This window comes from Pongo pygmaeus, chromosome 21 (genome assembly GCF_028885625.2).
Source record: "Pongo pygmaeus isolate AG05252 chromosome 21, NHGRI_mPonPyg2-v2.0_pri, whole genome shotgun sequence".
Taxonomy (NCBI): domain Eukaryota; kingdom Metazoa; phylum Chordata; class Mammalia; order Primates; family Hominidae; genus Pongo; species Pongo pygmaeus.
The window spans coordinates 11,489,195-11,633,373 of NC_072394.2; positions in this window are offsets into that span (position 1 = coordinate 11,489,195).

Below are 144,179 nucleotides of genomic sequence, written 5' to 3' on the forward strand. Positions count from 1 at the left end.
TTAGATCTTTCCTGCTTTCTCTTGTGGGCATTTAGTGCTGTAAATTTCCCTCCACACACTGCTTTAAATGTGGCCCAGAGATTCTGGTACATTGTGTCTTTGTTCTTATTGGTTTCAAAGAACACCTTTATTTCTGCCTTAATTTTGTTATTTACCCAGTAGTCATTCAGGAGCAGGTTGTTCAGTGTCTATGTAGTTGTGCAGTTTTGAGTGACTTTCTTAATCCTGAGTTGTAATTTGATTGCACTGTGGTCTGAGAGACAGTTTGTTGTGATTTCTGTTCTTTTACATTGCTGAAGAGTGCTTTACTTCCAATTATGTATCAATTTTAGAATAAGTGTGACGTGGTGCTGAGAAGAATGTATATTCTGTTGATGCTGGGTGGAGGTTCTGTAGATGTCTATTAGGTCTGCTTGGTCCAGAGCTGAGTTCAAGTACTGGATATCCTTGTTAACCTTCTGTCTTGTTGATCTGTCTAATATTGACAGTGGGGTGTTAAAGTCTCCCATTATTATTGTGTGGGAGTCTAAGTAGGTCTCTAGGGACTTGCTTTATGAATCTGGGTGCTCCTCTATTGTGCGCATATATATTTAGGATAGTTAGCTCCTCTTCTTGAATTGATCCCTTTACCATTATGTAATGGCCTTCTTTGTCTCTTTTGATCTTTGTTGGTTTAAAGTCTGGTCTGTTTTATCAGAGACTAGGATTGCAACCCCTGCTTTTTTTTTTTTTGCTTTCCGTTTGCTTAGTAGATCTTCCTCCATCCTCTTATTTTGAGCCTATGTGTGTCTCTGTATGTGAGATGGGTCTCCTGAATACAGCACACTGATGGGTCTTGACTCTTTATCCAATTTGCAAGTTTGTGTCTTTTATTGGGGGCATTTAGCCCATTTACATTTAAGGTTAATATTGTTATGTGTGAATTTGATCTTGTCATTATGATGCTAGCTAGTTATTTTGCCCATTAATTGATGCAATTCCTTCATAGCATTGATGGTCTTTACAATTGGACATGTTTTTGCAGTGGCTGGTACCAGTTGATTCTTTCCATTTTTAGTGCTTCCTTCAGGAGCTTTTATAAGACAGGCCTGGTGGTGACAAAATCTCTCAGCATTTACTTGTCTGTAAAGGATTTTATTTCTCCTTCACTTCTGAAGTTTAGTTTGGCTGGATATGAAATTCTGGGTTGAAAATTCCTTTCCTTAATAATGTCGAATATTGTTCCCCACTCTCTTCTGGCTTGTAGGGTTTCTGCTGAGACATCCGCTGTTAGTCTGATAGGCTTCCCTTTGTGGGTAACCCGACCTTTCTCTCTGGCTGCCCTTAACATTTTTTTCTTCATTTCAACCTTGGTGAATCTGACGATTATGTGTCTTGGGGTTGCTCTTCTCAAGGAGTATCTTTGTGGCATTCTCTCTATTTCCTGAATTTGAATGTTGCCCTGCCTTGCTAGGTTGGGGTAGTTCTCCTGGATAATATCCTGCAGAGTGTTTTCTAACTTGGTTCCATTCTCCTCGTCACTTTCAGGTACACCAATCAGATGTAAATTTGGTCTTTTCACATAGTCCCATATTTCTTGGAGGCTTTGTTCATTTCTTTCTACTCTTTTTTCTCTAAACTTCTCTTCTCACTGCATTTCATTCATTTGATCTTCAATCACTGATACCCTTTCTTCCAGTTGATCGAATCGGCTACTGAAGCTTGTGCACTCATCACATAGTTCTCATGCCATGGTTTTCAGCTCCATCAGGTCATTTAAGGACTTCTCTACACTGGTTATTCTAGTTAGCCATTTGTCTAATCTTTCTTCAAGGTTTTTAACCTCTTTGCGATGGGTTTGAACTTTCTTCTTTAGCTCAGAGAAGTTTGATCACCTGAAGCCTTCTTCTCTCAACTCGTCAAAGTCATTCTCCGTCCAGCTTTGTTCCGTTGCTGGTGAGGAGCTGTGTTCCTTTGGAGGGGGAGAGGTGCTCTGATTTTTAGAATTTTCAGCTTTTCTGCTCTGTTTTTCCCCATCTTTGTGGTTTTATCTACCTTTAGTCTTTGATGACGGTGACGTAAAGATGGGGTTTTGGTGTGGATGTTCTTTCTGTTTGTTAGTTTTCCTTCTAACAGTCAGGACCCTCAGCTGCAGGTCTGTTGGAGTTTGCTGGAGATCCACTCCAGACCCTGTTTGACTGGGTATCAGCAGTGGAGGCTGCAGAACAGCGAATATTGCTGAACAGCAAATGTTGATGCCTGATCATTCCTCTTGATGCTTCATCTCAGAGGGGTACCTGGCCATGCGGGGTGTCAGTCTGCCCCTACTGGGGGGTGCCTCCCAGTTAGGCTACTCAGGGGTCAGGGACCCACTTGAGAAGGCAGTCTGTCCATTCTCAGATGTCAAACTCCATGCTGGGAGAACCACTACTCTCTTCAAAGCTGTCAGACAGGGACATTTAAGTCTGCAGTGATTTCTGCTGCCTTTTGTTTGGCTATGCCCTGCCCCCAGAGGTGGAGTCTACAGAGGCAGGCAGGCCTCCTTGAGCTGCGGTGGGCTCCACCTGGTTCGAGCTTCCCAGACACTTTGTTTACCTACTCAAGCCTCAGCAATGGAGGGCGCCCCTCCCCCAGCCTTGCTGCCACCTTGCAGTTCAACCTCAGACTGCTGTGCTAGCAATGAGCGTGGCTCCATGGGTGTGGGACCCTCTGAGCCAGGCGCAGGATATAATCTCCCGCTCTGCCGTTTGCTATGACAATTGGAAAAGCACAGTATTAGGGTGGGAGTGACCCAATTTTCCAGGTGCTGTTTGTCACAGCTGCCCTTGGCTAGTAAAGGGAATTCCCTGACCCCTTGCACTTCCCAGGTGAGGCAATGCCTTGTCCTGCTTCAGCTCACACTCGGTGGGCTGCACCCACTGTCCTGTACCCACTGTCCAACAAGTCCCAGTGAGATGAATCTGGTACCTCAGTTGGAAATGCAGAAATCACCTGTCTTCTGCGTCGCTCATGCTGGGAGCTGTAGACTGGAGCTGTTCCTATTCAGTCATCTTGGAACCTCCCCCCACTCTTTGTCTTTAGTTACCAGGGTGGGTAGGGAAGAACCATTAGGTCCAGGCAGAGCTAGGCATGTTTGAGCTCAGAATCTCCTTGGGCGGGTCTTGATGATGATGCTGTGGGGGATACGGGTGAGATTCACAGGTCACTGGAGGTGTGTTTCTAGGAGGTTTATGGCTGCCTCTATTGTGTCATGCAGGTTGTCAGGGAATTGGGTGAAAGCTGGCAGTCACAGGCCTCACTCAGCTCCTGTGCAACCCAAAGGGCCACTCTCACTCCCACCCTGCCCCCACCAACAGCACTGAGTCTGTTTCCAGGCAGTGAGCAAGCAGGGCTGAGAACTTGCCCCCGGCTACCCACCTCTCAGCTGCAAAAGCAAGTAGGGCTTTCATTCTTCCCCTCCTTGTGGAGTCTGCCCATCAGAGTCATGCCTTCCCCTGAGTTCTGGCCAGGAGACTTCTTGATCGATTCAAGTTGTTATGAAGTTCAGCCAGAGGTTTTCTTCTCCATGTGACCTTTGCCCAGTGCCCCTGGCCGCCACCCTCCCCAAGGACCCCTTTGAGGCAGGGCAGAAATGGTTTGTGCTAGGGGATCCAGTGAGCCCTCAGGGCTTTTCCTGTTTCTTCCTCTACCCCTGTATTTACTTGGCTCTCTAAATTGACTCAGCTCCAGGTAAGGTCAGAATCTTCTCCCATAATCTAGACCTTCAGGTTCCCCAGTTGGGGTGGTGGATGATCTCCCTTTCCCACTTCCATTGTTTGGGCACTCACAGTATTTGGGGTGTCTCCTGTGTCCTGCAGGAGCAATCAACTTTTTTCAGAGGGCCTGTGGGTTCTCTCAGCTTTCCTAATGAATTCCTGCAGTCGTTCTGGAGCAAAAGTTCACAATATGAGTCTTGACACACTGCTCCTCTCCGAGTGGGAGCTGCAATCTAGTCATGCCTCCTGTCCACCATGATCCCAAGTGCTCCTTTTTTTTTGTTTGTTTTTGAGAGGGGGTCTCACTGTGTTGCTCAGGCTGGAGTGCAGTGGCACAATCTCGGCTCACTGCCTTATTCTTTTAAAAGCATTTAAGATTTTCCAAGAAAGTGAAGGAAAAATCTTTAGGGCACAAAACAAAGAGGAAAATGGAAAACTAGGGTGCTAATTTTGAAGTGGAGCTTCACTGGTGTGAGGGTAACAAAGCAATTTGGATTTTAATGGCTATGAGTAAACCAGAAATGATCAGTGGTTTTAGTCTCTTCCTGGGATACTTGAAAGTTGGAATCTCACATAGCCAAGACTTTTGAAGAGCTATACCTTTGGATTTCAAGAAAAAAAATGTAGTCTGTCCATCAGCAAGGAATCATTACAATTTAAAACAATATAGCAGATGAGTTAAATGACATTTAAAACTGTCGAAAAGAGAATTGGTAAAGTGGAAAAGAATTTTGAGAAAATAATCCAGAATGCAGCACAGTGCTGCTAAAACTCTTGCTATTGGAGGTCACTGCCTAATTAGGAGCCCTGGATCCTCTGGTCCCATCTTGTTGCAGCCCCCATTGCTGTTACTAACTGAAACTAATCAGGAAGGGAATTTATCACCTCCTCCTGTCTTTCAATAACCTGCTGGTGTTTTTCACTAACAAACTGTCTGGAATCCAGCAGGCAAGGGAGTCAGTTATGGTTGGAAGGCTCTACAATACTTAGCAAAGCATAGAGAAAGGGGAGTACTCATTAAGTGGAAATGGATCAGCATGAAGGTGTTCATCTTCAATATTGTCACACTGCATAGGCTGACAAGGAGGAGAAAGAGGAGGGGTTGATCTTGTTGTCTCAGGGGTGGCAGAGGCAGAAGGAAATCTACATACAAGTGGACCCACACAGTTCAAACCTGCATTATTCAAGGGTCAACTGTACTGGGTTTTAGTTTGTACTCTTCAAATTTATTTAGGTGGACAGAAAGAAAGATAAGTGAAAAGACTAATCAGATACATGGTTTTCAAGAAGTAATGCAGGCAGATGAGAGACAGGAGATGAAAGCCTATTAGGAATAGCCAACTAATTCACACTCTCTACTTCTTTCTCTCTCACTCTCATCCTGAGTGCTTATCCTGTCTGCTTTGTTATTATTTCTCTTCAGACATTTCTTTTCCCTCTGACTGTCAGTGTTCATGGCTAATGGTGAAAATGGCACAGCTTTGGAATTTACATGCCCTATGATCAAATCAGCACTAGGAATTTGTGGTATCTCTGAATTCTAGTTGTAAATTTTTATGAGAGAAACTATCTCATTGATCCAGTTTGGCTCCACTGGTAAACCGGAACCTAAACATCTATGGCTATCCAGGGTGATGGTGGTGGTTATGAATTTGCCTGCTACAAACAGAGCATATATTTGGGTACCAAACACACACTTCAAAAGCCATCTGCTGTGTTTGTGTATATTACTTAGGTGTATGAATATACAGTGTAGATGGCCCAGATTGATTTGGACAACTCCCAGTGTGTTTTCTTGCAATTTGCTGAGCTTATGCATGATCTATGGGTTGCAGATTGATTTAAAATTTATCTGGTGATTTGTGGTGTCAGCATACAAAGGCATGCTTGAATATTTAAGCAGTGTCAATATGGGGCAGAGAAAGGCATAATCAACATGATGTTATGGAGCTAATTTTAACTTCCTTTGTTCTACTGAAGACAAAATAGATAATTTTGGTTTTAGCAGATAAAAAAGAGATAAACATAGTTTTAAAATTTTAACTGCTTTCTTGAGATATAGTTGACATACAGTAAAACACACATATTTAACGTATAATTTGATAAATATTGACATATTCATACATTCATCCATGAAGCCATCATTATAATCAAGATCATGAATATATTCATTTCCAAAATTTGTGTTCATTAATCTCTAGTAACAATAAAACTCACCCTAATTGTAACAAAATTTTTTATATATTTTATTTAATTTATTTTTCTTTCCCTCTTTAGCAAATGCTATTGAACACTGAGTTGAGTAAATGCTTATTTAGTGATAATGTCACTTAATCAAGGAGTATAAATTTAGCCAGAATAAATATTTGAAGTTCGGGGTACATATGCAGGATGTGCAGGTTTGTTACATAGGTAAACGTGTGTCATAGGGGTTTATTGTACTGATTTATTTCTTCACCCAGGTGTTCAGCCTAGTATCCATTAGTTATTTTTCATGATCCTCTCCCTTCTCTCACCCTCCATTTTCCTATAGGCCCTAGTATGTGTTGTTCCCTTCTATGTGTCCATGTGTTCTCATCACTCAGCTCCCACTTTAAGTAAGAACATGCCTTATCTGGTTTTCTGTTCCTGCCTTCACTTGCCAAGGATAATGGCCTCCAGTTCCATCCATGTCCCTACCAAGGGCAGGATCTCATTCTTTCTTATGGCTACATAGTATTCCATGGTGTATATATACCACATTTTCTTTATCCAGTCTATCATTGATGAGCATTTGGGTTGATTCCATGTCTTTGCTATTGTGAATAGCGCAGCAACGCACATATGCATGCATGTGTCTTTATAATAGGACAATTTATAGTCCTTTGGGTATATAAGTAATGGGATTTTTGGTTGAAAGGTATTTCTGTCTTTAGGTTTTTGAGGAATCACCACACTGTCTTCCACAATGGTTGAATGAATTTACACTCCCTCCAACAATATATAAGCATTCCTTTTTCTTCACAACCTCACTAGCATGTTATTTTTTGACTTTTTATTAATAGCCATTCTTACTGGTGTGAAATGGTGTCTCACTATGGTTTTGATATGCATTTCTCTAATGACCAGTGATGTTGACCTTTTTTTATATGCTTGTTGGCTGCATGTATGTCTTCCTTTGAAAAGTGTCTGTTCATGTCCTTTGCCCACTTTTTAATGGGGTTGTTTGTTTTTTTCTCATAAATTTAAGTTTCTTAGAGATGCTGGATATTAGATCTTTGTCAGATGCATAGTTTGCAAAAATTTTCTTACATTCTGTAGGTTGTCTGTTTACTCTATTGATAGTTTCTTTTGCTGTGCAGAAGCTCATTAGTTTAATTAGACACCATTTATCAATTTTTGCTTTGCTTTTGGTATCTTTGTCATAAAATCTTTGCCCATGCCTATGTCCTGAGTGGTATTGCCCAGACCGCATTGTCTCAGCCCAAAAGCATCTTAAGCTGATAAGCAACTCTGGCAAAGTCTCAGGATACAAAATCAATGTGCAAAAATCTCTAGGATTCCTATACCATCAACAGTCAAGACAAGAGCCAAATCACAAACGAACTCGCATTCACAATTGCCACAGAAAGAATAAAACACCAAAGAATATAGCTAACAGACAAAGTGAAAGATCTCTATAAGAAGAACTATAAACCACTGCTCAAAAAAATCAGAGAGGACACAAACAAATGGAAAAAATTCTATGCTCATGGACAGGAAGAATCAATATTGTTAAAGAAAGAATCAATATCATGAAAATGGCCATTATGCTCAAAGCAATTTATAGATTCTGTGCTATTTCCATTAAACTTACTGTTGACATTCTTCACAGAACTGGAAAAATTATTTAAAAATTCACATGGAACCAAATAAGAGCCTGAATAGCCAAGACAATCCTAAGCAAAAAGAACAAAGCTGGAGGCATCATGCTACCCAACTTCAAACTATACTACAGGGCTACAGTAACCAAAACAGCATGGTACTGGTATGAAAACAGACACATAGACCAATGGAAGAGAATAGAGAACCCAGAGATAACACCACACACCTACAATGATCTGATAACATGAATAGCAATTCTAAGTAAGGGGACAGAAGGAATAAATAAAGAGCCTGAGAAGTCTGTTTGACCTGATATAAAATAATAAATGAAGAGAATGAAAAATCAATATGGATTTACTGCACAAGCTCATCTGGAATAAAAAAGAAGTAATTAGTGAAAAGAGTCAAGACATTTTTAAAGAGACAAAACAATGAGAATAATGTGCTCCTCCTTCTAATATAAAAATAAACTGGATAGATATAAAGATTAGAATAGCATTTCCCTGGTTGGAACCCTGACAAACAGCTCAATAAAAAATAATGCGTCCCAAAAGACACCCTAATTTAAAAAAATGCTCAAAATAGGATAAAGGAAACATTACAAATCAAGAATGAAGTAGCATAGGGTGAGAAAGCAGACTGTTGTTTCACATTATATGCCCAAATAAAATCTAACTAAAAAGAACTAATGGAAACAAAACAAAAACAACAATTTTATGATAAACTAGAAGAGTACATGAATTTTAGCTGGACTTCGGTGGGAAATGGCTTCTTTAGCTTTAAAGTGATGGAAGAAGTTACCATCACTCAGCCTTGCTGTGTTGCTCCACTCGGGGCTGTGTTGCTCCACTCCGGGCAGAACTAACTGATCACGAGGTGTTAGGGACTTTATTTCACCTTAAGAAATTGTCTCCTGGCAAGTCTGAATGGACAGATTAGGACCTGATGTCTTAAAACAATGTTTATCATACTGTGATCAGTAAACCAGCTACATCAGAATGTCCTGAGGTAAACTGTTACATAAATAAATAAAAAGACAGAAATGTTTTAAAAAGATACATTTTTAAGGAATTCTAGATTCTATCTTAGGTATGTTGAATCAATATCTCTTGGACATACGAAATCAAAATAAGCTCAGGACACTATGCATTTTAACCACATTTTTAACACAATAGCAAGTTTTGAGAATTATTGGCTTAACAGAAGCATTATTAAGTGGACTAGAAGGAGAAGCTTTAACAGAGATACTAGAACATAGTGATGGTATCTCTATTGTGCCCTCCTAGGGATGCCCGGAGAAAGGTCCTGGTTTCTCACCAGGACAAGTCAGATTCTCTCTGAATATGATAAACCTGCCCAGTCTCTGTCTCCCCTGCCACTCTTTCTGGGTTTACAACCTGCAATTGGCATGGTTTGCTCAAAACCAATGGTTAGGCGTAAAATAGAAATCTCTGTATATATTTTCTAGAAACAGCCTCCATCATTTGGATAAAAAGTGGTAATCGGCCATTTGTTACCACTGACTTTTGTGAGAAAATTACTGTTGAGTACATCTAGAACAATGAAGTGACTTGATCAATCTTCATTTAACCTTCCTTCTAAGTTTGAGAGGTTTGAAAGCCAAACACTGTATTTTTCAGATTTCTTTGCTGTTGGAGTTCTGGAAGCAACTTAAGCTTTGCTGATTAGATTGACTCACATGATGTTTGGATCATAGGAATGAGGTGAAAGCATCTTCCTGCATACATGTTGGCTGAATCTGTTGGGAAACAAGAAGATTCTGAAGCATCTTGCCAAGACTACTGAGTTTTCCGGCAGCATAGACACCAGTGGCTTCTCGAATTTGGGAGAACTCCAGGGGTGGTCTCTGGGCCAGTAGTTTCCCTGGTGGGTCGGTTCTGCAATGTTGCAACAGCTGATGATTCCTGAAGCCAAGCCCAGAATGTGCTCCTTTAGGTTCAGCAGTGACTTTGTAAATGTCTGTATTAAATCCTTCCCTGCTTAAAATAAGCAGGGTGGGTTCTGTTCTTACCCCAAACTGTAATGGATACAACAATAATCAAGGGTTTGGAGAGTTCATCACTGAGGTGTCTTGATTGGGTTTTGAAGAAGTGGTAAAAGCTATTAATTTTTTTAAATATTGGTCCATAAATATGCACTGGTAAATATCTATGCAAAGTGGAAGAGAAACCAGTAGATTTTAATGTAACTGTGAAGAAAAAGTTCACTGACACATTTGCAGATTTCACAGTGCAACTCAACTTCAAGAAATTGTCACTTGCCATGTTTTGTTGTAGTATCCAGGAAGAATATCTACAATTATTTGAAAAGGCTATATATTTGTGGAGGTTGAAATTTTCTTCATATAATCAACAGAAACAATATATTTAAATAGATTTAATGTAGAAGCATATATGAGAACCCAGATGTCTTTTATTAAGCCCTATGCTATAGATATGCAGGATTTTAAGACAATGCATCTTATTGTTTGGAAAGCAATGCTACTTTTAATAATATGTTATTCACCCTAATATGTAACAGGTTTATTGTTATTTTAATACATAAGAAAATACTAAAATTTTATGCTTCAATTTGTAATTCTATAAATATCGATAGATATGGCCCATGTGCACAGAAATTCTTTAGGGCCCTCAATAATTTTTAACAGTATACAAGGGATCCTATGAACAAAAAGCTTGATAACTGCTGTTTTAGAGAACAAGCAAGTCAATACCACCTTCCACCAGGAGATGCCGCCACTAACACATGTTGTACACTGACGGCTTAAATTTGAGGCTTCAGGGTCGGCAACACACACAGGTGACTTACATCAGTTTAATTTTTCACTTGAGCTAATGGTGAGAAGAAGACAATAGAGAGAGGAAGACCATCTCTAAGTCTTAATACAATTCAAAATGAACTTCTGATCAGACCTAGGCAGGGAAACAAGAAAAACAAAAGAAAGGATGATCTCAAAACTGCAGAGGGGAAACAAGCACTGTTTATTGGCACCGCCTGCAGCAGCGAGCGCTGCCCTCTCCGCACCGGACCTCCAGGCTGGAGAGCACCCCTGGATTTCCAGCTGTAAATGAGGTCACGCTTTTTCCGGAAGGAAACTTTTCCACTGCTCTTGTTGCTCTTTACATAAAAAGCAAAATTCCTAACCACGTACTTCAAGTTACTGTGAGACTTGGCCCTGACCCCAGTCGTACACCCTCCAATGCCCACAAACTGAATCTATTTCACCAAATTTACAGAAGTGGTTCTCTGAGCAATACTTCACAGCCATGGATCTGTCTTAAACATGATGTCATTTCCCTAGTATCATGAAATATTATATAATATTATTTATGTAGCTTGTTCTCTGGGAAATCTGTTCTGAGAAATTGCATCATCTGCAAAACGTAGTGCCCAACCACCTGGAATATAATTGTGATTATCAGGGGCTAAATATTGTGAAGTCTCTGTTCCTAATTGTCCAGAACCATTAGCAATGCTTTAGAATGTGTATATTTCCCTCCCATATTGATGTCCCTGCACTTGAAGATAATCAATCCCTTCTAATTTACAGTTGCTGTGAAATATGAAATGTAATGATATCACTACCAACTGATATCAGTTCTGGAGCACAGTCATATTCTTTTCTGATTTTTCTTTCTTTGTTTCCTGTTCTGCATGTGAATCCCTTTTGCTGTGCTGATTTGGGCTCACTAATTTTTCCTCTGGATTTTCATTTCTCTGCCTTCTTCAAGGGAATCCCTGTGCCTTCTGCTGATTTCATATCCCCAGCCTTACTCTGGCTGACTCACACTCACTCCCCTCCTACCCACTGCCAGCCGAGAAAGGGTGGTGGCTCTTTCTTCATCTGCAGAAGAGGAATCTCATGCGTGTATGGGAGAGGAAAGTTTAATGCCCTGCTATGGGTCATTCATCAAATTGTCTTCTATCCTGCCTTCCAGAGATCTAGGTAAACTAGCTTGGCCATCAGTGCCATGGCTTGTCAATGTCCAAGACTCAATCTAAAAGATTGGCTAAGAATTTTGGGAGGCTTATGTTCACAGGGCCTTCTCAGTCTCCAGGCTTCTTATACTTCCAGTCTCTGCTTTGCCCTAGGATGCGTGAAACAGCACCCCCTTTGAATTTTGCCTGAAGTCCACTGGCTGAAAGCCTTGATGAGCATAGTGCACCTTGTGGGGTCATTTCAGGGGAGTTCAGAAGACAGCAATAGACTCAATTCTGCAATGGAATGGCAAGCAATACTATTTTCCTTTGTCGTCCCTCCCCTCACCTAGTCCCAGCCACCTTTTGCTTTGCTGGCTGTTTTTATCCATCCTCCCTTTGCTCTCATCTCTTTTCTCATCTCTCGTCATCTTCCTGGATCGGTAAGTCCTCCCTTCTGCAGCTTGGCACCAGCAGGCAGAAGGCTGCAGAAGGGAGGGCAAAAGACTTACTGATCCAGCCCTCAGCAGGCATTTTCTTTTAGAAACTGATATGCTGATTCTAATATTATATGGCGATGCCAAAGACCTGGAACAGCCAGAACTCTGAAAAAAGAACAACAAATTTGGAGGGCCAACACTCTCTGATTCCAAGAATTATTATAAATCTGGGTGATTTTTAGAAAACTCTGATGCCCAAGCCACACTGCAGAACCATTAAATTTCCATCTGTAAATGTGGGGCCCAGCAGCAGGAGTTTTTAAAGCTCCCCAGATTATTTCTCTGCGCAGCCCAAATTTAAAGCTGCCCCAAGCCAGCATATTTCATTAGTCCTCTAGAGGGCGCCCCAAGCTCGTAACTGACCGAGGAATGGCGCTTGCAACTAAATAGATGGTCACCAGACCTTCCGAAGCTGACTTTTTTTTTTTTTTTTTTTTTTTTTTTTTTTTTAACACCTGTAAGAAAACAAATGACAGTGTATTTATTGATCCTTTGGTACACTTTTCTTTTTCTTCACATTTTTTTTTTTTTCTTTTATTGTAATTATTATTATTATTATTATTATTATACTTTAGGTTTTATGGTACATGTGCCCAATGTGCAGTAAGTTACATATGTATACATGTGCCATGCTGGTGCACTGCACCCACCAACTCGTCATCTAGCATTAGGTATATCTCCCAATGTTATCCCTCCCCCCTCCCCCCAACCCACAACAGTCCCTGAAGTGTGATGTTCCCCTTCCTGTGTCCATGTGTTCTCATTGTTCAATTCCCACCTATGAGTGAGAATATGCGGTGTTTGGTTTTTTGTTCTTGCGATAGTTTACTGAGAATGATGATTTCCAATTTCATCCATGTCCCTACAAAGGACATGAACTCTGTTTATTGCCGAAGCTGACTTTAACAGACAATCAGATAATGTGGGGAAAGAAGGAAGAATAAAGACTAGAAACAGCCGAGCGCGGTGGCTTATGCCTGTAGTCCAGCAGTTTGGGAGACTGAAGTGAGAGGATCGCTCGAGGTCAGGAATTCAAGACCAGTTTGGGCAACATAGCAAGACTCTGTTTCTACAAAAAAAAAAAAAAAAAATTATCTGTGCATGGTGGCATGAGCCTGTAGTCTTAACTGCTAGGAAGGCTGAGGTGGGAGGATTGCTTGAGCCCAGGAGGTCGAGGCTGCAGTGAGCTATGATTCTGCCACTGCATTCCAGCCTGGGCCACAGAGTGAGACTCTGTCTCTAAATATACATATATATATATATATATATATATATATAATATTTGTATAAAATACATTACTATTATTTTAATATTTCATTTAATATTATTTCCTATTTATATATATGTATGACTGATGAACACTACCACTGGCAGTATTATTTTTTTAGTTACATTAAGTATTTGTCATGCAGGGGAATTGAAAAAAGTTTAACCGCTTTTGATTCTGCATCAACGGCATCCTGGTATGAAAAGAAACACTAATTCTAAAATAATCTTTGTGGCTAATGGGACTTTAGATTTAGCCTGGCCGTTGGAACCTCATCAATCTTGGCTCTGGTTTAATCTTCTAAGCAAGCACTTCCACGCTCCTACATATCCCTTTTGTTTCAGCCACGCTGGTCTAATCACCTTTTTCCAAACTTGAGGTCCTACTGCCCCCCTAGGTGAAGCGGCACCTCACTAGGCTGACTTCGACATTCCCCAGCCCTGTCACAGCCCTGGTCTGGATGCTAATTAGGAACTTGTTAACACCTTACTGGCTCATCTCTGTAATTTTGAATTGTTTTATGCCTTGACTGATCAACTAGAGTGTATACTTTGTGAGTCCCCCCAGGACCTCATCTTTAATAACCATGAGTAGTACTTGCATGTAGATGGTTGATCCATATTTGCTTGATGAAAATATTTGTTCTGGTTTGATGAGCTTAAAGTGAGTTTGAGAAAAGGGCCCTGTTTTACCATTTTCTCCCTAGGTCTTAGCATCTTGCCTGGAACAGAGAAAGCACTTAACACACCATTGTTGACTGAGATGTATGTGTCCATGTTCAGTACCTACTTGCATAGGAATGTGATTTTCCTTGAGCCTATTCCTTTAGGCTGAATCTTGCTCCCCCTCCCTCTCCTCCTCCTGGCCCTCCCACTTCTCATTTGCTTCTGTGTTCAGCTCTCTTAAAGGAACTACTGTGAATACATAGTATTTCCTCCCTTTATGCTCTGGATTGCCTTCCCTCCCTGCTTCTCCCCTCTTATCCTCCCCATCTTTCCTCTGTCTTTCTTATACATGTGTTTTTTTTTTTAAATTAATACATTAAATAAGATTGAGGTAGTGAGGAGTTAAGTAATATTTTAGATATTTGCAACAACTCTAATGCATCTGCATATATCTGTGGTTTTATTGGTGACAAAATCATGGGAACGGCCAGTACTGCTGTGGTTTATCAACCTACACTCAAATTGAACAAAATGTTACATTTCAGTAGAGTTTAGTGAAAATAAAAATGAATTCTCTTAATTCTGTTCAGAAACCCATGGTGGCAGGAGAGGTTTGTGATTCCGCAGGTTAAGAACCTCTTTTCTACAAAAATATGACAAACACAGGATTTATATTTAATGGTCAAATGAGTTCCTTTTCTTTCTTTGTTCCCTCCCTCCCTCCTTCCCTCCCTTTCTTCCTTCCTTCTTTCCTTCCTTCCTTCGTCTTTCTATTAAAACCATTTAAATTTTCAGAACAGTTTCTGAGTTGCTATCTTTAAATGCAAATTTCTATGGGAAACACCAGAGACTGCTCTCAGCAGTTCTCAAACTTAAGTGTGCATCAGAATCACCTTCAGGGCTTGTTAAACTTCAGATAACAGTGCTCCACTCCCAGCGCTTTGATGCAGCAGGGGCCTGAGAATCTGCATGTCTGACACCTTCCCAGTAATGCTGATGTTACTGGTGTGGGATGCCTCTTTGAGAACCACTCCCTTTAAACCTTCAAACTCTCTCACACAGAGCTTGACATTCCGATGTTCTGGTGGTTTGAGTTGGGCAAGTGACCGTCTTGGAAGGAGCATTTGCTGTAGTCAGGGTGAAGCAAGAAGCACCACTGGTGTGTGATCAGGAGGCGACGGGACTGTGGGAGACAAGCTTGGGGCAGACCCCATGGGCACTGGAGGCACAGCTGATGTGGCAGATGACCAGGGTGTTTTACCCCGCACCCCTGGTTCCGCGGAAAGCATCCCTATAAGCTTTATAAAATCAATCAAGGAAGAAGGGAACAAAGATAAACCAAGCTTGCAGCACACTCAGCACTAATCAGTAGGTCAGCTTGCCCTCTGCCCCGCTTCCTCGTAGTTGTTTGCCTGTTGTCCTAGAATCATGTAAACTGTATCATAAGATTTTAGCTTCTCTTGCCGGGGGCGGTGGCTCACGCCTGTAATCCCAGCATTTTGGGAGGCCGAGGCAGGCGGATCATGAGGTCAGGAGATCGAGACCATCCTGGCTAACACGGTGAAACACCATCTCTACCAAAAATACAAAAATTAGCTGGGCGTGGTGGTGGGCACCTGTAGTCCCACCTACTAGGGAGGCTGAGGCAGGAGAATGGTGTGAACCCGGGAGGTGGAGCTTGCAGTGAGCTGACATTGTGCCATTGCACTCCAACCTGGGCGAAAAAAAAAAAAAAAAGATTTTAGCTCCTCTTAACTGCTCTACAGATAACAACGAAAGGTTAAGTTTTCTGTTTGTGATATTCTTCCAGGTCCTGCAAACTCGTGAAACTACTGACGCCAACGAATCTGAAGGACCCCATGAGGAGCTGACTCACCAAAGAATGCAGTTTCCACATACTGATTATTTCACTCCTGTTATCACAACCAAACAGCAACCCCAACTTTCTAGCCCCTTGCCCCCATAATTCCCTTAAAAACCCCAGCCAAGACCTCCGTGGGGAGATGCGTTTGAGGGCCTCCTCCCGTCCCCTGGCCTTGCCTGCCTGCAATCAGTGAACTCTTTCTCTGCTGCCATCCCTGCTGTATTGGGCTGTTATGGCACAGCAAGCATACGTGCCTGCCGATCCTGTAACACCATCTGAGTCTGCCAGTGGCTGTGGCAGTCAGTCCTCAGCATGCTGACATTTTTCAGCATGTGGGGATTTTCCCCTGCACCCCCAGAGGGTGAAATGACACTCCTTGGGGCAGCTGCCAACCCATAGGGTTTGTGGCGATATTCCCCAGCCTTCCAGTTCTGGGTGCAGTCCACATCCTTCCACAGAGCTGGCTTGAGACCCTGTTGCCCATAGCAGTCATCACTCATTAATCTTGCTTCAGTGCCCATTTCCACCCTCCCTGCCTCATTCTCTCCTCTTTCTCTTCCCTCCTGCTTCCTGGAATCACCTTCCAAATAAACCTACTTGTTCACAAGTGCTTGCCTCAGGAACTGCCTTTCAGGAAACCCAGTCAAAGATGTGTGTTCACATCCTAGCCTGCCACTTCCCTTCTGGGTGACCCTGGGCAATGAACTAAATCTCTTGAGCCCCATTTTCTTGCAGTATCATAGGACAACACTTCCATCTCCCAGAATTATTATGGAGACAGACTGAGATAATATTGAAGAAGAACCCTGGCCCTGCAGTGTAAGTGCTCAGGAGATATTAGTTCCCTCCACCCCTGAGGTTGGTTGCTTTCTGGGAGGAAGAGGGAAGAAGGCAGAGGAAAAAATTAATTTGCTAGATCCATGAAACATGCAGGCAAGGGGTTTGCCTTAGGCACAGTGAGACGGATGAGTGGGCAGATCAAATCTTCATCCCCAAGAATGCAGCTCTGAACTCTTGGAGAGTTCTACTGACTCTAAGTAAAGATGTTCCTGGTGGCCATGGATGCTGCGAGCCATCCTGCTTCTGTTCTTGGATTCACCAATCTTCATCTGCAACACCTTCCTCCACAGAATCTATTGGATTTCAGCAGTTGGGTTTTGGATCGAGGGGACTACCTCATTAGCTGTATGACAACATTCCTCTTGCCCTTTTCCCTCCATCTCATTTCAGGAAGTGGTTTTGTCTTTTTATTCCTTTAAAAGTTTACAGCAGAAACATTAAAGAGATGATTGGTGTTCACTGATTTGTTTGAACATGGGCCTCAATTTATTTATGGTTTAATTCTGTAAAATAGGAAGAGAAGTAGAAATGCCTTTGAACTAATTTCAGAATTCTTTGCTCAGCAAACCTTGTCATTCCCAGGCAATAACACATTGCAACAGAATCCAAATGAGAGACACTGATGGGGAGGGGAGATCAATACACATTGTCTCTCCTTTCTCGACTCACTTTGTTGAGTTTCCTGCAGGCTCTGTCTGTGGAAATACATTTCTAAGCACATCTGCTGCAGGCAGATACATCTAAGGGGCAGAAATAGAGCAAGGCAGAGGTAGTAGATATACGAAGAAAAGATGAAATGCAAGAGAAACCAAAGCAAATACAAATTTAGAGTGGCAAATTAATTCTTTTGGTACTTAGAAATGATTTTAAAAGTCAGCTTTTAGAAATTCATATTCAAAAGAAAGCATCCTTTGGAAACAATTTTACATGTAATTTGAAGCTGGGAACTGTGGCCTCTGAAGCTGGTCTTCTCCAGTATTCTATCCCACCACTCTCTCTCAGCCAAAAGAGCTGGCACAAAGCCGGGCTGCTCATCTTTCCAGCTCCTGGCAGAGCAGTGGAGGATGACAATGGGTCAGGGAGATCAGGGCCCATTTAAAACAGACAAATAGAATTTGAGATGCAGACCACTAAAAGCTCAAGAGCTGAAGTGAATCAATTCTCCCTTTGATTGGTCATGGCAAGCTGTTTCCTTAACCACAGTAGACTACAGGCTACTTGTGTCCAGAATCATATTTGACACATTGTTATTTTTTGCATAGTACCACTGGGGCTTTGAAAAAGCTTTTTTCTTTTTTTTTGCAAATAGTTTTAACGTTCAGATTTTATTGCATGACCCTTTGGTCTTGCATTGTGTGTGCGCACACACGTGCATGCATGTGCATGTGTGTAAGTAAGGTGTCATATATCAAATGCATGCATGTGTGCATGTGCACACACACAGTATTGGGGTGGGGAGAGAGAGAAATCCTTAAACACAGAGCTCAGAAATTTGCATTTAATTCAGTTGGTTAAAGGAGTCACTGAAAGTTTGTGAACAGCGGACTGATAAAGTCAACATTTCCCTTGAAGAAATTTATACTGGTGAAGTAAGGATCAATTGTCTAAGAATTAGTAATGCTGGAGGTTGGTGATTAGTAACAGAAAGAATAGTTTGGAAGTTCTTGAAGATTGGCTGGATAAGAGATAAGAAGAAATAACCCAGCAATACCAGCAATAATAACAGACATGAAGTAATGTACGTGAGAGACATTTAAGAAGTGGGATGTTCATGATGTGGCAATTCCACGCAGAAGGAAACGAAAGAAGGAGTCACAGAAATCTCAGAAATACAATGTATCTGTATTCATCTCTGAGTCAGGACCTCATTAAAAGATGACCCCACCCAGTTATTCCTAATGTTCGATAGAATTTCCAGAGGAAATTCTGCTGCCTTTTCTGATGGCTGTGTCTTCCAGCCACTGCTTTCCTAATATTCTTCCAACTGTCTAACCTGAGCATTCTCACATCCAATAGAACTTCTTCCTTACAGGCAATTGGTTTGAGGATTACAAAATTATTTTATAAAGAAGGCAGCCTTTTAATATTGAGTATATTCTGTTTAATATGGAATTTGGTTTCACTTGGAAGTTCAGCTGAATCATCTCAGAGAGAGAAGATGGCCTCCTCATCTTAGGATGAAATAAAAGTACTTTAGAGCACACAGAAAACCTGAACTCTGGGCCCTCAGGCTCTCCTGGGATGGCAGGACCCAAGAAGAGAAGAGGGTGTCAGCATGAATGTCTTTGATGGCTGGACATTAAGTACTGTGGTCTCTGGAAGCAGTGGGTCCTCAGCAGTCCAGCCTGTGGGCAGTGGGGAAGACACTTGTGAGGAATGGCCTTGTGGTTTTCCTGAGCCAGACTCCTTTCTTATTTTCTTGATGTCATATAAATCAGCTCCGGGTTTTTTATGATCTAATAGAGGGGGCGGGGGAGCCTCAGTTAAGGTCTGATATTGGATATCTTACTGTCTTTGGTGAGCAGAAGCTGGGTGCTCAGCTTAATTTGTTTTAAGGAAAAAAAAAAATGGAGTGATTCATCTACCAAATATTGTGAACCATAAATACCTGTTTCAGTGATTAAGATGTAGGGCTCTGTACTTTTATGTGACTGGTTTTTCAGAGGTGTCTTCTAGAGCTAATTTAATTAGATTTACCTTGCTGTGAAACTCTCGATGTCAGGGACTTGCTGATGCTGGAGTGGAAATTCACCACTCTTAGTATTGTCAGTGGCCTGGAAAATGTAAGATAGGTTGTGGGTTATTTTTTTGGCCCTTGTTAAAGGTGTATGTGCCTTCAGGATAAATTCTTTATAAGGCTCACCCGTGATCATTTTGAGCCAGTTATACCATCCAGAAGATTAAAATTGGGCATCCTTCACAGCTGGTGTAGGTTCCATATTGGGGAAGTTCAAAGTAAGCCAGATAGGACTAGAAATCACTGGAGATGGAGATCAACCCAAGCATGAATCTGAAGCATGTTTCTAGCTATTGCGTAAGTGCAGGTAAGTGAACCACATGTTATCTAATGAAATCTGAATGGCTAAGTCCCAGGACACAACATTCAAAACACTCTAGCCCACCTTCATGCAAGGAAATGTGGCCAGGGCCCACAGGATGAACGTGATTCCAGCCCACCTTCGGGCTGTGGGCACTGGCCATATTTCCTTTATTTTGTATCAGGAATACCTTCCACTTGCTGTCTCCAAGAACATCAGAGGTTGCAAGAATCAAATTTCAGTTTGCCCTATGCCTACTGAAAATTACTTTCTTCTGATAATTTCCCGTTTGTATGTCTTCCTTATCTTTAAACTAGCATCCAATATCTGTAAGTGAAGAAGTGTGTTTTACACTTTATCATCATCTGTGTAATGTCTGACATGCTTAGGACATTCCTGTTGAATTGATTGAAACACAAAGAGAGTTTGTAAATGTTTGAGAGGCTGTCTTTGCCATCATAAACCCATGGGTCTCAATGTATAAAGGACTATAATTTCAAGAGCTAATTTAACCTTTGTCATGCTCTATGAGGTTAGTATTATCACCTCTGTAAAATAAGAAAGCCACTTTTGAGCAGAAATCTATAAACAGGAAACTTTTTTTACTGAAAGAAAAAAAGAATTTATAATCCCTGTACCTTTCAACTGCCATGTGGTAAGATATAGCTTTGTCCCATAGAAATGCTGTGATGATTCTTAAAAAGAAAAAGGTGTGTGTGTGTGTGTGTGTGTGTGTGCGTGTGTGTGTGTCTGTATCTATATGGGTGAAATGGTGTGGCTGTGTCCCCACCCAAATCTCATCTTGAATTGTAGCTCCCATAATTCCCATGTATTGTGGGAGGGACCCGAAGGTAGATAATTGAATTATGGGGGCAGCTTCCCCAACACTGTCTCATGGTAGTAAGTCCCACGAGATCTGATAGTTTTCTAAGAGGTTTCCCCTTTCACTTGGTTCTCATTCTCTCTCTTGCTTGCTGCCATGTAAGACATGCCTTTCACCTTCTGCCATGCTCGTGAGACCTCCCCAGTCATGTAGAGCTGTAAGTCCATTAAACCTTTTTTTCTTTATAAATTACCCAGTCTCGGGTATGTCTTTATCAGCAGCATGAGAACAGACTAATACAATGGGTACGTATCATATATATGATACATATAATATGACACACATGTTCAAAAAAACCGCTAGTCATCCAAGTAGTGAAATGATTTGCTTTGAGTCTTAACTAGGATTTCTGAATAAAACTCTTGAGAATCTGCACCAAGTCTTGGAACTTGTTATGTAGATAAAGAGGTAGATCATTCTGTATCAATCTAGAAGACAACATAGTGAATAAGTAGAAATTACTCCAGAAGGCAGACCTAAATCTGATATGTGAAACATCTTCCCTAAAAAGATGGCATAACTACACATTCACAATATTTAATAAAATCCCAGTCTCCCCAGTGGTCTTTATGACATGAGACAATTTCTACCCAAACAAAAAAATAATGCATACATGCACAGTGAAAATGTTTGGTAAGACTGAGTTTAAAATGACAATAGTGTGTTTTTCTTTCATTGTACATACCTGTGTTGTGTAATATTTATCAAGGAGTCTGTATCTTGTGTTATGAAAAAAATAATGTGGAAAAGTGAAACGAACTTGTTAATAATTGGAGCTGTTCAAAGGTGTGGTGGGTTACAAGCCAATACACCACCTATCATCAGAGGTAACAAGTAGAAGTTAGAAGGTTAATAGACAAGGACTCCATAGATGGAGAGACTCCCATTTAATTGTCAGTGGGAGAAGATGGCCTCTAACTCCCAGCTCAGTCCTGACATTCTATAACTTGGAATTCTTCTCATATTGGCTATGTTTTCCAAACCTAATTATAAAAACTAAGACAATCATGGCTCCTGGTCACTGAAAGTGTTAAGATATTTTTAACCAGAGTAAAATATAAAATAACTGGAGTATGTACTTTTTTCCTATGTGAGCAAAATGAGAAAGGTTCCAAGCTTTGCGTAGGAGCTGGCTGATTGCATAGTCGCTGTCAGCCCCCCAAATAGACCTACCTCCTTCTGCAGCTGGGTTTCATTACCTCTGAGGGCAAGCTGAGTTAGCAACTTCATAGTGGCAGATTGCTAACCCCTCTTTCTTTAGAGTAAATAACATATTTGGCAAATAAAGGGTAACCTATATTTTCTTCAAAAGATCCTTTTTCCCCCTGAAAACATTTTATGTGGTAATCATCTTCCTATCCAGCTAGGTTTAAAAAGGAAAAGGAAGACTCCACACCACTGCCTGTCTATGGGGAAGCCATTAAGGCGAAGCATTGACTTCAGCCACTCTGGCTGGAGCAAACACCTGGCTCTTCTATAGAAAAGAGAGAAGCTATTTGTAGAGGATCAAAGCAGATCAAAGCAATGCATCCTCATCAGGGCAAACATGAGCTGAGGGATCTCTCCGAGGGATTTTAACCGGGTCCTGGGTCACCCAAGCCTCACATTATGAAATGAAAGAAATCTTCTGAATAGAAACACCAGCTCATAAAGCCCCATAAAAGACAGAAAAGACACAAAATACTGAGCACATTTTCCTCACATTCCTCCTAGTTTTTCCTCTTAGATGATTTGTTAGGTGGCTAAGACCTGAAGGGCTGGCTAGCTCCATACCTGCAGGTCCTTTGGATCTTGAGCAGTTCTCTGCTTATTCTGAGTAAGCCATCAAAAGATAATGAGGAGGCTAGCAGTAGCTGCTGTGCAGGACATGGTCTGCAGAAAGGGGATCTGTCTTTGGGTAACCCCACATGGGTTCTGGAAAAATTCCATAAGAAAAAAAGAGATGAAGTTCAACCAATGAGATTTTTCTTTTTTTTTGCATCATAGTTACCTTTGCCTTTCTTGTTATCTTTAGGTGAGCAGGGGAGTATGGCACAATTTTTGTTAAATAATTATTTACAAATAATCCAATTATTTGCATTAGGACATTCCTGTTGAATCAATGGAAACACAGAGGGAGTCTGTAAAAGTGTTGATTTTACACTGGGATTTTCAGCTACAAAGCATGATTTTAACACAAAAATTTTAACTATGTTCATTGATTGCCTCAAATCATAGTTCTGAACTCAACATGCAGTCTTTTAGTGTTTCTAAGTCTTTATGCATGGTTAGTTTTCCATTTTTTCCCTTTGTGTACAATGTATTACAAAGACAGCATAAAATACAATGGAAGAAATGTTTTTTAAACAAAAAGATATGACATCACAGTAAGTGTCAAGTATTTTTATATTGTTATGCTCTCTCTGGTCCTTATGTATATTGCATTTGGATCCTAGTCATTTTAGAGATGTATTTGTAGAATGTAGGATAATCTGATTGTCCAGGGTTTTATAGTTTGCTATTTTGAGTTAACTTTGTGTCATAAACACCTTCTCCCATTTATAATGGTTATTTGTAATTGGTCTGTTACATAATATAATAGGATGTGATGTACCATAATTTCCTAAATCTTTTTTATTATTGAATTTTTGGATCATTTTGTCTTCACACTATTGTAGATAATGATGTAACAACAGACTCTCTTTACATTTTAATAAAGACCCAGACTATCATTTGGCTCCTTAATAGGTTACTAAAGATACCACTAGCTGTGTGGTTGTTTGCTAGTGTCCTTTCTACAGGATTATAATACCATTAGCCTGCTGCATTCAGGGCATATGGAGTGGCTTTCAGGGAAAGCAGAATTGAAACACTGTACCAGTAGTGCCTCTCAGATGTGAAAATGAAATTCATTAAAAAAAGCAATTTAAGAAAGTTCAAAAAGACCTTGATTAACGAGAACATTTGAGTGGAGAATATTCAATGCAATTGAATTTCCTGATATTTGTTACTGCTGTTATTATTAGGTTATTTTTATATAGAAATCACAGGTTGAAAAACAATTTTCATGATATAATGTTTTACGTCATGTACCTTCAGATTAGTTAAAAAAATAACAACCCATTTCTTCTTTATCCTGGTTCCCAACAATGTGTGTGAAATATTTGTCTCTTTGTGCCATGGAAGTGCCATAAATTCTCTCTCAGAAAGATTTCAGCCCACTGAAATTCCATCTCTTTGGAAAAGTGCCTCGTGGACTTACCTGGTGTCATTCTGAACGCTCTGATGGTATAACATTGTCCATGCAATTGGAGTACGGTGGCTGCAGCATGGTGAAATTTAAGAATTATCTACAGAACCTAAGGCACCCCTTTGCAGGTATAACTATTTTAACAAAATTCCAGATCTGAGTATTTGGATCTGCCTGTTTGCTCTTTCGCATTACAGTAGATTGCCACAAAAATTCCAGTCAACTGAGGACTTCAGCACTTAAGATCCACAGAACTCCAGAATTTGTAGAGACTGTGATGATCTTGTAGGTGATAAACTCAAAGTCCAGAGGCATTGTGAGTGTCCTTCAAGGATTGGGACTTGACTCAAAACCCTAGAGTTATGGTTTATTATCCAGCGCTCTTTTTTCCACCTCAGGGTTATATTTAAAGTTTTGTTGTACATACTTTTGGGTCTTTCTTTGAAACACCAGGAGCGGTTGATGGAATATCACTCAAAACACCCACAGACCTGACTTTTGGTTTTGCTGTCAACTCACTTAGCAAGACTGCATTACATAATAAAGCAAGGACATTTGGTTTAGTGACATTCATTCGTTCATTTGCTAACCTTTCATTGTATACCTACATTTTATTAGGTATTGGATATGTGCTAGATGCTCAGAACACAGAGACAAAAGAAACAATAGTGAGGCAGTTTTGTAGGGTAGTCAGACCTCAGGGCTTGAATCCTAGCTCTGCCATTTATTAGCCATAAACTTGGAAAAATTACTCGACCTCTCTACCTATGTCCAGTGAAAGAAGAAAGGCCAGAAGTCCCTTTTATTCTTCTCCACTGCTCTATGCTCCTCATCTTATGTATTGAGAAATATCTGAGTCCATGAGTCTCTAGAGGAGGTAGATTCAAGTCTGCCCCATCAGACATGGTAATGCTTGGATGTCTTTGATAATAAGAACAGGGGGTGGGATGGTCCACAACCATCACACCCGCTCCTGTGTAGCATTGAGTCCTTCTCCCGTGTAGCATTGAGTCCCTCTCCCGTGTAGCATTGAGTCCCTCTCCCGTGTAGCATTGGCCCCTCTCCTGTGTAGCACTGAGTCCCTCTCCTGTGTAGCACTGAGTCCCTCTCCTGTGTAGCATTGGTCCCTCTCCCGTGTAGCATTGGCCCCTCTCCCGTGTAGCATTGAGTCCCTCTCCCGTGTAGCATTGGCCCCTATCCCGTGTAGCATTGAGTCCCTCTCCCGTGTAGCATTGAGTCCCTCTCCCGTGTAGCATTGAGTCCCTCTCCCGTGTAGCATTGGTCCCTCTCCCGTGTAGCATTGGCCCCTCTCTCGTGTAGCATTGAGTCCCTCTCCCGTGTAGCACTGAGTCCCTCTCCCGTGTAGCACTGAGTCCCTCTCCCGTGTAGCATTGAGTCCCTCTCCCGTGTAGCATTGAGTCCCTCTCCCGTGTAGCATTGGCCCCTCTCCCGTGTAGCATTGAGTCCCTCTCCCGTGTAGCATTGAGTCCCTCTCCTGTGTAGCATTGAGTCCCTCTCCCGTGTAGCATTGAGTCCCTCTCCCGTGTAGCATTGAGTCCCTCTCCCGTGTAGCATTGAGTCCCTCTCCCGTGTAGCATTGGTCCCTCTCCCGTGTAGCATTGAGTCCCTCTCCTGTGTAGCATTGGCCCCTCTCCTGTGTAGCATTGAGTCCCTCTCCTGTGTAGCACTGAGTCCCTCTCCCGTGTAGCATTGGCCCCTCTCCCGTGTAGCATTGAGTCCCTCTCCCGTGTAGCATTGAGTCCCTCTCCTGTGTAGCATTGAGTCCCTCTCCCGTGTAGCATTGAGTCCCTCTCCCGTGTAGCATTGGCCCCTCTCTTGTGTAGCATTGAGTCCCTCTCCCGTGTAGCACTGAGTCCCTCTCCCGTGTAGCATTGGCCCCTCTCCCGTGTAGCATTGGCCCCTCTCCCGTGTAGCATTGAGTCCCTCTCCCGTGTAGCATTGAGTCCCTCCCCCGTGTAGCATTGAGTCCCTCTCCCGTGTAGCATTGGCCCCTCTCCCGTGTAGCACTGAGTCCCTCTCCCGTATAGCATTGAGTCCCTCTCCCGTGTAGCATTGAGTCCCTCTCCCGTGTAGCATTGGCCCCTCTCCCGTGTAGCATTGAGTCCCTCTCCCGTGTAGCATTGAGCCCCTCTCCCGTGTAGCATTGAGCCCCTCTCCCGTGTAGCATTGAGCCCCTCTCCCGTGTAGCATTGAGCCCCTCTCCCGTGTAGCATTGAGCCCCTCTCCCGTGTAGCATTGAGTCCCTCTCCCGTGTAGCATTGAGTCCCTCTCCCGTGGAGCATTGGCCCCTCTCCCGTGTAGCATTGAGTCCCTCTCCCGTGTAGCATTGAGTCCCTCTCCCGTGTAGCACTGAGTCCCTCTCCCGTGTAGCATTGGCCCCTCTCCCGTGTAGCATTGAGTCCCTCTCCTGTGTAGCATTGAGTCCCTCACCTGTGTAGCATTGAGTCCCTCTCCTGTGTAGCATTGGCCACAAAGGGGAGAATTACTTCTGGTGCCAATGAGGCCATTCCTGCAAGTCATTTCTTATCTACCAAGAGCTCTACAGGCCTGTTGGACTTAGTTGTTGTCTCACTTGAATCTAACCCAGAGACATTGCCTCTTAAAGGACCCTGGGCTGTTGATAGTGAAACAGGAAAAGTTCCCTTGCTCCCTTCACAGGGTCTGCGATGGGGGGTATGGCTCACCTCTTTGGTGCCCCTCTGCTCAAACCCCTAGAGGGAGCAGGCAGACAGGCAGGTTGCCGGGCTCTGATCCCAAGGCAGTGTCTAGGGGTTAGTGCTTACAGCTCCTGAGGCCCCAGTGGGCGTGTGTTATAGTGTGTTCTTTCAGTTTAGCCATCTGTAGGTGACTTGTGTTAGCTCAATTAGACTCCTTGCCTTATCTCAAGGACAGAGGCTTTCTGTATGCCGGGGTTTCTTGCCTTAGTGTACCAGAAGAATCAGATCATACGTGGGCTTGGAGAATGAGTGCAAGGCTTTATTGAGTGGAAGTAGCTCCCAGAAGATGGGCGAGCAAGAAGGGAGTGGGAAGGTGGTTTTCCCCTGCAGTCTGGTCGCTCAGCAGCTGGAGCTCTCTTCTGACCACCCCTGCCAAACTCCGCATCGTTCTGCCTGTTGATGGCCTGCCACATGCTGGTGCCTGTTGGTGTGCTCTCGATGTCCTTTTGACGTCCAGCTGCTTGTGTCTTCTTCCATCCATGTGTTCCTCTCAATGTCCAGCTGCTTATGTTTCTGCCCGCTAGGGTCTCAGGGTTTTTATAGGCATAGGATGGGGGCATGGTGGGCCAGGGTGGTCTTGGGAAATGCACCATTTGGGCAGGAAAACAAATTTCTGTCCTCACCTAGGTCTGTGGGCACAGGCCCGGGGGTGGAGCCCTAGCCAGGGACTCGCTCTTCCCTTCCCAGCACTTCCCTGTCCCCCTTCCAAATCATTAGGATTCCGTCACAGCTCTTATCCACTAAAGTAGCTAGAAGGGGTATGTATTCTTAGTTTTCTGTGATTATTCTCAATGTAGGTAGAGCAGTCAAGTAATTTTTTAGCTTTTTTAAATTTAGGGAGAGTAGAAAGAATTTCATAGTCATTAGAGAACTTTTATAAATTTTTCTTTTATAAATTTGAGAAAAACCTGCCTCACCCTTTACTGTGCAGAGCTGCCCAGTAGGGAGAAGTTCAAAGCTCACAGAAGGAGTATGGGGGCCTTTTGGAATTGGTAGAACTCCTGCTTCTTCAAATTCCAAATTGGAGCACCAGTCTAGGTGAACCATGGTGACTGGCCAAAACCGTGGACAAGGACATGTTACAGAGACTCAGAAATAAAGGCCAGTACAAGAAGGACAGATGGGTTGAACCTAGCATTGACCCAAAAGTGATGTGGGGTCGGGGAGTCATTCTGAGCTCTAAAAGTGGCACATGCAGTGCCCTGGGGAGCAAGATTTGAAATTCCAAGGTTATGTAATGCTATAATTTTATAACCATGTGTGTGTGTGAGTGTGTAACAGAAAAGTTCTGTTTCAGGAGTTTCTGCCACAGCCCATATTAAGATATAACTAGCAACTTTCATCATAAGGAAACCAAAAATAGCCACGAAGATCACAGAGTGTAATCTTTGGCAAGGCCTTTCTTTGGGAGGACACCTTGCTCCCCAGATCTTGAGCGGTGGCTTCTGCATGCATTTATCTCTTCACCAAGGCTCAAAACTTAGAAGCCATCTTGCATACTCCATTTTTCTTACCTCACCTTTCAGTTACCATTCCTTCGGTGATTCCTTATGTTCCTTTGCCAGGGTCCTGCTGCCCTCTCACCAGGCCCGTTCTGCTTACCCCCAGCTTCTCTTCTCTTCACGCCACCCTTCCTTCTAATATTTGCTGTAACTTACTCAAATCCAGATATAATATCTTGCTAAGGAATCTGTGGTGAATCTTGACTGCCTAAAGAAGAGACTCTAAACTCCTTTGTCTAACATTTTGTTCCCCTTTGCTTCTCTAAACTCATAGCCTGCTACTTCCCAATACTTCCTCTACCATGCTCATAGGCTGCTTAAACTTCTACTAGGTTTTCCTGACTTTTTCCTGTAGTTCTCTGCTACTGGGGTCACCATCTTTTCCCTTTATTTGCCTTTTGAAATCCCGTCTTCAATATTCTGTTTTCCGCCAAAAGACTCTCTTTGATCTGCATCTCCCCTCTGATTTGGAATTAATATCTCCTCACTTCATACTCTCATTCTAAGTTGCTTGAACATTCTCTCCTATGACTACTTGGCTGCAAGAGCCAAGAACCCAGAAAAGAAGCCTATACTAGGAATATCTTTGAGAGTTGTTAGCCTATAGGTGGTGTTTATGTCATGGGATTGGATGAGATTATTTAGAAGAAAGTATAGCTAGACAAGAGAAGTGGGCCAGGAGAAACAAATAGCATTTAGAAGCCCAGGGATGTGGATCTGACCGTCATCTTTTTATGATCATATAAATCCAGCATAGATTAAGCATCAATAAGTAACCAGTGAATTGAATTAAAAATGGTGCCAGTGTTTCCTGAAAACTGAAGTTACAAATGTTTGGATTTTCCTATATTGAGACAAGGTATCAATTATACGCTTTTCTGGGGTGCTGATTCATAAGCCATGTTGTTCCCACCTACCACTGTCCTAAGGAAAAATGGATTATTGATACATTCATGAATTAACTCACAAACATTCAAAGATCCCTTCTTTTTTAAATATGTACTGGTGATAAAATACCTAATATAAATTGAACTGATGAGATGCTTACATGAGTGTGAAAAAGGCAGACATGGAAATAGTCCAAAATTTATAATACAAGGCAATAAATGCTACCACTGGGGCAAGAATGAGCCAGGTTGTCTCTCATCCAGTTACCTAGAGGAGAGAGAGATAAGCAGTTTGGGTTTTCTCTGAAAATTAGTGTGGAAACACTATTATCCAACAGACTAGTGAAAAAAATACACCTCAAATCCTGATGTTCAGTCTTCCTTCAGGTGCTGAGAAACTTCATGGTGTAGTGATAAAAAGGCTGAGCACTAATCAGAGAGATCTGAGTTTAATACCTGGTCTTGTCACTTACGTGTACCTGTGTGAGTTAGTAAACCTTCTCAAAACTCAGCTGTCATATGGGGATAATAATACTTTCTCCTTTCAGTCTAAGATGGAGATAAATTGCAGTATAAGAGCATATCTCTTAATTTTGTCATTGTTGTGTTGTTATTTCTATTCTTTTTACTTCTGGTGTAGCAAGAAGAGTGGAAAATGAATTACAGACCTTAACTTCCAAGGATGTAGTTTTGTCTACAAATGAAAAATTACCTAAAATCTGAGAAAGTGAAAAGAAAAAGAGCTTTTAACTCTCTCTAGTGGATTGAGAAGTAAAGAGTCTTCTTCCTTATGTGCAAGCACACCCAATGCCAACTAATAGAAAGTTTTATTATATTTATATGTGAAGTTAAATGAGTCACCTCAGGAAGCAATGGGTGAAATGAATGATGGTGAGGCTGGCAATCTGTTTCTGTGTATCTCTTCCTATTTTTCTATTAAATGAGTCACAGAAAGGAAATATGAAACTGACTCCTCAAAGACCAGCCTGTTAAATAAAAAACCTAACCCAAAGCTTAATAACAGAGAAAAAAGTCCCTTGTATTACTCTCCCAAATGGGAGCTCGATGACATAGTTGGGGCTAATGTTCATTGTCTTTGAAAGTGAGAAAAATTGAACTACAACCTCTCCTTATTCTCAGATAATGAAGAATGAAATTGAGGTTGAAAAGGAAGCTTTCTGAAGTCAGTTGACTCTAAATAAATGTGATGGTGCTATGCAGACTCAAATGCCAGAGACCGGCATCCTACCAGATTCATGATTTTGATGATTATGATTATTTATCACTAGGTAAGAATTAATCCCCAGTCTTGATGGCTTAAAACAATGAACTATTGTGTCTCCTGATTTCCTACATCAGGCATTCAGGAAGAGTTTGGCTGGGTCTCTGTTCCATGTGGCATTAACTGAAGTCTTTAGCTAGTATTCATCTAGCAGAAGGGCTAGTGTGGAGGGTCTGAGACGCCTTCACTCATGACTCATGTATCTCGCACCTTGGAAAGCTGAGATCACCTGGGACCCTAGAATGGAGAACCTACATGTGACATCTCCAAAAAAGTGGCCTCAGGCTAGTCATATTTCTCCCATGGTGGTCCAGGGTTCCCAGAGTGAGCACTCTAACAGGATGGATAAAAGCTGCAGGGTTTCTTATGACCTATCTCGTAAGTCCTAGGACATCAATTTCACCACACTCTATTGGTCAAGCAAATCATAAGAGCAGCCCAGATTCAAAGAGAGGGAAATGAGACTTGACCTATTAATGGCAAGAGTAGCAAAGAACTTGTGATTATCTTTATTCTCTTATACAGACTTACACCTGGGTTATAAATACTAGTGACACTTCAGACTAAGTTGTCATGTAATATACTATTGTTTAGCTCTGGATAAACACATTTCTGTGTACTCTCATGTCTTATGGCTTAATCTTATAGTAACCATATAATAATCATTAAAAGAATTATTCTCTTGACTTAATTGAAGAACACCTGAGAGTTTTTTCTGGCCACAATATTTTTCTCAGATCACTCAAAGGTCAGGCTGGACAAGCTAGGTACTAATGCTTGCCGAAGTGGCTCTCAGCTAATTATGGATAGGAGGTGGGGAGTAAATGCCCCACTTCCTTGCTCCTAAGGTAGGACAGCTCTAAAATCATACCACATCTCTTTAGGATGCAATTGGACCATTCATAATTTAAAGGGTCATTGACCTGATGTTGAATAAAGTGAGCCTTGCTTTTTTTCAAGGGATTTGTTCAAGGTCACATGGCGAGTAGGTGTAGCAATGTGTCAAGACTAGAACTCTGGGTCTTCTGACTCCTGGGTCACTGTTCTTGCCTCTGCAGGTGCTGTAGGGTATTGAGCTGGTTGCCTTAGCCCTTACTCTTGCCTGTGTGCACACCAGCATGACTGGATGACACAATCAAGATGCGTTAGTGTACACCCACACACTCACACATACTTGCCGCCAATAAGTAACCTGCCTTGGTCAGTTCACTGATCAAGGCTAGAGAATATCCTAGAAGCCATAAAATGAAGGACTGTCCATCTCACGATTCATGTTTTTTTGTTTGTTTGTTTGTTTGTTTCCTTTTTAAACTGGATGACTTATCTAGGCACAACTCTGGGTGCTTGGATTCTCGCTTGGCACTGGTGTTTGTGCCTGCCATGTGGGACATGTAGGCAGGCCTGCACAGTCTGGTCCAGCCCCTCCCATCTTGCCCCACGCCCATCTGGGGCTAAGGCAAGGGAGAGCTTCTCCCAGTAAATAAGGATGAAGTATATGCCCAGCAGCATTGGCCGCATCCAGCTCTTACCCAGGAACGCCATCTACTGGCTTGTAAGCTGAACTGCAGAGCCTGATATAAAACCTGCCAAAAGAAATCCATGGGGCTATAGAAGCAAAGAAAAAAGACCGTATCCAGCATTCTCTACAGTCACAGACCCTCGTGAAGGGTGGGGGGTTAAAGTAAAGGGAAATTTAAAAAAATTATGGGAAATAAAAGAAAAAGTCCTACCTGTGCAAAAATAATTACAAAAATTAGAATACCAGCATCTCCAGATGAGAAGGAACCAGCTCAAGAATTCTAGCACCATGAAAAATCTGAATGAAATAACACCACCAAAGGATGCCACTAGCCCTCCAACAACGGTCCCTAACCAAAGTGGAAACTTAGATATGACAGGTAAAGAATTCAAAGCATGAATTGCAAGGAAGCTTCATGAGATCTATGACAATGTTGAAAATCAACACAAAGAAACCGCTAAAGAAATCCAGGAATGAAGGAAGAGATAAACACCTTAAAAAGAAATCAGTCAGAGCTTCTGGAATTAAAAAGCTCACTTAAAGAATTTCAAGATACAATTGGAAGCTTTATGAATACACTAGCAGAAGAAAGAATTTATCAATAGACAAGCAGAAGAAAGAATTTCTGAGCTTGAAGAGCAGTCTTTCAACTAACTGAGTCAGACAAAAATGGAAAGAAAAGAATTTTTAAAAATGAACAATCTTTGAGAAATATGGGATTATGTAAAGTGACCAAACCTATGAATTGTCTCTGAGAGAGAAGGAGAAAAAGTAAACAACCTAGAAAACATATTTGAAAGAATAATACAAGAAAATTTCCTTAATCTTGCTATAGAGAGATAAAAATCTAGATACAAGAAATCCATAGAACACCTGTGAGATACCATACAAAGTGAACATTACCAAAGCATATAGTTACCAGACTGTCCGAGGTCAATGCTAAAGAAAAAATCTTGAATGTAGCTAGAGAAAAAGGGCAGATAAAACATAAAGGGAACTGCATTAGGCTAGCAATGGACTTCTCAGCAGAAACCTTACAAGCAAGGAGAGATTGAGGGCCTATTCTCAGTATTCTTAAAGAAAAAAATTCCAACCAAGAATTTCATATCCCACCAAACTAAGCTTCATATGTGAAGGAGAAATAAAATCTTCTGCAGACAATCAAGTGCTAAGGGAATTTGTTACCACTGGATCAGCCTTATAAGAGATCCTTAAGTGAGTTCCAAACATGGAAACAAAAGAATGATATGTGCTATCACAAAAACACACTTGAGTATATAACTCACAGACCCTACAAAGCAACCATACAATAGAAACCATAAAGCAACCATCTAACAATTTCATGTTAGGATCAAAAAATCATATATCAGTATTAAACTTGAAGTAAATGGTTTAAATGCCCACTTAAAAGGCACAGAGAGGCAAGTTGGATAAAAAACAAGATCCATCTGTTTGCTGTGTTCAAGAGACATATCTCACATGTAATGACACCAATAGGCTCAAAGTAAAGGTTGGAGAAAGATCTATCATGCAAATGGAAAACAAACATGAGCAGACATTGCTATTCTTATTTTAGATGAAACAGCAATTAAACTAACAACAGTAAAAAAGAACAAAAGGTATTATTACACAAAGATAAAGGGTTCAATTCAACAAACTTAACTATCCTAAATACACATACACCCAACATTGGAGCACCGAGATTCATAAAACAAGTACTTCCAGACTTGTGAAAAGACTTAGAAAGCCACACAATAATAATGGGAGACTTCAACACCCCACTGGCAGTGTTAGATCATTGATGCAGAAAACTAATAATAAAATTCTGGACTTAAATTCAACACTTGAATAATTGAACCTAATACATATTGACAGAATACTCCACTCCTCAACCACAGAATACACATTCTTCTCACATGCACATGGAACATATTCCAAGACTGACCTTAAAGCAAGTCCCAGTAAATTAAAAAAAAATAGAAATTATACTGATCACACTCTCAGACCACAGTGGAATAAAAATAAAAGTCAATAACAAGAAAATCAAAACCACACAATTACATGGAAATTAAACAACTTTGTTCTGAATGACTTTTGGGTAAATAACAAAATTAATGCAAAAATAAAAAATATCTTTAAAATAAATGAAAACAGAGACACAGCATGCCAAAACCTCTGGGATGCAGCAAAAGCATTGTTAAGAGGAAAGTTAATAGTGCTAAACGTCTACCTCAAACACTTAGAAAGATCTCAAATTAATGGTCTTACATTACACCTAGATGAACTAGTAAAACAAGAACAAACTAATCCCAATCCTAGCAGAAAAAAAGAAATAACTAAAATTAAAGCTGAATTGAGTGAAATTGAGACCCAAACACCCATACAAAGAATCAGCAAAATCCAAAGCTGGTTTTGAAAGGATAAACAAGATCAATAGATCTCTAGCTGGATTAACAAAAAAAGAGAGAAGATCCAAATAAGCATAATCAGAAACGAAGAAATGACAAAGGTGACATTGCAGCCAATCCTACAGAAATATAAAAAAAAATCAGAGACTATTATGAACACCTTTATGCATACAAAATAGAAAATTTAGAGGAAAAGAATCAATTCCTGGAATCACACAATGTCCCAATATTGAATTAGGAAGAAATTGAAACCTTGAACAGACCAATATTGAGTTCCAAAATGGAATCAGTAGTAAAAAAACTACCAGTCAAAAAAAGCTCCACACTGGATGGATTTACAGCTGAATTCTGCCAGACATACAAAGAAGAGCTGGTGTCAAGTCTATTAAAACTATTCCAAAAATCAAGGAGGAGGGGATCCTCCATAACTCATTTTACAAAGCCAGCATCACCTTGATGCCAATATCTGGAAAACACACAATGGAAAAAGAAAACTACAAGCCAATATCCCTGATAAACATAGTCACAAAAATTCTTAACAAAATACTAGCAAACTAAATCCAGCAGCACATCACAAAGTTAATTTACCATGATCATTTCTGGGATGCAATGTTGGTTCAACATATGTAAATCAATAAGTCTGATTCGCCACATAAACTGAATGAAAAACAAAAACCATATGATCATCTCAATATATGTGCAAAAAGCTTTCAATAAAATCCAACATGTCTTCATGATAAAAACCCTCAACAAACTACACATTGAAGGAACATACCTCAAAATAATAAGAGCCATCTGTGACAAAACTACAGCCAACATCATACTGAATAGGCAAAATCTGGAAGCATTCCCCTTGAGAAATGGAGCAAGACAACGATGCCCACTCTTACAATACCTATTCAACATTGTACTGGAAGTCCTAGCCAGAGCAATCAAGCAAGAGAAAGAAACAAAAGGCCCCCAAATAGGAAAAGAAGTCGTCAAGCTATCTCTCTTTGCTGATGAGATGATTCTATACCTTAAAAATCCTGAAGATTCTGCCAAAAGATTCCCAGACCTGATGCACAACTTCAGTAAAGTTTTAGAATACAAAATCTATGTACAAAAATCAGCAGCATTTCTATATACCAATAATGTTCATGCTGAGGCCAAATCAAGACTACAATCCCATTTACAATAGCCAGAAAAAGGATAAAATACCTAGGAGTTTAACCAAGGAGATGAAAGACCTTTACAAGGCGATCTACAAAATACCTCTGACAGAAGTCATAGATGACACAAACAAATGGACAAACATTCCATGCTCATGGATTAGAAGACTCGATATTGTTAAAATGGTCATACTTCCCAAAGCAATCTACAGATTCAATACTATTCCTATTAAACTACCAACATCATTTTCACAGAATTAGAAAAACTATTCTAAAATTCATATGAAACCAAAAAGGAGCCCAAATAACCAAATAAATCTAGGCAAAAGGAACAAAACCAGAAGCATCACATTACCTGACTTCAAACTATACTATAAGCCTACAGTAACCAAAACAGCAAGGTATATGCTACACACAGACCAATGTAACAGAATAGAGAACACAGAAATAAAGCCACATACCTACAACTATCTAATCTTCAACAAAGTTGGCCAAAATAAGCAACGAGGGAAAGACTCCTTATTAAATGGTGCTGGGATAAGTAGCTAGCAATATGCAGAAGAATGAAACTGGATCCCTACCTTTCATGATAATATAAAAATTAACTCAAGATGGATTAAAGATTTAAATGACTTCAAACTATAAGAATCCTAGAAGAAATACTAGGGAACACCATTTTGAACATTGGCCTTGGGAAAGAATTTATGACTAAGTTTTCAAAAACAATTGCCACTAACAAAAAATTTACAAGTGGGACCCAATTAAATTAAAGAGCTTCTGCACAGGCAAAGTCAACAGACCACCTATAGAAAGGGAGAAAATATTTACAAACTACGCATTCAACAAACAGCTAATATCTAAAATCTATAAGAAACTCAAACAATTGAACAAATAAAAAACAAAAAATTTCACTAAAAAGTGGGCAATATGAAGGCAAAATAAAGCAAATAATAAATAAAAAAAATAGGCAAAAGACATGAACAGGCACTTCTCAAAAGAACACATTATTAAATAGAGAATCCTTTCTCCATTGCTTGTTTTTGTCAGGTTTGTCTAAGATTAGACGGCTGTAGATGTGTGGTGTTTTTTCTGAGGCCTCTGTTCTGTTCCATTGGTCTATATATCTGTTTTGGTACCAGTACCATGCTGTTTTGGTTACTCTAGCCTCATAGTATAGTTTGAAATCAGATAGCATGATGCCTCCAGCTTTGTTCTTTCTGCTTAGGATTGTCTTGGCTATACTGGCTCTTTTTTGGTTCCATATGAAATTTAAAGTAGTTTTTTTTTCCCTAATTCTGTTAAGAAAGTCAATGGTAGCTTAATGGGAATAGCATTGAATCTATAAATTACTTCGGGCAGTATGGCCATTTTCATGACATTGATTCTTCCTATCCATGAGCATGGAATGTTTTTCCATTTGTTTGTGTCCCCTCTTATTTCCTTGAGCAGTAGTTTGTAGTTTTCCTTGAAGAGGTCCTTCACATCCCTTGTAAGTTGTATTTCTAGGTATTTTATTCTCCTTGTAGCAATTGTGAATGGGAGTTTACTCATGATTTGGCTCTCTGCTTGTCTATTATTGGACATAGGGAGGGGAACATCACACACTGGGGCTTGTTGGGGGGTTGGGGGCAAGGGGAGGGTGAGCTTTAGGACAAATACCTAATGCATGCAGGGCTTAAAACTTAGATAATGGGTTGATAGGTGCAGCAAACCACCATGGCACATGTATACCTGTCTAACAAACCTCTGCACACATTCTGCACATGTATCCCAGAGCTTAAAGTAAAAAATAAACAAACAAAACAAAACAACAAAACAAAAAACACACACATATATGTGGCCAACAAACATGAAAAAACACTCACATCACTAATCATCAGAGAAATGCAAATCAAAACCACAATGAGATACTAGTCAGAATGGCTATTACTAAAAAGTCAAAAAACAACATGGCTGTTGAGGCTGTGGAGAAAAGTAACACTTATACACTGTTGGTGGGAATGTAAATTAGTTCAGCCACTATGGGAAGCAGTTAGGCAATTTTTTAAAGAAAACAGAACTATCATTTGACCTAGCAATCCCATTACTGGGTATACATACAAGGGAAAATAAATCATTCTACCAAGAAGACACATGCACCTGTATATTCACTGCAGCACTTTTCCTAATAGCAAAGACATGGAATCCACCTAGATGCCCATCAGTGATGGATTGGATAAAGAAAATGTGGTGCATATACACCATGGAATATTGTGCAGCCATTAAAAGAATGAAACCATGTCCTTTGCAGCAACATGGATGCAGCTGGAGGCCATTATCCTAAGTAAAGTGATGGAGTAACAGAAAACCAAATATTACATGTTCTCACTTATAAGTGGGACCTAATCACACGTGGACATACAGATGTCAACAATAGACACTGGGACTCCAAAAGAGGGAAGAGAGGTAGGGAAGCAAGAGTTGAAAAACTATTGGGTACTATGCTCACCACCTGGGTTATAGGATCATTTGTACCTCAAATCTCAGCATCATGCAATATACCCGTGTAACAAACCTTCACATGAATCTAAAATAAAAGCTGAAATTACCAAAGAAAAATACTAGATAATTTTTCAACTTGCTTTATTTTCAAAGGAACCATGGGAACCTTTTTATGTTACATCCAGTGACATACCCAGAATATTTGAAGCTGGAGCAAAACATTTTTTTTTAAAACATCTCCCTTCATCTATATAACAAAATTATTTTCAATAGTAACCATGTAATAATCATTAAAATAATTATTCCCATGACTTAATGTTTATTATTTCTAGATGTAGTCTTTAATTTTAAAACAACTAACAAAATAAGAAAAATAACGTTTAATTTAAAAAATAGTCCTTACAGCCAGTAAAACGTTTCATGCACAAGCTAAAATTTGCCCTTATCAAACAAAATGACTAATGTCGCAGTTTGTGCACTGTTTCGCTGTTTTAAATTTCAACCACAAATAAAAACTCCAAGGAGTCACATAAAATGACAGAATTGAAGTAACTCAAATTGCTTCTTTGTCTTTCCCATGATTGTGCTATCCTTGTTTATTTTGACTCTTTTGTTTAACTGAGACTTATGTAGTACTGTGGGAGTCGTATTTGTGATCTGTGCTCAAAGCAGGCACCCAAAGGAAGCTGCAAATCTTATCTAACGTTACGAACTTGCTCTCAAAGCAACTGTATGCAACTGAGTCCTTGTGTGAGAGCTGAAGGTACAGCTGAAGTTCTTTTAATAAACTTCCATGTAGAATATAATGTTTATTAAAGGATAAGTAATAAATAAATGTGATTTTTTTTTTTTTTTTGAAATTTACATATACATTGCCCAAGCCCAACAATTACTGCGACAATTGTTTAGAACTTAGAACAAAAAAGATTTTTTGTTTTCAGGGAAGAGTATTGTATCACTGACATTATTTATCATCCCCTGCACAAGGAGGCACATGGCAATGAATGGAAGCAGATGGACTTTTGGTTAGTTTTAGCATTGCTTTCAAATTCTCTTAGGTAATGCACCACTCATTGTCTGCACATGGGGAAGGCCTTGCCCACCACCCTGGGCCTGCCATTGCTTGCAGCTCTGATGGGCCACTTGTCTCTGCATAGGGGAAGGGAGAGGAGCTTAGGCTGCAGTCTGAATTTCAGTGGGGAAATGGGAGGGGGAAGAGGGGTGGAGAGTGTAGTGGTGGTCAGTAGAGGAGGAGACTAAATCTGTGAGTTCAGTGTATGTGTGTGTTCTCATCTGTCAGCTAAGAGCTTGAGTAGGCAAGCAGCAGACGAGCCTGTTTCTGTCAAATCCTGACACTTGAAGAAAACACTGTAATTTGATACAATGAAAAGGTCTTAGATTTCACTAAAGTCTTTTGAAGAAATTGCGACACAATCATTGGCGATTGAGTGCAATCTTGGAAATGAACTAGGCAGCAGAAGGGTGGATGAATTCGGGCCCAGGAAGCACTCCCTGGACTGTGGTGTGGTTGCTGATTTCTGCTGTTTGTGGTGAGAAATGAGGTTGGGCCAATTAACAACGGGAAAAAGTTAATTCCATGTTTCTTAATCAGTTTACATGTTCATAATTGTTTTGTGGAGATGTGATGATTTGTTACTTGACTGATACTTCCCACACCACTTCCTCAAGTTCAAACTGCAATGTCCCACATCACTTCTGTTGGTCAAGTCTTAGGCACTGCCAAATCTTGATCCACTCATTCCCTCCCTGCTTTTCCTCCATCTTCCCTATTCCAGTCAAAGAAACCTTCCATTTCACCTTTGTGACCTCTTAACCTCCTAGTCACCTCATCCAATTTGTGAGCAAGTTCTGTTTGCTGCCTGTAAAACATACCCTAGATCTGACTCTACCCTTATCGATCTTGTACCATCCTTGATGTCTCCAGCCTGGACTCTCTCCACGCCTTCTCTCTGGTCCTTCTGCTTCCGTCCTTACCTCCCTGTGAATTTACCATGGCATTCATTAAAAATCGAATCCCTTGGCCGGACGTAGTGGTTCACACCTGTAATCTCAGTACCTTGGGAACCTGAGGTGGGGGGATCATTTTAGGCCAGGAGTTTGAGGCCAGCCTGGGCATCATAGTGAGACACTGTCTCTACAAAAAATTAAAAATAAAATAAGTTAGCCAGGCATAGTGGTTCATGCCTTTAGTCCTATTTACTCAGTAGGCTAAGAGGGGAGCATCGCTTGAGCCCAGGAGTTCGAGGCTGCAGTGAGCAGAAATAGTGCCACCGCACTCCAGCAAAAGTGGCAGAGTGAGACTGTTTCTTAAATAAAAGAAAAAAAAAGTGAATCCCTTTATGTCATTCCTCAGTTCTTAAAACCCTCAAGTGCTTTTTACTTCACTTGGAATAAAATCTAGCTTCTTTACTATCACCTAGAAAGCTGCAAAGCCTGCTTCTTCTCATTTCCAGTCCTCTTCTCAAATGCTGCCTCTAAGATGCTTTCTGAGCCTCCATGACTCACTCTATAGCTAGCCTCTTGGCCTGCTTTGCTGTTCAGAGAGATTTTTCCAGTGGCTGAAACCATATTTGTTTGCTTTTGGTCTCCCCATACTAGACTATAAGCCTTACGAGGGCAGGGCTTTATCTTTACCACTGCACCTCAGTAAATATAATCGTGCCTGGCCCATAGAAGGCATTGAATTAATACTTGTTGAATGAACGAATGTGTGAATGATGACTACATAAAGGAATACATAGCCACCTAATTCCTTTACTTACATCAAGACTCAGCATCAAGGCTCTCATTCTCCTGCAATCTTCCCCTATGTCCCTATTGATATTGACTTGCTCCTTTCTCTGGACTAATTTACACTTACCTGTAATGTACTGCTTATTTTATTCTGCCTTATGGAAATATTTGCTTACTTGTCATTTTCCCCTCCCAGCTGCATGCTCCAGAGAGCCAGGCCTGTCCTTTGCCATCTATATATGCTGAGCAGGCCCTGCAGATGGGTGTGCAAGCCACATGTTTCAATAAAGGGTTTAACTGATGTTAAAGGTTTTAACCGATGTTAAAGGTTTTAACCATTTAAAACAGAATTTATGTGCTGCGAAAAGAACCTTACACAGATCAGCATTCTGAAGTGTATTTGAATTGCACAAAGCTATCATTTGGCCTTTAATTTTATTCTAATGCCCACTTTTAAACTCTGCCTAAGGAGCGTTTTGTGTGTTGTGGCTTGGTGGTTCCATGCTGACCTACTTCATTTCCAGCTGAGGGGACACTGGAATCCTAGTTTGAAAATTCAATTAGAAAGAATTAAATTTAAATATATAATATCAACAAAAACCATATTTTTTTCTCGTTGTTGGAAAGCCCAAGAGAGCATAAAGCCCATATTGATTAAAGATCTCTGCTCTTATTGACAGGCAGTGTCACTATACAGCTGCATATAACAATATATAACTGCATGTAACAAACAGTTTCCTAGAACAATCTCTTATCCACAAGGGGGGAAAGTCATTCCCAGATTGGATGTTTTTTGTTTGCTTATTTGTTTATTTAGCAAATCTAAAGGTTCATTTGTTATCTTAGGATTTCAAACATTTGAACTTCATTTCAATTATTGAACTTAAATGCATTTCTTTTGAAAGCAGGGCAAAACATCAGCGATAGAAAGTGTGCAGCACCAACAAAACATACCTGCCTCACAGAATCTTATATCCAGCCCAAGAAAATCATGCATTATCATTTAGAACAATTGTGCATTATGGTCTACATATCTCTGCTGTTCTTGATGCTAAAATGAGATGTTTAAGATGTTCCCTAATTCTTTCACCTGGCTTTGGAGGGAAGGTAAGCAAAGGAAATATCACCTCTGCATAGTACACATGGACATTTATTTTTAAAATAGCTTTGATTTTTGAATAACCAAAGGGAGTAATAGAAGTACAGGGATTTCTTTTTCTCTTTGATATTTTCTAATAGGAAATTTCAGAAAAACTATGAAGAAGGAAACATGATTAAGTTTTCAAGCCACGTTTCAATTATTTTAACAATCAACTTGGGTTTCTTTCTTTTTCCCTTGCATTATTCTGCCGTCCCGTAAATAGGGCAGATAATTAGGTCATGAGAAAAAGAAAAGAAAGTATGAGATAAAATCCATTACATTGCAAATTTCAATATTACTGCAAGTATAAAAAGCAGCAAAACAAGTATTTTATGTGTATTTCTTTTAAGCTCATGCTATTTTAGAGATAATAGCCCTATCTATAAAATAATGTGAGACATACAGATATGCCTGAAATTTTTATAATATCATATTTCAATTCATTGAGTTATATTTCTAAAGCCAAATTAATACATTTATGCTGAAGTTTAAAAAATGACATTAGCTTATTGTAAGACCAATACTGCAATAATGAACACATATTTATATAATTTTACTCCAAAATTTAGATATTTACAAATAATGGGGTCTATGTATAACAGAATAAGTACACATCTAGTGGTTAAAAGCAAGTTTTTCTGTTGATGACACACAATTTATTCCAGTTCTGGCGTCACCATTTACTAACCATTTAAAGTTGGGTGAATTACCCAGCTTTGGTTAGCGTTTTTGGTTGTGAGCAGCTAAGACTCTGGCTTACTTAGGGATAGAAGGAATTAATTGAAAGGATGAGAGATGGGAAAACAGACAGGTACAGGGAAACGAGATAGCAGAGCACAGCTGGGAACCCATGCCTGTCACATGTGTTTAAGGGCCGCTGTCATCATACCCGGACATGGTTGCCTTTACTACACTAGACACTACCATGGCCACCCTTGGCAAATAGGACGGAGGCCTGTAGTGTTCGAGAGCTCCAGGATTCATTGTTTGGTCCTCTTCTCATTACCATTTATGCAATTCCTTTGTAATGTCACTTGGTTTTAAATATTATCTCTTTGAAGCTAACTCCCAAATTTAAACCTCTGCTTGGACCTCTTCTCTGAACCCCAGACTCACGTCCATTCAATTGCTTACTTCAACTTCTCCACTGGGCTATGCCAGAGAAAACTCAACACAACATATCCAAAAAAACTTCTTTTCTTCCTCGCCTCCTTTAGCTTGCATCTGTCATCCTCATTTCAGTTGAGTCACTCCACCCTTCCCCTTCTTCACTCTTTTCTTTTTCTCACATCTCACCTGCAGTCCATTAGAAAATTCTCCCGGTTCCATTATTAGAATGCATCCAGAATCTGACCTCTTCTCTCCTCTACTCCTCCTGCACTGATTGGAGCCACCATCATCTCTCATCCAGGCTGTCGCACTAGCCCCTTGTAAAAGGCTTCTTGCATCTATCTTTGACTCCATCCACCTCTGTCATACTCCATTTTTAGCACAGCAGCCAGAGTGATCATGTTAAAATGCCAGTCAGGTTTTTGTTTGAAGGTGACTTTCATTGAACTTGGCTAAATAGCTAGGAATGAGATTTCTGGATTGTATGATAAGTGTATATATAACATAAGAAACTGCCAAATTGTTATCCAAAAATGGCCACACATTCTGCATTCCCACCAGCAATGTATAAGAGTTCCAGTTGCTCCAATTCCTCCCCAGAGCTTGGTATTTCCAGGCTTTGTTTTGTTTTGTTTTCCATCTAATAAGTGCATAGTGATAACTCACTGTGGTTGTAAGTCGCATTTCCCTAATGACAAATGATCTTGAGCATCTTTCCATTATGGTTATTTGCCATTTTGTATCTTCCTTGATAACATATTTACTGAAATCTTTTTCCTGTGTAAAATTTGGGTTGCTTTATTATTATGGAGTTTTGAGAGTTCTTGGTATATTCTAGATGTAAGTCCTTTATTAGATACGTTATTTACAAATATCTTCTAGTCTGTGGCTCGTCTTTTTATTTTCTTAACAGTGCCTTTCACAAAGCAGAAGTTTTTAATTTTGATGAAGTTCAATGTATCAATTTACTCTTTTATAGATCATGTTTCTTTTTTCTGTTACAGCTAGGAATGTTCGATCAACTAAGGTCATAAAAATTTTTCCAGAAGTTTTATAGTTTTCAATTTTACATTTAGATCTGTGATCCATTTTGAGTTATGCAAATTTTTATAGCAGCTTTATTCATAATTTCCATAACTAGAAACAACCCAATGTCCTTTAACTAGATAATGGAGAAACAAATTGTTGTATATCCATACAATGGATATAAAAAAGAACTAAGTATCACTACATACAATGGAAGAAATGAATTTCAAATGTATTATGCAAAGTAAAAGAAGTCAGACTCACAAGTCTGCATACTACATAATTCCATTTATTTTGTGGTCTGGAAAAGGCAAAGCTATAAAGATGGGAAACAGACCCTTGCCAGGAACTGGAAACAGGGAAGAGGGGTTGACTACAAAGAGAGACAGGAGAATTTTTGGAGGTGATAGAACTGTTCTATATCTTGATTGTGGTGGTGGTTGCATGACTGTGTGTGTTTGTCAAAACTCACAGAATTGTACACAAAAAAGAATAAACTTTATACTATGTAAATTGTACCTTAATAGAAAATAACTGAGTTGTACATTTGTTACATTTGATGAACTCCCAATGACACGTCATTATCTCCCAAAATCCTTAGTTTACCCATAGTCAAACCCATTAGGGTTCCTTCTTGGTGCCGTACAGTCTATGGGTTTAGACAAATGTGTAAGGAAAGTAAGTTCATCAGTTGTAACAAACGTACTAGTGGGGAGATGTTGATAATGGGGGATGCTATGCAACAGTGAAGGCAGAGTGTGTATAGGGTATTTATGTACCTTTCTCTCAATTTTTCTGTGAATCTGAAACTGATCTAATAAAGACTTTTAAAAATAACTAAAATAAATCATAACTTGGTAAATAATAAAGAGTAAATCAGATCATTAATACCTTGGCTTGAAACATTTCTTCTGGGAATGAAATTTTTAAAATTCATGGAAAATACAGTAGCGTCTGCTGGACACATCATAAACTACTAGTTAGGTAGTTAATAGTTTTAGCATTAGACTGTGTAACATTACTTTTGATGACATTACAGTTTTGCAAAAAAAAAGGTACAATCTTAGAAATTAACAAGGAAGCACTGCATGAGAATCAAGAAGTTGTGACATTGCCCAACAGGACACCTGTCAACCTTAAATAATGAGATTCAGAAAATATGATTAAGTATGGAGCCTATTTGAGCACAAAGCTTGAGAACAGCCTCCACAGAAACACCAATTCCAAATAAATGGGGTCTGCATTCCAAAGTAGAAAAGTTAAAGTTTTACTTACATAGGCGGAGACAGAGAAGTTCCAGCAGGATTACAAGTTCTTTCTTCTTCTTTTTCTTTCTTTCTTTCTTTTTTTTGAGATGGAGTCTCACTCTGTCACCCAGGCTGGAGTGCAGTGACACAATCTTGGCTCACTGCAACCTCTGCCTCCTGAGTTCAAGTGATTCTTATGCCTCAGCCTCCTGAGTAGCTGGGACTACAGGCACACACTACCACGCCTGGCTAGTTTTTGTATTTCTAGTAGAAGCAGAGTTCCACCATGTTTCCCAGGCTGGTCTCTAACTCCTGACCTCAGGTGATCCACCTGCCTTGGCCTCCCTAAGTGCTGGGATTACAGGCATGACCACCATGCCTGGCCAGGATTACATTTTCTATACAAGATCAGTGCGTATGCTATGGTGATTCGATTGATTATAGATTGCTACGTTCCAAGGAAGATTAGTTTATTACTCCATGAGGAGGGGCAATGATCTGAGGAGGTCTCTTTTCTCTGGTGTCATTTAATCTTAATTGTTTACAGGAAATAAAAAAGGCAGAGGTTGCAGCCATATGCCATGTGACTTAAGCTGCATAGCTATATTCCTCTCAAGGCTTGGAATGATTTAAGTTCCAACAGCTTTAAGTTTGAATATTTAATTTCACATTTCCCCCTTTTTAATTTTTTATTTTTATGGGTTTTTGGGGGAACAGGTGGTATTTGGGTACATGAGTAAGTTTTTTAATGACAATTTGTGAGATTTTGGTGCACCCAGCATCTGAGCAATATACAATGAACCCAATGTGTAGTCTTTTTATCCCTCACCCCCTTCCCACCCTTTCCCTTGAGTCTCCAAAGTCCATTGTATCATTCTTATGACTTCACATCCCCATAGCTTAGCTCCCACTTATAAGTAAGAACATATGGTATTTGGTTTTCCATTCCTGAGTTACTTCACTTAGAATAGTAGTCTTCAGTTACAGCCAGGTTGCTGAGAGAAATGAGACACGAGAAAGAAATAAAGGGCATCCAAGTTGGTAAAGAGGAAGTCAAACTGTTGCTGTTTGTTGATATTATTGTATACCTAGAAAACCCTAAAGACTCCTCCAAAAAGCTCCTAGATTGAATAAAGGAATTCAGCAAAGTTTCAGGATACAAAATTAATGTATACAAATAAGTAGCTCTTCTATACAGCAACAGTGACCAGTTGAGGATCAAATCAAGAACTCAACTCCTTTTACAATAGCTGCAAAAAAAGTAAAATACTTGGGAATATACCTAGCCAAGGATGTGAAAGATCTCTACACGAAAAACTACAAAACACTCCTGAAATAAGTCATAGATGGCACAAACAAATGGAAGCACATCCCATGCTCATGGATGGGTAGAATCAATATTGTAAAAACGACCATACTGCCAAAAGCAATCTACAGATTCAATGCACTTCCCTTCAAAATACCACCATCATTCTTCACAGAACTAGAAAAAACATTTTCTCCTTTAAATCGAGATCTTTCCAAGAAAGGATTTTAGATGAACTCACATGGTTTTGGCTCCTTTTATGTTCAGGAGCTTAGTCCGTGTCTTCAGGAATGCTCATTCCCAGTGTCATGTTTCAGAGTAGGGGGCTGGGGGAGAAGGAAGTTTTCAGGCTGCAAAACTGATGAGATATAGGTCAAATTTAAAGTAAAGGAAGGAAGTGACTTTGTAATCTGCATATGAGTGACCATTATTTTAGTTTGTTCATTTGTGTGTTATGTGTCAACTTCACTGTGAACAAGTGCCATGGCAGCAATAAAGACAAAAACAGGACAAAACACACACATAATTATAATTCTGAGAATAAGTAACAACTAGTGCCACCAAGTTTCACAAGATCTAAACGAGCTTCTTAGCCAATTATTTAGAGTAGTTGTTGGATCTGAAAGCTTAGTTATTTGGGCTTCTATATCAGCCATTAATTTAGTGATGCTATCTGATTGGTCTAGAATGTAGCTGCCAGACTCAGTCTTTATGACAGTGTAGGCTCCCCTACGGCTGCATTGAGTATGTCTAAAGTGATACAGTTCTGTAAGATGGCCTTTCTCATAAGAGCAACTTCATTATTTAATAATGAGATAATGAGAGACACACGTAGCTATTATTTAGGGTCTTTTTTGTGTAATTGGTTGGGGCCTCTTATGCTAGTTGTGGCTAAAAGATGGAAGCTAAATGATCGTCTCAATGGAATACATAACAAACCCACTGAAATTGTAAATATGGAAGATTTGCAGGCTTTAAGAGGGTATGAACTATCTGACTTTGTTTCCAGGCAAAACTCAAAAGAATACCTTCCTTACATCCTAGGAGTAATCATGGCCATAGATTGGTACCACATACCCAAGACATTTCATTTGGAGCGAGCCAATAAGTACATGGTTATTGTGCCCATTTAGGGACATGCCAATTAGCACTGTGTAATATAATGGTGTGTGACCATACTGTTCCTTGGGTAACTACTCCATGTCTCTAGTGCTGTTGGGCCATGTGTTTTTGGTGTAGTTCTTTGGTCTCTACCATAAAAAGGAGAACTGACTAAGCTGACCAAAAGAGCGGGTAAGCCAGATATAACCATTTGTGTTATATTATCAATTTGTGTTATACCATCCCCAAATTGAAGTGTCTTATCTTTAAGTTGGAGCGATGCCAGCATGAAAGCTAACAAACTGGTCTCTTTTACCAAAAGGCTCTTCCCATGCCATTTGCTTTGTAAAGAGTTATCAATAGGGCAGTGATGCACACCATCTTTAGTCATACTAGTGCTAAGCATTGGTGACTCTTCTTGAGAAACACAGATGTATTTCTGATATTTTATCCTGTCTTGTCTTTGGAAAAGAGATACACACATAGCAGGCCAGAGCCACTAAAAAGGGGCATGAGGTTGAATATTCAAAATGTGACTTTAAAAAAATTTTTGTTTTATTAATATTATTTTTTTAAGACAGGGTCTTGCTCTGTTGCCCATGCTGGAGTGCAGTGGTATGATCTCAGCTCACTGCAGCTTCAATCTCCTGGGCCCTAGTGATCCTCCCACTTCAGCCTCCCAACTAGCTGGGACTACAGACACACATCACCATACCTGGCTAATTTCCTTTGTATTTTTTGTAGAAACAGGGTTTCACCATGTTGCCCAGACTAGTCATGAACTCCTGGGCTCAAGCAATCCACCCACCTCAGCCTCCCAAATTTCTGGGACTACAGGAATTAGCTACCATGCCTGGCCAAAAAAGTGCTTTTTTTTTTTTTTTTTTCAGTAATCTATTAGCACAGTCCTGAGCCTGTTGCCAGTAGAGGTTTGCTTAATGGGCAACAGCTGGTAACAGCAGCAACAAAATATGAGAATTAGGGATGAAAAGAAAAAAATTTAGTGGGAACTTGCACAGGAAGACTTTCTCCATCTATTGACAAGTATTAATATTAAGCAATAGTTTAGATACTGGTGTGATCTGGTGCCTTGGGAACACCGACTACCTCAGATGTTGTCTTCTTATCCTTGCTGCTTCTGTAGAATTTTAATTTTAGATCACCTGTTTGAGATGAAGTCCAAATTGGACTTATGACTTCACATCCTCATAGCTTAGCTCCCACTTATGAGTAAGAACATATGGTATTTGGTTTTCCATTTCTGAGTTACTTCACTTAGAATAGTAGTCTCCAGTTACAACCAGGTTGCTGAGAGCAATGAGACAGAAAAAAATAAAGGGCATCCAAATTGGTAAAAAGGAAGTCAAACTGTTGCTGTTTGCTGATGATATTATTGTATACCTAGAAAACCCTAAAGACTCCTCCAAAAAGCTCCTAGAATTTAAAGGCAGCTCTCTTTAAACAGATGATGGGCATCCAGGAATTGATACCTTTTAGCTTAACAACAAAAGGTTTGGTTAGGAGCAACTCATAAAGTCCCTTTCACCTTAATTGGATGGAGTCCTTTGAAAGACATTGTTCCCAAAAGACAAAATCTCCTGGTTGAAGTCCGTGGCCCTTGAGTTTTTGGTCTCCCAGGAGCTCACTGTGGAAAGAGTCTTTTACTTAATTATAGTTTTCAGTTAGCTGCCTTATAAAGCCTCTACAATAATAAAACATACCTCCTTTGAATATCATATATTCACAATTTCCTAGAGACAATTTTATAGGTCTGCCTGTTATAATTTCAAATGGATACAGCTGGTGTTTGTCAAAAGGGGTCACTCTTAGGTTAAGCAAAACCAATAAAAGAGTCTTTGGCCAAAAATTGTTAAGACCTCAGTTAATTTTGCCAGCTGAATTTTGATTGTTCCATTTTTTGTGTTCTACTAACCCATATGACTGGGGGTGATAAGCACAATGGAAATGTTACAGAATGGGCAAGATTTTGATTGTTTATCCAGTAAAGTGAGTATCTCTGTTAGTTTGAAGTTCTAGGTTAAGTCCTCAAGTTGTAACAATTTTTTCTTAGAGAATTTGACTTACTGCTAAGGTTTTTGCTATTCTGCATGGGTAGCTTCTACTCAAAGAGAAAACATGCAGACAATCACTAGACTGTACTTGTATTCTTGTGAGGGTGATAGCTGAATAATATCTAGTTGTCATACCTCAAAAGAGCCTTCTTACAAATGAGGATGACCTTAAGAACTATGTAAAGGTTTCCCTAAATTATGTTTTAGGCAGATGTGGCAGTGATTCATGTACCTTATGAGAAACAGTTGAAGATTCCGATAATATTGTTTCAATCAACAATAATATTTCCAATAAACAACATTGTAATCATCTTATCGGGGCTCCTATGAATTAACCCATGCACATAAGCTAGGAAAGATGACTGTAATTTGGTTGTGAGTATGGGTAAACCAGTTGGACTTTACCATAGCCCAGTCTCAGAGGAGTACATTTGCCCAACTTTCTTGTTCTGTTTTTGGAGCTTTGGACTGAGCTAATTGTTTATTAAAAAATCAAGTGCTTCCTTGAAAGCTAAAATGGGTTGATTTTCTTATTCAGATACATTTAGGGCAGCCCTTTCTGTTATACTATCTGCCAATTGATTTCCATTGCTTTTTGGATTTCTTGGGTGTTTTACTTTGAATGGCCTGGAAGTTTGACAACAACTAATGATTTTAGCAACAGTTTGGCTTTCAATAATTATGACACAAGGTGTCCATTTTTAATGAACTGATTGGAAAAGGCTAAAATGCTCCTTGTTTTCATAGCATTCCAAAGTCACAAGCAACTCCAAAAGCGCATCTGCTATCTGTATAAATATTAGCAGTTATTTCTTTTGCCAATCGATAGGCTCTAATTATATTGATTCTGCTTGTTGAGTCAAGTTTGTTCCTGAAAGATAAGTGCTTTCTATGTCTTCAGTCAAAAATGCTGTAGCATAACCTGCGTGAGAAATTCCAGATTCATTCTTTAAGTAAGAGCTATCTGTAAACCAAATAATATCAGTAAGGTGGGATTCTTGCAGGTCAATCCTAGAAGAGAGAAGCTGGTTGGTTAAGATTATGCAATCAGGGGGAGGAGCCAAGATGGCCGAATAGGAACAGCTCAGGTCTACAGCTCCCAGCGTGAGCGACGCAGAAGACAGGTGATTTCTGCATTTCCATCTGAGGTACTGGGTTCATCTCACTAGGGAGTGCCAGACAGTGGGCGCAGGTCAGTGGGTGAGCGCACCGTGCACGAGTTGAAGAAGGGCAAGGCATTGCCTCACTCGGGAAGCGCAAGGGGTCAGGGAGTTCCCTTTCCTGGTCAAAGAAAATGGTGACAGACAGCACCTGGAAAATTGGGTCACTCCCACCCAAATACTGCGCTTTTCCGACGGGCTTAAAAAATGGCGCACCAGGAGATTATATCCCGCACCTGGCTCAGAGGGTCCTATGCCCATGGAGTCTCTCGCTGATTGCTAGCACAGCAGTCTGAGATCAAACTGCAAGGTGGCAGCGAGGCTGGGCGAGGGGCGCCCGCCATTGCCCAGGCTTGCTTAGGTAAACAAAGCAGCCAGGAAGCTCGAACTGGGTGGAGCCCACCACAGCTCAAGGAGGACTGCCTGCCTCTGTAGGCTCCACCTCTGGGGGCAGGGCACAGACAAACAAAAAGACAGCAGTAACCTCTGCAGACTTAAATGTCCCTGTCTGACAGCTTTGAAGAGAGCAGTGGTTCTCCCAGCAGGCAGCTGGAGATCTGAGAACTGGCAGACTGCTTCCTCAAGTGGGTCCCTGACCCCTGACCCCCGAGCAGCCTAACTGGGAGGCACCCCCCAGCAGGGGCAGACTGACACCTCACATGGCCGGGTACTCCAACAGACCTGCAGCTGAGGGTCCTGTCTGTTAGAAGGAAAACTAACAAACAGAAAGGACATCCACACCAAAAACCCATCTGTACATCACCATCATCAAAGACCAAAAGTAGATAAAACCACAAAGATGGGGAAAAAACAGAGCAGAAAAACTGGAAACTCTAAAAAGCAGAGCACCTCTCCTCCTCCAAAGGAACGCAGTTCCTCACCAGCAACAGAACAAAGCTGGACGGAGAATGACTTTGATGAGCTGAGAGAAGAAGGCTTCAGATGATCAAATTACTCCGAGCTATAGGAGGATATTCAAACCAAAGGCAAAGAAGTTGAAAACTTTGAAAAAAATTTAGAAGAATGTATAACTAGAATAACCAATACAGAGAAGTGCTTAAAGGAGCTGATGGAACTGAAAACCAAGGCTCGAGAACGACATGAAGAATGCAGAAGCCTCAGAAGCCAATGCGATCAAATGGAAGAAAGGGTATCTGCCGTGGAAGATGAAATGAATGAAATGAAGCGAGAAGGGAAGTTTAGAGAAAAAAGAATAAAAAGAAATGAGCAAAGCCTCCAAGAAATATGGGACTATGTGGAAAGACCAAATCTACATCTGATTGGTGTACCTGAAAGTGACAGGGAGAATGGAACCAAGTTGGAAAACACTCTGCAGGATATTATCCAGGAGAACTTCCCCAATCTAGCAAGGCAGGCCAACATTCAGATTCAGGAAATACAGAGAATGCCACAAAGATACTCCTCGAGAAGAGCAACTCCAAGACACATAATTGTCAGATTCACCAAAGTTGAAATGAAGGAAAAAATGTTAAGGGCAGCCAGAGAGAAAGGTCGGGTTACCATGAAAGGGAAGCCCATCAGACTAACAGTGGATGTCTCGGCAGAAACTCTGCAAGCCAGAAGAGAGTGGGGGCCAATATTCAACATTCTTAAAGAAAAGAATTTTCAACCCAGAATTTCATATCCAGCCAAACTAAGTTTCATAAGTGAAGGAGAAATAAAATACTTTACAGACAAGCAAATGCTGAGAGATTTTGTCACCACCAGGCCTGCCCTAAAAGAGCTCCTGAAGGAAGCGCTAAACATGGAAAGGCACAACCAGTACCAGCCACTGCAAAATCATGCCAAAATGTAAAGACCATCAAGACTAGGAAGACACTGCATGAACTAACGAGCAAAATAACCAGCTAACATCATAATGACAGGATCAAATTCACACATAACAATATTAACTTTAAATGTAAATGGACTAAATGCTCCAATTAAAAGACACAAACTGGCAAATTGGATAAAGAGTCAAGACCCATCAGTGTGCTGTATTCAGGAAACCCATCTCATGTGCAGAGACACACATAGGCTCAAAATAAAAGGATGGAGGAAGATCTACCAAGCAAATGGAAAGCAAAAAAAGGCAGGGGTTGCAATCCTAGTCTCTGATAAAATAGACTTTAAACCAACAAAGATCAAAAGAGACAAAGAAGGCCATTACATAATGGTAAAGGGATTAATTCAACAAGAAGAGCTAACTATCCTATATATGCACCCAATACAGGAGCACCCAGATTCATAAAGCAAGTCCTGAGTGACCTACACAGAGACTTAGACTCCCACACATTAATAATGGGAGACTTTAACACCCCACTGTCAACATTAGACAGATCAATGAGACAGAAAGTCAACAAAGATACCCAGGAATTGAACTCAGCTCTGCACCAAGCGGACCTAATAGACATCTACAGAACTCTCCACCCCAAATCAACAGAAGATACATTTTTTTCAGCACCACACCACACCTATTCCAAAATTGACCACATACTTGGAAGTAAAGCTCTCCTCAGTAAATGTAAAAGAACAGAAATTATAACAAACTATCTCTCAGATCACAGTGCAATCAAGCTAGAACTCAGGATTAAGAATCTCACTCAAAACCGCTCAAGTACGTGGAAACTGAACAACCTGCTCCTGAATGACTACTGGGTACATAACAAAATGAAGGCAGAAATAAAACAAGAACCAAGACACAACATACCAGAATCTCTGGGATGCATTCAAAGCAGTGTGTAGAGGGAAATTTATAGCACTAAATGCCTACAAGAGAAAGCAGGAAAGATCCAAAATTGACACCCTAACATCACAATTAAAAGAACTAGAAAAGCAAGAGCAAACACATTCAAAAGCTAGCAGAAGGCAAGAAATAACTAAAATCAGAGCAGAACTGAAGGAAATAGAGACACAAAAAACCCTTCAAAAAATTAATGAATCCAGGAGCTGGTTTTTTGAAAGGATCAACAAAATTGATAGACCGCTAGCAAGACTAATAAAGAAAAACAGAGAGAAGAATCAAATAGACACAATAAAAAATGATAAAGGGGATACCACCACCAATCCCACAGAAATACAAACTACCATCAGAGAATATTACAAACACCTCTATGCAAATAAACTAGAAAATCTAGAAGGAATGGATAAATTCCTCGACACATACACCCTCCCAAGTCTAAACCAGGAAGAAGTTGAATCTCTGAATAGACCAATAACAGGAGCTGAAATTGTGGCAATAATCAATAGCTTACCAACAAAAAAGAGTCCAGGACAAGATGGATTCATAGCTGAATTCTACCAGAGGTACAAGGAGGAACTGGTACCATTCCTTCTGAAACTATTCCAATCAATAGAAAAAGAGAGAATCCTCACTAACTCATTTTATGAGGCCAGCATCATCCTGATACCAAAGCCGGGCAGAGACACAACCAAAAAAGAGAATTTTAGACCAATATCCTTGATGAACATTGATGCAAAAATCCTCAATAAAATACTGGCAAACCGAATCCAGCAGCACATCCAAAGCTTATCCACCATGATCAAGTGGGTTTCATCCCTGGGATGCAAGGCTGGTTCAATATACGCAAATCAACAAATGTAATCCAGCATATAAATGGAACCAAAGACAAAAACCACATGATTATCTCAATAGATGCAGAAAAGGCCTTTGACAAAATTCAACAACCCTTCATGCTAAAAACTCTCAATAAATTAGGTATTGATGGGACGTATCTCAAAATAATAAGAGCTATCTATGACAAACCCACAGCCAATATCATACTGAATGGACAAAAACTGGAAGCATTCCCTTTGAAAACTGGCACAAGACAGGGATGCCCTCTCTCACCACTCCTATTCAACATAGTGTTGGAAGTTCTGGCCAGGGCAATTAGGCAGGAGAAGGAAATAATGGGTATTCAATTAGGAAAAGAGGAAGTCAAATTGTCCCTGTTTGCAGATGACATGATAAAAAACCCCATCGTCTCAGCCCAAAATCTCCTTAAGCTGATAAGCAACTTCAGCAAAGTCTCAGGATACAAAATCAATGTACAAAAATCACAAGCATTCTTATACACCAATAACAGACAAACAGAGAGCCAAATCATGAGTGAACTCCCATTCACAATTGCTTCAAAGAGAATAAAATACCTAGGAATCCAACTTACAATGGATGTGAAGGACCTCTTCAAGGAGAACTACAAACCACTGCTCAAGGAAATAAAAGAGGATACAAGCAAATGGAAGAACATTCCATGCTCATGGGTAGGAAGAATCAATATCGTGAAAATGGCCATACTGCCCAAGGTAATTTTCAGATTCAATGCCATCCCCATCAAGCTACCAATGACTTTCTTCACAGAATTGGAGAAAACTACTTTAAAGTTCATATGGAACCAAAAAAGAGCCCGCATTGCCAAGTCAATCCTAAGCTAAAAGAACAAAGCTGGAGGCATCACACTACCTGATTTCAAACTATACTACAAGGCTACAGTAACCAAAACAGCATGGTACTGGTACCAAAACAGAGATATAGATCAATGGAACAGAACAGAGCCCTCAGAAATAACGCCGCATATCTACAACTATCTGATCTTTGACAAACCTGAGAAGAACAAGCAATGGGGAAAGGATTCCCTATTTAATAAATGGTGCTGGGAAAACTGGCTAGGCATATGTAGAAAGCTGAAACTGGATCCCTTCCTTACACCTTATACAAAAATCAATTCAAGATGGATTAAAGACTTAAACGTTAGACCTAAAACTTTAAAAACCCTAGAAGAAAACCTAGGCATTACCATTGAGGACATAGGCATGGGCAAGGACTTCATGTCTAAAACACCAAAAGCAATGGCAACGAAAGCCAAAATTGACAAATGGGATCTAATTAAACTCAAGAGCTTCTGCGCAGCAAAAGAAACTACCATCAGAGTGAACAGGCAACCTACAAAATGGGAGAAAATTTTCGCAACCTACTCATCTGACAAAGGGCTAATATCCAGAATCTACAATGAACGCAAACAAATTTACAAGAAAAAACCAAACAACCCCATCAAAAAGTGGGCGAAGGACATGAACAGACACTTCTCAAAAGAAGACATTTATGCAGCAAAAAAACACATGAAAAAATGCTCACCATCACTTGCCATCAGAGAAATGCAAATCAAAACCACAATGAGATACCATCTCACACCAGTTAGAATGGCAATCATTCAAAAGTCAGGAAACAACAGGTGCTGGAGAGGATGTGGAGACATAGGAACACTTTTACACTGTTGGTGGGACTGTATACTAGTTCAACCATTGTGGAAGTCAATGTGGCTATTCTTCAGGGATCTAGAACTAGAAATACCATTTGACCCAGCCATCCCATTACTGGGTATATGCCCAAAGGACTGTAAATCATGCTCCTATAAAGACACATGCACACGTATGTTTATTGCGGCATTATTCACAATAGCAAAGACTTGGAACCAACCCAAATGTCCAACAATGATAGACTGGATTAAGAAAATGTGGCACATATACACCATGGAATACTATGCAGCCACAAAAAATGATGAGTTCATGTCCTTTGTAGGGACATGGATGAAATTGGAAATCATCATTCTCAGTAAACTATCGCAAGAACAAAAAACCAAACACCGTATATTCTCACTCATAGGTGGGAAATGAACAATGAGAACACATGGACACAGGAAAGGGAACATCACACTCTGGGGACTGTTGTGGGGTGGGGGGAGTGGGGAGGGATAGCATTGGGAGATATGCCTAAAGTATAATAATAGTAATTAAAATAAAATAAAAAAGTAACTAAGTACAAAGACCAAAAACATACAAGACAACCCTGATCAACCATAAAATAACTTAATAAATACTTATAAGAAACAACAACAACAAAAAAATTATGCAATCGTGTAACATTTCATCTGAAAGCAGTAGAAGTGTGGCAATATTTAGATTATTACATCTGGAGGCTGTATTATGGAGAGCAGAAAGAAGAACATCATGAGAAACCAGTATACTAAGTGAACAGTGTTGAGTGTGCTGTAAATTTAGAAGCACTTCCGTAGAATGTGGAACAAAGACAGTGAGGGGATATCTTATCACTATTTCTTTAGTTGCTTTTATTCATAAATTAACAATTATTGCTTTCATGCAAAGTGGCAATTCTTTAGCCACAGTTTCAGTTGTTGACTATAGCTACAGTTCCATTTTGATCTCCGTGTTTTTGAGTCAAAATGCCTAAGGTATTTCCCTGATTTTTCATGAACAAACAATGAAAATGAAATATTGTAATTTGGATGTCCTAAGGCTGGGGCATCTATAAGACTTTTTAAAAATTTCTTTTGATGTCAATTGATTTTTTTCTGTCCATTGCAGGGTGTCTGGCTTGTCTTGTTTTAAAAGAGTTTATAAAGATTAAGTTTTTAAGGAGAAGTTTAGAATCCGATTTCTGCCGTATTCTGCCAACACCAAAAACTTTCTCACTTGCTTCTTAGTTTTTAGGGTAGAGAAGACCAATATTCCTTTTATTCTACCTGTATTAATAAAAAGGGCTTCCTCTGATATTAGGTGACATAAATATTTTACTTGTTTTTGATAGAACTTTAGTTTTTCCTTTGAAACTTGCAGCACTTTAAAGCTAATTGTTGTAATTCCAACATCTATGGAGGCTTTCCTATCCCCTGAGAAGAGATGTAAATTATCTACATACTGTATCAAGGTGGATTTCTTAGGAAAGTTGACATCTGATAGGTCTGCTTTTAATATTTGTAAAAAATCAGTTGGGCTCTCACTATATCCCTGAGGCATAACTTCCATGTGTAGTGTCTGTCTTTTCAAGTGAAAGCAAAGAGAAATTGACCATCTTTATCCACAGGAGTGCTAAAGAATGCACTATCTAGGTCTATCACAGTAAAGAATTCACCTTCAGTTAGGATGGCAGTCAACAACATATAAAGGTTTGGTACCACTGGATTTTGAGGAATGGCTACATTATTACTTGCTCTCAGGTTCTGTACAAATCTCCACCTTCCACTATTTGGCTTTCTTTTGGGGAGAATTGAAGTGTTACATGGGTTTGTACAATGAATAATCAAGCCTCCTTTTATGTAATTCAAAATTATATGTTTTATCGCTTCCAAGACCTCTGAGAGGGTATTGTTTGAGGTTTGAAAGAGGTTCTGATGGACTTATTTACATTTTAATTGGTAATATTTTTATTTTTTGTAGAAACAGGAGCTTGCTTGCTTTGCTGGTCTCAAGTTCTTGGCCTCAAGTGATCCTCCCACTTCGGCCTCCCAAAATGCTGGGATTACAGGCATGAGCCACCACACCTAGTCTATCAGGTACTATTTTTAACAGCCCTTGTCATTCTTCATTATTTAACAATTTAGTTTCCTCCATGGCAATATGAATTGCAATTTGTGAATTAGAAGAATCAGATTTCAAAATTTTATTGAACCTAATAATTCTATTTTATCTTTTAATTCTGGATACATTTCTCCTGTTTTGTAAGAGAGAGATGTGGATATTTATTTGTAAAATTCTAAAAAGTCTTCATCTATCAAGTGGATGGGGAATGAGGAAACCAAGAGGGAAACATATGTTTAGGAGATCTAACTGAAAAACTATAGTTTGAGATTTTTATATAGATATAGGGGTATTTCTTAAACCTACCACTTGTATGGCTTTTTCACTCCAAGGAACGGGACCTTGTATTAGGTGGGATTTATCACTGATAATGTAGACTCAGTATTAAAAAGAGCTGATGTTAGTTCTTCATTTAAATTAATTGCAATTTTCCCATGGTATTACTGAGGATAAAAGAGAAAGTCCCTTTGATTTCCTTGGATCATTCCTATTCTTCTCTTCCTTTGACCTGTTGCTGTTCTATCTAAAATTTCTATAATCCTTTTGAAATGTTCAGGCTTTTTTTTCAGTATTTGGAAAATGAGGGATTAGGTCAGCTTTGGAACTTATTAGGCTGTTTAGGGGTTAAAAATTTGTTGGATAATTGTTTTAGTCATAAACTCATGATCTTATTTGCTTCTTCTTTCTGTTTAACTTCCCCTTTCTTTCCTTCCTTAGTTAGGGTACTGGGTATTTGATCAGCAAAATTAACTAGATCATGAGTTTGAGAAGTAGCCCAATGAGTGATGTCTCTTTATTATAGTGGCCAATTCTTCATGTAATCCATTTATGAGTGCATCATTTTGATGGTTAGCATAAATTTCTTCTGATAGACCCAAATATTGTTTAAATGTTGTTTTCAAATATTTTCTAGTATGATATTACTGACCCATCAAGATTTTGTCAACATTGTTGTGTTTTGTTCCAATCAACTACTCTTTGGAAAATTAACCCATTATGCCCGAGACTGCAATTTTTTGAATGTTTGCATGAGTGAGAAATCAGACCTTGGCAATGACCTTGAGCAGTAGGAAATGAAAAACTCCCACATGCTTAATGTTCCAATAATGGAACACTAGGCATAAGTGGGTTAAAGGGATAATGTGTAGTGAAGTTTTGGCAGTCTTGCAGGTCCATTTACTGTCTGCTTCAGAAAATTCACATAAGTCCTCTAAAGGATTCCTCCAATTTTCCTTTGCTATCCAATACTTGGCTTTACTTTATGACACTAACATGTGAACCAATTGATATAAATCAGAGAATCTGGGGCCATAAGTTCAAGTGTTTAATTCACATTCTCCAGAAAATTCCTTAGGGTCTGGAAGAGAATCTGAGAATTCTTTAATTATTCCTTTAACAACAACAACAACAACAAACCATCAAAAAGTAGGCAAAGAACATCAACAGACATTTCTCAAAAGAAGACATACAAATGGCCAATAAACATATAAAAAATCCCACAACATCGCTCATCATCAGAGAGATGCAAATCAAAACCACAATGAAATACCATTTCCCATCAGTCCGAATGGCTATTATTAACAAGTCAAAAAACAACAGATGTTGGCAAGGTTGTGGAGAAAAGGGACCATATATATACTGTTGGTGGGAATGTAAATTAGTTCAGCCACTGTGGAAAGCAGTTTAGAGATTTCTCAAAGAAGCACCATTTGATGAAACAATCCCATTGTGGAGTATATATCCAAAGAAAAATAAACCATTCAGCCAAAAAGACAACTGTGCTCTTATGCTTATTGCAGCATTATTCACAACAGCGAAGACATGGAATCAACCTGGGTGCTCATTATCAGTGGACTGGATAAAGAAAATGTGGTACATATACACAGTGGAATACTACGCAGCCACAAAAATAATAAAATTATGTCCTTCGTAGCAACATGGATGGAGCTGGAGGCCATTATCCCAAGTGAATTAACGCAGAAACAGAAAACCAAATACCTCATGTTCTCACGTTTAAGTGGGAGTTAATCATTGGATACACACAGACATAAAGATGGGAACAACAGACGCTGGGGACACCAAAAGTGGGCAGTGAAGGAGGGGGTAAGGGCTGAAAAGCTACCTATTGGGTACTATGCTCACTATTTTGCTGATGGGATCAATAGAAGCCCAAGCCTTAGCATCATGCAACATACCCATGCAACAAACCTGCACGTGTGCCCCCGAGTCTAAAACAACAACAACAAAATATGCCTTTAAGTTCTACTTTTGACAGTGGTTGGTAAACCAAGGCAGATTCTCCCTACTCGACACAGAGTATTCCCGAAATACAGCCAGAACATCAGAAGGAAGAAAAAGAGGAGGGGAAAGTAAGTCTGGACAAGGAAGTTCTGACAAAAGACAAGAGGAGCTGAAGAAGGGGAGAGATTTTGGCAGTCTTTTTAAATTCAGAAATAGTTTTAGACAATCTTTCATGTTCTCCTTGCAAAGAGCAAAGAAATGAGTTCTGTTTTTTTTTTTAAGACAGGTTCTCGTTCTGTTGTCCAGGCTGAAGTGCAATTGCACGACCACAGTTTACTGCAGCCTTGACCTCCTGGTATTAAGCAATCCTCCCACTTCAGCCTCCCGAGTAGTTGGGACTGCAGGCACATACCATCACACTCAGCTAAGTTTTTAAATTTTTTGTAGAGATGAGGTCCCACTGTGTTGCCCAGCTGGTCTCAAACTTCTAGGCTAAAGTGATCATCCACCTCGGCCTCCCAAAGTGCTGGGATTACAGGCAGCAGCCACCATGCCCGGCCAAGAAATGACTTTATCAGAACCTCTTTTAGAAGTTTCCAAGTCCCATTGAAATAGTTTTCTCTTCCTGTAATCACCTAGGAAGCAGGACAAGAAAAAAATAAATAAAAATAAAATAGCTCCCCAAGTTATTTTGTTTCATTTTAGAGCTGGCCTTTTCTATTTGAGTGTAAAGGTAAATTAGTTTAGGTATTCAAAGGTACCCCCTTTTAATCATTGTAATTTGGGGTCATCATGAATTATGTGAGACCATTTAAAAATATATTTGCATGTATGAAACACAAATCTAGCTGGTGTTTCCACAGGTGGATCTTTTCTGGAGGAAGAAGACATGCTTTTAGAAGCATAATTGCTCATAATTTAGACTCTTCTTTTGAATTACCAAAATGACCTCGGGGGTATGTCTTGAATCGAGTGTGATGCTTGTGAGAATAGCTCCTCAAGGGGCCATCCTGAGTCAGTTCTTTCCTTTTACATGTCTTGGTGGTTCCAAGAGACTTGGGTGCTTAAGGCACCAGGTGCTCAACCTTTTTGTGTGCCCACTGGATTAAGCAAGGTTCCCTGCATATTCTTCGTAAGGGATTCTCCGTGAGAACATTTTACATTGCAAGCAATAAACTCCCATAGTTCCAGGAGATTTTAGTCACCTAAGGTGCCTTTCGGTCAGGAGAAAGTGTGTCTTATCTTCTAGGCTCGTAGCCTTTTACTATTTTGATCACTCAAAAATTTGTCAATTAAACCAAGCTTCAGAATCTGGCCAGTTTTAAAGATTATAATTTTTTTTTCTTAAGTCACAAAGATTCATTTCTACTTTTCAAAGAGAAACTGTTTTTTCCATGACCAAGATTTGGAATGAGAGAAATGGTTGAAAAACTCTAAGGAGTAATTTCAAACAAAATTTTAATTTCAGAGAAAAGTGAAAGTTACAAATCCACCATTAGCAGACTTTTTAGAGAATAAAAAATTAAGCTTCTACCTTGCAGTAGAACTTCAATTCCAACCCCACTAAGTTAGAAATGTGTGTCGCTCAAATAAAGTCTGCATCTTCAACCAAGGTCAGGAGAATTCACACCTGAGAGAGGCCTTACCAGAGATTCCTTTTGACTCTGGTGAAGTCAGATGAACAGAAGTTGATCATCCTGGTACCAAGGCTTCAGTTGTCAGTGAAGTGATGGGGGTTGCTGGAGGTCTGATTCAGATCCCTTCATGGTTGCCAAAATGTCAACCTTAAATAACAAGACTCAGAAAATGTGGCTCATTATAGAGTTTATTCTAGTGCAAAGCTTGAGGATGGCCAGCCAGAAACACAGACTCCAAATGAATGGAGCCAGTGTTCCTAAGTGGAGAAGTTACAGCTTAATTTATATGAGCAGAGACAGAAATTTTAGCAGGATTACATCTTCCATAAAAGACCAGTGTGTATGCCATGGTGATTTGATTGGTTACAGATTGCTACATTCCAAGGAGATTACTTTATTACTCTGTGAGGAGAGAAAAATGGTCTGAAGGAGTCTCATCTCTGGTGCCATTTAGTCTTAATTATTTACAGAAAAAAAAAAGACAGAAGTAGTAGCTGCATGTCACATGACTCAGGTCACATAGCAACATTACTCTCAAGGCTTAGCATAATTTAAAGTTTCAGCAGCTTTAAGTTTGAATTATTTAATTTTACATACCCATTCTGTTAAAAAGTAATTGTGATTCTTTAGACTCCTTACTCTTTTGTGACTAAGGAGTGGTGGTGGTGTGATTAAGGACCATTATTGGGGTCAACTCATTTTAATTCATACAAGAGGGACTTTCCTAAACTTAGGAAGAGGGCAGAGACACTGACTAGCCAGAATAGAAGAACAAATGTTCACATTATGATGTAAGCTCTGCAAGCTTCAGTTTACTCATAAAGTGGAACTACCAATAGCACCGATATTTCAAGGGTATGTTGAAAATGAAATGATCTAAAGCCTAGAAAGCAGTTAACTGAGTGCCACATACTCAAAGTGCTCAAGGTAATCTAAATAGGTATCTTATCTTTAAGATGAAAATAATCCAACTGAAATGTATAGGAGCTGTAGATTGCTGAATTCATCAAGAGCAATTCATCAAGAATTCTTAAATCTCATATACACCTCAGCTACCTTCAGATGTTAAATTTTCATAAGGTCCTTAATAAATTAGAGTTGAATTTAACTATTTTTTAAGTATTCTGTTAAAATGAAGAATAAGACCATCTCTTCCATTGAACGTCTTATAATCCCAAAGGGGTGATAATTAATACAAAAAGTAGAATCTGATTGGGTGCTCATGCATGCAGAGTACAGAAGAAGAAATCAGCTTGGGTTGGGATGGTGGAAAAGGTGTTAGTGAAAAGCTCATCCTTAAGCTGACTCCTGTATCTAACACTGTGGGAATTTGGGGATACTGATTTTTAAGGTGGAGGGGAACTGATAATTTAGTGGTGTGTGTATAAGGTGTGTGTTTATAATTTAAGGTGTGTATAAGGGATTTATAACTTAGAAGTTGAAAAGGAAGCCTGAGAATGTCAGCAGTTCACCTGTTTGTCTTCTGTATACATTCTGGTTAATCCTGGGCTGACTAGGCTGACTTCCTTTTTTTTGTTGTTGTTGTTTTTTTTTTTTTTTTTTTTTTGAGACAGAATCTCGCTCTTCTTGCCCAGGCTGGAGTGCAATGGCGCAATCTCAGCTCACTGCAACCTCCACCTCCTGGGTTCAAGCAATTCTTCCACCTCAGCCTCTTAAGTAGCTGAGATTACAGGCATGCACCACCATGCCTGGCTAATTTTGTATTTTTAGTAAGGACAGGGTTTCATCATGTTGGTCAGGCTGGTCTCAAGCTCCTGACCTCAGGTGATCCACCTGCCTTGGCCTCCCAAAGTGCTGGGATTGCAAGCGTGAGCCACCGTGCCCGGCCTGACTTCCCATTTTTTTTTTTTAAACAGCATCATCACTTTCCTGATGCACAAAATTGTCACAGCATAATGTTTAATTTGATTGGTATGACTTCAGGGCTACCATTTGTCTCATCTATTTTTCCTTTCCCTTCAAAAGGTTTTTTTTGGTAATATTTAGAATTGTGATGTAATTTTCTCTTGCTCTATCTAATGTTATAGTTACTTCTGTTCTTATTTTACCCTCCATTTTCCTTGAAGGCAAGAATACTCATGAACCTGCTGAAATGTGGTAACTGTCTTGCCCATGTTTGATGCTCAACAAGGATTTTTTGGTTATAGGAGAATAATTTATTACTGCGTTTTTTTTGCTAGCTGATGTCTCTCCTTTGTGCTATTTCCAGAATTTGCACCTCTACTTATTTTGCTGTTTTATTCTATCACTTCCTAATCCAGAGCTTTGCTAACAAGATTCCCAGCTGCTTTAAAAAATGCTCTGAGTAAATGCCAGAAGGTACAAGTGGCATTTACTCAGAAAATATTTTTAGAGCAGCTGATGGTGTTTACAGTTAGAGTGATAATTGAAGGCATCATTTTCAATTCAGAAGCAAGTAAACAAAAGGGTCTTCTCAGCTTGAAATGTGTTGTCTTTTTAAAACATTTGTCTAGCCTGGAGGAGAACAGCAGTATTAACATATTCTCACCCTCCACCTTCTACTTGACACCATCAGCCACATCCTTACTTAGAAGAAAAGCACATAGTCAAACAGTTTGAATTTAATTTGCTTTTTTGTTGATTTTTTTAATTAAAGAATGTTCTTAGTAGGTAACATATGTGCATGGAACAAACACAAAAAGTGAAAGATACTACACAGGGAATGGGAAAACTATTTTCCACCCTGTCTTCTATCAATCTAGTTTCTTTCCCCTGAGATAACCACTATTAGTGAATTCTTATATAGTCTTTCAGCTAAATTTTAAATATACACACATATGCATAGAGTACATATTTTACCCAGATGGCACACACCATCATGCATCTTGCTTCTTGTCAATTAACAAGAAGAATTGGAGAGCCTATTACATCTTTATATGCAGACCTGGTTTATCTTTGCAATGCTGATGCAATCTTTTATCATACAGATAAATTCTCATTTATTGGATCTATCTTTACTGATAAACACTTATGTTGTTTTACAATTACAAGTAATGCTGCAATTCATAGCCTTGCACACATGTCATTTTGCATATCTATAAAATATTTAAAGATGCATTTTAGGATTTATTTCTCAGTCGATGGCATGTACCTTTTTAGTTTTAATAGACAGAGCTAATATGCCCTCACTAGGTACTGTACTCCTTTGCATGCCCATTAGCAGATCTGTTTCTACATACCTCCCGCAAACTTGTTATCAAACTTACTGACTTTACCAATCTGATAAATGAAAAAAATTGAACTTCATTGCAGGTTAATTTTCTTTTGTTATTGAGAATGAGATTGAATATTATTCATATGCTTAAGATTTCCTACCCTTTTTGCTCACATTCTTTCTCCATTTTTATATGTTATTACTCCTTTATCAACTTGATATGTAGTAATCAAGAAAATGAGTTCATCTGTAATATGTGCTGCCGTTTTATTCATAGATGTTAATTTGCATTTTGACTTTTTTTCTCTTTTTTTTTTTCTTTTTTGAAATAGGGTCTCACTCTGTTACCCAGGCTACAGTGTGGTGGCACCATCTTGGCTCACAGCAGCCTCAACCTCCTGGGCTCAAGCGATCCTCCCACCTCGGCCTCCTAAGTAGCTGGGACTACAGGTGCGTACCACCATGCCTGGCTAATTTTTGTTTTTTGTTTGTTTGTTTGTTTGTTTTTGTAGCGATGGGGTTTTGCCACGTTGCCCAAGCTTGTCTCAGACTCCAGGACTCAAGCAATCCATCTCTCTTGGCCTCCCTAAGTGCTGGGATTACAGGCATGAACCACTCGGCCCAGCCTCATTTGGACTTTTTAAAGAATATTTTTGTGTTGCTGAAATTATGATTTTTTTGTAATCTTTTATCTTCCTTCTCTCTTTTTCCTGTCTCTATCCTTCCCTTCTTACCCTAACACTCTCTTCCTCTCTCCATTCCTTCTTTTCTTTATGTCTTTGTGCTTAAAAAGACCTCCTTCATTTCAAGATTATGAAAAATCATGTTTTAGTTTAGTGCTTTTGGGGCTTTGTTTCTACATTTATATTTTTTTTTCCAAAATTTATTTAGCACAGGCAGAGATGCAGATATATATCTTTCCCCAGAAGCCACTTAGTTGTTTCTGCATCACTCAGTGGATAATTCATCTCCCCCGCTGATATGCAGAATCATCTTTGTCATATACCAGCTGCCAGTAAAATTTGGGTTTACTTTGTAACTCTTTTTTTCTGTTTCACTGGGTTTCTGTATTTGAGGGCTTTTATTATACCTACAAAATATCTTGTAATACCTGGTTTAAACAGTTCTTCATTCATATGCTAGTTATTTTTGCTTATTTATTTTTTCATAAAATTTAGAATAAGTTTTAAATAATTAAGAATTCGTTCTATTAAAGAAATTCTATTATATATAAAATTTGCTTTGAAAATTTATTTCTTATATTTTTGAATTAATTTATTTTAATTTTATTAATTCAATTCCTTCATTCTTATTTCCTTAGTATTAGTATTCCTATTTTAATGAATTAAAAAATGTTATCCTTTCTACCTCAAAAGGTGTGCATTTTTTTCATATTCTTAAGTAACATTTTAATATTCTCTTCATATACATGTTGTACATTTGTTCTTTATTTCTATCCACTATTTCTTCTATACTCAACATATATTACTGCTTTAATTGGGATCATTTCTTCCTCATAACTTCTGTTTTGGTGTTATTTATGTAGGAGTAGAGCATTTTTGCATATTATGTCCCCAGGCAGTTTCTTAATTCTGGTTCTAATAGTTTTCTAGTTTATTCTCTTGGGTTTTCCAAGTATACAGATCATATCATATACAATCCATAATAATTTCACCACATTCTCTCCAATTTAAAAATATTTATTTCTTCCTCTTGCCTAAATGCAATAGCTAGGCCCCCCAGAACAGGGTTAAATAACAGCAGTGGTTGTGGACATCCTTGCCTTGTCACACATTTCTTACTTTCCCATCAATCAGGAGGTTTCTATGTTTGTATGAGATAGATAATCATATTAAGAAGGTAGTCTTCTAATCTTATTTAATTAGGAGGCTGTTTGCTTGTTAATAAGAATAAATATTGAACTTTATTAAATGCTTTTCAGTGTCAGAGACAGTCATATTTTCTAGTCATTTCTATTAATATGTTGGAATGTAATCATAAATCTCCTAATATTGAAACAACCTTGAATTCCTAGAGTAAACACTACTTATCCTTGTGGTGTTGCTATTTAAATGTGCTGCCAGTTTCAATTTGGTAATATTATATTAGGATTTATGCATTGGGTTTTGGCACTGTTCTTCGTAAGAATTTAGAATGTTCTCTGCTTTCTCAGTGACTTGAAATAGTTGACATACATGTTGAGCTATCTACTCTTGAATGGTTTGGTAGAATTCTTCTGTGAATAGACCAGAGCTTTGAACTTTTTGGGGGGAACATAATTCTTTGATGTTTTTCTAAATTGTTTCTATAGTGCTTTGTCTGGTTACATTTTTTACTCTTTTGGGATCACCTTTGACAATTCATATTTTTTAGAGATGCATCAGTTTCATATACGTTTTAGGACTGAACAAAGTAATCTCTTATGATTCTTTATATTTCCTTTAATTTGCATTATTTATCTACTCTTGTTATTTTGAATATTTGTACATTCTCATTTTCATTCTGGATAGGGTTAGCTAATAGTTTATCCATTTTACTATGTTCTCCTCCAAAAGAAAATTTGCTTTTAAAATTTACTTATTTATGTGTTATATTTTTGAATTAATTTGTTTATTTTAATTTTGTTAATTCAATTCCTTCATTCTTATTTCCTTAGTATTAGGTTTTTTCTTTTTTTAAATAATGTTCAACTTTATTTATTTATTTGTTTATTTATTTATTTCAATAGGTTTTTGGGGAACAGGTGTGTTTTGGTTACCCGGAAAAGTTCTTCAGCGGTGATTTTTGAGATTTTGGTGCATGCATCACCTGAGCAGTGTACATTGTACCCAATGTGTAGTCTTTTATCCTTCACCCTCCTACCATCCTTCCCCCGAGTCCCCAGAGTCCATTGTATTATTCTTATCCCTTTGCATCCCTATAGCTTAGCTCTCACTTACAAGTGAGAACATATGATGTTGGGTTTTCCATTCCTGAGTTACTTCACTTAGAATAATGATCTCCAACTCCATTCAGGTTGCTGCGAATGCCATTATTTTATTCCTTTTTATGGCTGAGTAGTATTCCATGGTATATGTATATATATAAATACATATATATATATATATACCACATTTTGGGCTGGGTCCATATTTGTCAATTGTGAATTGTGTTGCTATAAACATGTGTGTACAAGTGTCTTTTTCATATAATGACTTCTTTTCCTCTGGATAGATATCCAGTAGTGGGATTGCTGGATCAAATGGTAGATCTACTTTTGTTCTTTAAAGAATCTCCATACTGTTTTCTATAGTGGTTGTACTAGTTTCATTCCCATCAGCAGTGTGGAAGTGTTCCCTTTTTGCCACATATACACAAACATCTATTATTTTTAAATGATGGCCATTCTTGTAGGAGTAAGGTGGTATTGCATTGTGGTTTTGATTTGCATTTCCCTGACAATTACTGATGTTAAGCATTTTTGCATATGTTTGTTGGTTTTTTGCCTATCTTCTTTTGAAAATTGTCTACTCATGTCCTTAGCCCACTTTTTGATGGGATTATTTGTTTTTTTTTCTTGCTGATTTGTTTGAGTTCCTTGTAGATTCTGGATATTAGTCCTTTGTTGGATGCATAGTTTGTGAGGACTTTTTACCACTCTGTGGGTTGTCTGTTTACTCTGCTGTTTATTTATTTTACTGACCAGGAACTAATAGTTTAATTAAGTTCCATCTATTTAGCTTTGTTTTTGTTGCATTTGCTTTTGGGTCCTTGGTCATGAAGTCTTTGCCCAAGTCAATGTCTAGAAGGGTTTTTCCAATGTTATCTTCTAGAATTGTTATGGTTTCAGGCCTTAGGATTAAGTCTTCGATCCATCTTTAGTTGATTTTTGTGTATGGTGGGAGTGGAGGATCCAGTTTCATTCTTCTACATATGGCTTGCCAATTATCTTGGCATCATTTGTTGAATAGGGTGTCCTTTCCCCACTCTCTGTTTTTTGTTTGCTTTGTTGAAGATCAGTTGGTTGTAAGTATTTGGGTTTATTTCTGGGTTCTCTTTTGGGTTTATTTCTGGGTTCTCTATTCAGTTCCCTTGGTCTATGTGCCTATTTTTATGCCAGTACCATGCTGTTTTGGTGACTTTAGCCTTATACTGTAGTTTGAAGTCAGGTATCTTTTTCTTAGTCTTGCTTTTGGTATGTGGGCTCCTCTTTGATTCTGTATATATGTATATATTTTAGGGTGTTTTTCTAGTTCTGTGAAGAATGATGATAGTATTTTGATGGAAATTGCATTGAATCTGTAGATTGCTTTTGGCAATATGTCAGTATGGTCATTTAGGCAATGTTGATTCTGCCCATCTGTGGGTATAAGATGTGTTTCCATTTGTTTGTGTCATCTATGATTTCTTTCAGCAGTGTTTTGTAGTTTTCCTTCTTTCATTTTCTTGATTAGGTATATTCCTAAGTATTTTATTTGTTTGCAGCTATTGTCAAAAGAGTTGAGTTCTTGATTTGATTCTCAGCTTGGTGGTTGTTGGTGTATAAAAGTGCTACTAATTTGGGTACATTGATTTTATATCCTGAAACTTTATCAAATTCATTTATCACATCTAGGAACATTTCGGGTGAGTTTTTAGGGTTTTTTAGGTATATGATCATATCATGGGTGAACAGCAACACTTTGACTTCCTCTTTACCAATCTGGATGTCCTTTATTTCTTTCTCTTGTCTGATTGCTCTGGCTAGGACTTCCAGTACTGTGTTGAATAGAAGTGGTGAAAGTGGGCATCCTTGTCTCCTTCCACTTCTCAGGGGGGATGCTTTCAACATTTCCCCGTTCAGTATAAAGTTGGCCATGGGTTTGTCATAGATGGCTTTTGTTACCTTAAGGTATGTCCCTTCTATGCTAATTTTGCTGAGGGTTTTTATCATAAAGGAATGCTAGATTTTGTCAAATGCTTTTTCTGCATCTCTTGAGATAATAATGTAATTTTTGTGGTGTATCACGTTTATTGACTTGTGTATGTTAGATCATCCCTGCATCCCTCGTATAAAACAGACTAGATTATAGTGGATTATTTTTTTGATATGCTGTTGGATTTGGTTAGCTAGTATTTTGTTGAGAATTTTTGTATCTATGCTTATCAGGGATATTGATCTGTAGTTTCCTTTTTTTATTTTATCCTTTCCTGGTTTGGTATTAGAATGCTACTGGTTTCATAGAATGATTTAAGGAGGATTCTCTTTTTCTCTGTCTTTTGGAATAGTTTCAATAGGCTTGGTACCAATTCTTCTTTGAATGTCTGGTAGAATTCAACTATGAGGTCCTGGACTTTTTTTTTGGCAATTTTTTTATTACCATTTCAATCTCACTGCTTGTTATTGGTCGGTTTAGAGTTTCTGTGTCTTCTTGGTTTAATCTAGGAGGGCTGTATATTTCCAGGAACTTATCCATCTCCTTTAAGTTTTCTAGTTTGTGCATGTAAAGGTGTTCATAATAGCTTTGAATATTCCTTTGCATTTCTGTGATATTGGTTGTAATATCTCCCATTTTGTTTCTAATCGAGCTTACTTGAGTCTTCTTTCTTCTTGATTACTCTTGCTAATGGTCTATCAATTTTCTTTATCTTTTCAAAGGACCTGCTTTTTGTTTCATTTATCTTTTGTATTTTTTTGTTGCAATTTCATTTAGTTCTGCTCTGACCTTTGTTTGTTTGTTTGTTTCTTCTGCTGGGTTTGGGTTTGGTTTGTTCTTGTTCCTTTAGTTTTTTGAGGTGTGACCTTAGATTGTCTATTTGTGCTCTTCCAGACTTTTTGATGTAGGCATTTCACACTATGAGCTTTTCTCTTAGCACCACTTTTGCTGTATCCCAGAGGTTTTGATAGATTGTGTCACTATTATAGTTCAGTTCAAAGAATTTTTAAATTTCCATCTTGATTTCATTGTTGACCTGACAATCATTTAGGAGCAGATTATTTAATTTCCATGTATTTGCATTGTTTTGAGGGCTCCTTTTGTAGTTGATTTCCAATTATATTCCACTGTGGTCTGAGAGAGTACTTTGATATAATTTAGATTTTTAAAAATTTACTGAGACTTGTTTTGTGGCCTATCATATGGTCTATCTTGGAGAATGTTCCATGTGCTGATGAATAGAACGTATATTCTTCAGTGGTTGGGTAGAATGTTCTGTAAATATCTGTTATGCCCATTTGTTGTAGGGTATAGTTTAAGTCCATTGTTTCTTTGTTGACGTTCTGTCTGGATGACCTGTCTAGCACTGTCAGTGGAGTATTAACGTCCCCCACTATTATTGTGTTGTCATCTGTCTCATTTTTTAGGTCTAGCAGTACTTGTTTTATAAATTTGGGAGCACCAGTGTTAGGTGCATATATATTTAGAATTGTGATATTTTCCTGTTGGATTAGTCTGTTTATCATTATATAATGTCCCCCCTTGTCTCTTTTAACTGCTGTTGCTTTAAAGATTTTGGCTGAAATAAGAAATAGCTATTCCTGCTTGCTTTTGGTGTCCATTTGCATGGACTATCTTTTTCCACTCCTTTACCTTAAGTTTATGTGAGTTGTCATGTGTTAGGCAAGTCTTCTGAAGACAGCAGGAACTTGGTTGGTGAATTCTTATCCATTCTGCTATTCTGTATCTTTTAACTGGAGGGAGCATTTAGGCCATTTACATTCAACATTAGTATTGAGATATGTGGTACTATTCTACCCATTATGCTATTTGTTGCCTGAATACCTTGTTTTGTATTGTTTTGTTTTTTCATTATGTTATTTTATTACAGGCCCTGTGAGATTCATGCTTTAAGGAGATTCTATTTTGGTGTATGGTTTTGTTTCAAGATTTAGAATTCCTTTTAGCAGTTCTTGTGGTGCTGGCTTGGTAGTGATGAATTCTCTCGGCATTTGTTTGTCTGAAAAAGACTGTATCTTTCCTTCATTTATGAAGCTCAGTTTCACTGGATACAAAATTTTTAGCTAATTGTTTTGTTTAAGGAGGCCAAAGATAGGACCCCCATCCCTTCTAGCTTGTAGGTTTCTGCTGAGAAAACTACTGTTAATCTGATAGGTTTTTCTTTATAGGTTACCTGATGCTTTGCCTCACAGCTTTTAAGATTCTTTCCTTTGTCTTGACTTTAGATAACCTAATGACTATGTGCCTGGGTGATGATCTTTTTGTGATAAATTTCCCAGGTGTTCTTTGAGCTTCTTTTATTTGAATGTCTAGATCTCTATCAAGGCCAGAGAAGTTTTCTTCAGTTATTCCCTCAAATAAGTTTTCCAAACTTTTAGATTTCTCTTCTTCCTAGGGAACACTAATTATTCTTAGGTTTGGTATTTAACATAATCCCAAACTTGTTGGAGGCTTCATTTTCTTTGATTCTTTTTTCTTTGTCTTTGTCAGATTGGGTTAATTCAAAAGCCTTGTCTTCAAGCTCTGAAGCTCTTTCTTCTAATTATTCAATTCTATTATTGAGACTTTCCAATATATTTCATATTTCTCTAAGTGTGTCTTTCATTTCCAGAGGTTGTGATTGTTTTTTATTTATGCTATCAATTTCTCTGGAGAGTTTTTCATTCATATTCTTTACTAACTGCTATACTGCTATAATATTGCCTTGTTTAAATGTACACTGAATTATCTGTATTTTTTCCCCTGTAGATGGACATTAAGTTGTTTCCAATGTTTTACAACTATAAACAATGCTGATGTATTTTGTTTCTAATATTTTAGTGATGACTCTTAACCAAAAAATAGACTTATGCCTAAGTGATCTATATCTCCTTCCCTCTCCTGAGCAAGCAAGTACTTGCAAAGGCTTCATTGTGATCCCACCCTCATGACATAAATGATGTTGTGCTTTGTAATTTAGTTCCAACCTCTTTTAACCCTCAAATTTAGCCATTGTTGTTCTCATTTTATAAACCAATGCTTTCACAGATTTCCCCTCATGTTCTGTAACACTTTCTTAGGTTTATCTTCATGTTTAGCAACTTTTTTTCTCCCTATTTATTCTGGCATTTCATTTCTTTCTTCTGATCCACTTCTCTTTTTCCTGGAGTTTATCCTTTAGTAAGTATTTCAATGACCATCCACTAGAGAAACATGAAGCATGTAAAACTACACAGCTTCCTGAGTCACTTTCCAGAGTCTTACCCATGCTGTCTTTTCAAACTTTATTCCTTGTCCCTAGGAGTTCTTGAGATTTCCTCTTCTTCTACTTAATAAAACTCAAGTTGAATTGAGTTAGTGCCTGTTCTGTGAAGCCAGTGTCCTTTCTAGAGAAAATGGCATATATATCACAACTTTTTTTACTGCATGTGACAACAAAACCTGTCAAATATGCTAATATCAAACAGGAATGTGTGGTTCCAGAAGACTCATTTGATCCAAGTCAAGTAACGCTCTTCACTTAGTTGTCTATTTTTTCTTGTGTCAATTTGCTAAGTGCTGGCTTTGTTGATGGGCAACTGTCAAATATAGTGTTTCAAGATAACTTCCAGGTTTAATGCTAGGAGAAAAATGAAGACAATTTTCCAGCAATCTTCATAAAGTCTCCCTGCATTTCATTAGCTATGATTTTGTCACTTACTCTTTCTGAACTGATTACTGTAGTCAGAGAATAAAATACTCTAACTGACCGGACCTGATTTCCCTGACCACCTCTGGAGGCAATTCCACTGAATTCACAGTGGATTCAATTTCACTGGGAATTCATGAGCTAAGAGGAGGAGAGAAAATGACTTCCCAGAAGGAAAATGGGATATAGGTTTCAAAATGAATTCATGCATAGATTAGTGAAGAACCACCAAAAGGTGAAGAAAAAGCAAACACAACAGACGTCTCTACCTCCTAGAACTCTGCTGGGCACCGTGGAGAGAAATGGGCACCCATTATACAATCCCTACTTCAAAACACTCAATAAAAACTTGAAGGACCAGAGTAGCAAACACTGTTGTTCCCCACTCCATATCTTCTACATCCACTGAGTTAACTGTAGCTGCAGCCCATATCTCCCAACAAGCTGAGAACTTCTCTCTTTGATTGTCTTCTTTTCTTTTTCTCTTGCTTGAGGGTTTTCTTCATCCTCATTATACAGGGGATTCCTGAAAGGTGAGAGGGTGAATGCCTTCAGGGGCAACTTTCAGATGACAGGGTACAGAAGTTGATGGATAACATTCCAGCCTCCCTATCCTCCATCCAGTTGGTTCCACACAGTATCTCAGAAAGTCCCCAGCAGTGTGAAGCCTCAGTTTCTCACAGAAGTAACCCATTTACTAACACACTCTTTCTTGGCTTTCCTCTCCTGTTTCACTCTCCCCCTCGCCCTCACTTGTGCTTTTGAAGTTATACCCACCTCACATAGATTTTCTGCAACCAGTCCTGTGTTGGTGTCTGATGTTGACAGAAATCAAGGTAAGAACAAAGTATCCTATGAGAAAACACTGGAGAGTGATCTCATGTAGGATTTGCTTGTCATAGGGGGGTAGAAGTAAATACTGGCTAGCAAAAGAAAGAGGAAAGTACTTAGAATGACTAGAAGTACTAGAAAAATGGGAAAGGGGAGACAGAGAGAGAGAGAGTGAGTGTGCGTGTGTGTGTGAGAGATTGATTTAGCTGTTAGCTGCATCTTAGTGGCTAAGAAGGAATATTCCAGAAAGGCAGAAAAGCATAAACTGGATGAATAGCAGCAGGAATGTGTACTGCTAGGAATGGGTGAAGTTACTCAGAGATTAGCACATGTTTGTTGAGGGCATACTGAATGTCAGGCCTTGTTCTAAGTGCTAGGCTGCAGTGGGGAGAAGTCACAAAATCTCTCCCCTTTTATGTCTGTATTCTAATATGGCAGAGGGGCAAGAAGGGGTGAACAATGAGTTCAAGAATTAATCCTACCTGCTACTCACCTCGACTCCAGTGACTTCCTACCTACTTCTTGTAGAAAGAACATTGGTAGTATGGGGACTGGCTTGCAAATATGGTTGTCATCCTTGTCTTTGCTGGACCTTGAAGGGCATTAAAACAATCCAGCTTCCTGGGCTAGATGGTCACTTGTCAACAGCCTTTAAAAATTTGGACAAAGAAATACACAACATTTTGCCTGTAGAATTCTTATTAAAAGCGTGTACTCTTAAACTAATCATTAAGAAACATTAAACAAACCCCAAATGAGAGACATTTGACAGCTGTCTTGTCCAATACAGTAGCTACTAGCTGCATGTAGCTATTTTAATTAAAATTAAATTAAATTTAAAATTCAGTACCAAGGGTAAAAAAATTTCAGGTAGACAGGAAGAATTTTTTCTTAGTTCTATTGCACAACATAGTAAATATAGTTAATAATGGAGTATTGCACATTTCAAAATTGCTAATAGAGTAAATTTTAAATGTTTTCACTATGAAAAGTGTTAAGTATTTGAGATGATGGGTGTATTAATTAGCTTGACTTAATTATTCTACATTGTATTTATAAATCATTACATTACTTTGTATTCCATAAATTTGTAAAATTATAAATTGTCGACTGTCAATTTATAATAAAAATTAATTAAATAAAATTTAAACTGGGTATAGTGGTCCATACCTCTAATCCCAGCAACTCAGGAGGCGGGGGCAGGAGGATTGCTGGAGCCCAGGAGTTCGAGTCCAGCCTGGGCAACATACTGAGACTCAATCTCTATGAATAAATAAATAAATAAACAAATAAATAAATTAAATTAAATTCCTAAGCCCCACTAGCCACACTTCAAATGCACTTCCATGTGATGAATGGCTGTCATATTGGTCAGCACAGATGCACAGCATTTCTGTCATTGCAGAAAGTTCTACAGGATGGCCCTGATGTACAGAATAGCTTTTCCAAATGTCAAGGTCAGGAAAGACTGAGGGACTATTCCATAGTAAAGAAGACCAATGTGACATGACGACTGAATGCAATGTGAGCTCTTGGGTTGGATCCTGAAACAGAAAAAAGACATCAGTGGGAAAAATAGAGAAATCTGAATAAGACTTGGATTAGTTAACAATACTCTATCGGTGTTAATTTTATGGTTTTGATTATTATACTGTGGTTATATAAGATGTAAACATTTGTATTATTTTTGCAACTGTGCTTTAAGTCTGAATTTATTTCAAAATTATAAAGAAAAATAAAATAAGAAATCATCTACCGGCCCCATCTGGCTATTTATATTATTTTATCTTTTATTATTTATTGCACCCCACCATATTTTATGAGTACAATTCATTGATTAGTCCATTTATTAGTGGGGCGAGTCATCCACTCCCTGCTTGGCAATGAGGACTCTATTGCTGGAGATGGGCAGAGCACTGAAAGTCCCCAGCACGACATGCTGCAGTGGTACAATTATCAACATTTTATTATTAGTGACCTGGAATGTGATTCTTGAACAAAATACTCAAGTAGGTGCAAGATGTCAGGCATCTGAGAAGCACAGAGGAAGCAGTAATTATAACTATGGAATTGAATGCCACTTGCTGAGTACGAATGATGCATAGGAGAAATTCAGTGAAAGGTCAAGAATGATTAATCATCAATTTAAGGCAAAATATGAAAATCAGAGGACCTCCTTATCATTGTGTAAAGTAACTCTCATATCCTGCAGCTGAAAGATGGCAAAAATATGAGAACCAGGCCTACAATGTAATTAAGAGGGTAGCAGAGCTTCAGAGAAGGTGGTCAAATTATTAGTCATCTTGAGATCCTTCAGCACACTGGTCCACCATATTGATGATGTCATGCTGGTTGGGCTAAATTAACAAGAATTAACAGGTGCACTAGAGGTCTTGGTAAGAGACATATGTTCCAGAGAATGGGATTAAACTCTACAAAGATTCCTACATAAGTAAAATTTTGGGGGAGGTCCAGTGGTTTGGGGCATGCTAGATATTTCACTCCAAGTATTGTGCCTCCCACCTTTGACCACTAGGAAGGAAGTTTCATTCCTGGTAGGACTCTTTAGATTCCAGAGGCAGTTATCCAACACTTCGCATACTTCTCTGACCCGTTTACTAGGTGACATGGAATGCTGTCAGTTTTAAGTGGGTTCCAGTGGGAAAGGACTATTGATCTAGATTGTGGTGTAAATAACCCTGCTGCTTAACCCACATGCTCCATCAGACCCTAAGGCATTTGAGGAACTTATGAGGGCAAAAGACACTATCTGGACCTTGGTAAGCCCTAATAAGAATAATTACTTTAGACCTAGGGTTCTGGGGCAAGGCTATGCCGTCTTCAGTGGAGAATTATACACATGGAAGATGGCTCCTTGCATGTTACTGGGCTTGGTAGGGAATAGTACCTAACCGTTAGGCCATCTCTGTCCATTTCTGTCAAATCTACCAAGTTATCAGGTTGCGTGGGCCCAGCAGCAATCCACGTTAAGATGGAAGCCACACAACAAGATTGGGTGTAAGCATTGACAGAAGCTTAAGTAAGCTGGATGAGAAGAGGACTCATGCCATTCAGCACTGTTCCACCAGTTCCTCTGCTGCAGCTCACACCCATGGCTGGGTGTGTATGCATGTGACTCACATATGACCCGACCAGTGGACAGAGGAGGAAAATGGTAGGGCTGGTGGCCCTGAATGAGAGCTATGAGAGTGAAATCCTCCCAGGGGCCACAAATTTGGGCAGTGACCTTGTTGTCTACTTACTGTGGAAAGAGAAGTGCCCCAACATAATATGTATCTTCTGTTACATACATACAATTGTGTGATACACACAATTCATCAACTGTGGGAATGGATTTTCTGCTTGCTGTGGAATCTGGGAGGAGGAGGATTGGAAGACCAAGGACAAGAAGGTCCGGGTAAATGCATGTTAATAGACAGATAAAGTAGGCACAAAGTGTGAAACTTTTTGTTTTGGATAGAGTGTTCTCTATGGAAGAGGCACAAAACAACCAAGTGAATAGAATGACTCAATCAGTGTAAGTTGGCCAGCCTCTGACTTTGGCCACTCCACTGTCAGCATGGTGAACATGTGAACAGAGTAGCCAAGGACAGACTCAACAGCATGGAGTCCCACATGGCAGCTCATTGGAAGGTGCCCATTGTACAGCAAAGAGCTGCAGTAGTGAGTCCATGCCCTTGAGATCCACGTGTCCTATCACGTATCACTTCACCCAGAGGCTACCAGCCTCCTACAGGCATCTGAAGATATAGCTGAAGAGTGAGCTTAGAAATGATGGCCCCCAAGCATGGGGCATCATCTTCCAAGATGCAGTACATAGCCTCAATCAATAATCACTTGATGGTGCTGTGTTCCTCATGGGCAGAACACATGGGTTGGAAAATAAGAGGAGGATATAGGAGTGGCCCCACTTTGCCATTACTCTGAAGGATCCATTTGGGAGATTCGTGCTTTTTGTCCCAACCCTCATTTCTGCAGTTTCTGTGATAATACTTCTACCAGGAGATAGAGTACCATTAAATTTTCAGGTGCTGCCGTCATATGGTCACTTCTGGCTCCTCGTGTCAAACAGCAGGCAAAAAAATGAGTCCCCACCTTGGCAGGAATAAATGGGTTTGATTATCACAGGAGGTAGGGCTGCTGTGACACAATGGGAAAAATATATTTGGAATTCAGGTGATCCTGTTACTGCACCCTAGATCCTGAGTTCTTTGGCTCTTGTGTAAGCAGAAATTAACACCAGGCCTAATGGAGATTTGTCTTAGACAAGGTTTAATAGGCTTGTGCCTCCAGCACACAGGGGAACAATGCATAGGGAAGGGATGCTGGTACCAGCTCACTGAGGGGCTCGACTCTTATCATTTTAAGGAAGTTGAGGGAGGAAAAGGAATGTTAAGGTGGTGGTCTTTCCCGCACTTGTGCAGTGGGACATCATGCTCTAACATATATCGCATGACCAGAAAATGATGGGTAAGCCCCACCCTGGGCAGATATTTTAGTATTATAATGAAATTATAATGAGGAAAAAGTCAGTGAAAGGTCTTCTCTGGAGTCTACTTTGCCTTCAGGCAGCTGGATCTGGTCAGGTTTTTATCAGGAAGGCCAGAGTCTTGCTTCAGTGACCTTAGAAGGCATTACTCAAAGATATAAATGGTTAGGTTCTTCCTTTTTTGCTTAGGAATTAGGCCTGGTCAGCTAAATTAGGAGAGCCTCCTTTCCTGCTATGCGACTTGGGTCAGCTTGTTAAGGGAGGTAAAAAGGTAGGGGAGGAAATATGCCTGGACATGTAAAGCCCATCGGGACCTAGGTTACCATGCCATCTGTGTGCCAGGACCTAGTCTCTTCCTTATGCTGCCTCAATCCTATGGGGTGTCTCTTGGTGTACTCTGCCTATTTGTGACTGCAAATGGCTGAGCACGACACTGACCTCAGAAGGACTCATACCCTTCAAGGATGAGAGTCTAGGGCACGCCACCAGGTAAACCACCTAGACCATCAGTGATGCTAACTGATGGAGGCAAGAGAGTGGACAGGGTTGGGAGGTAGAGTAGGTAATAGAGGAGGGAGACAATATCACCTGCGTAGCACTAACTTGCATCCTGCATGTTTTCCTCTAGAAAATTTACTTCCATAACTAGGAGATGCAGGCATTAAAAGGCTGGCCCCTTACCTCATTTTGGGACCTTTCTGAAGGCACCATCCAAGCTCCAGGACTCCCCTGGGGTCAGCCAAGCACCGTGAAGACTGAATCGGTATTTAACTTCTCCCTCTGCCCATCCCTGCTTCCCTTACTCTCTGGTGGCTTTAAGATCTGTCTGTACATTCTTTTGTGCTCCTTCCCAGTAGAGATGGAGTTTCATTTCTCTCCTCTTGTGTGTGGGCTGAACTTAGTGACTCATTTTAGTGAATAGATTACGGCAGGCATGACAACATGTCACTTCCTAGTGGCTTTGGTCTTGGTGTACTCCCTCCCTCACTCTATCTTGTCACTCATACTGGGGAAAGCCAGCTGCCATGTCACGTGAACACTGTTAAGCGGCCAGTGTGGTAAAGAACTGAGTGCTGCCAACACCATGCCCTGAGCTCAGGAGTGGATTGTCCCTTGACTGACAGTGTGACTGCATCCTCATGAGGAACCTGGAGCCAGAACCAGACAGCTAAGCTGCTCCTGGATTCCTAACCCCCAGAAACGGTGGAGATAATGAATGCTTATTGCTGCAAGCTGCAGAGTTTTGAGGTAATTTTTCACGTAACAATAGGTAGCTAATATATTCCCTTACAACTGTTGTCCTCAACAAAACTCTCCAATGAACTTCCTGCCTGAAAATCTTCCTCTTAGAGTCTGTTTCTTGGGAAATCCATCCTACGAGAGAAAGCAAAGGCATGTATTAGGTAAAGGGCTTGCTTTTTCTGTGGGATGCTGTATTGTTGTTGAGTGTAGAAAGACAAACATATGGCCATAAAGTGGTGTGAAGGGAGAAAGAAGGTTTTCTAAACCAGGCTAAGGAGATACAACTTCACCTTTGCCTTGTAGGCAAGTGGGAGTCTGCCCACTGTTTTAGGGCAGAAACAGCATTCTAGAAGCAGAATGAAGAATGGATAAAATGGAGGGACTAGCTACAGGGAGACAGAACTGGAGTTTGCTATGCTCTTTGGACAAGAAATAAAAATCATGGGCTACCTCTAATCCCTGGTAGGTGGGACTAATAAAATAGAGATAATAACAGTACTTACTTTATAGAGGAGTTGTTAGGGTCATATGAGCTAATAACTATAAAAGGGCTTAGAACAATGCCTGGAATGTAGACTCATTATGTAAGTGGTGGTTAAAAGGAGTATGTGTTAAGTCAGTGGCACCTCCAGGGCCAGAGAATTTACCAGTCAATGTTGGAATAGCCAAGGGTTGGAGAGAAATGGAAGAACATCCCAAGTAGTTCAGTTGGGCAGACAAAGGAGTGATTCAGCACTCAAGGAAACTTCTCATTAAGCAAATTTATGTTGAGTCCACGGCCATCATTCTGAGTTCAAGGCCTTACTCTCTCTCTCAAATGTGATTTGTGCTCTTGATAATAAGGGCGACTGTCAAGAGAGGGAATAACCTATCACAATGAGAGTGAAAATAAACTCAAGCTTGTGCTCTGCTAACATCAGATCAGCAAATGCAGTCTCCTGAGAAGGGAGGAAGACTGTACTCTGCCCCCGACACCCTGTACTTGGCTCACAAAGTGGATCCATTATGAGAGACTTCTAATGCCTTCAGGGCTTCTCTGTGTTTCCTCTGTGAATGACAGAATGGACATTTGATGCTGTAATCTGACAAGTTCCTGCTGCCTCATCTTATAGGCCACAATAGATTACTTTCCTGAAAGGCAATTTCCCACTTACACAGGATCTAAAAGGCTTTCTCTGATATTTCAGCTGCTGGCTCTAGATAATGGGCCCAGTTAGACAGAGTGGTTATTGAATATCTATGTAATTAAGAAAGTATCAGATGTCGTGTGGAATAATGAGGAGGAAATTTGTAGCCAAGAAGACAAGATGGCCCAGTGCTGTATGAATACTCACTCAGAAATAAGTCTCTTACCCAAAATAAGGGCAGTGTCCTGAAATAAGGCTCCTTATCTGGTTTTTACCACTGGGCTCCAGAATCTTGCCTTTGCACACACCAAGATTTTATATGCAGCACCACTTAATGGAAGTTCTTTAACTTGGGACTTTTGGAAGATGACAACAGAATTTCTGGAGAACTATTGAGCTCAACATTCTGAAATGGAAAGGACACACAATTGTTTTAGCTTGGGTGACCTCCCTGAAGGAGATCCTGAGTCAAGGTCTTTTGAACAGAGGGTTTATCTAGGAGAATGAGTCCGAAAAACAGGAATAGGGCCCTGAGAAGAGTACTCATTTCCAGCATCCGTATAGATGCTTCTGCACTGTGATTTTTTATGGCTGCAGCCACAGGGATGTGTCACAATCCATTTAACCATTTTTCTATTGTTCGGTACTTAGCTTCTTCCATTTTTTATTATGTACTCTTGAAAACAATATCTGAAACATCCGTGTGCATTAATCTCTGCAAACATAGCTATTTCCCAAGAATAAATTGTGACACTGAAGTGCTGAGTCAAAAGCTTTTGATGCATATTGCCAATTTTTCCTACAGAAAGTTGTACCAATTTACATATTCACTAGCAGTGTATGAGAATGCTTTCTTTCTTCATAAGCCAGGATATTACTATTTTAAAAAATCTTTGCTAGATAGAAAATAAGATCTCATTTTGTCACATTTTTCTGAGGTACAGTAATGCTGAACAGTTAAAATATATTTATTGGTCATTAGAGTTGCTGTTGTTATGAATTACCTATTCATATCCATTGTTCTTTTTTCTAGCAACTGTGCTACAGTTTTTTTTAATATTTATTTGAACAAATTATTTATATATTAAGAATGCTATTCCTTTGCAAAAAATATATGTGTATATATTTCACCAGCTTGTTGCTTATTTTAAAATGTTGTTTATAACTTGATGTATGTAAGTTTACAAAGCTTATGATATGAAATCTAACAGATTGGGTTGGGGGGCAGAGCAACATGGCTGAACAGAAGGCTCCAAATGGCAGGAGTAAGTCCTTACTTATTAACAATAACATTGAGTTTATCAATAATAAAATTTAGTGTAAAAGGACTAGACTCCCCAATCAAAAGATGTAAAGTGGCCAAATGGATAAAGAACAAGACCCAGTTATCTGTTGCCTGCAAGAAACACCCTTCACCTATAAAGACACACATACACTGAAAATAAAGGGATGGCAAAAGATATTCCATGCCAATAAAAACCAAAAAAGAACAGGAGTGGCTATGCTAATATGAAACAAAATAGATTTCAAGACAAAAACTATAAGAAGAGACAAAGAAGATATTATATAATGATAAAGGGATTGATTCAGCAAGAGTATGTAACAATTACAAATATATATGTACCCAACGCAGGAACATCCAGATATATAAAGCAAATATTATCAGAGCTAAAGAGAGAGATAGACCCCTATACAATAATAGCTGAGACTTCAACACCCAACTTTCAGCATTGGACAGATCTTCCAGACAGAATATCAACAAAGAAACATCAGAGTTAATCTGCAATATAGACCAAATGGACCTAATAGATATTTATATAACATTTTACCAAACATCTTCAGAATACACATTCTTCTCCTCAGCACATGGATCATTTCCGAGGATAGACTCTCTGTTAGGTCACAAAACAAGTCATAAAACATTAAAAAAATTTAATATAATCAAGCATCTTCTCTGATCACAATGGAATAAAACTAGAAATCAATACCAACAGTAATTTTGAAGACTATACAAACATGTTCCTGAATGACCAGGGGTCAAATGAAGAAATTAAGAAGAAAATTGAAAAATTTATTGAAACAAATGATAATAGAAACATGACAAACCAAAACCTATGGGCTACAGCAAAATCAGTACTAAGAGGGAAATTTATAGTTAGAAATGCCTACATCAAAAAAGAAGAAAAACTTCAAATAAACAACCTAAAAATGCATCTTAAAGAACTAGAAAAGCAAGAGAAAACCAAACCCAAAATTAGTAGAAGAAAAGAAATAATGAAGATCAGAGCATAAATAAATGAAATGGAAATGAAGGAAACAACACAAAAGATCAACGAAACAAAAAGTTGTTTTTTGGGTTTTTTTAAATTGTTTGGACATCTAAATTGGAAAATAAGAAGTCAAATTACCCTTGTTTCCAGATGACATAATCTTATATTAAAAAAAAAACTCAAGATTCCACGAAAAACCTATGAAAACTGATAAACAAATTGAGTAAAGTTGCAAGGTAAAAAATCAACATACAAAAATTAGCATCATTTTTATATACAACAGTGAACAATCTGAAAAATAAATCAAGAAATAAATTCATTTACAATAGGTACAAATAAAAAATATCTAAGAATTAAATAAAGAAGCAAAAGATCTTTACAATGAAAACTACAGAACATTGATGCAAGAAATTGAAGTGGATACCAAAAAATGTAAAGATATTTAATGTTCATGGATTGGAAGACCCAATCTCATAAAAATGTTCATATTACCCAAAGCAATCTACAGATTAAATGCAATTCCTATCAAAATGCCAATGACATTCCTCACAGAAATAGAAAAAAATCATAAAATTTATGTGAAACCACCAAAGACCCAGAATAGCCAGTTATCCTAAGCAAAAAGAACTGTAGGAATCACAGAGTTCTAGTAACCAAAATGGCTTGGTACTAGCATAAAGACAGATACATAGACCAGTGGAGCAGGATTGAGAACCCAGAAATAAATTCATATATGTATAGTAAACTCATTTTTGACAGTGGTGCCAAGAACATACATTGGGGAAAAGACAGTCTCTTCGATAAATGGTACTGCAAAAACTGGATATCCATATGCAGAAGAATGAAACTAGATCCCTGTCTCTTGCCATATACAAAAATAAAATCTAAATGGATTAAAAACTTAAATCTAAGATCTCAAACTGTAAAACTACTGAAAGAAAACACTGAGGAAACTCTCCAAGACATTGGTCTAGGCAAAGATTTTTTGAGTAATATTCACAAGCACAGGCGATCTAAGCAAAAATAGACAAATGGAATCACATCAAGTCAAAAAACTTCTGCACAGCAAAGGATACAATGAAGTTAAGAGGCAATCCGTAGAATGGGAAAAAAATATTTGCGAAATACCCATCTGACTGGGGATTAATAACCAGAATATATAAGGAGCCCTAACAACTCTATAGGAAAAAATCTAATAATCTGATTTAAAAATTGGCAAAAGATTTGAATAGACATTTCTCAAAAGAAGACATACAAATGGCAAACAGGCATATGAAAAAGTGCTCAACATAACTGACGATCAGAGAAATGCAAATTGAAGCTACAATGAGATATCATCTTACCCCAGTAAATATGGCTTTTACCCAAAAGACAGAGACTAACAAATGCTGGCAGGGATGTGGAGAAAACAGAACCCTCGTATACTGTTAGTGGGGATGTAAGTTAGTACAACCACTATGGAGAACAGTTTGGAGGTTCCTCACAGAACTAAAAATAGAGCTACCATATGATCCAGCAACCCCACTCCTACAAATTTTGGGTATGTACTCCTAGGTATATATACCCAAAAGAAAGGAAATCAGCATATCAAAGAGATATCTGGAGTTCCATGTTTATTGCAGCACTATTCACTATAGCCAAGATTTGGAAGCAACCTCAGTGTCCATCAACAGTTGAATGGATAAAGAAAATGTGGTACATAATCACAACGGAGTACCGGTCAGCCATAAAAAGAATGAGATCCCTTCATTTGCAACAAACCAGATGAAACTGGAGGTTGTTATGTTAAGTGAAATAAGCCAGGTATGGAAAGACAAACTTCACATGTTCTCACTTATTTGTTGGAGCTAAAAATGGAAACAGTTACATTCATGGAGACAGAGAGTAGAAGGATGGTTATTAGAGGCTAGACAGGGTAGTATGGGGTTGAGAGGAAGTGGGGATGGCTAATGGGTACAAAAACTAGTTATAAAGAATGAATAAGATCTATTATTTGCTAGCACAACAAGGTGAATGTAGTATAAAATAATTTAATTGTACATCCAAAAATAACTAAAAGAGTATAATTGGATTGTTTGTAACACAAAGGATAAATGCTAGAGGTGATGGATACCCATTTATCCTGATGTAATTATTACTCATTGCATGCCTCTATCAAAATATCTCATATTACCCATAAATACATACACCTACTATGTACTCACCAAAATTAAAAATTTAAGAAAAGACCTCAAGGAAAATAAATAAAATTTATCAGATTAAAAATGTTATACTTTTCTATTTTAATATGTAAATATTCACCTTATATTCAAAATACTTGCTTTCCTTCATAAATAGATGTTACTATTTTCTGAGCCCACTTTCCTTTCTCCACTGATCTGAAATGTTATTTTTATTATAAATTCAATACAAACATTTCAGTCTATAAAATAACCACAAAATAAGAAATATGAACATGTTGAAAATGTTTTTTAAAAAACTTCATATAACTCCATGCAGATAGATGTGTAAATATTATTGAAATGGGCAATTTTATTAGTCAGGGTTCTTCAGAGAGACACAAGCAATAGGAGATAGAGATAGAGAGAGAAAGAGCAACAGTGAGAGAGAGAGAGAGAGGATTTCATATGGAACTTGGCTCATGTGATTTTGGAGGCTTAGAAGTTTCACAATAGGCTGTCTGCAAGCTGGAGAACCAGTGAAACCGGTAGTGTGGCTCAGTCTGAGTCTGAAGGCTTGAGAACCAGGGGAAACAACAGTATGATTCTCAGTCCTAGGGGAGCTTCTGGCACAAGTCCTAGAGTCTGAAGTTCTGGACCCGGAGTCCTGATGTCTAAGGGAGGGAGAAAATGAGTGTCCTAGCTTTAAGGGAGAAACAGCAAATTTACCTTTCCCCACCTAGACTATCTGTCTGTGCCTCAGCTGATAGATAGTACCCACCCACATTGGGTGAGGGTGGATCGTCCTTACTCAGTTCACTAACTTAAATGCCAGTCTTTTGCGGAAACACCCTCGTGGACATACCCAGAAATAATGCTTTACCAGCTATCAGGGTATTCCTTAATTTAGTCAAATTGACACTTAAAATTAACCATCACAACAGTGTTCCATGACAGCATGAATTTCCAAAGTTAATTCAGATAGAAAATCTGAACAGACCAATAACAATTTAAGAATTTTAAAAAGTTATCGAATGATCACCCATTTAATAACAAACTATTAGGAATCACAAACTATAATTTTTTTGGAACTTAACACAAATTTATTTGGTTTTCATGTAATGGGGTGTGTGTGTACTTTAGTTTCTTTTTTCAAAATTTAATTTTATTTTATTTTATTTGAAGTTCTGGGATACATGTGCAGGACATGCAGGCTTGCTACATAGGTAGACATGTGCCATGGTGGTTTGCTGCACCTAGAAACCTATCACCTAAGTATTAAGCCCAGCATGCATCAGTTATTTATCCTGATGCCCTCCCTCCCCCTGCCTCCTGACAGACCCCAGTGTGTGTTGTTCCCCTCCCTGTGTCCATGTGTTCTCATTTTTCAGCTCCCCATTATAAGTGAGAACATGTGGTGTTTGGTTTTCTGTTCCTGCCTTAGTTTGCTGAACACAACGGCTTACAGCTCCATCCATGTCCCTGCAAAGGACATGATCTCATTGTTTTTTTAATGGCTGCATAGTATTCCATGGTGTATATGTACCACATTTTCTTTATGCAGTCTAGCATTGATGGACATTTGTGTTGATTCCATGTGTTTGCTATTGTGAATAGTGCTGCAATCAACATACATGTGCATGTATCTTTATAACAGAATAATTTATATTCCTTTGGGTATATACCCAGTAATAGGATTCCTGGTCCAAATGGTATTTCTGGTTCTAGACCTTTGAGGAATTGCCAAACTGCCTTCCACAATGGTTAAACTAATTAACATTCCCACCAACAGTGTAAAAGCATGCCTATTTCTCCACAGCCTCACCAGCAACTGTTGTTTCTTGACTTTTTAATAATCACGATCTGACTGTCATGAGAGTGTGGTTTTGATTGGCATTTCTCTAATGATCAGTGATGTTGAGCTTTTTTTCATATGCCTGTTGGATGCATATATGTCTTCTTTTGAGAAGTGTCTGTTCATATTACTTGGCCCAGTTTTTGATGGGGTTCCTTGCTTTTTGCTTGTACATTTTTTTAAGTTCCTTGTAGATTCTGGATGTTAGGCCTTTCTCAGATGGATAGATTGCAAAAATTTTCTTCTATTCTGTAGGTTGTCTGTTCACTCTGATGATATTTCCTTTTGCTGTGCAGAAGTTCTTTAGTTCAGTTAGATCCCATTTGTCAATTTTGGCTTTCGTTGCAATTGCTTTTGATGTTTTTGTCATGAAATCTTTGCCCGTGCCTATGTCCTGAATGGTATTGCCTAGATTTTCTTCTAGAGTTTTTATAGTTTTGGGTTTTACATTTAAGTCTTTACTCTATCTTGAGTTAATTTTTGTATAATGTATAAGGAAGGAGTCCAGTTTCAATTTTCTGCATATAGCTAGCCAGTTTTCTCAGCACCACTTATTAAATAGGGAATCCTTTCTCCATTGCTTGTTTTTGTCTGGTTTGTTAAAAATCAGATGATTGTAGATTTGTTTTATTATTTCTGAGATATCTATTCTGTTCCATTGGTACGTATCTGTTATGGTACCAGTATCATGCTATTTTGGTTACTATAGCCTTGCAGTATAACTTGAAGTCAAGCAGTGTGATGTCTCCAGCTATGTTCTTTTTGCTTAGGCTTGTCTCGGCTATACAGGCTCTTTTTTGGTTTCATATGAATTTTAAAGTTGTTTGTTTTTTCTAATACTGTAAAGAATGTCAATGGTAATTTAAGGGAAATGGCATTGAATCTATAAATTACTTTGGGCAGTATGGCCATTTTCACTATATTGATTCTTCCTATCCACGAGCATGGAATGTTTTTCCATTTTTTGGGTCCTCTCTTATTTCCTTGAGCAGTGGTTTGTAGTTCTCCTTGAAGAGGTCCTTCATTATCTTGTTAGCTGTATTTCTAGGTATTTTATTCTCTTTGTAGCAATAGTGAATTTGAGTTCATTCATGATTTGGCTCTCTGCTTGTCTACTGTCGGTGTATAGGAAAGCTTTTGATTTGTGCACATTGATTTTGTATCCTGAGACTTTGTTGAAGTTGCTTATCAGCTTAAGGAACTTTTGGGCTGAGACGATAGGATTTTCTAGATATAGGATCATGTCATCTGCAAACAGAAACAGACAAACTATAACATTTTGATGCTAGTACAAGATTTAAAAGATAGAATATAAGGACTGGAAAGAATATTCAAGGTAAGCTATAGACAATATATTATTTATTTATTTATTTATTTATTTGTTTTGAGATGGAGTTTCGCTCTTGTTGCCCAGGCTGGAGTGCAATGGTGCTATCTCGGCTCACCACGACCTCCACTTCCCAAGTTCAAGTGATTCTCCTGCCTCAGCCTCTGGAGTAGCTGGGATTATAGTCATGAGCCACTGCGCCCGGCTAATTTTTTGTATTTTTAGTAAAGACGGGGTTTCTCCATGTTGGTCAGGCTAGTCTCAACCTCACAACCTCAGGTGATCCACCCGCCTCAGCCTCCCAAAGTGCTGGGATTACAGGCATGAGCCACTTCGCTTGGCCTAGACAATGTGTTTGACTCCAAGAGAGCCTCAAGCCACTACAAGAATGCCAAGTAACCACTGAAATGTTTCAACCTTAGAGCAAGGGTCTTCTTGTTTCTATAGATGGCACAGCAACAGCAAACACAAATCTACCTGCAGAGGAGGAATCCTGCGTTTTCCTATTGTATATACAGAGATCTCTGGAAGAACCCACAAGGAGCTGGTAACAGTGGTTACCTCTTGGGAGCAACCAGGTGACTGGGCAAAGGTGTGTGAGAGAGACTTAATTTTCACCTTACATGCTTCTGCTTTTTAAATTCTGACCCATGTATCTATATTATCCATCCACAAATAAAATAAAGTAAAATAAAATATACCCCCAGTGAAAGAAAATAAATTTTAAACCACAGGCAATAAGAACTAACATACACACACACTCACATACACACGTATAAATATATACAGACAGTCCCTGATTTAAGATGGTTCAATTTACAATTTTCTAACTTTATGATTGGTACCCATACAACTATTCTGTTTTACTTTCAGTACAGTATTCACTAACTTACATGAGATATTCAATACTTTATTATAAAATAACCTTTGTGTTAGATGATTTTGCCCAACAGTAGGCTAATGTAAATGTTCTGAGCATGCTTAAGGTAAGCTAGACTAAGCTATGATATTTGGTGTATTAGGTGTATTAACTGCACTTTTGACTTAAAGTATTTTCAATTTGTGACAGGTTTATCAGAAGTAACCCCAGTGTATGTTGAGGAGCATCTGTATTTGGTGTACTGAATATAATATGTATTGAAATATACACTATGCATCCAACACAGTAGATAATTAAAAGTCTATTTATAGGCAAATGATTAAAAAAATTGGTGTTGAGACTCAATAAAATATTATGCAACGGTGACAATAAATGGGGTAGATACACTTGTACATAGAAAAATCACACCTGCAGTTAAGGGAGCTATGCAGATTGTCTAGCAATACATTATCATAAATGACAAGCAATTCTTCACATAAAACAAAGCTATGCCTAGCTATATACAGTTGTACATGTGTAAATGGGGTCCAGAAGTTCTGGAAAAATTCACATCAAAATAATAGCAGTTACCTTTACAGAGGGTATTAGGATTAAGATGAGCTTTGATTACGCATTTTGAGAATATATATCCATGTCTTACTTATAGAAATAAATAAAATGTTTAAAAAATAATAAATCTTTGCATTAATGTTTAAAAATTTTGTTCAACAAATGTTCATTTGTTGTTGTTCACGGTATAAATATTGGAAACAACTTAAACCGTCATCAGTGAAAGAGTGGCTAAATAGACTATGCCATATCTGTGATCTCACCCTGATTACATGTATGTTTAAATGTATTGAAATTAAATTGTCAACATACCAAACATACCAAAATATTGGCAATATTTATCTTCAGAAAGAAGAATAGAAATGAAAGTATAAATTAGGACTTGATGGTTTTTTTTTTTGAGACGGAGTCTTGTTCTGCCACCCAGGCTGGAGTGAAATCTCGGCTCACTACAACCTCTGCCTCCCAGGTTCAAGCGATTCTCCTGCCTCAGCCTCCTGAGTAGCTGGGATTACAGGCACCTGCCACCATGCCCGGCTAATTTTTTGTATTTTTAGTAAAGACGGGGTTTCACTATTTTGGCCAGGCTGGTCTCAAACTCCTGAACTTGTGATCTGCCCACCTTGGCTTCCCAAAGTGCTGGGATTACAGGCCTGAGCCACCGCACCCGGCTGGTTTGTTTTTAATATATATGAGTGCCTGTAGTGTTTGAACCTTATAAGAACAGTGTTTTTATTTATTATTGTGTAATTAAAAATCTATATTAACAGAATATAAGATCTGTAGTAGCAGAGTAACAGTATATTTGTGCCTTGAAAAGACAATATTTACATTCATGATTGATATGGCTGACCCCCCCCATTGTTCTTCTTAGCTGTTGACATCCATTCAAACTTTCTCTCATTTGATTGATGCAACTATATTTTGACTCTCCCTTTTCTTTTTTGAGACAGAGTCTCACTCTTTCATCCAGGCTGGAGTGCAGTGGAGTGATCTCAGCTTACTACAACCTCTTCTCTCAGGTTCAAGTGATTCTCCTACCTCAGCCTACTGAGTAGCTAGGACTACAGGTGCCCACCACCACGCTCGGCTAATTTTTGTATTTTTAGTGGAGGCCAGGTTTCACCTTGTTGGCCAGGCTGGTCTCGAACTCCTGACCTCAGGTGATCTACCTTCCTTGGCCTCCCAAAGTGCTGAGATTACAGGCATGAGCCACCACACCTGGTCTGACTCTCCCTTTCATAAACCAAAGGATGACACCTCCTAATCTCTCCACCTTCCTCTTTTAGTCAGAGTTTCAAATGGATTAAAAATAAGGGCTGCTTGCTAAGGACTACACTGAACAAAAGAACTAAAGACGTTGCTTTATGTCTCAAATAAAGCACCTGTTTGTTCACTCTCCAGGAAAAATTGCCATGTTGTTGATACTGTAGGAAACAGGAGACTGTCTGCTATATTTATTGGAGTTGGATGCAGACCATTCTTACATTGCCAAGTGTAGGGGCAAAGGGGGTGTCTAGTCTCATGTTATTTTCAAACCTTATAAGACCTAGAGAGTGAGGCAGTTCTTCCAAATCATTTTACCAAAGTAAGTTCTCATTTGTTGTGCATTGACAACTTCACATGATTAAAAGAAAGGAAATTTCCTCAATATTCCACCTGTCACTTCTGATAGCCAGATTCTCTAAACAGCTAACTCACAAGTTTACCTGGGAAGCCAAGTTCATTACTGACTTTGCAGCTTTGAATATTCCAGTAAAAGATGTAGGGTAGTACTGCAAATAGCCCTAAATCTGCTATTTAAACTTTGAAACATTTTATTCAAGACCTTGTTTTTCCTACTGAATTTCCCTTGAAGCTTAAACCCCATTCCCTGTAGTGCAAAATTTCCATTAACAACGAGAACCAATGGCTTAAATCACTGGATCTGAGTTACTTTCTTGTTCCTGAGCATGAAGAATGCTTTGAATATTGCTAAAGGGCACATGAATATTTTCAATATCCTTGGGTAAGATTTGAAGAAATACTTGTACATAGGATACAGTAGTATCTCATGTAATTAAGATGCAGGTGAATTGGCTTAATGAGGAAGTAGTTCAATTTGTATTTGTTGGGAGTTTGTCTCAGATTGCCTGCCCAGATTTTTAGTAGAACTGAACTGGCAAATAGAAGCACAAAACAGATCTCCAATTTTAGTAGCTGATATGGTTTGGCTGTGCCCCCACCCAAATCTCATCTTGAATTCCCACATTTTATGGGAGGGACCCGGTGGGAGGTAATTGAATCATGGGGGCAGGTCTTTCCCATGCTCTTCTTGTGATAGTGAATAAGTCTCACAAGATCTGATGGTTTTACATAGGGGAGTTTCCCTGCACAAGCTTCTCTTCTTTCCTCTTCTCTGCTGCCATGTGACAAATGCCTTTTACCTTCTGCCATGATTGTGAGGCCTCCCCAGCCATGTGGAAATGAGAGAGCATTAAACCTTTTTCTTTTGCAAATTGCTAAGTCTCGGATATATCTTTATCAGCCACGTGAAAACAGACTAATACAGTACTTATATTAAAATGCCCATGTGTCACAATTTTGACAGTTGGCTGCTGTCAATGTCAGCTGGAAGGTGCACACACACACATATGCACATGCACACTCACACCATATATTTATAGATACATAATTTTAACCCTACATGATTTTTCCTCATAAAACCTTGCAGAAAGCTGTCACTTATATTTAGCATTATTTAAGTTATAAAAGTGATTCATGTTCAGCACAGAAAATTTATAAAAATCAGAAAAATACAAATGAGGAAATTCAAAATCATGGATTATCTTACTATCCAGGGTTAACTACAATTTAATAAATGCAGAGATAAAAAGCAAGATATAAAACTATATATAATGATTTCAATTAAGTAATATGCATCTTGCTTTTCTTATCTTGAAAGTTATAGCATTAACATTTCTCTATGTAATTTAAAAATTTAGAAAACCAACCCGTCAGTTAAGGGCTGAAAAGTGCTTTATTGTAATGCTATGGTTTTATTAAACAAATCATTTTCTTATTACCAGATATTTAAGTTGTTGCTAATTTTTTTCTACATTGTATACAATCCTATGGTTAACATATTTTCTGTCAATCTTCACTGCACCTCTGATAATTTTATTACTGTAGGTCCTTAGAAAAAAATTATTGGGTCAGAGAATATGCCATGTTTTTATATTTTTAAAAATGCGTGCTTTCAGGAGTCTTTGAAAACAGGCATGTAGCTCAGAAAATATTTGTTAAATGGGTATGCATATTTTAAAGCTCTGATTCATAGTTCCAAATTGCTGCCCAGACAAACTGTATTCACTTACACTTCCATCAATACAAAAAAAAAAAGTTTCATGGCACATTAATCAATATCTGTATTGCAATTTACATTTTTTTTTTTTTTTGAGATGGAGTCTTGTTCTGCTGCCCAGGCTGGAGTGCAGTGGCGCGATCTCAGCTCATTGCAACCTCCACCTCCTGGGTTCAAGCCATTCTCCTGCCTCAGCCTCCTGACTAGCTTGGATTACAGGCACCTGCCACCAGGCCTAGCTAATTTTTTATTTTTTATATTTTTAGTAGAGACAGGTTTTTGCCATTTGGCCAGGCTGTTCTCCAACTCCTGATCTCAGGTGATCCACCCGCCTTCATCCAATGAAGAAAAGAAGTTCATTGGACTTACAGTTCCACATGGCTGGTGAGGCCTCACAATCATGGTGGAAGGCAAGGAAAAGCAAGTCATGTCTTACATGTGTGGCAGCGGGCAAAAAAAAGAGAGCTCGTGCAGGGAAACTCCCATTTTTAAGACCATCAGATCTTGTGAGACTCATTCACTATCATGAAAACAGTGGAGGAAAGACCTGCCCCTATAATTCAATCACCTCCCACTGGGTGCCTCCCATGACACATGGGAAACATGGAAGTTACAATTCAAGATGAGATTTGCTTGGGGACACAACCAAACCATGTCAACATCTCTCTACATATATTCTTTATTAATCCTTGGTCTATACTTTTTTGTAGCATTTTCCCAAGTTCTCATTTGCTTTTAATTTCTTTTAAGTTTAGTTTTGAAAAAAATGAATGAAATGAAGCGAGAAGGGAAGTTTAGAGAAAAAAGAATAAAAAGAAATGAGCAAAGCCTCCAAGAAATGTGGGACTATGTGAAAAGACCAAATCTACGTCTGATTGGTGTACCTGAAAGTGACGGGGAGAAGGGAAACAAGTTGGAAAACACTCTGCAGGATATTATCCAGGAGAACTTCCCCAATCTAGCAAGGCAGGTCAACATTCAGATTCAGGAAATACAGAGAACGCCACAAAGATACTCATCGAGAAGAGCAACTCCAAGACACATAATTGTCAGATTCACCAAAGTTGAAATGAAGGAAAAAATGTTAAGGGAAGCCAGAGAGAAAGATCAGGTTACCCTCAAAGGGAAGCCCATCAGACTAACAGCGGATCTCTTGGCAGAAACCCTACAAGCCAGAAGAGAGTGGGGGCCAATATTCAACATTCTTAAAGAAAAGAATTTTCAACCCAGAATTTCATATCCAGCCAAACTAAGCTTCATAAGTGAAGGAGAAATAAAATACTTTACAGACAAGCAAATTCTGAGAGATTTTGTCACCACCAGGCCTGCCCTAAAAGAGCTCCTGAAGGAAGCACTAAACATGGAAAGGCACAACTGGTACCAGCCACTGCAAAATCATGCCAAAACGTAAAGACCATCGAGACTAGGAAGAGACTGCATCAACTAACGAGCAAAATAACCAGCTAACATCATAATGACAGGATCAAATTCACACATAAGAATATTAACTTTAAATGTAAATGGACTAAATGCTCCAATTAAAAGACACAGACTGGCAAATTGGATAAAGAGTCAAGACCCATCAGTGTGCTGTATTCAGGAAACCCATCTCATGTGCAGAGACACACATAGGCTCAAAATAAAAGGATGGAGGAAGATCAACCAAACAAATGGAAAACAAAAAAAGGCAGGGGTTGCAATCCTAGTCTCTGATAAAACAGACTTTAAACCAACAAAGATCAAAAGAGACAAAGAAGGCCATTACATAATGGTAAAGGGATTAATTCAACAAGAAGAGCTAACTATCCTAAATATATATGCACCCAATACAGGAGCACCCAGACTCATAAAGCAAGTCCTGAGTGACCTACAAAGAGACTTAGACTCCCACACATTAATAATGGGAGACTTTAACACCCCACTGTCAACATTAGACAGATCAACGAGACAGAAAGTCAACAAGGATACCCAGGAATTGAACTCAGCTCTGCATCAAGCGGACCTAATAGACATCTACAGAACTCTCCACCCCAAATCAACAGAATATACATTTTTTTCAGCACCACACCACACCTATTCCAAAATTGACCACATACTTGGAAGTAAAGCTCTCCTCAGTAAATGTAAAAGAACAGAAATTATAACAAACTATCTCTCAGATCACAGTGCAATCAAGCTAGAACTCAGGATTAAGATCACTCAAAACCGCTCAACTACATGGAAACTCAACAATCTGCTCCTGAATGACTACTGGGTACATAACGAAATGAAGGCAGAAATAAAGATGTTCTTTGAAACCAATGAGAACCAAGACACAACATACCAGAATCTCTGGGATGCTTCAAAGCAATGTGTAGAGGGAAATTTATAGCACTAAATGCCCATAAGAGAAAGCAGGAAAGATCCAAAATTGACACCCTAACATCACAATTAAAAGAACTAGAAAAGCAAGAGCAAACACATTCAAAAGCTAGCAGAAGGCAAGAAATAACTAAAATCAGAGCAGAACTGAAGGAAATAGAGACACAAAAAACCCTTCAAAAAATTAATGAATCCAGGAGCTGGTTTTTTGAAAGGATCAACAAAATTGATAGACCGCTAGCAAGATTAATAAAGAAAAAAAGAGAGAAGAATCAAATAGATGCAATAAAAAATGATAAAGGGGATATCACCACCGATCCCACAGAAATACAAACTACCATCAGAGAATACTACAAACACCTCTATGCAAATAAACTAGAAAATCTAGAAGAAATGGATAAATTCCTCAACACATACACCCTCCCAAGACTAAACCGGGAAAAAGTTGAATCTCTGAATAGACCAATAACAGGAGCTGAAATTGTGGCAATAATCAATAGCTTACCAACCAAAAAAAGTCCAGGACCAGATGGGTTCACAGCCGAATTCTACCAGAGGTACAAGGAGGAACTGGTACCATTCCTTCTGAAACTATTCCAATCAATAGAAAAAGAGGGAATCCTCCCTAACTCATTTTATGAGGCCAGCATCATCCTGATACCAAAGCCTGGCAGAGAAACAACCAAAAAAGAGAATTTTAGACCAATATCCTTGATGAACATTGATGCAAAAATCCTCAATAAAATACTGGCAAACAGAATCCAGCAGTACATCAAAAACTTATCCACCATGATCAAGTGGGTTTCATCCCTGGGATGCAAGGCTGGTTCAATATATGCAAATCAATAAATGTAATCCAGCATATAAACAGAACCAAAGACAAAAACCACATGATTATCTCAATAGATGCAGAAAAGGCCTTTGACAAAATTCAACAACCCTTCATGCTAAAAACTCTCAATAAATTAGGTATTGATGGGACGTATCTCAAAATAATAAGAGCTATCTATGACAAACCCACAGCCAATATCATACTGAATGGGCAAAAACTGGAAGCATTCCCTTTGAAAACTGGCACAAGACAGGGATGCCCTCTCTCACCACTTCTATTCAACATAGTGTTGGAAGTTCTGGCCAGGGCAATTAGGCAGGAGAAGGAAATAAAGGGTATTCAATTAGGAAAAGAGGAAGTCAAATTGTCCCTGTTTGCAGATGACATGATAGTATATCTAGAAAACCCCACTGCCTCAGCCCAAAATCTCCTTAAGCTGATAAGCAACTTCAGCAAAGTCTCAGGATACAAAATCAATGTACAAAAATCACAAGCATTCTTATACACCAATAACAGACAAACAGAGAGCCAAATCATGAGTGAACTCCCATTCACAATTGCTTCAAAGAGAATAAAATACCTAGGAATCCAACTTACAAGGGTTGTGAAGGACCTCTTCAAGGAGAACTACAAACCACTGCTCAAGGAAATAAAAGAGGATACAAACAAATGGAAGAACATTCCATGCTCATGGGTAGGAAGAGTCAATATCGTGAAAATGGCCATACTGCCCAAGGTAATTTACAGATTCAATGCCATCCCCATCAAGCTACCAATGACTTTCTTCACAGAATTGGAAAAAATTACTTTAAAGTTCATATGGAACCAAAAAAGAGCCCGCATCATCAAGTCAATCCTAAGCCAAAAGAACAAAGCTGGAGGCATCACACTACCTGACTTCAAACTATACTACAAGGCTACACTAACCAAAACAGCATGGTACTGGTACCAAAACAGAGATATAGATCAATGGAACAGAACAGAGCCCTCAGAAATAACGCCACATATCTACAACTATCTGATCTTTGAGAAACCTGAGAAAAACAAGAAATGGGGAAAGGATTCCCTATTTAATAAATGGTGTTGGGAAAACTGGCTAGCCATATGTAGAAAGCTGAAACTGGATCCCTTCCTTACACCTTATACAAAAATCAATTCAAGAGGGATAAAAGACTTAAACGTTAGACCTAAAACCATAAAAACCCTAGAAGAAAACCTAGGCATTACCATTCAGGACATAGGCATGGGCAAGGACTTCATGTCTAAAACACCGAAGGCAATGGCAACAAAAGCCAAAATTGACAAATGGGATCTAATTAAACTCAAGAGCTTCTGCACAGCAAAAGAAACTACCATCAGAGTGAACAGGCAACCTACAAAATGGGAGAAAATTTTCGCAACCTACTCATCTGACAAAGGGCTAATATCCAGAATCTACAATGAACTCAAGCAAATTTACAAGAAAAAAACAAACAACCCCATCAAAAAGTGGGTGAAAGACATGAACAGACACTTCTCAAAAGAAGACATTTATGCAGCCAAAAAACACATGAAAAAATGCTCACCATCGCTGGCCATCAGAGAAATGCAAATCAAAACCACAATGAGATACCATCTCACACCAGTTAGAATGGCAATCACTAAAAAGTCAGGAAACAACAGGTGCTGGAGAGGATGTGGAGAAATAGGAAGACTTTTACACTGTTGGTGGGACTGTATACTAGTTCAACCATTGTGGAAGTCAGTGTGGCGATTCCTCAGGGATCTAGAACTAGAAATTCCATTTGACCCAGCCATCCCACTACTGGGTATATACCCAAAGGACTATAAATCATGCTGATATAAAGACACATGCACACGTATGTTTATTGTGGCATTATTCACAATAGCAAAGACTTGGAACCAACCCAAATGTCCAACAATGATAGAGTGGATTAAGAAAATGTGGCACATATACACCATGGAATACTATGCAGCCATAAAAAAATGATGAGTTCATATCCTTTGTAGGGACATGGATGAAATTGGAAATCATCATTCTCAGTAAACTATCGCAAGAACAAAAAACCAAACACCGCATATTCTCACTCATAGGTGGGAATTGAACAATGAGAACACATGGACACAGGAAGGGGAACACCAGACTTTGGGGACTGTTGTGGGGTGGGAGGAGGGGGGAGGGATAGCATTAGGAGATATACCTAATGCTAGATGACGAGTTAGTGGGTGCAGCACACCAGCATGGCACATGTATACATATGTAACTAACCTGCACATTGCGCACATGTACCATAAAACCTAAAGTATAATAATAATAAAAAAAATTAAAAAAATAAATAAAATTTTAAAATTTAAAGAAATCTAGCAGATTTTTTTTTAATCTCTTGCTTTGCTTTTGTACTAGAAAAGACAGCTATTACCCAAAAATTGATGAAATGTTTTCGTCTAGAATAATTAGTGGTTTATTTTATTTTGTATTAACCCTTTTATCCATCTGGAATCTAATTTGTGTAAGGTATGGCATGATATTTTCTTTTCCAAGCAACCAACTTCTAAACACCAGTTTTTAATCATCTATCTTTTTCTGTTGTTTTGATGATGCTTTCTTTATTGTGCACCAGATTCTTACAAATTTTAGGACCCGTTTTAGGGCTTGAACTTTGCTGCCATGGGTCTGAAATAGGTGTCACACTTCTTAATTTTTAAAATATTTATAATACCAAGTAGAAAATTTTCATTATACTTTTTTTTTTTAAATGGGGTTTTGGTACTTTTTCCAGGCTAGCCTTAAACTCCTGGGCTTAAGCAATCCTCCTGCCTCAGCTTCTGGAATATTTCATTATACACTTTTTAGAAATGAGTAGGTATTTTATCCTTGTGTGTGGCATGAAGAGTTGTACAGTGCAAAGTGAACAGATGACTCAAAGAACTACACCCCAGGTCTGTTGTCAAGTGACTAGGTGGCCCCTGAGAAGCCTAGAAATCCCTGTGGCCCCAGTTTTCTCATTTATTAAATGGACATAATTATACTGAACTTCTGGTTGGTGGACTTAATTTAGGTTATGTTAGAGAGTCCAGCATAGGGCATTCTTAGCTTTAAGTGCCCAGTAAATATTTGCTGTTAACATTAATGTTTTAATTCTCATTTCTTTATCTATGTAATTGAGGAATTTGGGATTATATTAATCAATATTAATCAGGGTTCTCCAGAGAAACAGAACCAATAGGATCAATAGGATGTCTATTTGTACATAGTGAGAGAAAAAGATATTTCGTTTAAGGAATTGGCTTGTGACATTGTGGTGGCTGGCATGTCCAAAATGTACAGAGAAGTTTGGTAGGCTGGAAACTCAGGGAAGAGTTGAGGTTGCAGCTCAAATTTAAGGCAGTCTAAAAGCAGAATTCCTTTCTGCTCAGGAGAACTCAATGTTTTGTTTTAAAGCCTTCACCTGATTGGATGAGGCCCACCCACATCATGAAGGGTACTCTGCTTAAAACTCTATTAATTTGTTAATCAGTTCTAAAGAATACCTTCACAGAAACATCAAGACTGCTCTTTCAGCAAAAACTGAGTACCGTGGCCTACCCAAGTTGACACATGAAATTAACCATCACAGGCATATTGCCTTTTAGGTAAGTTTAACTTTAAAATTCAGTGGTTCCATAAATTTTAAAGTACTACTTGTATATTAGGTATATTCATAATCTTAAATTCTTTCTTTCATTTGGTCTCTTTGTTTCAGTATCTTCTCACTACAGTTCCTTCTTTATCCTACACTTTTGGGATTATCCAATTTTATCTTGCAAAGGCAACATCTCATTTGAATTCTGACTTCTTTTCTCCCATCAGTGTTTTGTACCTGAAGGTGTCTAACATTTCTGTATGAAAAGCTTTGTATAACAAGCATAATTTGGGGGACAGATTTGAGTTGCTTTGCAAGCAACACTTCTTCCTTAGCTTTCTCAGGACAAACTCTGACATTAGGAAGGGTCTCCCTCTGAGGGAAATGTGTCAGGTGGCATGTTCGTTGCACTATATAAGGCTGCCTTCCTGACAGTTCAGAATGCTTGAGAGTGGAATAGGATGTGGCAACTTGCCTCCTGTTTATCAAAGTAAACTAAATACATTCCTGGATTCTTGAGACTGTCTTCCCAGGACATCCTGTACACAATAATATTCCACTCTTCTCAATTCAAATCAATTGAACTGACTTAAGGCTCGCTATTCACAGCTTCCTACATCGAATTCAAGATGTAATAGTGAATGCTAAAAGTCCTGCTTTCCAAAAGTGTAGGGGAAGAGACAGGCAGCCACATGAACAACTTAAATAATATCGCATTTAGAAACTCTGATAGAAAAATTAATGCATTGCTAGGGGAGTATGGAGGATGGAGCATTCCTTGCAATTATTGGGGCAAGAATTAGAAAATAATTCATGAAAGAGGTGATGTTTCAGCCAGGTGATGAACTGAGAGGACATGGCATGTTAAGAGCATATGAAGAAGCTTAGAGAAGCTCTACAGTGGTATTTAAGTCTTTAATTCATTTTGAGTTGATTTTTGTGTATGGTGAGAGATAGGAGCTCAATTTCATTCTTCTGCAAATGGCAATTCAATTTTCCCAAGCACCATTTATTGAAGGGGGTGTTCTTTCCCCAATGTAACCTCTTGTCAGTTTTGCCAAATATCAGTTGGCTGTAAATATGTGGATTTATTTATAGTTCTCTGTTCTGTTCATTGGTCTATATATCTACTTTTATTCCAATACCATGCTGTTTTGGTTACTCAGGTTACTTGTTAAATATTTTGAAGTCAGATTATGTGATGCCACAAACTTTGTTCTTTTTTGCTCAGGATTGCTTTGGTTATTCAGGCTGTTTTTGGTTCCATATGAATTTTAGTAGTTTTAAAAAAAATTCTATAAGGAATTTGATAGCGATTTCCTTGACTCTGTAGATTGCTTAGGTAGTGTGGTCATTTTAATGATATTGATTCTTCTGAACCTTGAGCATAGAATGTTTTTCCATTTGTTTGTGTCTTCTTCAACTTCTTTCATCAGTGTTCTGTAGTTTTTGCTGTAGAGATCTTTCATTTCCTTAATTTTATTCCTATGTATTTTATATTTTTGTAGCTATTGTAAATGGGATTGCCTTCTTGATTTCTTTGTTGGCTAGATCATTATTGGTGTATAGAAATGCTACTGAGTTTTGTAAATTGATTTTGTATCCTGAAACTTTACTGAATTTATTTATCAAATCTAAGAGTTTTTTGGTGGAGTCTTTAGGGTTTTCCAAGTATAAGACTACATCATCACCAAAGAGGGACAATTTGTCTTCCTCTTTTCTAATGTGGATGTCTTTTATTTCTCTATCTTAACTGTGCTTTGGTGAGGACTTCCAGTACTATGATAAATAGGAGTAGAGTAAGTAGGCATTCTCGTCTTGTTTCAGTTCTTAGAGAAAGGGCTTTCAACTTCTTCCCATTTAGTATAATATTAGTTGTGGATTTGTTGTATATGGCCTTTATTATTTTGAGGTATGTTTCTTGTATGCCCAGTTTTTTGAGGGTTTTTTTTTGTCATGAAGAGATATTGAATTTTATCAAATGTTTTTTCTGTGTCTATTGTGATGATTTTTGTCCTTCATTCTGTTTATGTGATGTGTCATGTTTATTGATTTGCATATGTTGAGCCATCCTTGCATCCCTGGTATAAATCCCACTTTATCGTGGTATATTATCTTTTTGATGTGCTGTTGCATTTATTTTGCTAGCGTTTGGGCAGAATTTCACATCTGTGTTCATAAAGAATATTAGCCTGTAGTTTTTCTTTCTTTCTTTTTTTTTTATTTTTTCCTTTTCTGGTTTTGGTATTAGGGTGACGCTGGCCTCATAGAATGAGTTAGGGAAAATTCTCTTCTCCTTCATTTTTTCACATAGTTTCAGGAAGTTTGGTATTAGTTCTTCTTTGTATATTTGGTAGAATTCAGCTGAGAATCCATCTGATCCTGGGCATTTCTTTCTTGGGAGACATTTTATTACTGATTCAATCTCACTACTCATTCATCTGTTGAAGTTTTCTAGTTTTTTATCATTCAATCTTGATATATTTTCTGTTTCTAGAAATTGATTCATTTCCTCTAAGTTTTCCAGTTGTTAGCATATAGGTGTTCATAATAGTCAGATGATTTTTTTTGCATTTCTGTGGTATCAGTTGTAGTGTTCTCCTTTTTCATTTCTGATTTTATTTGAGTTTTCTTCTTTTCTTGGTTACTCCAGCTAGTGATTTGCCAATTTTATTATCTTTTTGGTGAGCCAACTTTTCACTTTTTAAAATCCTTTGTATTGTTTTTGTAGTCTCTATTTCACATGGTTCTCCTCTGATTTTTATTATCTCTTTTCTTCTGCTAATTTGGGGCTTTGTTTGTTCTTGCTTTTCTAGTTTCTTGAGGTGCATTGTTAGATTACTAATTTGTAATCTTTCTACATTTTTTTATGTAGGTTTTTATTGCTCTAGCTTCCTTCTTTGTATGTTTTTACTGTATTCCACAGGTTTTGTTATATTGTGTTCCCATTTTCATGTTTCAAGACATTATTCCATTTTAATTTCTTCATTTACCCAGTAAACATTCAGAAGCATTCTGTTTAATTTCTATGTATTTTTATAGTTTACAAAGTTCTTCTTGTTATTGATGTCTAGCTTTATTCCACTGTGGAAAATACTTGATAAGATTTTAATTTTTAAAAATTTAAGACTTGTTTTGTGGCCTAACATATGGTCTATACTGGAGAACATTCCATGTGCTTATACAAATAATATATGTTCTGCAGTTGTTGGATAGAATGTCCTGTAAATATCTGTTAGTGCCATGAGTTCTAAAATCCAGTTTAAATCCAAAGTTCCCCACTATTATTATATTGCAGTTCAACTCTCTAGATATAGTTTAATTCTTCTCTTTATAAATCTGTGTGATTCAGCATTGGATGCACATATATTCAGAATTGTTATTTTTTTGGCTGGTTTGATATTTTTATCATTATATAATCTTCATTGTCTTTTTTATGATTTTTGACTGAAAGTATCTTTCATCTGATATAACTGCTCTTGCTCACTTTTGGTTTCTGTTCACATGTAATATCTCTTTCCACCTCTTTACCTTCCATCTATATGTGTCTTTATATGTAAGGTGAGTATCTTGTGAGAGCATATAATTGAATTATGTTTTTTAACCCATATTCCAGTCTATATCTTTTAAGTGAATAATTTAATCCATTTATGTTCAAGGCTATTGATATGTGAAGCTTTATTCTTGTCATATTGTTTACTGTTTTCTGGTTGTTTTACATATTCTTTATTCCTTTCTTTTTCTCATATTGTTTATAATTGTGATCTGGTGGATTTCTGTGGTGGTACCACTTGAGTGCTTTCTCTTTCTTCTTTTTGTGATGATTTTACCAGTGAATTTATACTTGTGTATGTTTTTTATGATGGTAAATGTTATCCTTTCACTTCCAGGTTTAGGACTCCCTTGAGCATTTCTCATAGAGCTGGTCTAGTGGTGATGAATTCCCTCAGCAATTGCTTTTCTGGAAAAGACTTGATTTCTTCTTTATTTATGAATATTATGAATAATAACTTTGCTGGATATATAGTATTCTTCATTGATAGTTTATATCTTTCAGCACTTTGAATATCATCCCATTAGCTTCTGGTCTGTAAAGTTTCTCCTAAGAAATTCACTGTTAGTCTGATGAGGTTTCCTTTACACATAACTAGGCACTTTTCTCTTGCTGTTTTAATAACTTGCTCTTTATCTTTGATTTTAGATTATCTGATTATAATGTGCCATGGAGAAGACCTTTTCACATACTCTCACTGGGGACCATTGAGCCTTCTGTATCTGGTTGCTTAAATCTCTTTCTAGAGTAGGGAAGTTTTTACCTATTATTTTGTTGAATAAATTTTCTAATCTTTTCATTTTTACTTCACCTTCTGGGATACTGATAATTCAAATATTTGATCATTTATGTGTCACAAATGTCACAACATGTTTGCTCATCCTTTTTTTAAAAAATTTTTGTGTGATTGAGTTATTTCAAAGAGCTGTCAAGTTCCAAGATTATTTATTCTACCTGATGTGATCTATTCATGAAGGTTTCACAAGTATTTTGTGTTTCCTTCAATGAATTATCTAATTCCAAAATTTCTATTTTGTTATTTTTAAAAATATCTCTCTGGAAATTTTCTGATTCATAACCTGACTTATTTTTTTAATTGCTTTATATTGTGGTTCAGAATTATTTTGTATCTCACTGAGCTTCTTTAAAATCAATATTTTAACCTAGGCAACATGGTAAATCCCTGTCCCTACAAAAATAACAAAAATTAGCTGACCATGGTAGTACATGCCTTTAGTCCCAGCTACTTGGGAGGCTGCAGTGGGAAAATCACTTGAGCCCAGGAGGTCAAGGCTGCAGTGAGCAGAGATTGTATCACTGCACTCCATCCTGGGTGACAGAGAGAGACCCTGTCTCAAAAAATTTTTTAAGTTAAAATAATAAAATCAATATTTTGAATTATTTATCTGGAATTCCAAAGATTCTTTTTTTAAATTTCTCTTCACAGGTGTTAAAGAGATTTTTTTTTAAGATCTTTTGCTTGAGAATTATTGTGTTTCTTTGGAGTTATCACATTTCCTTGTTTTTCATGTTTCCTGTATCCTTATAGTAATATTTGTGCATCTGATATAACAGTCACTTTTTTCTATTTTTGAATTTACTTTTCATATAGGGGAGGACATTTTCCTGATTTTCTTTTTTTTTCTTTTTTTTTTTTTTTTAAGACAGTCTTGCTCTGTCACCCAGGCTGGAATGCAGCAGCATGATCTTGGCTCATTGCATCCTCTGCCTCCGAGGTTCAGGTGATTCCTATGTCTCAGCCTCCCAGGTAGCTAGGATTACAGGTGTGTGCCACCATGCCCAGCTAATTTTTTTTTTTTTTTTTTTTTTTTGCTATTTTTAGTAGAGACAGAGTTTTGCCATGTTGTCCAGGCTGGTCTTGAACATCTGACCTCAAGTGATCCACCCGCCTTGGCCTCCCAATGTGCAAGGATTACAGATGTGAGCCAGCATGCCTGGCCTTCCTGAAAATGTATCTGTGGTGTTGGTTGGGTAGGGCAATTTGGCTTCAATTCTGGGTGCATGAAGTAGTGTAGTCTCTGTATGGTTTCTTTGCCTATAAACAGTATTAGTGCTTTCTGTGATTTCCTCAGAGGGTTAGTGTGTGGTTATTAGTGGAAGCTGTCGTGAAGTTGTGCTACAGACTGGGAAGACAGGTGGGCCAGTCTTCAGGTCCCATTCATGTTAGCAGTGAGCTGAGCATGTCTGTCTTTGTGCCCCAGGGCAGTGTATGCTGGTATCCGTGTCAGTGTTTATTGGCAGGCCAATTATTGGGCCTCCAAGTGGCTTGCTGGGATGCTGGTAGAGGCAGCAATGGGTCAGAATGGTGATCAGGATCTCAGGTCCCTAAGCAGTTGGTGTGGTGTGGGAAACAGCAGCAGCAGTGGTGGTATGTCCCTTTGGGTTCTGAGTTGTGCAAGCTGGTGGTGGTTATGGTCATTGTGCAAGGTCACCTCCAACAAACCCAGATCTGCTGCTCTGAGGCCCTCTCTGCAGCAGTAGCACCCAAGTACCACAGATCATGGGGGAAGGGCCCCTGCTGGCCCCTGCTTCTAGTGTGATCTTGGGCATGGAAGTTACACTGCCAGCACAGTTGTAGTTGCCACTCCCTGCCCCAGCCAGGTAGCCCTCTGGCTCACTGGCTCCAGTCTCTGTCAGCAGTAGGAATAGGTATGCAAAGAGGGAGGAAGGGTTTTGTTCTCTACGTGAGAGCTCCAGCACAGAGGACACTCTGCCAGTGGGAGGGGATTTCACTCTTGGCTTGCAGAGCTGAGCACAGAGATTGAGCCACTGCTTGGGGGCAGAGCCAGAGCCCTAGAGTCATGGGCTCTGGAAAGTGCACACTTTGCTTTCCTTTGTCCTGGAGTCGGGGAGGGGATGCCTTCTGGTGTACTGCACACCCTATTCCCCAAGATGTAGTACTTCCTATGAGCTAAAGTACTGGGGACTCTGCAGCACCTTTGGGACCAGCCAACGCTGTTCTGCCAAAGCCCTCTGTGTGGACACTGGGGAATGTCATCAGGAGCTCCTGAGATGTGGAGATACAAGGGCTGTTGTTCCCAGCGCAGGATGCAGTACCATGATGCTGTGCTACCAAAAGGCTCCTTACAGCAGCTGTTCAGGTTTTGGAGGGGTAAGTGACCCAGCGTGAGTTCCCTGCCTAGTGCAATGCCCTCATGGGATCTCCAAATCACTGCCCACACTAGTGTCAGGGTTTGTATGGGTAGAGAGCTCTCTAGTGGTTTGGATTGCAGCAGGCCACAGCAGGAAGGTGGAACACTGAAGCTTTTTCATTTATCCTTTCCCTATAATACTGAGTCCCTTGGGGCACCCACCAGTCTTGGCTAAGCTGGCTGCTTGCTCCCTTTTCCCTCTGTGCCTCAGATGTTTCCCATCAGTTCTCCATTGGACTCTAGTGTTCTCTCTAAGGTGTTCTGTTCAAAGTATGAATGTCTATTCATAATTTTACTTCATTTTTTCTGGAGAGAGTGGGTGTCTGATATCTTTAGGCAGCCATCTTGAACAAGGATCAATATACAGTGTTTCTGAGTTTATCTTTATATATATATATAAAATATATATATATTTTAGTGGTTGCTCTAGGTATTATATTAAATATACCTATTTCTCACATTCTACTGGTGTTATCATTGTATCAGTTCTAGTGAAGTATACAAACCTTACCACTTTTTATATTATTTTGCCTTTTCCCAATTTATAATACAATCATTGAAATATTTCCTTTACCTACATTTAGGACTACACTAGACAGTTTTATAATTTTTGCTTCAACTGTCCACTATAATTTAGAGGTTATAAGAGATAAAAACTCTTGTATTTACCAATGTTTTTGCTTACCATGTTATTTCTTCTATTATTGTTTTATTTCCATTTAAAAACATTATTGAGCCATTGTTTCAAGATAGGCTTGCTTCTGACAAATTATCTTAGTTTTCTTTATTTGAGACTGTCTTGATTTGTCCTTCATTTCCAAAGGAAATATAGGAAATATATATATATATATATTTATATATATATAAAATTTTGAGATGGAGTTTCATTCTTGTTGCCCAGGCTGGAGTGCAATGGTGCTATCTTGGCTCCTGCAACCTTCACCTCCTGGATTCAAGCGATTCTCCTGCCTCAGCCTCCCAAGTAGCTGGGATTATAGGCGTGCACCACCACCATGCCTGGCTAATTTTGTATTTTTAGTAAAGACGGGGTTTTACCATGTTGGTAAGGCTGGTCTCAAACTCCTGACCTCAGGTGATCCAGCTGCCTCGGCCTTCCAAAGTGCTGGGATTACAGGAGTGAGCCACCGTGCCCAGCTCCAAAGGATATTTTTACTGGATACAGGATTCTGTGTTGACAGTTCTTTTCCCTAAGCACTTAAAAAATGTATAACTTTTGGCCTTTATGGTTTTGAATAAGAAATATGCTGTCAATCAAATTGTTTTTCCCTTATAGGTAAGTTTTCCTTTTTCTCCCACTGCTTTCAGAAGTCTATGATGTTTCTTGATGTGGACTTCTTTGAATTTATCTATTTGAGTTCCACCTGTCCTCTTGTCTTTTTCCAATTATGGAAAGTTTTCAGACATTGTTTCTTCAGGTACTTTTTCAGTCCTGCTTTCTTTCTTTTATCCTTCTGGAACTCTGATGACATGAATGTTAGATCATTTTTATAGTTTCACAAATCCCTGTGGATATGTCAAAACATTTTAGTCTGTTTTCTCTCTGTTGTTTATAAGAGTAATTTATATTATTCTATCTTTCAGCTTACTTGTTCTTTTCTCTGGCTCCTCCAATCTGCCATTGAGCCAAGCCATTGAGTTTTCTTTTGATTTCAGTTATTCTATCTTTTAGTTTTAAAATATCAGCTTGGTTATTCTTTGTATCTTCTGTTTCTTTGCTGAGAATTTATATTTTTTCATTTGTTTCAAGTCAGTGCATAATTGCTCTTCAAAGTATTTTTATGTTGGTTTCTTTAAAATCTTTGTCAAATAAGCCTAACATGCCTGTCAAATCCATATTGGCATATAGTGCTTACATTTTTTATTCAATAGAATGCTCTAGGAAGAAAATGCTCAAGGTGTGACCATTAGCTAATGAGGAAAGGAGTCACTGGAAAAATATCACTGTTTCCTCTTCCTCAGCTGTGCTTCATGTAGACTCTCAGAACGTCTCCAATAAGACCGACTCTCATTGCTCATAGTGGTAAACTGCTAATTATTTTTCTTTTAATTAACCGTTCTCCTTTCCTTGTCTCAGTTTCACAGCTTCTTACCATGCTTCCAGTGATCACCTCTCAAATAAACAATGTATCTTAAAGTCTATGTCTTAGATCTGCTTTTATTTTTTCAGTGGTGGCACAGGTGGAAGGTGAGGGCAGATGAAAGCAAACAATGAAAATCCTCTATATTCTCTTTTTTTTATTTATTTATTTTTATTTTTATTTTTTATTTTTTATTTTTTTTAGATTTTTTTTCTTTTATTATTATTATTATTATACTTTAGGTTTTATGGTACATGTGTGCAATGTGCAGGTAAGTTACATATGTATACATGTGCCATGCTGGTGTGCTGCACCCGCTAAATCGTCATCTAGCATTAGGTATATCTCCCAATGCTATCCCTCCCCCCTCCCCCCACCCCACAACAGTCCCCGAAGTGTGATGTTCCCCTTCCTGTGTCCATGTGTTCTCATTGTTCAATTCCCACCTGTGAGTGAGAATATGCAGTGTTTGGTTTTTTGTTCTTGCGATAGTTTACTGAGAATGATGATTTCCAATTTCATCCATGTCCCTACAAAGGACATGAACTCATCATTTTTTATGGCTGCATAGTATTCCATGGTGTATATGTGCCACATTTTCTTAATCCAGTCTATCATTCTTGGACATTTGGGTTGGTTCCAAGTCTTTGCTATTGTGAATAATGCCGCAATAAACATACGTGTGCATGTCTCTTTATAGCAGCATGATTTATAGTCCTTTGGGTATATACCCAGTAATGGGATGGCTGGGTCAAATGGAATTTCTAGTTCTAGATCCCTGAGGAATCGCCACACTGACTTCCACAATGGTTGAACTAGTTTACAGTCCCACCAACAGTGTAAAAGTGTTCCTATTTCTCCACATCCTCTCCAGCACCTGTTGTTTCCTGACTTTTTAATGATTGCCATTCTAACTGGTGTGAGATGGCATCTCATTGTGGTTTTGATTTGCATTTCTCTGATGGCCAGTGATGGTGAGCATTTTTTCATGTGTTTTTTGGCTGCATAAATATCTTCTTTTGAGAAGTGTCTGTTCATGTCCTTTGCCCACTTTTTGATGGGGTTGTTTGTTTTTTTCTTGTAAATTTGTTGGAGTTCATTGTATATTCTGGATATTAGCTGTTTGTTAGATGAGTAGGTTTATATTCTCTTTTTAATACAGACAAAGTATATGTAATCAGGATAAGAAACATAGTATTTATATATTGATCTATGTAGCATTCCCCCACATGTGGATTTCTATCTTATAATACTTTGTCCACTTCCCATTGAAGTCATGTTATCTGTGATGTAACCTACTTTGCTTTGAGAGTGGCTCTGCTTTCACTGTCTAGCTAAGCAAAATCAGAATTACATGTATTTTATATTCTCAATTAAAATGAACATAATGCAAGGGGGCCAAAGTAGCCAACTAAAAGCAGCTACAGTGCATGGTTCTCAGGGAGAGGAATGAAAGGGGCAAGTAAATACAGCATCTTCAACTGTGCATCCAGCACCTTCAACTGTACATCCAGCACCTTCAACCGAAACATCCAGGTACTCCTATTGGGATTAATCAGAGAAATAGCTCAACCCACAAAAAAAGGGAGAAAAGCAGGACAGGGTGAAGTCCCAACCGTGAGTTACATGGAGCCAAAGGAACCCATCCAAAGGTCAACAACCACAAAGATTGAAGGTAGATAAGCCACAAAGATGAGAAAGAACCAGGGCAAGAACACTAAAAACTCAAAAAGCCAGAGTGCCCTCTTTCCTCCAAATGACCACATCACCTCTTCAGCAAGGGTTTAGAATGGGGCTGAGGCTGAGATGGCTGAAATGACAGAAATATAATTCAGAATGTGGATAAAAATGCACTACACTGAGCTAAAGAAACATATTATAACCAATGCAAGGAGGCTAAAAACCATGATAAAATATTGCAGGAGCTGACAAAATAGCCAGCATAGAGAAGAACATAACTGACCTGATAGAGCTGAAAAACACACTACAAGAATTTCATAATGCAATAGCAAGTATTAATAGCAGAGTATACCAAGTGAAGAAAAGAATCTCAGAGCTTAAAGACTGTATTTTTGAAATAAGACAGGCAGACAAGAATAGAGAAAAAAGAATGAAAAAGAATGAACAAAACCTCCAAGAAATATGGGATTATGTATAAAGACTGAGGTCTATGACTGATTGGTATACCTGAAAGAGATGGGGAGAATGGAACCAATTTGGAAAACATATTTCAGGGTATCATTCATGAGAACATCCCCAATCTAGTAAGACAGGCCAACATTCAAATTCAAGAAATGCAGAGAACCCCAGTAAGATATTCCATGAGAGGATCATTTACAAGATACATAATCATCAGATTCTCCAAGGTTGAAATGAAAGAAAAAATGTTAAGGGTCACCAGAGAGAAAGGCCAGGTTACCCACAAAAGGAAGCCCATCAGTCTAACAGCAGACCTCTCAACAGAAACCCTACCAGCCAGAAACAATTGGCGGCCAATATTTGACATTCCTAAAGAAAAAAATTACAACACAGATTTTCATGTCTTGCTAAATAAACTTCATAAGTGAAGGAGAAATAAGATCTTTTTCAGACCAAATCCTGAGGGAATTTGTTGCCACCAGACCTGCCTTACAAGGGCTCTTGAAGGAGGCACTATATATGGAAAGAAAAAAATGTTACCAGCCACTACAAAAACACACTGAAGTACACAGACCAGTGACAGTATAAAGCAACCACAGAAACAAGTCTGAAAAATAACTAGCTAGCATCATGACAACAGGATCAAATCAACCCATAACAACACTAACCTTAAATGTAAATGAGCTAAATGCCTCCAAATAAAAGACGAAGAGTAGTAAGCTGGATAAAAAACAAGACCCATTGGTATGTTGTCTTCAAGAGACCCATTTCACATGCAATGACACATGTAGGCTCAAAATGAAGGTATGGAGGAAAATTTACCAAGCAAATGGAAAGCAGAAAAAAGCAGGGATTGCCATCCTAGTTTCTGACAAAATAGACTTTAAACCAACAAAGATAAAAAAGACAAAGGACATTTAATAATGGTAAATGGTTCAATTCAACAAGAACTAACTATCCTGAATATATATGCATCTAACACAGGAGCACCCAGATTCATAAAGTAAGTTCTTAGAGACCTACAAAGAGACTTAGACTCCCACACAATAATAATGGGAGGCTTTAACACCCCACTGACAATATTAGACAGCTCACTGAGACAGAAAATTAACAAAGATATTCAGGACCTGAACTCAGCTCTGGATAAAATGGATCTGATAGATATCTACAGAAATCTTCAGCTCAAACCAACAGAATATACATTTTTCTCATTGCCACATAGCACCTACTCTAAAATAAATCATGTAATTGGAAGTAAAATACTCCTCAGCATATGCAAAAGAACTGAAATCATAACAGTTTCTCAGACCACAGCACAATCAAATTAGAAATCAAGACTAAGAAATTCACTCAAAACCATACAATTACATGAAAATTTAATAACATACTCCTGAATGGCTTTTGGGTAAATAATGAAATTAAGGCAAAAACCAAGAAGTTCTTTGAAACTAATGAGAACAAAGATACAATGTACCAGAATCTCTGTGACACAGCTAAGGAAATGTTAAGAGGGCAATTTATAGCACTAAATGCCCACATCAAAAAGTTAGAAAGATCTCAAGTTAACAACCTAACATCACAACTAAAAGAACCAGAGAACCAAGAGCAAACAAATCCCAAAGCTAGCAGAAGACAAGAAATAACCAAAAGCAGAGCTGAACTGAAGGAGATAGAGACGCAATAACTATTCAAAAGATCAATGAATTCAGGAGCTGTTTTTTTGGAAAAGATTAATAAAATAGATAAATAAGAAAAGAGAAGATTCAAATAAATACAATGAGAAATGATGATGGGAGCATTACCACTGACCCCACAGAGATACAAACAACCATCATAGAACATTATAAACACCTATATGTGCATAAATTAGAAAATCCAGAAGAAATGGACAAATTCCTGGACACACACACTCTCCCAAGACTGAGCCATGAAGAGATGGAATCCATGAATAGACTAATAGTGAGTTCTGAAATTGAGGCAGAAATAAATAGCCTACCAATCAAAAAAAGCCTAGGACCAGACAGATTCACAGCTGAATTCTACCAGCTGTACAAAGAAGAGCTGATACCATTCCTATTGAAACCATTCCAAAAAATTGAAAAGGAGGGAGACTCCACCTTAGCTCATTCTATGAGGCCAACATCATCCTAATACCAAAATCTGACAGAGATTTAACACAAAAGAAAACTTCAGGCCACTGCCTGATAAACATCGATACAAAAATCCTCAATAAAATACTGACAAACCAAATCTAGCAGCACATCAAGAGCTTATTCACCACGATGAAGTAGCCTTCATCCCCAGGAAGCAAGGTTGGTTCAACATAAACAAATCAACAAATGTGATTCATCACATAAACAGAACTAAAGACAAAAACCACATGATTATTTCAATAGATATGGAGACAACTTTTGATAAAATTTAACATCCATTCATGCTAAAAACTCTCAATAAACTAGGTATTGAAGGTACATACCTCAAAATAATAAGAGTTACATGTGACAAACCCACAGCCAACATCATACTGAATGGATAATAGCTGGAAGAATTCCCCTTGAAAACTAGTACAAGACAAGGATGGCCTCTCTCACCACTCCCATTCAACACAGTATTGGAAATTCTGGCCAGGGCAATAATAAAAGAGAAATAAATAAAGGGCTTCAAATAGGAAAAGAAGTCAGACTATCCCTGTTTGCAGATTACATGATCTTATATTTAGAAAACCCCCCTGTCTTATCCCCAAAACTCCTTAAGCTGATAAGCAACTTCAGCAAAGTCTCAGGATACAAAATCAATATATGAAAATCACTAGCATTCCTACACACCAACAACAGTCAAGCCAAAAGTCAAATCATGAATGAACTCCCATTTATAATTGCCACAAAAAGAATAAAATACCTAGGACTACAGCTACCAGGGAGGTGAAAGATCTCTACAAAAAGAACCACAAACCACTGCTCAAAGAAATCAGAGATGACACAAACAAGTGGAAAAACATTCCATGCCCATGGATAGAAAGAATCAATATTGTTAAAATGGCCATACTGCCCAAAGCAATTTATAAATTCAATGTTATTCCCATTAAACTACCATTGACATTCTTCATAGAATTAGAGAAAAAACTATTCTAAAATTTATGTGGAACTAAGAAAGAGCCCAGATAGCCACGGCAATCCTAAGCAAAAAAGAACAAAGCTGGAGGCATCACCCTACCCAACTTCAAACTATACTACAGGGCTACAGTAACCAAAACAGCATGATACTGGTTAAAGAACAGACACATAGACCAATGGAACAGAATAGAGTTCTCAGAAATAATACCACACGCATACAACTATTTGATCTTCAACAAACCTGACAAAAACAAGCAATGGGGAAAGTACTCCCTATTCAATACATGGTGTTGGAAGAATGGGCTAGCCATATGCAGAAAATTGAAACTGGACCCTTTCCTTACACCATATAAAAAATTACCTCAAGATGAATTAATGACTTAAATGTTAAATCCAAAACTATAGAAACCCTAGAGGAAAACCTAGGCAATATCATTCAGGACATAAGCATGGACAAATATTTTATGACAAAGATGCCAAAAGCAATTGCAGCAAAGCAAAAATTGACAAATGGTATCTAATTAAACTAAAGAGCTTCTGCACAGCAAAGGAACTATCAACAGAGTAAACACACAACCTACAGAGTGGGAGGACATTTTTGCAAACTATGCATCTGACAAAGGTCTAATATTCAGGATCTATAAGAAACTTAAACACATTTAGAAGAAAAAAACAACTTCATTAAAAGGTGGACAAAGAACATGAACAGATAATTCTCAAAAGAAGACATACATGTGGCCAAAAATCATATGAAAGGAAGCTCAACATCACTGATTATTAGAGAAATGACAGTCAAAGCCACAATGAAATACCATCTCACAGCAGTCAGAATGGTTGTTATTAAAAAATCAAAAAAGTCCGGGTGTGGTGGCTCACACCTGTAATCCCAGCACTTTGAGAGGCCAAGGCAGGTGGATTGCTTGAGCTCAGGAGTTCAAGACCAGCCTGACCAACATGGTGAAACACCATCTCTATTAAAAATACAAAAATTAGCCAGGTGTGGTGGCAAGCACCTCTATGTAACCCCAGCTATTCTGGAGGCTGAGGCAGGAGAATTGCTTGAACCCGGGAGGTGGAGGTTGCAGTGAGCCGAGATTGCGCCATTGCACTCCAGCCTGGGCGAAAGAGTAGGCTCTGTCTCAAAAAATAAAAATAAAAATAAAAATATAACAGATGCTGGTGAGGTTGTTGGGGAAAAAGGAATGCTTATACACTGTTGTTGGGAGTCTGAATTAGTTCAACTATTAGGAAAGACAGTGTGACAATTTCTCATAAACCTAAAAACAGAAATACCATTCAACCCAGCAATCCCATTCCTTGGAATATACCCAAAGGAATATAAATTGTTCTATTACAAGGACTTATGCACATATATGTTCACTGCAGCACTATTCACAATAGCAAAGACATTGAATCAACGTAAATGCCCATCAATGATAGATTGAATAAGGAAAATGTGGCACATATACACCATGGAATACTATGCAGCCATAAGGAAGAATGAGATCATGCCCTTTGCACAGACATGGATGGAGCTTGAGGCCAGTATCCTTAGAAAACTAATGCAGGAATACAAAACCAAATCCCTCACGCTCTCACTTATGTGGGAGCTAAATGATGAGAACACATGAACACACAGAGGGGAATAATACACACTGGGGCCTATCAGGGAATGGAGGGTAAGAGGAGGGAGAGGATGAAGAAAAATAGCAAATGGATACTAGGCTTAATACCTGGGTGATGAAATAATCTGCACAACAAACCTCCATGACACACACTTACCTATGTAACAAGCCTGGACTTGTACCCCTAAACTTAAAACAAAGTTAGAAAATGAATATAATATGTTGGCAACATGACTTTATGAAGCTTACTGTCAAATATTATCAAGTTGAATCACTAGTAACTCACACTAACCTCCATTTCAATCTGTGACTCCTCAAGGTTACCTCATTCTCCTCCTTGAGCTCTGAATCTCCTGAGATTTATAAAAATTCTCACTTGATCACAGGGAGATGATCAGGCTCTGGGAGTGGGAATTTGAGAGCAACACAAGCTGCTGCATGAAATGAGGGTAAGTGCTTCTCGAAGTTGCTTCTGATCATACTGCTTCTACCCAATGCTCCAGGAAGTAAAATTCTTCTTGATTAGGGGAGAAACAATAATCATTTTTTACCAGTGCTTGTTCAACATAGGTTATTTTGACAAGGACATAGTTGAGTAATTCTGGGTTGTGGAGTGAAAATGACAAGTTTTATTTATTAGTCTCAATTGGTGATAAAGTACACCACAGCGAATATAGCTAACGTTCATGCAGGGCAGCTGCAGAGAAAGACTGTACATTTTAAGCATATTCTCAAGGGTCCAGTTATATTATGAAACCAAAAGAAGTGATACATATAAAATTAAGAAAAGCAACATAAGAGATATGAATCCTAGTTTCCAAACTCGTGTATAATAAATATATTTGATTTGTTTTACCATGACTCAAATTAGTATTTTAATCCTATTTCTGCCAGAATGACAGAAACTGAGGATAGAGCACTTTTGTTTCCATGAGAAATTTCTGTCAAGAAGTGAGAAGGAAGAAAGAAATAGATAAAACAGATGGTGAAGAAGAAATAAGAGGATGGTCTGCAGGGCCCAAGGACTCTATTCTAGGCATGTCTGGGACAAGAAGGGATAAGGTGGGTACCTCAAAGACAACCCCCAGGGCAGAGAGGCTGCTGAGAGACCTGTTGATCTAGCCTTGGAAAGTAGCAGCACCAGCCTGGACTCCCAGCTCTGAAAACTGGTGGGATGGGCTATCAGTGAGTTGGTATTTCAAGCCACCATTGCCACTTTGACCCCTGGAAAGTACTGGCTGGCACTGGCAATCCAAAGTTTGCCTGAAGGAGCTATAGAATTTGATGTCATGGACTTATCATTTGACCACATCCGGATTACATCACCACCCTATGGTAGATTACAGAGTTCTCTCTCAAGTATCTTTTAGAAAATCATTGAATATCAGAGTTGGAAAGTGGCAGTTGTGCTTCCGTGATTTTCAATCTCTTCCTTTCAGTTTAGTTATACAGAATGTTATCATTGAAATCTTACCCAGAACATCAATCCATAAGAAAGATGGAGGTTGAACTTCTCTGTGTGAAGGGAGACAAGGACTGTACTCGGGAATCCAGACAAGCTAGAGGTTAGGAGCTCCAGGCTCCTCTGCTGGTCCAGGCCCTATGGAACCTCCCGCTGGTGGGCATTTTGTAAAGTGATTTCACATAGAGCTACCCCTTTTATTTTCTTGTCAGTCCTAGGAGAGACACAGGCAGTGTCAATGTTGAGTTTTACCTGAAGGTTAAGAAATCATCTTGCCTTTTTGTGTTCAGAAAAGACTTTCTGCAAAGAACCCTTCCCCATAAGATTTAGAAGAGCCTCCCAGACACAGACCCTTCAAACTCCCTTTCTTTACCTCAGAAGTGATTAGCTGAACTGCTTGTCTTCACTGATTGATCAGAACACAATACATCTTAATCAAACTTTGATTAAGCTCCTCTCCATCCCCCACTTCCCTCGACTTTGGCCCGCCCTCAGCCTGAGCCAGTACAATCTCTCCCTAAGGGTCTGTGCTGAAAATAGACTGGCCTCAGGGTAGAATATTCTCTGATTTGCCCTCGGATCTTGCCTCCCTATCATCCCACTTCCCCATACTGGGGTCTTTTTAGCCTGATTTACTGCTCTATAAAAAGAAACCCTCTTTGCCTAACCCTTGAGAGGCTTGCAGACTTATGTTCACAGGGTTCACCATATTGCAATAACAAGGAGGTAACACTCCCCACCCCAAGATGCAATAATCCTTTGAATAAAATCTCTCCTTACTAGGTCCAGGTTTTTCATTTGTTTATTTGTTTGTTTTCAATTTGACAGTGGGTATCTTGATGTCCATTCTGTGGAAGTGGAAATTAAGGTTTGACGTGTGTCCTGGGTCTTGTTGTCAGGTTCATGGGCAGTGGCAGAAGTTGAATTCAAACTCAAGTCCTCTTAGACTTTAGTCCTGGAACTCTCCATACTGCCGTGTGGTTTCCTTCTCAATGCATGGGCAAAAGACTTCACTTCTGTAAGTAGAGGATGTTGGAAGAGAAGTTCCCCTCAGTTCCACCTGCTTTAGGGATGAGAGTGAGAGGGCCAAAAGCTCCAGGTTACTGCCCAAAATAGCTGCGTTAAATGGGAAGCCCAGATATTTGGGCACCTGGGGTCTTCCTAAGTGGGGCTGTCTTGGTAGAAAATATTCCTATAGGAATACGGACACAAAAAGGAGATTATAGGCTCAGCAGATGCAAGGGAAATGAATTTCCCCATCCAGCCTAAAATCTAAAAGTACAAATCCATTTGCCAAGGTTTCATATAAAAGAATCTATCAAATGAAATCTTATCCAGGGTATATCCTGGCTTGTTCCTCCTGTCATTGAGGTTTGCATCTGCCTCACTCTGGATGCCTGAAATTATATTCTCTCTGTCCTGTCAGAGTGAATTATTTCTAAGGAAAATCCAGAGAAGACATAAACAGAGTCTCTGAGTTAAATGAAGGAGATTTAGGCAGTGCAGCACGATCCCCCATCAGTGGCAGCTGTAGCAGCAGCATCATTTTGGAACTTGTTAGGAAGGCAGATTCTCAGGCCCATCCAGACCTCCTGAATCAGGAACTCTTTGTAGGCCCAGCCTCCTGTGTTGTCATAAGCCCTCCAAGTGATTCTCATCGCACTCAAGGTGACCTGGGGTCTTAGGTGGGGCCTGGCCCAGGGAACACTCCTGAGGGTGAGGACGACTCTGCTATTCCAGACTCCTCCTGCCTCCAGCAGCTATGCCCTGTAGGCAGCTACTCCTCACTCTCTCTCAATTCCTCTCCCTTCCCAGGTGTTGTTAATAACTGGGTTTTTTGGCAGTTCCTGTATTCAAAGAAAGAAATCAAGAAATCAAAATGTATTGAGCCCCATGAATGTGCCAGACACTTGGGCTTGGCACTTCTGATGAGTTATTTATGTGATCTTCATAAAAACCCAAAGAGAAGAAAAACATGTCTTGTGTTTCATACAGAGGGATATTTGAGTTTTGTTAGAAGAACCCTTGAAAGCCTAAAAGACTTTATGACCTGAAGGGATTTCTATTGGTGGAATTTCCTGCACTTTATGGGGGTGGGAGTGATATTTTCATTGAGGAGGAAAGAAGGAATGGCATGTGTTGTAAGGGGACTGCACTTCTGAAGGGCAGTCTGTCAGGACTCTGAAAACAGAAGTACATTCCTATCATATAACTCAGCAATTCCACTCTGGGTCATAGGTCCCAAATAAACTCTCCCCAAGGTCCACAGGAAACAGGAAAGATGCCCCTGCAGCATTGTCTGTGGTGTTGGTGGGGCAGTGGTTTAGAGATCATCCACATGCCCATCACCACAGGACGGACGAAAAACACGATCATGCTGGCTTCTGGGAGCAGAGGACTGGAGGTGCCTCCAGCAACACAGGGAGCTTACAAATATAATGCTGTGTAAAATGAGACTTACAAGCCCAACTCCATTTATATAGACATAAAAACATTTCTAGCATTTTACAAGAACACATACAAACAAAAGGATGGATGTCAAACCATTAGCATGTTTGCCTATGAGGTGGGATAGGGAAATGAAACAGGGGAAGTAGGACAAGAGGAGACTTAATAAAACAAGACAAGGGTTTTGCACCATCAATAAAGAGAGTTGCCATGAATTCAGGAATATTAGTAAAGAAAAGCAAGATACAGAGATAAGTAAAGGAAATCACATAACAAATGACAGTCCCCAGAGAGCTTCCTGATGTGCCTTCCAGGGCTGTGACCAACACAAAGATGTTGTAGCATCTGTGGGCTCACGTCCAGGGGAGCAGCATGTCCTTTCGGTGCATGAAAGTCAGCTATGGCTTCTGAAGACCTCATAGCTGAATCTCTGTTCTGATAGCACTAAATTTAGTGCCTTTTTATCTCCCTGCCTCAGGGTGGATCTGCGATCTTTAGGCAATAGCAGAAGAATTTGCCTGCTCTCTATCCTGGAAAATCTATACATAGGCTGGGATTATTTACTGGCATCAAAGAAATCTTTGAGGTGGCTCATTTGACTCTTCATTTTATGATAGAAGAGTTAAGGCACCAAGAGGAAAAATAAGGTGAGTGACAGAATGAGACTAGAACATGACACCTTGATTCCTAGTCAAGGACCATTTCTGAACCCCTGTCGCATAGACTCACCCAGGGAGCCATGGAGAAACAGGATTCTAGGGCCCCCTGTACCTGAGGTTTGGATTAAATAGGTCTGGGGGAAAGCTCAGGAGCCTGTATTTTCTAAAAGTCCTCTGTTGATACTGAAATGAAGCTGGGTTCAAAAACCACACTCTCCTATCCTCAAATACATCCACAAAGGACAGTAAAGGGAGAGGGTATAATACTGGCCAGTATGTTGAGAACATTTTCAATCTGAGAGGCCCAGGGATTTCTCTTGTGAGAAACATCTACAGGGTACCCCAAACAGGTAGAGAGGTTTTTGGAGGTCCTCCTATTTTAGGGACAGTATAATCCAACTGCCTGGCATCCTGCTCCCCAGGTGGGACAAGCCACTTGGTGACAACCAACCCATTTCCACTCTGTTCTTCCTTAGCTAATTATGTACTGAGCCACTATTGTGATGCATCCTACCCTGGGTACCAGGAAAGATGTACACAAAATGAGATGTGGAACCATCTCTTAAAGTCATCCCAGGCCAGGTGCAGTGGCTCACACCTGTAATCCCAGCACTTTGGGAGGCCCAATCAGGTGGGTCGCTTGAGCCCAAGAGCTTGAGATCAGGCTAGGCAATGTGGTGAGACTTCACCTCTAGAAAGAAACAAAATGAAAATTAGCTGGGCATGGTGGCATGTGCCTGTAGTCCCAGCTCCTCAGGAGATTGAGGTGGGAGGATCACTTGAGCCCAGAAGGTAGAGGCTGCAGTGAGCTGTGATACAGCCACTGGGCTCCAGCATGGGTGACAGAGCGAGACCCTGTCTCAAAAATTAAATTAAATTAAATTAAATTAAATTAAAATTTAAAAACTTAGCTCTGGATGATGGTGTGTGTCTGTAGTCCTAGCTACATGGGAGGCTGAGGCAGGAGGATTGCTTAAGCCCAGGAGGCTGAGGCTGCAGTGAGCTGTGGTTGTGCCACTGCACTCTAGCCTGGGTGACAGAGTGAGACCCTGTCAACCCTGTCTCAAAAAAGCCATCCCAGGCCCATGGGGGAGGTAGGGGAATGAATCACTACAACAACAGAGAACTGGAAGACATGCGGGGACTGAAGAACTGAAATCTGAACTGGCAAAATAGTTTTCCTCAGGTGGCATTTTTATTGCAAACTAAATTTTATGTATTTATTCTTCAATGTTATTTTTTGTCTCCCAAAACTGTATATAACAATTTCACAAGTGACATAAGGATGTCTCAACTTTGAGATTACAAGGTTATTATGGGTATTTTGAAAGCTTAAGATGGTCACTACAGATAAATGACCAGTTTCTAATTTGCTGTTAAAAAGAATTCTCATAAATCATAGCGGATGTCGATTGGATTGTGTGGCTCCAGCTCCTCTTCCTCCTCTCATTACAGCTAACGAGAAGCAGGTGTTTTATACAGCATACCTCTGTCCTTCTGGCCTCAGTTGATTGGTCTAAGGGTGGGCACCTGACCCACGTTGGACCAATCAGACCCTTCTCTGTGATTTTTGGACTTGTTAACAAGAAGGATGAGACAATCTTGCTCTACTTTCTGAAGCTGAGGGCTCGTCTGTGTCGGGCACTGTCCTAGACTCTGAGGCTATGGCACTGAATAGAGAAGATGATGAGTCTTCTTTCGTGGTAGGCAATTAGAATCTGGTAGATGTTGGGAGACAGATAATAAATACACACAAAAACAAAAAATATAAAATACATAAGGCACAAAATTGGTCACCAGGCACCATCGTTATAAAAATTGTTTCACTTATAACAATAATAGCAAGCACTAGTGAACCTCTATTGAGCACTTACTATGTATGAAACACAATACTAGTGGCTTTATATGTATTAACTCATTTAATCCTCAAAACCACCCAAGGAAGTGAGTTCTGTAATTAATCCCGTTTGGAGGGATGCTCTTATTTTATCAAGAGGCAATGATGAAAACTATAAGAAGAGCAGAGGTGAGACTTTAAGTTAATGGTTCCAGATTTTTCTAATGCCCAGCTGTGTTTCTGCCTGTACAGTCACTTATGTTGTTCATGTTTTTCTTCATTTCATGAGTTAATAAATTTTCTTCTGTCCTTAAACTTTCCAAACTGAATTTCTGTTACCTGTTACCCCAAATTGCCAAGACACTATGGAAACTTATCAGGATTAATCAAGTGACCTCTACATGCGTGGCAAGGACAAGTGTTAATAAAATGCCAAGGATGAGCTGACATGGACATAGCTCCAGCCCTCAAGAAGCAGCTTGCAATTCAGTAAAGACACTGAGACAGCAGAGACAGAGGCTGCAAGAGGAAAATCAGTGATGTAATTCATCTTCTGTCTTCATTTTGCCCTCCTCTGTGGCAGGCACACCACGCATAGCACACCCCCTATTTGTGCAACCCTGATCATTTGTGCAACCCATTTGTGGACCCCTGATTCCAGCATCCACCCTACACACAATTTCAGATTAACAAAGAAAAAATTTCAAGGGCTGACTATAGCTGTCAGCTTTCAACTTTTGTTTTACAGCTTGAGTTGCCCATAGCTTTTCACTCAAGTGACCCACTGTCTTTTAGGTGTATGTGGAGTGGTGGAGATGACAGTGGAGAACTCAGGAGAACTGACTGCTGTTTTCTTCCTCCTCTGAAAGTCTACCTCAATGCCAAGTGAGTCTACATAGTGGAATGAATGGACAAATAGCCTGTGGAATGGGCAGGATGGCCTACAAATTAGATCTTGGGCTTTGGAGTCAGACTCCAGATGAGACAATTACTAGCTCTATGACCTTGGGGGAATCACTGTCCCATTGCACTCCCCAACTTCCTCCACCTGTAAATGTACATGCTTCCTATGTAACACTGTTTCAAGGATTAAATAAAGGAATACACTTAAATGCTTAAATAGTTCCTGATACACAGGAAGCACTTCATAAATGGCAGTTATCACTATGCCCATACGAAAGCAAAGTGAATGAATAAGTAGAGCTATATGTACAGTAAAATAAATCTCAAAAACATAATGTGTAAAAAAAAGCAAAAGAAAGTTGCAACAGGGGCCAGGTGCAGTGGCTCACACCATCATTCTAGCACCTTGGGAGGCCGAGGCAGGAGGATCACTTGAGGCCAGGAGTTTGAGACCAGCCTGGGCAAAAAACTCTGACTCTGTCGCTACAAAAAATTAAAAAAAATAGCCAGGCATGATGGCATGTGCCCATAGTCCCCGCTACTCAGAAGGCTGAGGTGGAAGGATCACTTGAATCACTTGAGCCCAGGAGTTTGAGATTGCAGTGAGCAAATATTGCAACACTGCACTCCAGCCTGGAAGACAGAGTGAGAACCTGTCTCAAAAAAAATAATAAAATAAAATAAAAAGAAAGACAGGTGCAACAGGATACATAAATACAGTGTGATACAATGTATCTAAAATTTCAAACACAAAATAATATATGTTGGTAATGTGCATATATCTCTATATATTACATAAATATAATTGTGTATATAAAGTAGCATTATATAATGCTATATAGGCATAAGTTGTATATCGTGCTACTTTATATATACAATATATCTTTTGTATATGTAAAAAATATATATACACATGGCTGGGCGCAGTGGCTCATGCCTGTAATCCCAGCACTTTGGGAGGCCCAGGCAGGTGGATCACGAGGTCAGGAGACCATCCTGGCTAATACGGTGAAACCCCATCTCTACTGAAACTACAAAAAATTAGCAGGGCATGGTGGCGGGTGCCTGTAGTCCCAGCTACTCGGGAAGCTGAGGCAGGAGAATGGTGTGAACCTGGGAGGCAGAGATTGCAGTGAGCCGAGATCGCGCCACTGCACTCCAGCCTGGGCGACAGAGGGAGACTCTGTCTCAAAACAAACAAACAAACAAACTATATGTACACACACACACACACACACACACACAAGTGGGGTGTGTGTGTGTGTGTATTGTATATGCAAAGTAGCATGATATACTACTTATGCCTATATATGTGAGCTACCTCCAAAGGGGCAAGTGACAAAAATTAAGTCTTCTTATACTGCTTATGCCTATATGGCAATATATTATGCAATTATATACATATATATAATACACACACAGTTGTGGTTTTATATTTGGGTGCCGCATGTGTGTATGTGTATGTATGTATATTAGAAAGCACAAAACCTTGTAACAGGAAATAGATGCACTGCTTGCCAGATAGTAGTTACCTCTGGTGGTGATGGTCTGGTCATGGTAATGGTGTGTGTATGTTCACAGAGCAGTGGTAGTCTGCACGCTTGAAATGTTTCATAATTAAAAATTTTGAAAAATGCATTAAAAAAACTTCCATCTGATAACTAGAAAGCTGCCTTCTTCATCTGTATTCCACTTGGCTATTCGAACTCCCTTTTTGATATGCAAGAGAAGTTGCAATGTGATACCCATCTGAAATGTGAATTTTTAATAAGGATTTGGGAACTGGGATAGTTCCAAATTGGGGTAGTGAGGCTGGAGAGGGAGGGCGAGGTGGGAGAAAGGCCAGGAGCCTGGAGACTGGTTTTTATAAATTTACATTGTTCATTTTTATATGATTTGGAGAAAGAAAGAGACTTAGAGGGAGACATCACAGACAGGTTGTGTAATCTTTCTTGGTTCGTGTTCTCAAGTATGAAATCGGAATAATAAATCGTATTTTACGAGGTTGCTGTGAGAAGTAAATAAACACAGAACATGGCACTTGGTGAGCATACCAAATACCTAGTGTCATGACATTCAATTTATATTTAAAGCTTATATGTGACAGACTTCAGCGAGGAAAAGAAATCTATCATTGCCAAGCTGAAAGACGGTTTCTGCAGGAGTCAGAGCACCCAATAGAATCTCACTCCTCCAAATCAATAGATGCATTAAAAATACCAAAAATAAAACATCAAACAAACTCTTTCCAGTGCGGTTCTGAAACCCAGCACATATTTTCCTACCCTGGGATTTGTCAGAGCTTCATGCATACAGTGCAGGGAGGGAAAGTAGGAAGCTCCTATCTCTCTGTTTCCAAACAAGACTAGGTTGGATGTGGGGAAGGGGAGAGTAGCTCAGCAAAGCTAAGGGAATGCGATATTTAGGAGAGAAAGGGTTGCAGGTAAAGGAGGGAGATGCTGCAGAGAGAACAGCGAGTATGTGAGGTACCCCCAAAGCAGCAAGTGACAAAAAAGAAGGCTGAATACGTCCATCCATCTGATGCCATGGATGAAAAAGCTTGGCAACAAATGGGGGTGAGAAGTGGGAGCTCCCTCGTGTGGCAGCTCCATACTGGGGAGACCTCTGAGTCTCCTAATCCAGCTTGTGACTTTAAGGTGGACCGAAAGAAAGATGTAGTCAGTCTATCCATCAGGGAACTAATGTAATAAGGAGACTTGAAGACCATAAATGAATCTTCAGTAGGGGATAGGGTGCTCCTTGCAACTGGAAAAGTCAAAGCTCCTTGATAATGCCAATTCTGCCAATTATTCAGTTCCTGTGCTCTTAGACTCTTGTTCTCTATAGACATGGACATTTAAATATATAATAAAACAATATGGTGCCATTTTGGCTCAAACTTCACCAAAAAGCATTTTTGTTGCCTGTAATCCCAGTGCTTTGGGAGGCTGAGGCAGAAGGATCACTTGAGGCCAAAAGTTTGAGATCAGTCTGGGCAACATAGTGAGTTCCCACCTGTAGGAAATATTTAATTTTTTTTTTTTTTTTTGAGACAGAGTCTTGCTCTGTCGCCCAGGCTGGAGTGCAGTGGTGTGATCTCAGCTCACTGCAATGTCCGCCTTCCAGGTTCAAGTGATTCTCCTGCCTCAGCCTCCCGAGTAGTTGGGACTACAGGTATGTGCCACCATGCCTGGCTATTTTTTTCTAAAATATTTAAAATTTTTAAAAAACTTAGCCAGACATGGTGGTGAGCATCTGTAGTCCTAGTTGCTTGGGAGGCTGAGGCAGGAAGATCACTGGAGCCCAGGAGTTCAAGGCTGCAGTGAGCACTGATCCTACCACTGCACTCTAGCCTGGGCTAGAGAATGAGAGAGACCTCTCTCTCTCTCTGTATACATGCGTATGTGTGTGTGTGTGTGTGTGTGTGTGTGTGTGTGTGTGTTTGTGTGTGTGTGTGTGTAGTTACTGCTGCTTTTAGCACAGTTACTGCTGCTTTTAGCCACAATAGATGACAAAGGGAATGTTTGTAGACTGTAAGCCAGGAGGCAACTTGATATGGTGAGAAAAGCATGGATTTGATGTCAGATATACCCAGGCACCGTCATTCATTCACTCAGACAATGAATATTTATAGATTATGTACTATGTGTTGGATTTGCAGCATTTACATTCTAGTGGAGGAAGGCAGAAATTAGGAAATGAATGGCAAGATGATTTAAGGGTGTGGTGTGTGCTGTGAAGAAAGTAAAGTAGAATTCAGAGTGGCTGGGAAGAGTGGAGAGCCTTGGATTGGGCAATTAGGAATGGCTTCCCTGAATGCTGAGTAGCCAGCTGAGTATATCAAGAGCCCAGGCCCCTGCTGGAGGCCAAGCCCTTGACATATTCAGTAGAGTGAAGGCTGGGGTGGCAGAGGGCTTATGAGGGAGGGTGATATGAGATATTGTCTCAGAAGAAACTTTAAGTATGAGTTTCATTAGTTATATGATCTTATCAAGTTTATCTGCTTTAGGTTCAGTTTGCTAAATGTAAGAAGACAATGGTAATACCCACATCAGTGTGTTGTTAGGATTATAAGTACTAAATAAAACATAAAGGGCTTGGTTCAATGTCTGAAATGTAGTTAGTGTTCAATAATGAGAGTTATTATTATCACTCTATTATTTGGTTCAATTATTTCATCAAGTTTCCCAATAAGTTTGGATTCGTATTGGGCTGTTGGGAATTTGCCAGAGGTTGAGAAGTTAGAAATACTTTGTATTTTTGGAGAATTGAGAAAGCATCTATCTGTTGGAAAGGTTTTCTGGTGACTTAGTATTGTGGGGATCAACTGCAGGATAACTGGATAAATTAATGGTAGGGGCTTAGAAAGGCTGCTGAAACTGAGGATAAATGGTAGAGTCCAGTCTGTATTTCCCTCAAATTCTTTCAATAGGAAAACTTTTTCACCATTCTAGATTGATGTGAACTGGATCATGTCGCTCCTCCACCCAAAATCCCCCAGTGGCTTCTCATCTCAAAATAAACTCTGACATTCTCTCAAGGACCCCAAATCCCTGGGTGATGTAGACTTCTTCAGCTGTGGGGCCCTTGCTGCTTCTCAAACACACCGAGGACCATTCCACCTCAGGACCTTTGCATGTGCTGTTCCTTCTGCCTCAGAAGCTCTCCCCTACATCCCTGAGTGGTCCACTCCCATTCCTAAAACATGGCTTGGATGCTACCTACCCAGAAAGGCCTTCTTCAATCACCACATCAAATAAGGCTTCTCCTGTTCTCACCCTGCCTTAGTTTTCTTCAGAGTAAAAATTACTGCGTAAAATGTGATTTCTTTGTCTATTTAGGAGGCTATTTACTGCCTCCTGCCATTAAAAAGTTCTCTCCATATGGCAGGGACTGGGTTTTGTTCACTATGGATGCTCCAGCTCCAGGAATGCAGCTAGATTTAGAATAAATATCTGCTCAGTGAATGGGTATGCAGTCCTCATGGCTGGGGGCTTTTCCCAAAGTCTATAACCAACTTTGTCATTTCTTTACATGCCACTCAGCCAATCTCATTATTCATTCATTAAACTCTTTATTTTATTTTATTTTTTATTTTTATTTTTGTTATACTTTAAGTTCTAGGGTACATGTGCACAACGTGCAGGTTTGTTACATCTGTATACATGTGCCATGTTGGTGTGCTGCACCCACTAACTCGTCATTTACATTAGATATATCTCCTAATGCTATCCCTCCCCCCTCCCCCCACCCCATGACAGGCCCTGGTGTGTGATGTTCCCCTTCCTGTGTCCAAGTGTTCTCATTGTTCAATTCCCACCTATGAGTGAGAACATGCAGTGTTTGGTTTTTTCGTCCTTGCAATAGTTTGCTGAGAATGATGGTTTCCAGCTTCATCCATGTCCCTACAAAGGACATGAACTCATCATTTTTTATGGCTGCATAGTATTCCATGGCGTACATGTGCCACATTTTCTTAATCCAGTCTATCATTGATGGACATTTGGGTTGGCTCCAAGTCTTTGCTATTGTGAATAGTGCCACAATAAACATATGTGTGCATGTGTCTTTATAGCAGCATGATTTATAATCCTTTGGGTATATATCCAGTAATGGGATGACTGGGTCAAACGGTATTTCTAGTTCTAGATCCTTGAGGAGTCGCCACACTGTCTTCCACAATGGTTGAACTAGTTTACCATCCCACGAACAGTGTAAAAGTGTTCCTGTTTCTCCACATCCTCTCTAGCACCTGTTGTTTCCTGACTTTTAATGATTGCCATTCTAACTGGTGTGAGATGGTATCTCATTGTGGTTTTGATTTGCATTTCTCTGATAGCCAGTGATGATGAACATTTTTTCATGTGTCTGTTGGCTGCATAAATGTCTTCTTTTGAGAAGTGTCTGTTCATATCCTTCACCCACTTTTTGATGGGTTTGTTTGTTTTTTTCTTGTAAATTTGTTTGAGTTCATCGTAGATTCTGGATATTAGCCCTTTGTCAGATGAGTAGATTGCAAAAATTTTCTCCCATTCTGTAGGTTGCCTGTTCACTCTGATGGTAGTTTCTTTTGCTGTTCAGAAGCTCTTTAGTTTAATTAAATCTCATTTGTCAATTTTGGCTTTTGTTGCCATTGCTTTTGGTGTTTTAGACATGAAGTCCTTGCCCATGCCTATGTCCTGAATGGTATTGCCTAGGTTTTCTTCTAGGGTTTTTATGGTTTTAGGTCTAACATTTAAGTCTTTAATCCATCTTGAATTAATTTTTGTGTAAGGTGTAAGGAAGGGATCCAGTTTCAGCTTTCTACATATGGCTAGCCAGTTTTCCCAGCACCATTTATTGAATAGGGAATCCTTTCCCCATTTCTTGTTTTTGTTAGGTTTGTCAAAGATCAGATGGTTGTAGATGTGTGGTATTATTTTTGAGGGTTCTGTTCTTTTCCATTGGTCTATATCTTTGTTTTGGTACCAGTACCATGCTGTTTTGGTTACTGTAGCCTTGTAGTATAGTTTGAAGTCAGGTAGTGTGATGCCTCCAGCTTTGTTCTTTTGGCTTAGGATCGTCTTGGCAATGCAGGCTTTCTTTTGGTTCCATGTGAACTTTAACGTAGTTTTTTCCAATTCTGTGAAGAAAGTCATAGCTTGATGGGGATGGCATTGAATCTATAAATTACCTTGGGCAATATGGCCATTTTCACAATATTGATTCTTCCTATCCATGAACATGGAATGTTCTATTTGTTTGTATCCTCTTTTATTTCCTTGAGCAGTGGTTTGTAGTTCTCCTTGAAGAGATCCTTCACATCCCTTGTAAGTTGGGTTCCTAGGTATTTTATTCTCTTTGAAGCAATTGTGAATGGGAGTTCACTCATGGTTTGGATCTCTGTTTGTTTGTTATTGGTGTATAGGAATGCTTGTGATTTTTGCACATTGATTTTGTATCCTGAGACTTTGCTGAAGTTGCTTATCAGCTTAAGGAGATTTTGGGCTGAGACGATGGGGTTTTCTAGATATACAATCATGTCAACTACAAACAGGGACAATTCGACTTCCTCTTTTCCTAATTGAATACCCTTCATTTCTTTCTCCTGCCTGATTGCCCTGGCCAGAACTTCCAACACTATGTTGAATAGGAGTGGTGAGAGAGGGCATCCCTGTCTTGTGCCAGTTTTCAAAGGGAATGCTTCCAATTTTTGCCCATTCAGTATGATATTGGCTGTGGGTTTGTCATAAATAGCTCTTATTATTTTGAGATATGTCCCATCAATACCTAATTTATTGAGAGTTTTTAGCATGAAGGGCTGTTTAATTTTGTCAAAGGCCTTTTCTGCATCTATTGAGATAATCATGTGGCTTTTGTCTTTGGTTCTGTTTATATGCTGCATTATGTTTATTGATTTGCATATGTTGAACCAGCCTTGCATCCCAGGGATGAAGCCCACTTGATCGTGGTGGATAAGCTTTTTGATGTGCTGCTGGATTCAGTTTGCCATTATGTTATTGAGGATTTTTGCATCGATGTTCAAAATTTTAAATATTGATCTAAAATTCTCTTTTTTTGTTTTGTCTCTGTTAGGCTTTGGTATCAGGATAACGCTGGCTTCATAAAATGAGTTATGGAGGATTCCCTCTTTTTCTATTGATTGGAATAGTTTCAGAAGGAATAGTACCAACTCCTCCTTGTACCTCTGGTAGAATTTGGCTGTGAATCTGCCTGTTCCTGGACTTTTTTTTTTTGGTTGGTAGGCTATTAATTATTGCCTCAATTTCAGAGCCTGTTATTGGTCTGTTCAGGGATTCAACTTCTTACTGGCTTAGTCTTGGAAGGGTGTATGTGTCCAGGAATTTATCCATTTCTTCTAGATTTTCTAGTTTATTGGCATAGAGGTGTTTATAGTATTCTCTGGTAGTAGTTTGTATTTCTTTGGGATCAGTGGTAATATCCCCTTTATCATCTTTTATTGCATCTATTTGATTCTTCTCTCTTTTCTTCTTTATTAATCTTGCTAGTGGTCTATCAATTTTGTTCATCTTTTCAAAAAACCAGCTCCTGGATTCATTGAGTTTTTGAAGGTTTTTTTGTGTCTCTATCTCCTTCAGTTCTGCTCTGATCTTAGTTGTTTCTTGCCTTCTGCTAGCTTTTGAATGTATTTGCTCTTGCTTCTCTAGTTCTTTTAATTGTGATGTTAAGGTGCCAATTTTAGATCTTTCCTGCTTTCTTTTGTGGGCATTTAATGCTATAGATTTCCCTCCACACACTGCTTTAAACGTGTCCCAGAGGTTCTGGTATGTTGTGTCTTTGTTCTCATTGGTTTCAAAGAACATCTTTATTTCTGCCTTCGTTTCATTATGTGCCCAGTAGTCATTCAGGAGCAGGTTGTTCAGTTTCCATGTAGTTGAGCAGTTTTGAGTGAGTTTCTTAATCCTGAGTTCTAGTTTGATTGCACTGCGGTCTGAGAGACTGTTATAATTTCTGTTCTTTCACATTTGTTGAGGAGTGCTTTACTTCCAACTATGTGGTCAATTTTGGAATAAGTGCGATGTGGTGCTGAGAAGAATGTATATTCTGTTGATTTTTGGTGGAGAGTTCTGTAGATGTCTATTAGGTCCACTTGGTGCAGAGCTGAGTTCAATTCCTGGATATCCTTGTTAACTTTCTGTCTCATTGATCTGTCTAATGTTGACAGTGGGGTGTTAAAGTCTCCCATTATTATTGTGTGGGAGTCTAAATCTCTTTGTAGGTCTCTAAGGACTTGCTTTATGAATCTGGGTGCTCCTGTATTGGGTGCATATATATTTAGGATAGTTAGCTCTTCTTGTTGGATTGATCCCTTTACCATTATGTAATAGCCTTCTTTGTCTCTTTGATCTTTGTTGGTTTAAAGTCTGTTTTATCAGAGACTAGGATTGCAACCCCTGCCTTTTTTTGTTTTCCATTTGCTTGGTAGATCTTCCTCCATCCCTTTATTTTGAACCTATGTGTGTCTCTGCATGTGAGATGGGTCTCCTGAATACAGCACACTGATGGGCCTTGACTCTTTATCCAATTTGCCAGTCTGTGTCTTTTAATTGGGGCATTTAGCCCATTTACATTTAAGATTAATATTGTTATGTGTGAATTTGATCCTGTAATTATGATGTTAGCTGGTTATTTTGGTCATTAGTTGATACAGTTTCTTCCTAGCATCAATGGTCTCTACAATTTGGCATGTTTTTGCAGTGGCTGGTACCGGTTGTTCCTTTCCATGTTTAGTGCTTCCTTCAGAAGCTCTTGTAAGGCAGGCCTGGTGGTGACAAAATCGCTCAGCATTTGCTTGTGTATAAAGGATTTTATTTCTTCTTCACTTATGAAGCTTAGTTTGGCTGGATATGAAATTCTGGGTTGAAAATTATTTTCTTTAAGAATGTTGAATATTGGCCCCCACTGTCTTCTGGCTTGTAGAATTTCTGCCAAGAGATCCACTGTTAGTCTTATGAGCTTCCTTTGTGGGTAACCCTACCTTTTTCTCTCTGGCTGCCCTTAACATTTTTTCCTTCATTTCAATCTTGGTGAATCTGACAGTTATGTGTCTTGGAGTTGCTCTTCTCGAGGAGTATCTTTGTGGTCTCCTCTGTATTTCCTGAATTTGAATGTTGCCCTGCCTTGCTAGGTTGAGGAAGTTCTCCTAGATAACATCCAGAAGAGTGTTTTCCAACTTGGTTCCATTCTCCCCGTCAATTTCAGGTACACCAATCAGACATAGATTTGGTCTTTTCATATAGTCCCATATTTCTTGGAGGCTTTGTTCATTTCTTTTTACTCTTTTTTCTCTAAACTTCTCTTCTCGCTTCATTTCATTCATTTGATCTTCAATCACTGATACACTTTCTTCCAGCTGATCGAATCAGCTACTGAAGCTTGTGCATTTGTCACGTAGTTCTCATGCCATGGTTTTCAGCTCCATCAGGTCATTTAAGGACTTCTCTACACCAGTTATTCTAGTTAGCCATTCATCTAATCTTTTTTCAAGGTTTTTAGCTTCTTTGCAGTGGGTTTGAACTTCCTTCTTTAGCTTGGAGAAGTTTGATCATCTGAAGCCTTCTTCTCTCAATTTGTCAAAGTCATTCTCTATCAAGCTTTGTTCCATTGCTGGTGAGGAGCTGCGTTCCTTTGGAGAGGGAGAAGAGCTCTGATTTTTAGAATGTTCAGCTTTTCTGCTCTTCTTTTTCCCCATCTTTGTGGTTTTATCTACCTTTGGTCTTTGATAATGGTGACGTACAGATGGGGTTTTGGTGTGGATGTCCTTTCTGTTTGTTAGTTTTCCTTCTAATAGTCAGGACCCTCAGCTGCAAGTCTGTTGGAGTTTGTTGGAGGTCCACTCCAGACCCTGTTTGCCTGGGTATCAGTAGTGCAGGCTGCAGAACAGCAATATTGCTGAACAGCAAATGTTGCTGCCTGATCGTTCCTCTTGAAGCTTCATCTCAGAGGGGTACCCGACCATGTGAGGTGTCAGTCTGCCCCTACTGGGGGGTGCCTCCCAGTTAGGCTACACGGGGGTCAGAGACCCACTTGAGGAGGCAGTCTGACTGTTCTGAGACCTCAAACTCTGTGCTGGGAGAACCACTACTCTCTTCAAAGCTGTCAGACAGGGACATTTAAGTCTGCAGAAGTTTCTGCTGCCTTTTGTTCAGCTATGCCCTGCCCCCAGAGGTGGAGTCTACAGAGGCAGGCAGTCCTCCTTGAGCTGCGGTGGGCTCCACCCAGTTTGAGCTTCCCGGCCACTTTGTTTACCTACTCAAGCCTCAGCAATTGTGGGCGCCCCTCCCCAAGCCTTGCTGCCACCTTGCAGTTCAATCTCAGACTGCTGTGCTAGCAATGAGCGAGGTTCCATGGGCTTGGGACCCTCCAAGCCAGGCACAGGATATAATCTCCTGGTGTGCCGTTTGCTAAGATCATTGGAAAAGTGCAGTATTAGGGTGGGAGTGACCCGATTTTCCAGGTGCTGTCAGTCACAGCTTCCCTTGGCTAGGAAAGGGACTTCCCTGACCCCTTGTGCCTCCTGGGTGAGGCGATGCCTCGCCCTGCTTTGGCTCATTCTCGGTGGGCTGCACCCACTGTCCTGCACCCACTGTCTGAAAAACCCCAGTGAGATGAATCCGGTACCTCAGTTGGAAATGCAGAAATCACTCGTCTTCTGCGTTGCTCGCACTGGGAGCCATAGACTGGCGCTGTTCCTATTTGGCCATCTTGGAACCACCCCTGTAGTTCATTAAATTCTTAAAGATCTTTTTTGTTTATACAGATCTGGCATTTGCTGACCTTAGCTCAAGAGGATATTGATGTAGGCAATGATGACGCCGGAGACTGCAGTGAGAGAAGGTGTTACCACTCATCCAAACTGCCATTGCCAGGTGTTCATTATGAAAAAAAAGAATCACCTGAGGAATATGTGAATATACCCTCCTTACATTAAGTTAAAACATTTCTCTTTCATCACAGCCCTCCCCAATCCCCAACCCCTTCAACCCTCCCCAAAACAACCAATTTTTTTAAAACAGTATGGATTATAAACTCCCAAATCTTTTTCTGTTCACTTGAACATGTAAAAATGTACCTGAAGAAAATGAGTACTATTTTACATACATGTTATTATATTTGGATTCAAATTTATGTATTATTTTCCAATTTAATTTTATTTCACACAATCTTATGTTCTAGAAAAATAGCTATGGTAATACATGGAGGTTGACCTCATTTTTGTTGATTAATGTTTGCATACACACCTTTTTTCATCCTTTACTTTCAACTTACCTATGCTGTTGATTTTGAAGTCAGTTCCTTATCAACAGCATAAAGTTGGTCATTTTGTTTATCCATTTTGCCAATCTCTGCCTTTTAATCAGTTTATTTAGATAATTTATATTTAAAGCAATTGCAGGAGGACAGGTCCCTAGATGACAATGGCTGACCCAGCTCTTCCACTTTTGCTTGCAATCCTCAGGTAGTCTATATTAAGAATGAGGTATCTTGAGATAAGGAGATCATGTCTGGAACAACCCAGACTGTGCCCTAACTCCTAGAACAAGGGTCCCTGCAAGGCTTGAGCTCAAGATACCAAGTGTCACCCAAGGAATGTAAACCCAGGGCACAGCAGGTTTGGGTCCCTCGGCTGCAGTGCAATGTGGAGCAAATGCAGTCAAGACTCCATCTGCCCTGGGCAGCTTTCCTGGGCTGTGGAGGACCTGCTTGTCATGGATCCTAGGCTCCAGTTGACCCTTGCTGCCTATCTGTGAGTAAAAATCCAATCCACTTTGCCTGACTTGTGTGAGTGTCTGCCTCATCAAACCAGATCCAGCCACTAGGTAGAGAACCTTTGTGTGATTATTGATACGTTAGGACTTAAGTCTGCCATTTCGTCTGCCCCTACCCACCCCTGCCATCAGGAGCATCAGGGCCACAGGGACAGCTGATGGCAACATCGCCCCCATCCCAGGTGCTGGCCCAGGCCCAGCAAAGACTTGGAGCCCCCATCCCAGACTGTGAGGGGGCATGGCCACGGGTGCAGTGTTCCACGGAGGTAGTGGGAGCTGGGGAAAAGTGGGAGCCCTGCCCCTTCCAAGTTGGTGGGGCGGGAGCTCCCCAGGTATAACTGCAGCTGCCCAAGCTATGGCTGCAACCCAGCATCCTTGTGCTCTTGGGAGTTAGGAGGAGACAGGGTCCCCACCCTCCTGGGAGGCGCTGCTGCCACCCAAGTCATAGCTATGGATTCGGGCCTCCAGCTCCATGCAGCAGGCAGGAGCCCTGCCTCCTGAGGTACAGCTTCAGCTGCCCAGACCAGAGCTGCAGACCCAGGCATTTTTGCATGCTTGGGGGGCCTGGGAAGGCACCCCACACCATTGCAGGCATGCAGGTTCCTGCTCCCACTGCCTGGCTTCTCCTGGCTCCTGGCACCTGCTCTGATCTTTGAGCAGGGTTAAGGCCAAGCCCAGGTGCTGTCACAGCCTGGCCAGGTATGCTCAGGCTTGGGGGCAGTGTTGACATGCCAACCCCCTGCCACCTCAGTCCCCTCTGGACTTTGGGCATCTAGAAGTGCAGGAGGGGAAGCTGAGGGTGACTGGGTGCTGTCCTGCAGGTGCCGTTTGGTGCCAGCAGCCTGGGCACCATGGATGGCTGTGGGAGACAGACAAGCTCCTGGGCAGAAGGGGGTGGGTTCCAGTAAGGCCTCACCTTCAGGTCTGAAGGCTGAAAGCTGGGCTTCCAGTCCTGCAGATGGGAGTGGGGACTTCTCATGACTCTTCCAGCCCCAACCATGGCTGCCCATGTACCAATCAGCACACACTTTCTCCCTTCTGCGGTTCATAAAAGCCCCAGGCTCAGGCACAGCAGGGCAGAGGATGGAGAGGATGAAGAGACCTCTGGACAACCAGCTACAGAGAGGAGCTACCCTCTCTGCCGAGAGCTTCAGAGACCTGCAGAGACATGGGAATTACCAGTTGCAGAGAGAAGCAATCCTCTCTAGGGCCTCCTCTCTGCTGAGTGCAGCAGATGTTGGGAAGACCAGTAGCAGAGAGGAGCTACTCTCTCCAGGTCCTCCTCTCTGCTGAGAGCTGAACACTCCATGGGACAACCTGGCTAAAGAGAAGAGCTACCCACTACCCACTGCAGGTCCTCTGAGCTGTCGTAACACTTAATAAAGCTCATGCTTGTCTTGTTTACCCTTCACTTGTCTGTGTACCTCATTCTTCCTGGATGCAGGACAACAAATTGGGCAAATGTGCTGCTGGCCACAGAGGTTTCTGGCCAGAAAATCAGCACCTCAAAGATCCCATAGCAATTTTATTATGTGTTTTCCATTTGTTTCACCTCTTTTTCATTCCTTTCTTTGTTTTTCATTGTTTTCCTATGGGCTGTTCAAACCCATTTTAAGAAATCTATCTTGACTTTTTTTTTTTTTTTTTTTTTGTCAAGAGGAAGGAAGCACCAGAAGGGGGAGGAGGTGTCAGGTTCTTTTTAACAATCAGTTACCTCAGAGTTAATAGAGGAAGAACTCACTGATTACCATAAGAATGGCACCAAGCCATTCCTAAAGGATCTGCCTTCAGGAAAGAGACACCTGCCACCAGGCCCTACTTCCAACATTGGGGACCAGATTTCAAGAGGAGAATTGGCAAGTCCAAACAAACCATATCCAAACCACAGCAAGCAGCCTGAACGCATGCAGACACTCTGTTTAGGTTTGGTTTGCAGGTCCTGGTTTACCTTTATGGGCTGTTGGTTTCAATGGCAATTTAATTTTCAGAGACTGTATGGTGCTATTTTGGTCTGCGTGGTGTGGTGATTTGGGGGCTCCCCAAAATGCGACACTAGTAATCCCTACTAGTGCTACTTGATGGGGTGAAAGAGTTTCCCTAGGCCAGGCTACCTATGCTCTAAATGGGGCAATAAAGTATCTGCTGACATTGATGATGATGAGTGCTTCCTGGAGTGGGTGCTTGTTTTGAATCTTCTCATTGGTGGTGACTGGCTTCCCAGTGTTTCTAGGTGGGGAAAGAGAGTGTCAGGCCCATGAGGACAAACAGGTGTCCTGGGTCAAGTGCTTGTTATAGTGGTGTCTCTCTTGCCTGGGCTGCCCAGCCATCTTGATGTCTCCCAGTAAGGGAAATAAGTCTCAGGTTCAATGGGGAAAGGCAGCACTTCATTTGCCCACTTCCTTTAGCAGGGCTCCCTGTCAATCACCCTCGCACATGCTCTCAGGCTCACCTGGTGTTGTCAGCAGTGCTCCAAGGTGTCCTGGGGGAGGAATGAGACCACCTCAATCTCATTCTGTTGCTAAGTTGGGTTGCCTTCTGCTGTTGTGGGGGTGGTCCTAAGATGTCCTGCTTCAGTTTTCTTCCCCCAGTTCTGGGGTTCCTAACCAGACTCCTTTGCCCTCCTGACTTTTAGAGTTGTCCTCTGGTTGCCGCTTGTGTCATTTCTGGGCTCATACTTGCCAAAGGTTCACAGTGTTTGAGTAGTCTTCAAAATATACATTTTTAGTTGTCTTAACTATATTTCATTTTTGTTATGTTTTGTATCTTACTACTTTCTGCTTTTATCTTTATTATTTTATAGCTCTATTCTCTTTGTTCTTTTCTTTCTACCTTCCTGTGTTGATAAAAAATATTTCATGCTAAGTCACAAAACCTGCTAACAAAAACCAAGAAACTAAGAGATATTGATGTTTTACTGAAAAAATTACATAACCAATTTTAAACATCCTAAATTAGATCTGTTTAAAAAAGAAAACTATGATTTGATATCAGTTTAGCTACATATATAATTCTAGGATTCACATGTTTTCCACCAGCAATTTGAAGATATTAATCTACTGTCATCTTGAATACAAGATGTTTGAATATAGACCAGTTTTATTGACTTCCTTTCAATGAATAGAAAGTGATGCTGCTTTACTTGGAGGTTTGGAACCTTGCCACTATGCTATGAGGAGGCTGAGGCCACATGATGAGATCATATGTGGCTCCTTTGGCTGATAGTGCCAGACTGAAGTCCCAGCCAAGAGCCAGCATCAAAACCAGGCATGTGTGTAAGGAAGCCTTTGAGATGACTCTAGCTCAGTTAACATCTGACTGCAGCTGCATGACTACCCCTATGTGAAAACCACCTAGCTGAGCCCAGTTAGCCCCCAGAAATCATGATTTGGGTCTCTCAGCTGTGCCATTAACTAGCCATGTGACTTTGGGCAAATTATATGACTTGTCTATAAAATGGTCCTCATGATACCTACACTACAGAGTTATTCTGAGAACTAATTAAGGTAATAATTCTCCAAATGATTATTTGGATCATTTTACCCATGAGAACATGTACTGGGAAAGGCCAAGTAAATTGCTCAAAGTCAGCTAAACATATAACAAGTGACATAATGTGATTTTGGACTTTAAAAAATCTGACTCTAAAACATGTTCTCTTTACCATTATTTATTTTCATTGCTAAAAATGATCACCATAGCAACCCATTAACTTACCTAATTTCACATTAGGACCTAGAGAAACAGCATCATCTTTTTGCATACCTTACTTTAATTTAAGTCTGACTTGGCAACAGGCTAACGTTATGATGCCATTTAAAGTAGAAGAGAAAAAAATGTACCATGGTTTGAAATACCTGAACCCATAGGCAGGTTAAGCAGACACCTCAATGTGCCAGTGTGAGAGAGAACAGTGAGTTCTTTTTGGCCTCACTTTCTTATAATACTGTTTTTGGAAAATGAATTTTACCAAAATAGCATGCCATGCATGAAGCTTATTCAAATGCCAGGGTTGCTCTTGGAGCTAGAATGTAGATACATTACAGATTATCATAGCGATATAGAGGGGAAAAGGAGCTGAGTAACAGGGAGAGAAGTGTGGTGAGAGTGATGGAAATCTTAAATGTTTTCGCACTCTCAAAATTCTCATATACATTTTCTCTGCACTGGTGGATCATATACATCATCAGGGATTAAAATGTTGTCACAAAGTAAAAATGATCAGAAATAGCAAAAGCCACGTATTCTCTGAACATATGTTTCCGGAATTAATCATAATATGAATCCAAAAGACAATGTCATGGTTCTATGTTTGACACAAAAAAGAATAGTGAGAATTTGTTTTAGAGGAGAAGTTTACTCAAAGTCTCTTTCTGAACGATGGTTTGCTGTTGATACATTGATTTATCTAATTATCATTATTATTACCATCATGGGTTAATGTTTGTTGATTACTTATGCAATCTTGTTATTGCTATGCAATATATTTGCTAGGTACTAGACAGCATTCTAAATACTTTCATATATTACCTCCTTTAATGTTCCTTTGATGCAAATACTTTTTAATGCACATTTTACAGTTGAAGAAATTGAGGCACAGAGAAGTAAATTCAGTTGTCAGGCTAGGAAATTTAGGATGGGCAGGGGGGACAAAATTCACATTCAGAGCCCAAGTTCTTAACCTGCTCTGCTATTTAATATTACCATTTTCAATACTAACTATAGATGGCATTTATTGTTATATGTGCTGGGCATAATACAAAACACTTCACCTTGACCAAAGCAGAGGGACGGAAGAGTGAAAACTGAATAATTTTCTCCGTGTGTAAGTCAATGTTCTTTAATTCCTTGCTCTCTTCCTTTATTACTCCTTAGTGAATTATTTGGGTTCTTTGTGCTACAGCATTGAAACTCATGGGGTCATAGAAAGGTAGAACTTGGGGTGGGGTGGATTCTGGGCCTTTTATACCAGTTCCCTAATTTAACACATGAGATCTGGATGTCTATAGAATTCTGAAAGCTGTGTTCTCTGTCCTCTGGTGGCAGGAGTGAAATTATTCAAAATTATTTTTTTGCACATGAGGCTTTGCCTCTGACTCCCTGAATGGCCCAGGCCAATGTCTAATCTCAATGGGCCTCAGTGTTCTTATCCATGTGATAAACTTGTTGGTTTGCAGTATCCCAGAGCCCTCAGTCATAGTCTGGGTGAATGTCTACAGTATAGCTCAAGCACTCTCAGATTTATGCCATTTCATTTTCATATTATGATATAAAGCACTCATCTACTGATATGGTCTGGCTCTGTGTCCCCACCAAAATCTCATCTTGAATTGTAATCCCTGTAATCCCCATGTGTTGAGGGAAGGACCTGGTAGGAGGTAATTGGATCATGGGAGCGGTTTCCCCCACGCTGTTCTCATGATAGTGAGTGAGTTCTCTGGAGATCTGATGGTTTTATAAGTGTTTGACAGTTCCTCCTTCACATGCTCTCTCTTGCCTGCTGCCATGTAAGACATGCCAGCTTCCCCTCCCACCATGATTATAAGTTTCCTGAGGCCTCCCCAGCCATGAGAAACTGTATGTCAATTAAACCTCTTTTAATAAATTACCCAGACTCAGGAAGTTCTTTCTAGCAGTGTGAGGATGAATTAATACATCTACATAAAGATAAATTTTTATGTAAAAAATACATAAAGATACAATTTTTTCTGCAAGTGTGATGAGATCAATGCTTTCCAAAATGTGGGCCAAGACCACCCACTGAGATTCCTGCTTATAAGAGGAAAAGCAGCAGGAGATGAAATAAGGTTGAATCACACACTTCTTTCTTGGTCCCTCTGCCTTTATCAAGGTGAAGTCTCACTTGGGAGGCAATGTGTCTTTATCACTCTCCAGCACTTACTCATCTCTTTTTTATTTAATAAAGAGCCTTCCCAGACAACATATCTATCTAGCCAAAATTTAGTAATAATACTTAATGTTTTCCTTGTATTTGTTTTTAGTTTGCTTCTATTTGAGTCAAATAAAAATGTTTTTCTATTTGCTGTAGTGCAATAAAGACTATTTAAACATTGATTTATTTAAAGGAAAAAGTTGATTTCAAGAAAAAATGTTAAATAAATATTAGTAGGGATATGTGTCAGTTATTTATTGTGGTTTAATCAAGCACCCCCAAAGTTAATGGCTCAAAACAACAATATTAAGATTACTATTGCATGGGTGAACAATTTTGGCCAAACTTAATTGGCTGGTTTTTCTGGTCTTAACTGGTTCTCTCATGCCTCTGAAGTCTGTTGAAGTCTGTCAATCCCTTCTCAGAATAGTATTTTTACAGTAAAAGTAAAACATGTAGAATTGCAAAGGAAGCCAATTATACTAAAATACAGGTATCAAAATATACAATTTTTGGTATTGCAATATATTGGTTTCTTATTAACACATTAATTAATGACGTCTAGTGGCAAATCAATCAACTACCATAATTTTGAATAGTGGTAAATGTGAACAGTGTTTCAAGATCCCTGCAACAACTGTGATGTGATATAAAAATATCTGTTATTTCCACTGGCTCCAAAGTAATGGATTCTAATAAGATAATTGTTATTTGTTGCCTAAATTAATTATCAAAATAAATGTTAAATCTCATTCAAAAGATAGCAAAAAATAACATTTTTTTTTCCATATAGGTTTATAGGTCTTCTCTATCTAAAGGGTAAGTCTGCTCATTGGTTATGGCCACAGTCTTTGCATTATTTTTTCCTTTAGAAAAGCAAAGTTGTGAATGTCAAAAATCTGAGGATATAGTGGTTCTATGGTAATAAATATTTGTTCCTTCAAATTGTTGTCGGCTTTTATTACTTGGGAATTTTTATGGGCTTTGTATTGTTCAGTCGTGTTTAGTATATCAAAATGTTCCTCCTAAATCAGATCTCAGGCTCTTTGGCATTCTGCTAGCAGAGGGCTGTCTTTAATCCTTCTCTTCTTTCCACAGGACCCATGTAGCCTTCCCTGATGTCATCAATTTCTTAAATTTTTCCAAAGAATTCTCTGATACCTAAGATAAATGTTCTGACATTCTAATACATTTACTTTTTATATGTAATTGGTGGTTTGAGAATGAAGATTGTGAGGTGAAAGGGAGTGATTGTAGGAAGTAAATAAATAAGGGGGAATGAAGAATGGTGAGCTGAGATCCAAAGATGGTTTTTTGTTGGTGCTTAGGAAATGTCGGAGTGTCTGAGTGACAGGGTTGGTAATGTAAACCCAGGAAACAGCTATGTTTTATCCCATTTCTCTGCCTTTCCTGGGAAAAGCTGGGTTCTCTCCTTTTTCAGTAATTCTCTAAGCATCAAGAGAGAAGTCACAAAAAGATTCGAGAAATGAACACAGCCTGAAATACCTTGTCCACTTCCAAGGACTTTAAATATGTATTTATCATGCTTTGCTATGTGGGATTGATTAGGGTGTAGAGACCATTTATGCAAGAACATCTGAACACTATATTATTACATGTTTGCAGTGAACAAAAATATTTCCAGTTAGAGCAGATTTAGGAAGTGAAAATCTGAGAATTAAATAAAGCAAAGACAACCAGCCCAGTTATGCATAGCTGAGTGACCTATATTGGTTACAAAGTTTTTATCTCTTCATTAGAATTGTAAACAGAACTCTCTGCAAAAGAAAGGACAATGCTGTAAATACAATGATATATAGCCAAGCAAGTCAGCCAAGAACACTATTATTTTGGGGGAAGTTGAGAAGGCAGAGGTTCCAATGGCTCTCATAGGGTTTAAAAAAAATGGCAGTAACAATTTTTCCATGCAGAATGAAATGAGAGATGGTACCTGATTGATTCAGTGTCAAAACTAAGTATTTATTTGTACCCAGTTGCCTGTTTTTCTACTGTATCATCAAATACACATGATTAATTCAAAGCATTATTTCTTTTACTTGTTCATTTTTAGATTACACAAGTAATAAATATTTGTTTAAAAAACACAAGCAGTACAAGTAAAAGGAGAAAATTCTTTCCCCTTCTACCAATCTCATCCCTGGAGATAATAGCCTTTGTCATTTACTGTGTAATCTTACCTTATAGATTTCTAAATATGCATATCCACCTACATGTGTGTATGAACATGTAATCAAAATATGATTTTTATACAAATTTTTCTGCAATGTGTTTATTTTACCTAAAATAACTGTCTTTCTTCTTCTCATATCTGTATTAGAAAAAACTTCTATTTTTTT